A 129,122-nucleotide genomic window follows, 5' to 3' on the forward strand; every position below is an offset into this window, starting at 1 on the left:
GTGTTGGTTGAATCCATTTTAAATTCTTCCATGAGTTTTCAGCTACCAAGAATAACAAGGAAAAGGTTAAAACAACAACAATAATTAACAATAACTACATTATTAAAAAAGAAGCCAATTAAACTGATATGTGTCTATGTCTACTTTGTCACACAACTATTGTTTACAATATTCTTGGCATCTATTTTACATTCTTCACCTGAATGTCCTAAATATGTAGGCCTACTGTTTGGGGTTGAATAATAAATGATAATAATAAAAATTCTAAACCATAAAAAGTGCAGTGTAGTAACTCACATAAAGAAATTTCAAGTCTTGCTTTTTGTAACATTGTCTGATACTCAATGTGCATGGGTAGGTCTAGGACGCAACAAGAATTCCCTTTAATATTAGCAACTTCTGAATAGTGCATTTCTGCTGCATTTAGGGCTTCTGCTTGCGAAAAGTTGTGTTGAAGATGTTTAAATGAGTTTATTGTCATATGCACAATAAGAGAAAACAGTAGTTGCCATTGAAATGTTTAATTCTCAGACTCCCTCCAACAATGCTCAAACAATGTGTAAAAGAAAATCACATAAAAATAAAAAATCGAAGATGATATGAAACATAATATAGTGTACCAATTACCAATTACATTATCAGAATCAGAATCAGAATTCCTTTATTTGTCCCGCAAATGGGGAAATCTCTTCGTCACTGCAGCCAAAGGACAGCAATTACAATAAACAATAATAAAAAGTAAAAAACAAATAAAATAAACAATATAATAAGAAGATAAGAAATAGATAAGAAATAGAATTAAAATTTGTGGAGATTAAGTTTCAACTATGACATGGTGAAAACACAAGCGTCTTCTTCAGGGTGTACCTAACTTCAGGTATTTGCTGTCCTAAACTGTATCGCCTGGGCAACTTTTCCGCGCTTACTTCATTGATCACGTGATGGAAGACGGTGGTGATGTCTTCACCCCTAAAACAACACAGCACAGGAACATGTTATGATCCCTACCGGGGGAGAGATTATAATTGAATAAAGACACAGGGTACACTGCATGGTAACATTCATATCATCAGATCTATCTCAGATTTTTGGATATTTGAAACCACACAGTATTTCATTTTACATTTACCTCAGACAGCCCTTCTTTAGCTGTTGACACACAGATTGGATGAAAAGGCTCCCCGTTGTTCTGTGGCTATATGCGTCATGGCCTTCAACAGTTGCAATGGCAACTACAACATCAGCTTCCACATGGTTAGATGATGGATGGACACGATTTTCACAATGACTTCCTCCTTTTTGACTGGCCTGGATCAGGAACACTTTGGGCTTGCCAGTGAGGGCTGATTGGTCAGTCGCCTTGAAGGTTCTAGTTATGTGTTTAATGGAGAGGGGCTTCCCATCAGTCCCCAAGACAACACCGCTCTCTCCATGACTCAAAATAGAACAGATGAAGGCATCGCCATGTTTAGGAGCCTCCTGAAGATCAGTGAATTCACTGCCGGACCACTCCTGAATACTGAACTCCTGCAGCTGAGAGAGGTTGCTGAGGGAAGCTAAGCACTTCAGTGCCCGATCCATCTGGTCCCTGGTTTGGTCTTTACACATCACCACTCTGAAGCCCAGCCAGCTAAACACCTCTGCCAAACTTTCTGCAAGAAATATAATTTTAAAAAAATTTAGTAAGGCTTGAACCACCATCAAATAACCCAACAGTGTAAACCTGTAAATCCGTCTACTTTGTGACATACCAGCATCTTTGTCCGTTCCATGTCGCACCCTACCATCCGCGAAGTTCTCGTTGTTTATGATCACACAGAGGCCGGTGGGCTTGCTGTTCAACTGGTACTGCTTGTCCGAAAAACAACAACAAGCAGTGGATAATGTTTGTCATTTCATTATTTTATGCTGTAGAACTTCTTAACAGGTCACCTTCACTTTTCCTTACAATTACAAATCTAATGTTCTGTATACTAATACAGGCTAATAAGCACGTGTCTGCAGGCTTTTAGGTAAAAATGTGTCTAGTTATTATCTGTGAAGAAAAAGTATTTAACGCCGCTCTTTTGTCTCTGGCTAAAATAAAATAATGTGCTGTTTCAATATTAGGTGAAGACCTCACCTGCTTTTGTTTCCTCCTCTCTTGTGACGGACTATCTGAGGAAATCATAGTGAAATAGAATTACTGCCCTGACATTAAAACTCAACATCATGTGAAACAGAAAATAGCTTAGTATATTAAGTATATGAGACAGAGTCATTTCTATATCAAAATTATATATCTCGATGTACTTTGACAGCTTTCTTGAAGAGGCTTAAGTAAATGGCTGGTGTTGGTCCACTGTATCTTCTTCAGCTCAGGGTAAGTGTCTTTAATTTCCTCATCAGTTTGCAGGAGGTCCAGGAAGGCTTGGCAGGTGTCATCTCCTTTATCCATGATCTTATCCACAAGCTCATTGATTAGCCCCTCGACATCTTCTTTCATCGTTTTAAGGTTGTTGTACTCCCGTCTAGTTATCAGCCTCTTCTCATCAACCTTGTTGAGGATTAGTCTGTGGTCCGCACACAAAATCGTCTGAATGGCTGTTTTATTACGTCTCACTGTGTCTGAGTCTGCCATGCCGAAACTGACACAGAGAAACAGGAAGACCAAAGAAGAGGATTAGGAGAAGATGGACTGGAGAAACATGGAAAGAGTACTGAAAATCAAACCTTTGTGTAAAAGCATAATTACGACGAAAAAGCCACTTTTAAGACTTACCGTACTTTCATTTTCAGGTCAAAATCATTTTCAATTGCGTGCTAGGGGCAACATTACGGTAGCATCAAAATTGCTATTTTTAAAACACTAAGAAGACTCGACACAACGTGAAACTTTGCTCGTAGTATCACCAGGGTCTCTACACATGAACACGGGCATTGAGAACATTGTTTGTGTACACAGAGTTTACTAAAAAGAAGGTTTTTGAACAACTCACGTTAGCAGTAGCTGTCCTGCCAATCGAGAAGAGTCGATCCCCGAGTGCGATGTAACATGGAGGAGAGTAAAGGTGGAAAGCTCCTAAAGCGTCGCACTCGGGGACTTGGGTTCCTTCACAAAAAAAGCCTAGGTTGCATTTTGGCCGGAGTTTCACTTTAAGTACGAGTAAAATTACAGACCCACAGAAATACTCAAAAAAGTACAAGTAGACTACCCTAAAAACTGACTTAAATATAGTTATTTAAGTAGCTGTACTTACTTTCTTCCACCCTACCTGTCAGCACTGGGTTTTTAGTTTACAGAGTCAAACTGTAAAAGCTTACTGTAACATACTGTAGTATTGCTTTGACACTCAACAGTGTGTCCAACATCAGTGAGCATGTTTTTATAAAATAGTTAACTAACTAGCTGGTTGGAATTCAAGCTAACTTCATACTTTTACTTCCGGTCCGACAGACTTAGTCAGTTGAACCGTTTCTACGATAATGTGAAGTACCGTAACTTCACTACTGTACTTAAAAACTCTCTACATAAATACAGTGGTGATAACATAATGCTTTGGTACTGTTAGGACGGACTGCACCTCAGCACTCCTGGAGGAAAGCTATTTCCCACCAATAAAGGTACACACACAAATAAACCCCTTTTCACTGATCGAGTGTGTTGTATGTGGTACGGGTCCCAGGGATGGGAGACCACGGCAACTAATATGTAACCTGTATATAGCAGGTAAAGCAGAGGAATGAGGACACAGTTCGTCTCTTTTCCTTTCCAGATTGCCTATCTGTATGATTTATTTAACATCATGTATCATAACAGTCACACAACAACACAATGCATATCTTTTTACCTCATCTCAGTTTTACGTAGTTCAATTTCACATTTTCCCAATTCAGCCTTTATCTCACTTAAATCAGTACTTCAGTCTCACTAACTAACTCTTTTCTAATCAACACATATTTAAATGGATATCAATAAACGGTTTCTGTAAATACATTACATTTTCTTGGTTCATTTCACAGTATAAACTGGTTCAAAACACCATTTTCATGTAGTGTAGTTTTGCAGTGTATCAAACACCTTTAAATACAATAGACTACATACCTTGCTTCTGTAAAAGAGCACTGAAATGTGTATCCAAACAAAGTGCTTGTGTTACATTTTTAAACTTACATTTACCCGGAAACAGGCTTATACACAAAGATAAATTAAATTTGTAACTTTAAACATTTCAATTTTAACAAATGTACTTATTTATGGCTGGAAATGCATCATGTACAGGAGTTTTAATGTCAATTATTCACACAAAATGGCTTCCGCGCGGAAAAACTTTTAAACTTAAATAAGTTATTTAAAAAAAAAAATTCACACAAACACTCACGCTAATAATATCTGTCAATATAACGTAACACTTCATGGTGCATTAACCGTTTACTGACCTGTATAAAGCAGGTAAAGCAGAGGAACGAGGACACCGATCGTCTTGTTTCCTTTCCAGATGGCCTTTGAGAAAACAGACAGTCTAGCTGCAGACCTCCAGTGTGGGGGTCGCTTCCGGTGCAGCCTCCAGTTGCTCGCTAACCACTCGCTGGACCGTACGGCGACGTCGCCGCCATATTGGATGTGGCAGGTCTGCCCTGTAAACAAATACAAGCAGATGTGAAAACTGTGGGTTTTCTGTATAACATAACTTGACATTTAACTAATTTTGATGAATTGTTTTTATATTCAGTGATTTATATTGATTTAAGTACTAATAATGACAATCATTGAGATAACAAAATCTGCAAATCAAAATAAGACACTGCAACTGTCAGTGAGTCTACTTTCTTTTCTTTTAGCATGAAGTGATATACTCCATGACAGAAAAATATACTTATTTTATCGTATACAATAACATTATAAGGCAAAAAAAAAAGTAAATTAGTATTCTACTATTATAAATATGCACAATATATTATGAGTCAGCTGTCTACATTTTTTTAAATCAATATTATATGAGGACTAAGTGCTAAAATTTAAGTTTACTTACTTATTTGTCCCTAGGGAAATATAGTGAACATAAAGGCTGCCACATAAAAAATACATACACTTGGTGCAGTAACAGACATACCTGTCAGAATGTTTAAAGGACCATACCAGCGTTTCTACATGTCACTGTCTACTGTCAGCTTGTTTAATTTAATTTAACTTTAAATATGGACAACTGATTTGCATAAAATATGGTGCTTATTTATTTATTTTTTTAACCATAAAATGTTATTGTATACAATATATTAAGTGTATAATTTTCTGTCATGGAGTATATCACTTCACTGCATTATTAGTAGTTAAAATCACTGGATATTAAATCGATTCATCAAAATCAGTTAAATGTAAATGTCAGTGCTTTTTATTCCCACAGATGTCACATTTACATGTCAGGATCTGGTTATTATAGACACAGATTCAATATTTAACTGTCATTTATCATCATTGGTAGCTGTATGTAAATACCGGTGTGTATCTATCACGAGTCTCATTGATCTTGTCTGGCGCGGCTTCCGTAGTGCAAACGCTGTGAGGGAGACTCGCGTGCACGCAGGAGCGTGCCTCCAGGCAAATATAGCATAGTGACTGTTTAGGCTAGAAAAATGTACTAAATGATGTCGTTTCGAGTAAACTCTGGATGTCGCCACTTCAGGACACTTGGATTGCAGCGGACGAGCAGTATGGAGGAATATTACAAAGTTTTTGTGTAGTTTTATGGACCTTTTCCTCTCGGGCACAATTGACGCTCGTTATATGGATTATTGTCGCAGGAGGGTACCCCCGCGGGTCTCCAGCTGCACTTTGAGGAATAAGAAACTACACCGGACTTCTCATCAGCATGAGGGTGAGTCGATAATGACTGAATTTCATTCTAGAGTGAACTATTTCTTTAAGGAGGTTCGCCCTCAAACAGATATCTTCACTGTAGCTGCTGAGCTGAAAGTGTTAGCGTGCACCCCATCGAAAGTGGTTGCACGCGCTCTTGCTGCACGTTGATGGTGAAAATAACATCTTTTCAAATTGATTCCAGATCTCTGATTGGATTACGCTGGGCGAGCTGTATGGATCCACTTAATGTCTGGGTTTTTTTGTACATTTAAAACAAGTCCCCATCTACATCAGTTGTTCAGGAGAATGCTGCAAAGCTGTTTTGTAGTAAAGCTCCCGAAATGTTTTGTGGACTATGAAACTTCAACCAACTTTCCATTGGCATGGGGGTGAGTATATAATGATTGAATTTTCATTTTTGGGTGAACTTATCCTTTACAAATATTGTTTTACGAACATCTTCAGATACTAAATATGTATAGATAAGTTAAGGGGACAATGAAATGCCTCCCCATGAAATATGAAACACAGACACAAAAAATCAAAACACAATCAAAATCAAAACAGATTTATTCTGAGACACACATTTGTGACAATATAAAAGACAGTGGTTCAATGCGATGATTTAGAAAAATAAAAGATTTAAAATTATAAAAAAGATAGAGTACATGTTTAAGAAATCCCTCCCCCTGAGATAATTATAGATCCTCTATTAAGACCTTAAGTATACTATGTTTACATGATCTGTGGTGAGCTTCAATAACGATGTGGTGTCAACACAAGGCTCTTCCTCAGGGTGTATCTAACTTCAGACATTTGCTTCACTTTTCCAGGTTGCTGCTTTACTGCTTCTTTCTGGCTCACCTCATTGTTCACGCGGTTGAGGATGGTCGTCATGTCGTCACCGCTAAAACCACAAACAGTGTTGAAAAACACATTACTATCGCTTTTCAGTGAAGTTGACAGTATTCACTGCATGGTAAGGTTAATATAATCAGATCTACAATATACATCATATTGTGGACATTACTGCATTTTGGATATTTCAAGCCACACTGTTTATTTTTGAGTTACATATTTACCTCGAGCAGCCCTCCTTTAGCTGCTGACACACAGATTGGATGAACCAGCTCCCATCTTTTATGTGTCTGAACGATTTGTAGTCTTCAACAGTTGAAATGGCCACCAGAATATCGGCTTCCTCAGGAATGTATTGTGATTGAGAATCATCAGCCTGCAGATCTTCTGACAACACTCCCTTGTGTTCCTGGTTTCCCTGGCAGGCCTGGATCAGGAACACTTTGGGCTTGCCAGTGAGGGCTGACTGGTTGGTCGCCTTGAAGGTTCTAGTTATTTGTTTGATGGAGAGGGACTTCCCATCAGTCCCCTTGACCACACCACTCTCTCCGTGACTCAAAATACAGCAAATGAAGGCATCGCCATGTTTAGGTGATGGAGGAGCCTCCTGAAGATCAGTGAATCCGTTGCCGGACCACTCCTGAATACTGAACTCCTGCAGCTGAGAGAGGTCGCTGAGGGAAGCGAAGCACTTCAGTGTCTGATCCATCTGGTCCATGGTTTGGTCTTTACACATCAGCACTCTGAAGTCCAGCCAGCTGAACACCTTTGCCAGACTTTCTGCAATAAAATTAATTTAAAAAAAAAGTTAAGCTACAATCACCAACAGACAGGACAATAGTGTAAACCTGTGAATATATTTACTCTGACATACGAGCATCTTTGTTGGTTCCATGTCTTTTATCCATATACGTGAAGTTTTCGTTGTTTATGATCACACAGAGGCCGGTGGGCTGGCTGTTCAGCTGGTACTGATCATCCTAAAAACAGCGGAAACAGTTGGACACAAACACATAATGAACAACTGGAGTTGCATTTCATGACTTTTCTTTCCTAGTTTAAATGTTATTTAATATTACAAATCTAATATTTTATATGTAAATACATATGGAGGACCATGAGTGTCACAGAAATAGTGATGTCATGAAGCATCATTCAGTAATTCATTCAGGCATTCATTTCTTTTTTTTAAACAGATGTTTAAATTCCATTATTAGTTATAAATTCACTCATGTCTATTTAAAAGGATGAACTTAGTGACTGTCTTATGTTGGTTCTGTAAATCCTTTTTTCATGTGAACTATTTATTGATGGACTAATATTTCAGTTTTCAATTATTTTCAGAATGCCGTTTGATTGATCAAAATATCAAATAAATTACTTTGTAAATTGTTCATGGATTATTATATTATTATTATTATTATTTTTTTTTTTTTTACTGTTTAATGAAATTTCTTTTTATTTGACAATTAGTTATTGATATATGGTGTGCTTTATTTTTATTTCCATGACACTTGTGTTCCTCCATAAACACAAGCCAACCAGCATGTGTCTGCAGGCTTTAAGGTGAACACTTGTCTTGTAATTATCTGTGACGATAATTCTTGTGTCTCTCTAACAAAGCAAAACTAAAATAATGTAATGATTTGTTTGAATATTGATTAAAGGCCTCACCTCCTCACGTCTCCTCTTTTGTGATGGACCATCTGAGGAAATCAGAGTGAAACAGCATGACACCTCCAAACATGAAACTCAACATCGTGTGAAGCAGACAGAAGGCTGGTAGATGACTTATACTAGACACAGTCATCTCTATACCAACATGATGTATGTAAACATACCACTGTGTTCAGCTGAAGAGGCTTGGACTGGTTTAGGTAAAAGGCTGGTGTTGGTCCACTGTATCTCCTTCAGCTCAGGGTAAGTGCCTTTAATTTCCTCATCAGTTTGCAGGAGGTCCAGGAACTTTTGGCAGGTGTCATCTCCTTTATCCATGATCTTATCCACAAGCCTCACGACGTGCCCCTCTACATCTTCTCTGTTGATGCTTCTGAGGTTGTTGTACTCTCGTCTGGTTATCAGCTTCTTCTCATCCACCTTGTTGAGGATTAGAATGTAGTCTGCACACAAAGTCGCCTGAATGGCTGTTTTATTCCTTCTCATTGTGTCTTTGGCCGCCATGCTGAATCTGACACAGAAGAAGACAAGAGGAGAAGGTTTTGGGTAAAAGAGTCAAACTGTAAAAAGCTTTTTGTTACATACTGTTGCTTATTTGTATATCCGGTCCTACAGACTGACGTCACAGTCGGGCCTTTACGTGGATTATTTAAAGCTCTTCTACTATAGAAACTACAGTTAGCATTACGACACAAACTCAGTGGTAATTAAGTAAAGCTTTGGTAACATACCGTCAGTAAAAGCTTACTGTAACATACTGTAGTATTGCTTTGACACTCAACAGTGTGTCCAACATCAGTGAGCATGTTTTTATAAAATAGAAACTAACTAGCTGGTTGGAATTCAAGCTAACTTCATACTTTCACTTCCGGTCCGACAGACTTACAGTCAGTTGAACCTTTTCTACCATAATGTGAAGCACCGTAACTTCACTACTGTACTTAAAAACTCTCTACAGAAATACAGTGGTGATAACATAATATGTTGGTACTGTTCGGACGGACTGTACCTCAGTGCTCCTCGTCCTTGTTCCCGCCGCTGCTTTCGTTTTCACACGGAGAAGTGAGTCAGTCAGAGTGTCTGTGCCGCCGCTGCTTCACAGCGGAGACACGCTGGTGTCCACACAAAGTTTGCATTAAGTATAAACCATTCAGTTCTTCTCTCATGTGCTCCGGTTATATTATCCCATGTGTGGATTTCATCAGCTCGTGTGAAAGCAGTTCACTGACTAGATAATAGTACAGCGAGAGACGATGGATGAATGTAATGCGTGGCTGCCACCTAGTGGAGAAATCTTCACCAAGTTATAGTCAAAGACCTGTAATATATGGAAAACCATCTTAGTCTAGAAACACACAAATACATGGAGGAATGAATCAATAAGCGAGCAAGTACATGACATGAATGATTGTACCGATGAAATAAATAAATGAGGAAATAAATAGGCCTAGATAAATGAAAACAAGTATGTAAAAGTTCATAAGAAGCATCTAAAATAACAAACTACATGATAAATGTCTTTTCTCTTTATCACATAATAACTGGTTACTATCTTTTGACATCTATTTTATAAATGTAGCACAGCTGTAGCCGACTGGCTGTGTTCCAACACTTTTTCCTTTGCTATTAAAAGGAAATGTTAAGGATAAGTTGAAACTTCAACCAACTTTCCATTGGCATGGGGGTGAATATATAATGATTGAATTTTCATTTTTGGGTGAACTTATCCTTTACAAATATTGTTTTACGAACATCAGATACTAAATATGTATAGATAAGTTAAGGGGACAATGAAATGCCTCCCCATGAAATATGAAACACAGACACAAAAAATCAAAACACAATCAAAATCAAAACAGATTTATTCTGAGACACACATTTGTGACAATATAAAAGACAGTGGTTCAATGTGATGATTTAGAAAAATAAAAGATTTAAAATGATAAAAAAGATAGAGTACATGTTTAAGAAATCCCTCCCCCTGAGATAATTATAGATCCTCTATTAAGACCTTAAGTATACTATGTTTACATGATCTGTGGTGAGCTTTAGTAATGATGTGGTGTCAACACAAGGCTCTTCCTCAGGGTGTACCTAACTTCAGACATCTGCTTCACTTTTCCAGGTTGGTTTGCTGCTTCTTTCTGGCTCACCTCATTGTTCACACGGTTGAGGATGGTCGTCATGTCGTCACCGCTAAAACCACAAACAGTGTTGGAAAACACATTACTATCGCTTTTCAGTGAAGTTGACAGTATTCACTGCATGGTAAGGTTAATATAATCAGATCTACAATATACATCATATTGTGGACATTACTGCATTTTGGATATTTCAAGCCACACTGTTTATTTTTGAGTTACATATTTACCTCGAGCAGCCCTCCTTTAGCTGCTGACACACAGATTGGATGAACCAGCTCCCATCTTTTATGTGTCTGAACGATTTGTAGTCTTCAACAGTTGAAATGGCCATCAGAATATCGGCTTCCTCAGGAATGTATTGTGATTGAGAATCGTCAGCCTGCAGATCTTCTGACAACACTCCCCGGTGTTCCTGCTTTCCCTGGCAGGCCTGGATCAGGAACACTTTGGGCTTGCCAGTGAGGGCTGATTGGTCAGTCGCCTTGAAGGTTCTAGTTATGTGTTTGATGGGGAGGGACTTCCCATCAGTCCCCTTGACCGAACCGCTCTCTCCGTGACTCAAAATACAGCAAATGAAGGCATCGCCATGTTTAGGTGATGGAGGAGCCTCCTTAAGATGAGTGAATCTGTTGTTGGACCACTCCTGAATACTGAACTCCTGCAGCTGAGAGAGGTCGCTGAGGGAAGCGAAGCACTTCAGTGCCCGATCCATCTGGTCCCTGGTTTGGTCTTTACACATCAGCACTCTGAAGCCCAGCCAGCTGAACACCTCTGCCAGACTTTCTGCAATAAAATTAATTTTAAAAAAAAGTTAAGCTACAATCACCAACAGACAGGACAATAGTGTAAACCTGTGAATCTGTCTACTCTGACATACGAGCATCTTTGTCGGTTCCATGTCTTTTATCCATACACGTGAAGTTCTCATTGTTCATGATCACACAGAGGCCGGTGGGCTGGCTGTTCAGCTGGTACTGATCATCCTAAAAACAGCGGAAACAGTTGGACACAAACACATAATGAACAACTGGAGTTGCATTTCAAGACTTTTCTTTCCTAGTTTAAATGTTATTAAATATTACAAATCTAATATTTTATATGTAAATACATATGGAGGACCATGAGTGTCACAGAAATAGTAATGTCATGTAGCATCATTCAGTAATTCATTCAGGCATTCATTTCTTTTTTTTAAACAGATGTTTAAATTCCATTATTAGTTATACATTTATTCATGTCTATTTAAAAGGATGAACTTAGTGACTGTCTTATGTTGGTTCTGTAAATCCTTTTTTCATGTGAACTATTTATTGATGGACTAATATTTCAATTTTCAATTATTTTCAGAATGCCTTTTGATTTATCAAAATATCAAAAATTACTTTGTAAATTGTTCATGGATTATTATATATATATATTTTTTGCTGTTTTATTAAATTTCTTTTTATTTGACAATTAGTTATTGATATATGGCGTGCTTTATTTTTATTTCCATGACACTTGTGTTCCTCCATAAACACAAGCTAACCAGCATGTGTCTGCAGGCTTTGAGGTGAACACTTGTCTTGTAATTATCTGTGACGATAATTCTTGTGTCTCTCTAACAAAGCAAAACTAAAATAATGTAATGATTTGTTTGAATATTGATTAAAGGCCTCACCTCCTCACGTCTCCTCTTTTGTGACGGACCATCTGAGGAAATCAGAGTGAAACAGCATGACACCTCCAAACATGAAACTCAACATCATGTGAAGCAGACAGAAGGCTGGTAGATGACTTATACTAGACACAGTCATCTCTATACCAACATGATGTATGTAAACATACCACTATGTTCAGCTGAAGAGGCTTGGACTGGTTTAGGTAAAAGGCTGGTGTTGGTCCACTGTATCTCCTTCAGCTTAGGGTAAGTGCCATTAATTTCCTCATCAGTTTGCAGGAGGTCCAGGAACTTTTGGCAGGTGTCATCTCCTTTATCCATGATCTTATCCACAAGCCTCACGACGTGCCCCTCTACATCTTCTCTGTTGATGCTTCTGAGGTTGTTGTACTCTCGTCTGGTTATCAGCTTCTTCTCATCCACCTTGTTGAGGATTAGACTGTAGTCTGCACACAAAGTCGCCTGAATGGCTGTTTTATTCCTTCTCATTGTGTCTTTGGCCGCCATGCTGAATCTGACACAGAAGAAGACAAGAGGAGAGGGTTTTGGGTAAAAGAGTCAAACTGTAAAAAGCTTTTTCTTACATACTGTTGCTTATTTGTATATCCGGTCCTACAGACTGACGTCACAGTCGGACCTTTACGTGGATTATTTAAAGCTCTTCTAACTACTACAGTTAGCATTACGACACAAACTCAGTGGTAATTAAATAAAGCTTTGGTAACATACCGTCAGTAAAAGCTTACTGTAACATACTGTAGTATTGCTTTGACACTCAACAGTGTGTCCAACATCAGTGAGCATGTTTTCATAAAATAGAAACTAACTAGCTGGTTGGAATTCAAGCTAACTTCATACTTTTACTTCCGGTCCGACAGACTTAGTCAGTTGAACCTTTTCTACCATAATGTGAAGTACCGTAACTTCACTACTGTACTTAAAAACTCTCTACAGAAATACAGTGGTGATAACATAATATGTTGGTACTGTTCGGACGGACTGTACCTCAGTGCTCCTCGTCCTTGTTCCCGCCGCTGCTTTCGTTTTCACACGGAGAAGTGAGTCAGTCAGAGTGTCTGTGCCGCCGCTGCTTCACAGCTGAGACACGCTGGTGTCCGCACAAAGTTTGCATTAAGTATAAACCATTCAGTTCTTCTCTCATGTGCTCCGGTTATATTATCCCATGTGTGGATTTCATCAGCTCGTGTGAAAGCAGTTCACTGACTAGATAATAGTACAGCGAGAGACGATGGATGAATGTAATGCGTGGCTGCCACCTAGTGGAGAAATCTTCACCAAGTTATAGTCAAAGACCTGTAATATATGGAAAACCATCTTAGTCTAGAAACACACAAATACATGGAGGAATGAATCAATAAGCGAGCAAGTACATGACATGAATGATTGTACCGATGAAATAAATAAATGAGGAAATCTATAGGCCTAGATAAATGAACACAAGTATGTAAAAGTTCATAAGAAGCATCTAAAATAACAAACTACATGATAAATGTCTTTTCTCTTTATCACATAATAACTGGTTACTATCTTTTGACATCTATTTTATAAATGTAGCACAGCTGTAGCCGACTGGCTGTGTTCCAACACTTTTTCCTTTGCTATTAAAAGGAAATGTTAAGGATAAGTTGAAACTTCAACCAACTTTCCATTGGCATGTGGGTGAATATATAATGATTGAATTTTCATTTTTGCGTGAACTTATCCTTTACAAATATTGTTTTACGAACATCAGATACTAAATATGTATAGATAAGTTAAGGGAACAATGAAATGCCTCCCCATGAAATATGAAACACAGACACAAAAAATCAAAACACAATCAAAATCAAAACAGATTTATTCTGAGACACACATTTGTGACAATATAAAAGACAGTGGTTCAATGTGATGATTTAGAAAAATAAAATATTTAAAATGATAAAAAAGAGTACATGTTTAAGAAATCCCTCCCTCTGAGATAATTATAGATCCTTTATTAAGACATTAAGCATACTATGTTTACATGATCTGTAAGAACAAGATAATGGGGTGGACAGGATTTATTATTAGAATTTGGAATTGATTGAATAGCCTAAAGGCCACTGTTATGGAGGCGGTACAGCAGTCTTTGTTAACCATGAAGCATCTTCACGATCTAAATACACACAATTTATATCCTATTACGCTTTGTGAACAGGCAAATAGGCTACTGCCTCAGCTGAAGTGCACAGTCATACATGTACTATACTATACATGCAAACCATTTCAAGAAGGTACAGCAAGGTACAATCAACAAACAAACAAGCTAACAAACAAACATGTACAAAGTTTTGCCAACTCACCAATAAATGGTCTGGATGTTTCAGCAGTGCATCAAACTCCAACAAAACCTTCATCTCCTGTCCCCAAATGTCCAGCTGATCCATTTCAGTAACATATTTTGTCCAAAACACAGTATTCCATGATTAAATGGTGACAAAATAGCAAAAAAACTGCGACCGCAGATGCTTTTATCAGTCAAAAAACACTTATATCACAACAGAGGCCAGTATCCCTCTGCACCGGAGATCATTTGCGCAGATATGAGTGTCTATGCTCGCCCTAGAGCCTAAAACAGCCACATGCTGATGATTCCACATGCCATTGTTAACCACAGAGCATCTTTAGGGTTTACAGTAAAAATAAATAAGATTTAATTTTCATGTTCTCTGTTACTGAACCAAACTGAAAGCTACAGAGAAACAAAATGTCCTTCCATGTGCTGTCAGTGAAGCCCTTATGAAAACTGTTTGTAGAAAGAAATGTTGCTGTTTTACTCAAGTTCCAGGTCTCTGCAAGTTGATCTTTCAAGCCGTCCTCAATGGAAAGCAAAGCCTGCAGAAGGTAGGAAATCAATCTAAAACTGATATGCTTCTAAAGGTATTCAGCCGTATATGAAATGGTTACACAATCCATAGTTAAAGGGCTAAAACATACAGTTACCTGGTTCTTCAGTGTGAATGAGTCAAATTGTTGTAAAAAATCTCTCTGTGTTACTTCTGATGAATTGAGTCGCTCTCTCCCATGCCGCGGTCCATGTTTAATCAATGTTATACTGATTTTTTTTCTTAGTTTCTCCACATGACCCGTGATGCACTGCCCTTTAAAACCATCCGGGGCAGATCGAGTCGACATTCAGAAGACGACCACGCACTTGACCACATCTTGGACAAAGGCCTGATCCACGTCAGTATGGACATGAGATTCCTGTTTATAGCTTCAGCTCTCCTGCTGGGGGCCACGCTCACCATCTCACTGGAAGACCGCACCTCACAGTGCAAAGTCAAATGGTAATGTAGAATTTTATTTTATTTATTTATTTATTTTTTGGAGTATTTGTGCAAAGTCAGCACCAATTAAGAGAGGACAAGGAGATTTAACAAACTTGTGTTGAGTCAAACCATATATGAGTGTGCTGTAAATACTTTGAGGGAATGTTTGAGTGAATTCTCTGTAAATGTCTGTGTAAAATGACTTCATCTGGTTATTAATCTCCATACTGCTGCTGTTAATGTTCACTGAGCAGACGCTGCATCATGTGACCAGTGAGACATATATAATGCTGGCGTGTGGGATGCATGAAATCCAGTTTAAAGGGGTCAAAAGCCTGTTAGACAGGTTACTTCAAAGTTGTGTGCAGGCTGATTTCTCACGCATGTTATCTTGGATATGGCTCAGGACTCACAAGACTTACATTGGTCATACCTCCGCAGAGAAGCAGAAAGCTATGATAATTCACAAAATCTAGAGTCTGTTTTTGAATCTCTTTTTAGTGTAATATGACAGTGACAATTCGATAAATTCGCTGCTCTCTCTGCAGGTTGTTTAACATCTCGTGCGACAGCGTCTTTGGAAGGGTGGTGAGCCAGATCAAGGCCTGGCAGATCAGGCAGAGCTGTTTATACGCAGGAGAGAGGTGCTCGTACGAGGTCAGAAACATCTCAACCACATAACATGCTGTTGAATCATAATTTATCATGAATAAGGAGTCAAGCGAAAGTTTTTTGTGAGACGAATCCTCATTTTCAGCATAATTTAAAGCAACATTATGTAACTTTTTACCTTAAAACAACACCTTCAAGATCATTTTGATGGTACAGTATAACAGGGTGAATGGTGTCTCTGTCTCAGCCACTCCGCCTCATCACTTGTTTCTGCACTATGTAACTTCAGTGAGAGGGTAGGTGATGAGTTTTGTTTGTAGTTAGCACCTACATTACATCTGACATATTGTTGCAAACCTGGTATTTGTCTTCACAACAGTGGTGTTGCACTCAGAAAACTGTAGGGGGCGCCAAATTGCATAAAATGCCAATTTCTACATAATGTTGCTTTAAATGAGAATAAGATTCCAGGATGTTAGAGATGGATGTTAACATGTTAGCTCAGAGAGATAATGCCCATCTCAAATAATATGGGTACATAGTCCTTGATTTAAAGGTGCACTATGTAGTTTTGGGGAAGAAATTTTAATCAGAAGAGAAAAATCTTCATTGACTGAATTTGAATGCCACACAAATTTCATACTGTTTTACTTTGTTTATATGTGATGGACCCTGCCACCTTTTCTAGCTTCAAACAGTGTTCTGGGACCTTATTGTCCTCTGAGAACAGCTTGTTCATTCAGTTATGGAAAAAATAAATAATTAATTTGTATTATTACCTCATTAATATCGTAAATATCAAAATTCTGAGTTTAAATGTTTTCTCCAAAACTACATTGTGCCTCTTTAAATGTTTTAGATAGACCATAATGCCTTTTGGCCACCTGCGCACAAGAAGTTAACAGGATCTATTCTGGGCCAAGAACCGAAATCCATTAAGTAGTTTTTGTGTAATCCTGCCCACAGCACAACCATCCAAGAAACGGACACAGGTGAAAACACAACCTCCTTGGCAGAGCCAGTGAACACTTACAGCAGCATTCACCTTTGTACATCTACACTACGGTCTCCTATACACCATTTATTAGATGTTTGTGTAGTGGTTATAAAAGCTAAATAAGAGCTGCCCAAGTTAAGTTAGACCATTTTCAGTGTGGTACACCCCTAAAGATCCTTCAAATAGTCTTCAAAAAATGATATCTGCATACGAGACATTGTCCTCAACATATCAAACAATAAGATGTAAATGCAAGTTGACTGGTTCATCAGTCGTACTTGATGCACAGAGTTGAAAATATCCTCCTTTCTTCACAACCTGAGCTTGAAATATGCAGCATGCAATGTTTCCTGTCAGACCTGACTGACTTTGAGATGTGCTGCAGCTCGTGTCAACGGCTCCTTACGTGATCACCGCCACACACACGTCTCCAACCACCAGAAAAGTGAGCGACCTCCAGTTTCTTCTCGAGCAGTCCACCGTCTGCAAAATGACTGTAAGTGTGTGTTTTTTTCTGAATGAGTATCCGGATCCGTATCCAGATGGAAAATGTGTGTGAAGAGAAATGTTATTTTTCTGTTGGGAGGGATAATCAGCTTTAGTCACCGACATTCCTCCTGATGTGTGTGCTGTGCAGGGAGAGGCCGTATCTGAGTTCTCCAAAGATCCAGCTGATAACAGCACAAACTACTGCAGCCTCCAGAATCTGATGGAAGGTAAATGTTTGATCTAATCACAGAAGAACAACCATGAAAGTGGATTTACTTGTGTTGCTTCCTAGTCATTAATCAACCTACATCAGTGTTTTAATCCATAAGAAGCCATGATAATGTGTGCTCTTCTCCGTTCAGGAAGTGACCTGATCAATGCTGAGGGATACAAACAGTTCAGCAACAAGTGGATCTGTTCTGGGTTTGATACCGCCAACTGCACCTTATAGGTGGAGAAAACTGGTTCTTAACAGTGTGTTTTCTTCTTGTTTTATTCCTATGTGCATCATTTGTATCGTTATATAGTTGAAAAGTTGAAAAAAAAATGCTTGTAATTGCAGTTTTAAATGATTAAGTCAACTTTTTTGTCTTTGCTGGTTTTAAAGGAGACATATTATGCTCATTTTCAGGTTCATAATTTCATTTTAGGCTACTACTAGAATAGGTTTGCATGCTTCAATGCACAAAAAACATCAGTTTTCTCATACTGTCCAGTGCTGCGGCTCTGTATTTCCCCTCTGTCTGAAACACTCTGTTTTAGCTCCTGTCTCTTTAAGGCCCCTCCTCCTGTACACTAAGTCTCCTTTGATTGGTCAGATCAAACACGCCTGACCCAGCATCGCTAAAAACACCAGAGCAGCAGTGCTGAATCAACTCTTATGTGCCAAATTAGCATACATTACGCAAATGTGTGACACAGTGAAGTAGCGTGATGTAACAAAGTCAGGGAATTAAAGGCGGACTACTTATGAGGCATTTCAGGAGCAGTGTTTTCTGTGGGAGAGAGCAGCTTCTGTTGGTGCGGACTTTGACCCCTTTAACTTTTTAAAGAGCTTTTACATGCACAAGAAAATATAAAACACTCAAGGAAAGTTAAAAAAAGAAAAAGCATAATAGGTCTCTTTTAAATAAATGCACTGATATGAGACTGAGGATGTTTTAACAGCAGATGCACATCGACTCCCCCTGAACACCATGTAAAAAAAATTGCGATCGTGAGCAGTGACTTGTATAAAAGTGTACCTCGAGAATAAATAGCAGGATGCATCAAAATTCATGCAGTTTAACTAACTCTGTGTGGATATAACTAACAGAGGAGAGGAGCACTGATGCCTTCAAAAAGCAGCAGCGCTGACACCACACTGAAGATGATTGTTCTCACACTGACTATAATCAGTTTATGTTGTTGTTTTTACACCATGACCGTGATTCTGCTTCACTCAAACAGCATATCTGTCATCGACCGTGACTCACTCACCACGACTGTGAAAGGATTGTATTGTATCGCATAAAATGAACAGATGCTTCTGAGAGATGTAACGTTAAAACAAATAAAATTAAAAAATTAAGCAGACAACATATGTTGTTTTAAGTACTGGGTGGTTTGAAAGGTATCATGTGAGCAGGCGGAGTAGTAACGTCTTAGAGCCTTCATCTTCAGGCTGTGTTCACCCTCTACTGGCTGGAAGTGAAACTGCAGTAATAACATTCATATCAGTATGAAGTTAAACATTCCTTTGTAATTCCCTGTCCCTTTACATTAACTTATTATTTACTCATTAACTAATTTTACACATGCAATCATGTTTTCTGTCTTTCTCACACAGATCTGCTGATGTTTCACTGCAACTAACTGAGGATTTGACTGTTTTAACTTTCCTCCTCACTGTCCAACTTGTAATCCGCAACATTAACTTCCTTTAAAATCCTTAAACAGTGTCTTTTGTCAGCAGACTGCGAAGGTATCTCAGGTTCTGCTGTAGACTGCAGTCCTGCCTGCTAAACAACTGTGTTGACACAGTTCTCACTGCTCGATGTATTGTCAGAATAATGAACAAAGCGGAAAAATGTGACCTTCATTCTTCTGCTTTGTTCAGATGTACTGGGCTGCTCAAACTCACTGCCAATCCTGCCATTGAAACAGGTTGTAGTCACTTCTCATATAACCTTTGTTTGTCAGTCACTGCGAGCGTGTTAACTGGAATACAGTTTGGAGTCTGTCCCCTATAAGTGAAACACACCAGTTCATCCTTTAGAGAACATCGTTGTAGTGTTGTTGTTTTCTTCCTGTCATGACTTTATCAAGACTGAACATGAGCAGAATTTGATCCAGAGTTACTAGATACAAAAAACACCTCAGAATCTCTGACCACATCTCCAACTTGTTCAGGGATTCAAACAGTAGAACTGGGAGTGGAACAAAATGACCAGTCAATATGATAATCAGGCCTCTGGTTTATTTCTTCTTGCACCTTTACTGACTTTTACATCGACTCAGTAATCATGTGTCTAAATACGTTTAAAAAAAGAATTTCCAGAAATACAGTGTTTCTATCCTTGTATTTCCTTATGTATTTCTGATCACCTGCAAATTATCAGGTGTATATTATGCAATAAGGTAGACACAAATGGGTTAAAGAAACAGTTAACCAAAAAAAAGAAAAAGAAAATCAAATTTAGTCATTATCTACTCACTCACATGCTGGTGGAAAGTCAGGCGAAGTCTCTTAGTCCACAAAACGTTTCTGGAGCATTACTGAAAAACTGTATCCTAATCAACTGAAAAACTGAGAAACTTAAAAAAAAAAAAACACAACTGTATAAAAACATAAAATGGCTCCATACAGCTGAAACAGCATAACCAAGTCTCCAGAAGCATTGCGATATCAAATTGATTTGAAAAAACATTATTTACAGCCTCAACGCACGGTCAAGCTTGTACACCCACTTCAGACGGGGTGTGAACATATTGCTTTTAGCTCAGGAGCTACAATGATGATTTCAGCTTTGAGAAGGGTGTAAATAATGTCTTTTCAAATTGATTTGGGATCTCCAGGCTTTTGGAGCCTCATGAGCTGCTCGGAGCCATCTTATGTTTCATTTTTAAGCTGTTAATTTACCTTTTAAAACAAGTCCCCAGCTACTTCAGTTGTTTAGGAGAATGCTGCAACGCTGTTTTGCTGATAAGCTCCAGAAATGTTTTGTGGGCTACCAAACTTCACCTGACTTTCCATCGGCTTGGGGGTGGGTAGGAAAATGGGGATTTTCCTTTATCAGTGAACTTATCCTTTAATTCTGTGAAATTTAAGAGGGAACATATCTCTTCATTTATACATTTTTGCTTGCATTTTGGTTCATATTGCCACATTACTGATTTCACAGTTCCTACCTCGTTGCTGCTCAGTTTTCATGTTTAAGTCGTTGACATATTTTTCAGCTGAAGCCTGAAAATCTAGTAGTCATCTTACAACGGCTCCCTGGAGGACATTGCAGTGCAGTTTAGTGTTAATTTCAATGATGATTATTCAGAATGGTGTGAGTATTGTTTCAAACTTCTATAATTCAAATAACGATAAAACGGACACCACGCTGCATTATTCATTTTTACTAATCTCTCTTTGGTGAATCAAAGCAAATGCAGTTACTTCACCTGTATGAGTTTAGACCTGATCAAGCCTTGCTCAGTTTAATTTCATCAATTAAAATTAACCACTTAAAACTCATATTTGGTCCTCAGTGGTGGTGCGATACTTCCATTCAGTTCTGCAGGTTTCAAAGAGAATAATCTTTGACAAATCTAAAAATACTTGTTGCAAGTAAAGTTAGAAACATACATTAAAAGCTTCTTATTCACATATTTCTGTAGAGAATCATTTTCAAAAGTCCAAATCTTTCAAGTCTAGCTCCTGTACAGCAAGTGACCAAACACACAGAAACTAGTTTAGTTTAGGTTTAAACTCTGGTGATGTTCTTTACTGTCAGACTGAAGTTCACATCAGGTAGGAGCTGCTGGATTATGCTGTAGAGCTGAAAGACACAAATAATTTAAATGTAATCATATTCAGGTCAGTGTCCGCTAATTATCCCTTTGTGTGCTGCGCACATCATATCAGAGAGCACAATTTGGGAAGAAGGTGAACACGGCTAGGAATTAGTTTATTACCTGATTCGTGACTGGAGCGATTGTTGTTTCATTTAGCTCCCGAGAGGACTGGACAGCTGCCTGAAGGATTACTATAACTGTGGAAAAGAAATTCAAGATCATTTAAGCCGTGCTAGACTTCAATATGAATTATATTCTGCACAATTTAAATGCACTTACCATTGTCTGTTGGATCAGATGTTGGTAGGACTGATGTAGCCTTGATTGGAGGTGGAGAGGGAAGAGGTAACACGCCTGTGATTTCAGAGGAGGGAAAGGAAGCTAGGGAAATATTGGATGAAATTACACATCTACAAAATCTCATTTAACCTTGCAATGCTTTTTGCCTGTACTCACTTGTCTGTGCAGCACACGAGACCAAACATCCAGCAAGCAGGATCAGCAACAGCATGTCTTAGAGTTTAAAAAAAGAGTAAAATCTGCGCTGAGAAAGTGTTCCCTCTGTTCCCACAGAGCCTCTGGCTACTTTTGTTCTGTACCAGGAAACAACACCAATATTCAGAGGGTGTGGAAAAAACCAGTAATACAGCCTTTTCACAAAGAAGTGCCTGAGTCACTCTGGCAGGTAAAAAATAATTATCCAGCCTGTTAAGGTGTAAATAAACTGTGGCAGCAAATTCTGATGTGTGCAAACACCAACTCTGAGATTTGTTTTATTGAGATTTCTTGGAGTCTGTTACAGTTTAAAAACACACAGTAAAAACAAGACAGCAAGGATCATGATTCTTTATGTTTTAAATAAAAGAAACATTGACATTATGATGTCTATGTATGGTGTTGCAGAGATATCTACTGAAGTTAGCACGCTAACCAGGTAGCTTTGACACATTTCAATCCAAAGCTCCTGTGATAGCGGCGTAAACACAGACACTCCCCTGGTCCACAAGCTCCCAATCCAAACCATTAGCTGCACAGCTAACTGAGCTAACTAGCTAAGGGCAGCCACAGTTAGCAGCAGTAAGCAGTTACTTTGGTGATATGCAGCCCCCTTTTAGTTTCGAGTATGAATTTGACAGGTGGCCAATTCTTACATATAGCACCTTTAAGTCTGTCAATCACATCCAGTGTTTCTGGTGATCGTCAAGTCTTTCTTTTGGCCACATTTGATTTACATGAATAAATATAATAACTACAAAGACATAAAGACTACAAAAAACAAGTTTAAGAATAATACTTGCAATAATTTACTTTTTTAAGCGTCAAAATATGGAATGACAACACACACCAACAACTAAGTATTGTTGGTAATGACACAGTTAATCTGTGGAGCTATAACTAACTAGAAGTAACTCTCTTTCTCTTGTTGGCTGAGGCGTTAAATTGTTCTTTATCCACATCAGTAAATAACGAACAATCAGCCATCAGACAGAGGAGCAGCACACTACGGGTTCTTTGACTTCTTCCTGCTGCTGCTGCTGCTGCTGCTGCTCGCACAGCTGGAGCGACTGGAGGTGGTGCGAGGAGGCGAGGTCACCGACAGGTCCAAGCCCAGTTCCACACTCTTCAGTATGGGGGAGTGAAGTGCAGAGACCCTTGGGCTGCTGCCGGCTGAGGACGCAGGGGAACTTCAAGACAGAGACAGAACAACACCATGAAGACACAGAGGAAGAGCAGCATACCAAATCCTCCTGTCAGGGTACACAGGAGCTTGAATGGAACTGAACTAGAATATGTTTTCACATTTTATTCATACAGGTAAAGACAAGTGAACATCTGATGAAAGAGCAGTATCACTTTCATCACGCGCAGTATTATGCTCAGAAGTTCATCTGACGACAAGCCCTCATCATTTCTCCAACCTTGACTACTGACCTCATAGGGGCGGATCTGCGGGTTGAGTTTATCTTGGAGCTTCGATTGCTGGTGGGAGTGGAAGACGGAGACGGAAGAGACAGATTGGCCTGAGACAAACAACAGAAAAAACACGGAGGTTCATATTTTCACTTAAATTCCCTAAATGACTCCAAAAATCACGGCCTGTCACGACGTCACTCTTTATTAAATTGCAGTGTTTCTTGTTTCATACCTGCAGGAAGTACTTTTCCAGCGCTGGTCTGAGGTCAGGGTTGTCCTCCATGGCCTCGTTCAGCATCTTGTCGATACCCTTGTTGAATTCTTTCAGCTCCCTAAGCTTTATGTCCTTCTCCTCAAAAGTCTCAGTCTCTGTGTTTTTTGCTACATGGATCTCTTCGGTCAGCTTGGAGCACTAACAGGCAGCAGGACAATACAGCATTTACTGTACAATTATGGTAACTGCTAATTATTGTTTGTATTTTAGGGTGTTTGCATTCTTTTATTTATTATTCATTCCCAGTGCATATTGTACACAGTGCACACAGTACGCTGTAGTAATGATGACAGATGTCAAATGTGTTTAGGAATAGAGGTACATGCAGACATCAAACCTGCTTTGTGGTTCTGTCAACCTTCTCCTGATGGGAAGCGATTTCTTTGCTCAGTTCACTGACGAATGACTGTCTGTGCTCTATCTTCTCTTTCTCCACCTGCTCCTCTTGCAGCAGACTCTCCCAGGTATTGCTCATGTCCTGGAAATGGAGAGCGCCACACAAGCATAGAGGTGTGCACGTACATTCACACAAGGTCAATTTCACCAGATGACTCAGATAGATAGAGTTGTTGAGTGAGTTTATAAACAATCTAATACTCTCTCAGGGACACAACTAAATAATACAACGAGGCTGTGTGATACCGATGAGATGAGACAGGAAATGAGGATGGAGGACAAGTGAACCCGAGGAATGAAGAGAGAGTGCTTCAGCAAGGAAGATAGTGAAAATGGTGAATAAAAATTAAATGAGGAGTAAACATTGATATGTGGTGCAGTATTAAAGGGTAACTCCCCCTGAGTGACATCAATGGAGGTTATCAATCAGATTACATGATGCTTCCTCTGGAGCCACAAAAAACTTTGTACTACTTTTTTATCACTTAAAGATAGCCCTTAAAAACAAAAGAACACCTGATGTATTGCTAACTATTTCCAACCAGTAACTACAGTGTAATTGTTACGTCACTAACTCAACCAACTGACAAAGCTAATGTTTGTATGCTAGCATAGCCCATTCAGATACTTGATTACACTGCTGTTAAATAATGATAAATAATGTGAACTGTGATGTTTTTAAAAGACATTTCCCAAAAATGACACAATATACCTAAAAATACAAAAACATTATGCTAACAATGTTAAGACTGAATAATAGAAATACATCAGCTAATGTAGGAAGGTTAGCATAATCTGATTTTCTCACTCAATCTAAACTGCATGAATAGTATTAACTCTGAAACACACATACATTTCTTCACCTACACAAATATAAATTAAAAAAAGGCATTATCTGTTAGCATTAACTTTGATATACTATGAATTTGATCTGATTAAACTGAACTATGGAAGCTACTTGAGATGCTGCATTGACTTCCTGTTTACATAGTTGATTGCTTTTGATTGGACAGTGCTACAGACATTTCCTATCAATCAGTTTACAAGTCTTTACGAGCTGAGATGTTTTGTTTTTGTTGATTTTTTGTAAATCACTATGTTGAAACTAGTGATTTCATTTTCAAAAAGTAGTAGTTAGGACTTGGGAACTGGTTTATACACAAGCTTAGTTGGGATATTAAAAAAGCTGGTGCAACCACATTCAGAATAACGAGAGATGTGTCACACATTTATAGTGGTGAGTCTGTAGGTTTGATTTCTTGGTCATGGACATAAACAGGACAGTTATGACATATTTACTTTATACTATCAACTATATCATCATTAGAAGGTTCACACTAGTAATAAATGAGGGATAAAGATAAAAACTGTTTGACCATAGAGTTGACTAGATGTGACATAAATAAGTTACTTCTGTGAGTATTGTAATGTGACACAGTGAGTCACTGATTTAAGATGAGATGTTTAATATTCAAGAGTTAATTGCTCCACACAGGTTTTAAATGGGACTAACCTGTAAGTCCTGTTGGTGCTCTTGGACCTGTCTTTTCTTATATCTCAGCATCTCTTCAGTCGCCCTCAGCTGCTCTTCTAGCTTCAGATTTTCCTGGTACTCTAGACCTAAAACAGAGAATAGTAAAATTGACTTTGTGATCAATGAAATCTACTCTGATGAGAAAAAACGTAAGTAAATCACAGAACTTCCTGCTGAGCTGCTGGTTTAGGTTCATTCAGTCCACCTGCTCATACGTACTGGATTCTTTTGCAACGCCGAGGGATGAGCGAAATGATGAGTTACAATTGTCGAACAGCTGGATGGTGTTCTCCAGAGCTCTATGTTCTAGCTCCATCTTACGGATTTTAGCATCCAGAGCGTCTCCCTGCCTCTTGAGCTCCTCTCTCTCTTGTGCATTCTGATGAAAAACACACAGCAGTGATTCAAAGTGCTGCTGTGCACTGCAGGAACAAATCTGACCTCGTTCAGCTTCTACAGACTCTGCATGGAACATGATGGTGCGTTCAAAGACCTCTTACCTTTGTGATGTAGTAAGCCTGGGACTTCTCCTCTTCTCCCTCAGGAGCTGCTATCGAAAGCATCACGATCTCAAAGCGTTTCTTCATCATGTCGATCTTGGACAGTTTCTCATTCAGTTCAGCACTGAGACAGAATCAATCTCTGAGATTAATGGATCTATTTTTGTAAAATGTCAAAAAGTTTAATCTGTTTGACCTTACAGAACAGTGAGATGAGGGCTTGTACCTGAGTCCCTGTCTCTCCTGCTCACTAATCTTCAGCTGTTGGTTCAGCATTTCTCCATACACCTTGATCTCATCCTCCCGCTCCTTTATGGCTTTCTGCAGCTCCAGCTTCCTCTTCTCAAACGACAGCACGCTGCCCGCCTGGCTGTACAGCAGGTCCCTCATACGCTTCACCTCCATCTTCATGATGTTGTGCTCCACGATGTTGTCCTGATGGGAGGTCAACAACACAGTGCAGTTTTTCCAAACTTTTTTCTCAGTGGTATCAGAAACTGATCTTTTAACTTTGTGTGTAAGTCCATGTGGCTGTTATGTGGGTGTTTAGACTGGTGATTTCATGATACCTGCTGTGACATCATGTAGTTACCTGTTTCCTGAGCCTGACTCTCTTCAGCTCCTCGTCACTGGTGTTACAGAGCAGCAAGAGCTCCTCTACCTTGTCAGTCAGATATCTCTTCTGAGCGTCTGACTTCTCCTTCTCTTTCCTAAGATACCGTGTATCGTCCTGTCAAGACAAAGACTGGATTTATTTCACTTGTTTGGTTTGTGGAAAAAGCAGAACAGTCTGGTGACGAACAGTCAGACTGACCTCAGAGTCTTTGAGTGCGTTGGTGATCATGTTGGCTGTCTTCTTCCTCTCCTCTAGAGCTTCGGTCAGCTCAGCGATCTTCTGATCGAGCATTTGCTTTTCCTCGGAGTGAATGTCACCCTGCAGCTGTGCCAGTTTTTTATCCAGGCATAAGATCTGGGTGTCCTACATGAGACAGGAAAGTGAAAGGAAATGTTTTGGTGTTTACAGACGGGTGATAATGTGACTGTAGGTCACATTTGTGTGTGTTTTCTGGTTAGCATGCCTGTCCATTGATGGTGCTCTGCTGTCTTATTAATTCCTTCTCCAGTTTTCTGAGCTGGCTGTCCAGGTTGGTGATGATGGATTTACTCCTGGAAATCTCGGCGACAGAATCCTTCTCCTTCGTCTTCAGGGCCTTGAACTGTTCTTTATGACGGCAAAGCTCCTCCCTGCAGTCACGCAGCTGGACATCCAACTCCTACAGCAAAGCACAGGCCAGACAGGGACACACAGTAGTTTTATAGCAAGAGCTATATCAATTTGTCACATGTAACAATAATTCTTAAAAGACAAGATTTTTATTAATTTATTGTGAGAGGGACATAACGAGGTTAAGAGCTAATTCCTGCATTTATATTGATTTATATCAGCCAGGCAGGATGACATGATCTACAATGATTAAATTAGCTTCCTATTATATACTGGTAGCCCAACAAAAAATAATTAAATTCTATCAAATTTGCTGTATAATTATTGAAATATAACTAGTTAAATTCACAATTAGTTTCAGTCTGTTTAGTGAGTAGATAATGTTGCTGCGCACTGTCCTTTACTGTCTCATCTTTTATTGATGTTCAATTCTGTTTTTTATGAGAATACATGAGAATAATATGAGAATATTATATAAATTGTTTTTGTTTGTTTATTTAGTGTTTGTGTAGGACCTGTGGTTCTTCACGGACAGGGTGTGAAGCCCTGTAGCCTGAGAGGTGAAACCCAGGGCACGAAGACTTCACAAAGAACACACTTTAAGCTTACTCGTGTGAGCAGAGGGGAGTAAATGAGGGCAACCTAGATTCATGTATTAACATTGTTAACAAATCAGAGCTTCTCTAAACTTGACAGTCAGTGGAAAACGTTGAGGGAATTTTACCAAAGTAAATCAAACTGAGGGAGAGTAAAGGAGGATGGAGCGGGGCAAAAATATGATTTCGAAAAGTGATGTGGACATGCAGCCTTCATCAGTTCCCTGTGGATATTATGTTGTCCATACCTACAACAAGCAGTGCTGCCTTTAGGCTAAAAAGCTGGTCGTTTTGAGTCCATTTCATGTGGTCAATTTCTGAATCTGAAGCTGATTCTGAGCATCCCACCCCAACAAGCGTGACACCGCAGAAAGAAAATTTGTACTTAAATGTGTTTTCATAGGTTCACTGATATGAAGATTATTATCTTTTATGTTTTTATGTTTGTAATTGTTTGAAGCCTTTAACACGCTCTGTTCCACAGTGCAGCTTTAAATTCATGGCAACACGACACACAGCTGTTTTGATTGAGTCCAAAGCTTTCAGCAAAACCAATCAAAGAGTGTTCTGAGACGTAAAAAGGACTTGAGATGAAAAATGTATAACTTGTTCAACAACAGTTCTCTTCCAGCTGCCTCCATAACAAACCAACAGTTTATGGTTGCGGACTGTCGGGCTGCTGACCTTGATTTCCAGCTCCTCGTCCTTGAGGAACTGGTCCATCTGTGCAGCTCTCTCCTCCTCACTGAGGGCCGACTGAGTCACAACTTCCAACTTCTCCTCCAGAGCAACGTTATAGGCCCTGGCCTCCTTTAGTCTACAACACACACATATACACACAGAGCTTGTCAATGAAAGCTAAAGTGATAGCTTAGCAACAGACGCATGTTCTAGGATCTCACTGACTTCTTGTTGTTGTTGTCCTCGATGTCTTTCTTCATTCTGGATATGTGTGATGTCACAGACTTCACATCAGAGATTGCTCTGTCCCGTGTACTTTTGCAAGTGTTGAGCTGTAGGACACATGACAATTAGTCTCTCTTACAATATGAAGTGAAATGACAGATGAAGATTTCATGTTGAATAGACCTCATCCTGCAGCCTCCTGTGGTTATTTTCCTGCTCCTTCAGATCCTGCCGCAGCTTCACAGCCTGTCGCTTGGCAATGCTGATCTTCCTCTCAGTTTCCTCGTTGTTGTTCCTCTGAGTATCCAGCAGGTGTTTCTTCTCTGTGATGGCGGCGTTCCTTTCCCTGATGTTCTGTTTGGCTTGGGCGAGTTGCTGGTTGGATAAAAGTACAAGAACACAAATATTCTGTTCACATTCTGTTGGAGTTTAGTTTAGCTGTAGTATGAGTCAGCAGGAGCGAGGGGTCAGAGACTTTACCAGCGCACACTGCTGCATCTCAGCATCCCGCTGCTGCATCTGCTTCATGGTGTTTTCCCATTGGTGGATGAGCTGCTGTGTCTCCATGTGGGCCTGCTGCAGATTTTCTGTAGTTTTATCCAAAGCAATCTGTTGGGAAAGCAGAAGAAGAAAGTATTCTTGAGTTTGTCACATGGTACTTTTTCAGCTTCTTCATTCATATAAACAGCAAGAATGTAGTGAAACAGTATTTTCTTACTTGTGTAGATAAAGTCTCAGTCAGTTCTTTGTCAAGTGCTTTGCGCTTTTCATTGGCCTCCAGAGTCTTCTTCTCTATAGCCAGAGTGAGTGACTGTGTCAGAAGAGATTATATAGCTGTTAGCTCAGGATGACTTGAGTTTAAGAACAGAACAGCCTGTTGATCCTTATATCATACAGCTCTTTTCTCTTCACCTTGATCCTCTGCTCGTCTTGCTGGGCATACTTGATGATGGCCATCATGTCCTCATCTTTGCGTGCTGACTCCTCTAAAAATGCGTCCATGGTCTGCTGGTCCCAGTTCGTCTGGTTTCTAAACTCCTCCAGCTTCTGTTTGGCCTTGAAGATGTGGTTCTGAGGATATGGAAAAATGTTAGGTGGCACTTTTTAGCTCCAACAGCTGTAGTTGATTCTATGTTTGAGGTGTGCATGTTGTGGATGGTATTGACCTTTAGCATATTCTTCTTCTCCCCTAAAGATTGTTGGTCCTTCTCCGTCTTAACCATCTCCTGCGCCAGGCGACCTGTCTCCCTTTTTGCAAGGGCTGTGAGGTGTTTCTCCAACTCTTCCTCTCTTTCCTTTGCCCTGTACAGAGCCTAAGAACAGAGAAATCCAAATGAGAAATTAACAACACATTCCTCTCTGACACAGAATAAATTAACAGTTCGTTCTCATTCACTTACCTCAGTGTTTTTCAGCTCCTGTTCAACATTTTTGAGGAATTCAGTAATGAACTGCTCATCATCCTTGTTTCTCTCAAGTTTGTTTTCCAGTTGTGTGAACTCCTTCTCTTTTTTACGAATCTGTTGTTGATCAGGTTAAAAGCACAGCATAAGACATAATGTACAACATGCAGCATGTTTGTCCTTGTGGATGTCTCACATAGTGTGCCTGTCACTACATGCAGAACATTTGTCTTATGATACATGGACAGAGTTACTATTGACTTGAAACACTTTGTGTGTTGAAGGAAAACTTTTAAAACTTGTTCCATGTGGTCTAGATGCTTACAGTGTAGGCTAATTATCACAATGTGAGTAATGAGCTGCGACAACTTTATACAAAGGTTCATCATTGGCCATGCTGTTAGTTAAGTGCAAAACAACTAGCAAACATGACTGCAAAATATAGAGAAATTCAACTAATAATAATTATTATGATGTAATTTGTAACAGGAATCACAGATCAAAATTCCACACATGTAAAAAGCTTTCAAAACTATATCCATATTACATGATGTAATAGTAAAACATGCTACGTTCTGAACAATGGTGCAATGTATTCAATTTATTTACAAATAAATGAATAAATGTAACTCATATATAGCCATAACTTAGTACCATTAATTATGAGTGCTTGGACGATGTCTTTTTCTTTACACTTATTTAGATTATTGCTTGTATAAATTAAAATGTTCTTATAAGTGAAATTATAAAATATAAATGATGAATGTAAGATATAAATCTGATTTATATTCTGTTTGATTTTGTAATAAATTCATTTTTGAGCAGTCGTGTGACATTAAATGGTTTAAAGGGGGATATGGAGGATCAATGCCTCACAGTATAAAATAGCCCTACACAAAACTTTAACTTCATGATTGCCAGTGTGTCTCAATTGTATGCGCTCATGTGTGAAAGACAAATACCCTCAGTGGTCAGAAACAAGTGTTATGCTCTCTTATTAGGATGTATGGCAAACCTAGTACTGTTGTCTCCTGTTACTGTGTAGTAAACATATGCAGTATGCTACTCACGCAGGTTAAAAAACTCTGTCTATGTACCAAAATAAGCATTGTTATCGGCGGTGGTGTGAATAAACAGAGCTAACGCTAGCTGACTGTCCCACACTCACCTCCTCTGTCAAAGCCATGTTTTCAGCGGTGGCTTCGGGGATAGCAAAGCGCTGGTCCCAGTCCACCTCAGTGTCAGCAACACTCGACATTTTCCAGCGGGGCTTCACAGACTCTCTACAAAGTGACGAAGGATGATTCAGACTGGTCAGTGTTTCAGCTCCTCGATGAAAATCTGCCTCTTTCTCCTGTTTCTCTCCAGCTCGATCAAACCGTTGTAACCGCCGCCTGTTGACAGTCGCCCTTAGCAACCGCACGTGCCTTTAAATGTTGTCGCCACAGGGGGCAGCGCGAGGCCGGAAGGATGCTGCAGAGCGCCTCACTTTGAATCTGTCCAACGTGGGAACAAGTGAGGGCCTTGGAGTTATGAACAAACCTTTTTTTTCTTCGTAGATACTTTCTTTTGCAGGATTTTAGGAGCCTGAGGGGAAGTAATTCAGTTTAGAACAGAACAAAAAGACAAACTTAAGATAAAAATGATGCAACGAACACATACCTTTTCTGTCTTATTGCTTTAATCCTTTTTGACTGTTCTTTTTTTTTTTTTTAAACAATTATCTTCTTGGCATGTTTAGTTGATTTTATCATTTCAATTTAAATTAAAATTGCGACATATTTGTTATCTGCTTTATGTTGTTAGTCTGTAAATGATTGCTGCTGCCTATTTTGGCCAGATTCTTTACTTACTAAAAGTAGCAATACCTCAGTGTAGAAATACTCTGTTACAAGAAAAAGCAATGCAATCAAAATTATTAACATAGAAGCATCAAAATATACCTAAAGTTCCCAATGTAAAGGTTATCATGCAGAATGACCCATTTCAGAATAACCATCTTCCACCAACTGTATAGGCTGTATATGTTGGTTATATGCCTGTTGGCCAGCTTCAACGTGTGGCTGCTGTTCTCTTTACTTGATACTGTTTTTATTTGTGTGTTAAAACACAAGAAAACAGAACATTTCCACTATAAACTTTTTAGATAGCCTCCACACTTTTCTATTTGTATGCTATGTTCTATCTTTCTATTTATTAAGCCATGTGCAACACGATCCTATATTAAAGGAACAGTACACCCAAAAATGACAATTTACTCATTATTCTATTGACCCACATGCTGATGGAAAGTCCAGTGAAATAGACCACAAAACATTTCTGGAGCTTCACAGCAAAGCAGTGTTGCAGCATTCTGCTAAGCAACTGAAGCAGATGGGAACATTCTTCAGATTAATTAAAGAACTGATGCAGGTCCAAAATCATAACCAGAGGTACCTGAGAATTATTATTAGCATTTGTTTTGTTTTTTTGTGCAGAAACACACAGAGGCCAGGCAGCTTTAAAGATACCAAACTGAAACATTTATTTTATCTTTATACATTTGTGTTTAAACAAACAGCATTATGCTTAAAAAATTACAATCAAAGTTTTATACTGACTTGTCGCACAAATGTATCATAAAACAAAAACAAAATCAGGAATGCACACAAGAGTATTAAAATTCAATATTTAAAGAACAACGTCCCCTCGCGAACCCTCGTGTTTAGATTACAATTCAAAAAGTGTGTCTATCTACCTGCTTTTGAGTGGAGCCCAAAACACATCAATGAACCATGTGGGCCAAGATGGTGACTCCTCTCTAATTGGCTTGAGCGCACACAAAAAGCCCAATACTTTAGATAAAAGTTCCAAACCACCACAAGTTGACCAACAAAGAGATATGCCTTTTTTTATATATATGTAAATACACACACACATATATAAAGTCTCTGTTGTGTAAAATATTTCAGTCCTGAGGGTTGAAAAGGCAACATAGTTCTCAGCTCAGTGCGGTCCCCTTGTCCTCCGTCCTCTGCGCTATCCGGTCTGTAGAAACCTCACATGGATGTTCCTGCTGTGAGAGCGGCCCTTAAACTGCCGTGCTTTTGGTCCCGATGTGCGGCCGTGCAAACTCCACAAAGTCATCAATAAGGACAGGCCATGCTCCTATTGAACAAACAAACAAACAAACAAAACTACTTAAAGGTGCGCTGTGTAGTTCTGGGGAAGGAACCTTAATGTGAAGAGAAAGATCTTCATTGACTCAATTTTTATGCCGAAACAAACTAAATAAACAAACTCTTTTCATTTGTATGACTGAATTAACAAACTGACCCTGAAGGACAACACAATTTGTTTGTCTACTTTGTTTATATTTGGTGGACCCTGCAACCTTTCTAGCTTCAGTGTTCAGGGGACCTTATTTTCCTCTCATAACAGCTTGTTGATTCAGTTAGGGGAAAATAAAAACTTGAGTTTGTATTATTGCCTCATTAATATTGTAAATATCAAAATTCTGAGTTTTAATTTCTTTTCCGAAACTACAAAGTGCCCTTTAAATGAACAGACTCCACCATATGTGGAAATATGATTATAGATAACTTAACCATACTGGGTAGAGGCATTCAATCTTATCTAAGAAAGGGTCAGTTACAGGTCATAGATGTTGGGCTGGGCAATATGGCCTTAAACTAATATTACAATATTTAAGGCTATATCACAATAAATGATATATATCTTGATATTTTGAAATCTCTTCAAAGACCATAATTAAAGCTAGGACCAGGCAACAAAATCAAATATCACCATGTTTTGTACCAAATACGTCATTATCAATACTGCAACAATATTGTAGAGATGATTGTTAGCACTTTGACAACATTTTTACAAAATGAAAGTTCTGATAATCAAGTAGAACAGCCTTGTAAGTCCAGAAAAAAAAATCACTTTACTGTGATGCAGCCTTTAAAACCAGGAAGATATCTAATCTGACATCATGTTAACAATATAATATCAATATAAGGCCCAGCCCAAATAGATGCTTCCATGCACACAGTGAAAAACTGGTCCCCTTTAGCTGAGTGTCAACACCGTACAAACCTTCCTCATCATAATTCGACATGTCATCTGTGATCATTGTGCTGAAGTCTAGTAAGAGGTTCCAAGTGTCCTTAGGAATTGATCTTTTGTGGTGCTCCTGCAAAAGATGTAGAGCAGAGTTAAGGTAACCCAATGAGGACAAATAGTAATTACATTTTTAGTGTAACGTGACAGTGATTATCAAACTTACAACTAAAAATTTGTTCCACAGGTCCAGGAACTTGAATCTTCCAGCCAGTACTAAATTCCAATATGCAATTGCCATATCTAAATCTGTAAGAAAAACAGACACATTCAACAAACAAATAAACAAACAAACAAACTCTTTGTAGGTGAGCATTAAAAGATTCTTACCCAAACCTTTCTGGCCAGGATTCTTTGCAAAATTAAATGTAAACTGGTAAAAGTCCTTAAATTTCCCGTGGTCCTTTAACTCTTGTTCCATCTTTGGCAGCTGAGCTTTTAGCTTGTCTATGCTGTCACACCTGGGAAAACATAACGCAGACAAGAAGAAATGTTTGTTTTATTCTTTCAGTAAAGTAAACACCTGTGTTTGTTGTAAAAGTAAGCAATTAATTAATAGGTGCATGTGTATTGAGCTGTATGAGGGTAACTTTGTCAAACAAAAAATTAACTACTACTACTACTACTACTACTACTACTACTACTACTAATAATAATAATAAACTAGCACGACTAATGAAATTGTTTGGTCACACTTGACATGTGGAACCAAAACAGTTGCACTCTGGATCCCAGTAAACTAATTCTATTGGACATCATCCAAATAAAGCCTGGAACCTCTACACAGACAACTGAATGTGTACATATAATATTTCAGCATTGACATCAGCCATCTGGGCTGCAATCTTAAAATACACATGTGATGGGTATACAATTTCTAACCATTACGCCTTTTCCACAGGTCAAAAATCCCACTTAAACCCGCTAAGATTGGGCTTTTGTGTGCAATGGGAATGTGTAAACTCTGCATTTATACCCGGGTCAATTGACTCTGCAGTAGTCACAGGTTTTTATCACCTCGGCTCAGCTCTGATGACGGAAGGAATATGGGATGCGGTCTATTAAGGACGTGTTATTACTGGACACTGTGTTGGAAGTGGAGCCCTGTTCATTCCTATGAAAGCTGCTCAGCTTGACTTCCCAGCTGTGAAAATACCTGGATCACCGACCGAGCCGGATAACTTGAAGGAGGATAAAATAATTTAATTGTGCAGCTCTTTTAGATTTTCCAAATGTTGCTGCTGTTGACAATGAAACGACTCATTCTGCAGGGGTTGTGACACTCAAATCAATTTATCCACTGTTTTGCAGATGCTTCTTTCACAATGAGTGTACTGTTGTTTTCTCTTCTGTTACAACTGTTTCCTGCGCATTTGTGACATGAAACGTGACGTCAGTGACGTACAACGTAACACTTAAGATCAAAAGCATAGACGGACTGCCTTGCCTGTGGGAAGTGGGAATCGGGTCAATAGGCACTTTTTAGTGGGTTGACCCGCATTTAAAATAACCTGTGTAGACCCGCTAATTTTGGTGGAAAAATGGTATAAGTTTACTAAGGCTGCACTGATGCCATATTAACACGATTGGGCCAATACTCAAGAAAACAACCCAAATAAGATCATAGTGTAAGGATTGTAACATTTCTACATACATTGTGAGGTTTGCGATGTATATACGACAATCCTTTGCTTGCGTTCAGTCAGACTTCTTTCAGAAATCCTACTTATAACTAAGTCAACATTTGAATCATGGTGGCCTATATAGTACTAGCTCTGTATTCCTTTAACTTCCAGTTCACACAGAAGAGAGGAGGAGCTTCAAGATTGTACCATCTGAAAATACATCCTCACCCCTGTTCTGCCATGCCATCCATGAACTCCTGCTTCGAGAACTCGCACTGTGTTGCTGCCCTGAACTTCCAGGCTATGAGGAGGACACTTATGCTGGCTGGGTCCAGAGTCAGGTCGTCACAGAATTGTTGGATCCCATCGATGCCGATCTTGTTGTCATCATGAGGATCTTAAAGATAAGAGTGTGAAGAGGGACTTGATAAAGAAATGACAGCCAAATAGAGAAGCGTTTTCAATAAAAAACAATTAATATTTTAATTGATTTATGCTTCTAATGTATAAAAAAAACTGTAACATGCTGAAAACTTCATAGAAAATTATAGTGTTGCTTTTTTATTATGCATTCAAAAGGCTTTCCATACCTCTGTATCTGTTGTACAGCTGCTCGAGCTTCTTCTTGTCTAAGGCCCCCTTTAGATTTGGAACATAGAGCTCTGGATTTTGGAAAAACTTGTCAGTGGCAACATCTAGTTTCCAGTCATTCTGTGACAGACAGGTCAGTGCGGTCTTCTCATTGGACTGTGTGAAAATCATGAACTGACGAACTTTATCCTTCTGTGAGGACTTCAGCTTGTTCTGCACAAAGACAAACAAAACACACAGCCATTGTAGCAACAAAACACAAGGACACTAATGTAAAGAACAGTAATAGCCTAATCTTACACAATATTTCTGTAACGTTAATGTAATAAGTTTATTCATCAGCTGTCAACAATACTCTGTATATCACTGCAGGACTCTAACTATACAAAAATTCACATAGTAACCACGACTGGTTGGCTAGGAGTCAGCTACATTAACACCAAACCATAGTTACAAACCTCTTAATAACAGCAGTAGAAGAACTAGCAGTAACATGCTATCCTGACAGCAGGGACCGACTTGCAATGAGTTGACTGTCAGCTAGCTACTGATATTAGTATCTTTAAATGTATGCTAGCATTGAACAAGCAATGTAGTCATTAAATCCTGTCGGCAACAATGAATAGCTTGCACTGTTGTGTGTGCAGCTAATTTTGTTTGTCAGTTGGCTTAAAGGCTAACAAGTTTAGCTAGCTAACTAGGCGAGCTGGCTAGTCTTGCCGTGAGCTAACGTTAGTTAGCTAGCTAATGCTAACGTCGAGAGCTACGTTTGTTTTCATAATATGAAAGAAATATAAGATGATTAGCGTAGCTTCTTGGCTATATTAATTACCCCACAGTAATAGTTTGCGTGTGCAACCACTGTTTACGTTTGCATCACGACACCAGGACAGAAAGAGTCATTTCTTACCATGTTTGTCTTTGCCCGACTACCTTTCCTCCCATCCAGCTGGCTAATGCGTGTAAAGTTTTTACAAGCCACGTAAAAACTTCTTCCGGTCAAAGCATCGCTATTAAAAATAAAAGTTCAAAATTAGTCACTCCTCGATCGTGCCATATCAATTGTGTTAAATAATCCAGTCTAATATTCAGTGTCCAACGCATTACACACATTTATCTTAAAATGACAAACACTTCATCTGAGTTCTGATGTGAATCTGGAAATATTAACACGTGTCGTATTTTATTTTGAAACATCTTGTCGGAAGAGACTAGTGAATTCATGAAAATAAGCCATTTTCTTCATGTCCGCTCTGCCAGACGTCGCTCTGGATGTTTAGAGCCGCTCTGAAAAGCTTTCAGAACAAATGGAAGTCGTACAGACACAGGTTTGTGCCTTGGGTTGTCCTGAACCTGTCTAAAAATGAGAAGACTCTGCGGCAGGTGACGGGGCGCTCCAAAGACAAACTGGTCCCGGATGAGGACGTTTCACTGAGCCTGCTGAGGCTCTTCAGAGTCCTGCTCAGGAGTCATTGGGCTAATCATGGAGAGCTCCGAGCAGCTCAAGCTCCATTTCTCAGACAGGTAACGAGTGAAGAAGACCAGCTTTGTGGAGGAAACCTAGTGTGTGGAGATGATGCCATGTTACAGTCTCTGGGATTCTGCATCGACCGGAAGCCGAGCACTTTGCCCTTTGCAGGAACTGGAGTGTTTGTCACCAAAGGATTTGTGCCCAAAGGAGCAACAGTTGCCATGTACCCTGGCACCATCTATCAAGCCAATGAGCCAATTCTCCTCCAGTCCATCAGAAACCCCTTTGTATTCAGGTGTATTGATGGTGTCTTGGTTGATGGAAATGACAAAAGCATCTCCAGAATGGTGTTCAGGTCATGCAGTGGCAGGGACAGACTGGGGCCTTTCATGATGAGTGACACCAGCTGGCTGACAGATAGTCCACAAAACCCACTTGCTGTTGGTCAGTATGTGAACAACTGCTCCAATGAGAGGCCTGCTAACGTGTGCTACCAGGAGTATGACGTGCTGGACACGTTTCCCATCGAGCTCCGCCAGTATCTGCCGAATGTCAACTACAGCCTGGACACACAAAGGCCTCTACGCTGTGTGGTCCTTGTGTCACTCAGAGACATTACAGCAGGGGAGGAGCTCTTCTCCAACTACTACACCATTGTGCATTAGAGTCAAAGTACACTCACCTGATCTGCTTTGGAGAAAAACACAATAATTAAAGGAGCTATTTGTAAGAATTTCAGTTTTAAGACATTAATTAACATTATAAACAGAATGTGAAGAAACGGCAGTGTTCACGTTATTTCAAAGACGTCTATGTCTTGTGTTGCAGAGATGTCTACTGAAGCTCACATGCTAACCAGCTAGCCTCTGCCTGTCCTCTTTTGTAATCATGTTGTGCCTCAGCAGGTGACAGTGAGGCCCTGTAGTGTCCAGTCTTCCCTCTGTCATCTTCAGAGGATGAAGAAGTCGTGCCCTGATGGCAAGAAACAGTGTTCTGCAGCAAGGAAATAGAAGCCAAACAAAATTGAGCCCTGGCATTGATCTTCACCTCTGGAGACAGTTTTTGGTGAATAAACGTACAGAAAGCCCCTTTAAAGATGCAATATGTAAAGATTGACCACCTGTTGAACTCATACTCCAAACAAATAGGGGCAGCACATCACCAGAGAAGCTAACAGCTGCTAACTGTATTCAGTTTATGACTGTGGCTACTGTTAGCTCGGTCAGCTGTGCAGCTAGCCAGAGATGGTATTTACACCTTTTGACTGCTGGGAGAAAAAGGTTTTCAGGCCCAGGGCTATCTACTTAGCATGCTAACTTCAGTAGATAGCTCTACAACACAATACCTAGACGTCTTTGACATAATGTCAAAACTGTTATTTCGTTAATTTCAGAATGTTTTAAACTAAAATTTGTCACCTTCAAGTATTTTTGATTTTTTTCACAAATTCATACAATATTAGCATTTTCTGCCTTCTTAAGGAAAAGAGATGCTCATTTTTAAAAAACTTCTCTCTTTGTACTCTCAGCATTGCACTGGAATAAAGGCGAAAAATGTCTTTGATGGGTTTTTTGTACAATTTCAGAAACCAAACAGCTCTTGTTTGCTGGTGTTGAAGAGGACTGTAAGAATATAGGAAAGGATCTAAGATCTGAATCTTCCAGACCAGAAGGAGCTATTTAGTTTGATTAGCAATTCTGGAGTTTAAAATTACTGCAACAATAGAAAAGGTTACACATTCAAGATGTTACATAACTTGCAGCCTATAGATAAAAATGCAACAGTATCATCAGCTAAATATACTTGAGTACTGTTTTTACTGTTGTATTAATGTGTTAGGACATCCTGTGACAGAGAAAGAGCTAATACTGCTGGCCTGGGTATAATCTACATGGTGCTTCTATGTTTCTAGGAGCATAAAATGGAAAATAAGTACAATTCCTTTAAACTTGCAAGAATACAGATCAAAACTAGTCATTTAAATGTGACTCTTCCAATTTTACACAGTGTGTTTGATCTTCGGGGGTACTTGTCCATGTGTGAAATTGTAAAAAGCCTTTTGTGGCTCCAGAGGAAGCTGCATGTAATCTGATAAATTGCCTCCTGTGATGTCACTCACTGGCACAGTTGCATTGTGGGTAATATAGGCGCCAGGTTTGAAAAGGAACAAGAATGCATGGCATTAAAAAGACGATATCTCTGGTTGTACTGTATCGATTTTAATAGTTTGTTCTTGAACTGTCCATCATGAGTCCAATAGTGTTATAGGAGTGCGATACCAGACGTGTGGACTGCTTTTCAATGTGCCCAGAGCACCACTGAGTGAGTCTGTCTGTAGGTCCTGTGAGGGTAAATGCAAAGAAATTAACTAGAGGATGGAGCTTGAACTTTCGCAAGAGGATTAATAAAGTTATTTTTCTTCTTCCACATCTAGGGACATAAACAAGAGGCAGTGACAAACTTCATACAACCCAGTTAAATGGGTTCAAACCAGAAGCTGCAGGTTCTCCAAGTATCTTGAGTAATTCACAATCCAGCTCTTTCATATAAAATTTACCAAAAACATTAGCAAACATTGCGACAGAGAGAGTCACCACGGACACAGACAGTACGTGGAGAGCACAGGGCAATACAGAGACAGACTGCTCATGTTAATTGGTCACTGGGTTAAATTCAACATTTCGCATCATGGGGAAACACAAGAACAGTATAATAGTTTTAAGATAAAAGGCTAAAAAAACTGGTGCGAAGAAGCTACTACTAGCTGCACATCCCCACCTTCCATCTGTCTTTTTTCATCTTACTGTATTACATTAGTTGTATTTCAACAACCTCACACGGAAAGTCTCCATAAAAATGTTGCGCAACCTTAACAAGCGAATTTTGACCTATCAGGGACACTGTAGCAGCCCAAGCACAACTTATTACTGCAATATCCTTCCGCTGATAAATATAGTCTGGCTTAATTTCACATTTTTTTCGGTTATTACAAGGCACATTTGTATGAAAAAGATAGTGAATAAAATGTAGCGTGATCCAAACATTAAGTCAGTCAGCTGAGTCTGTATTGTCAACCAAACTGAGCATTAAGTTCGTCAGTGAAATTAGTCCGGCTGCATAAAGGCAGTTGGCGTCGCCATCTGCGATCTTTCCAGTCGCATGCTGAAGTTGGGAACGGATCATGTCTAGCGATTCTGCTGATTACAACAGGTACAATGTGCATTTTGTGACATTTTCGTGAAACAACAGTCTGTGTCTATTTATATTTAAGCATGTCACGCTGGTGTACACTCTGTGACGCCGAATTTGTAATTATTTAGCTGGCTAGGCTCTAACCGCTGTAAGGGCGATGTGGTGGCTAACAGTTAGCTTTGTAACACCGCAGTTTTAAATGACCGTTACAAACCTTTGTAGACTACATGTGCTTTGTTTCTCTGACGAATACCTAACTTATCAAGACTACGTTTTATTATCTAAAGACGTTTGGCTGTCGTGGCCAGTGGTATGCTAATTCAGAGAACCGTCGGGCCCGGCTACAGCTCGGCCGAGCTCTCAGGCAGCGCCATAGGTAGCACAGGCCCAACTGTCGGACATGTTGGCTAACTGAGTGAGGCAGATCTCCATGTTGAGATATGCTGAACGTGTTAAAATCCGACATAAACGCTTTTGACTCGGGAGATAAAATGTGCCTTAGTGGGCGTGTGAGCCGGCCGGTAACCAATCGAGGTTACATAATCATGAATTTTTGGCCCGGCAGGTAGTTGATCCCTGCTCGTGGAATTCGACACGTGCGCCCAGCCTGGGACTGTGTAATGAGAGACTCTGGGCGTAACCCTGACCAGCACACATCTGACGGAGCTTTTACGTCTTAATCATTAGCCTGCGTGTAGATGAGTTTTTTAACATTTTTTTTTGTTATTTTTTTTTCTTTTTTTACGAGGGGCTAAATGACACGTGGTAGGAATGATCGCGACATGTAGTTGCCCGTTTTCTTAATTTTTTTTTTGTCTATTCTCAATATCGCTTCAATTTCTTCATGTACTGGTGAGAAAATGTCAAAGTTGACTCTGTGGAACTTGACCTGTATCCCTTCTCTTAAACAGCTCAAAAGATAGAGACCATGTGGGGCCAGATTCAATGGAGCCTGATGGTGTCATCGAGGTATGTTCAGGAGTCACAGTTGAAAACAGCCTATCATGTCATTTGTGTATTTTTCACTCACAAGCCTCTGTTCATCTAAAATTTAGAGCAACTGGAGCGAGATTACGGACAACTTCGATGATATGAACCTGAAGGAGACCCTTCTCAGGGGAATATACGCATATGGTTTTGAAAAGCCATCTGCCATTCAACAGAGGGCAATCATTCCTTGCATCAAAGGTACAGAATTCACACTTGTTATTCATAAGTTAATTTGATTTTTATGTGTTGAGTGAAATGATGCTTTACCATCTTTCGGGACTTACCCATTAATGGGGATAACTTTGTTTTTACTGATCACTCTATACAGTTGTATGTGTGTATATAGCCTAAGTGTTGTTAACTGCTGTGAGGCAGTCTAACCTGACACATTTTCTTTTCAATGATTTGAGGTGGAAGAAATCTCTTCTCATTAATAATTTAGTTTTGTCCCCTTACCATTAGGTTACGATGTCATTGCCCAGGCCCAGTCAGGCACTGGCAAGACGGCCACATTTGCCATCTCTATCTTGCAGCAGCTGGACGTTGAGCAGAAGGAGACTCAGGCTCTGGTGCTTGCTCCCACCAGAGAGCTGGCTCAGCAGGTATGCTGTTTCTGATGTCACGATAACTTCAGTGTCTCAGACCTAAACAGCACAATGAGGACACTGATTCAAGTCCTAAGGTACCATTTTTACAAATCCTGTCAAAATTCTGAAATTGTAAAACACAAATTATTCTCTTTGGATTGGTGCAGTCTCTGTCCATGGCTGCATTGGTCTAAAGGTGATCTGGCTTCACTGGATTGGTTGTGATTCGAGTATTCATATTTTGCGGTGGAAAACTGAGTGAAATGATGGCATACCATCTTTCGGGACTGACTCTTGAAATGGAGATTTCTTTTTTATTTTACTGATCACTCAGGACACTTCAACAGTGTAAAGCTGATCAGTCATGCCTTCTGACACATAATCCTGAACTGCTGTTTTTTTTTTTGTTGTTTTTTTTGCTCCTCTCTCCCCTCATTAGATCCAGAAGGTCATTCTGGCCCTGGGTGACTACATGGGGGCAGGCTGCCATGCCTGCATTGGTGGAACTAGTCTCCGTACTGAAATACAGAAGTTCCAGGCTGAGGCCCCTCACATAGTGGTGGGCACACCAGGACGTGTGTTTGACATGCTTAGCAGGACATATCTGTGTAAGTATCACACTTCTGCTCAGCAGAAAAGCATTCTCAAATCATACTGATTCATTTCACAAAAAACTTGACTTGTAACATCAAATTTCTGCGCAGCTGCAAAATGCATCAAGATGTTTGTTCTGGACGAAGCCGATGAGATGTTGAGCCGAGGGTTCAAAGATCAGATCTATGAGATCTTCCAGAAACTGAGCACAAACATCCAAGTGAGTGTTTCTTTGACTACAGGCTCAGCACTGACAGTTGGGGGTTAATTATGCCGCCCTTCTGCATTAACAGAAGTCTGCTATAATTGTGTGATCCAGATTTTATCGGTTTCATGCAATAATGCTAGCAGAGTAATGCGTGGAAGGAGATTATTGCACACTGTACTGAAACTGAGATGTTGTTGAACCTCTTTCTCAATGTTCATTAGCCTCTGTCTCAAGGTGCAGTGTCACATCAGGTCTGCGTTTCAAACACTGCACCAAATTTAGACTTAATGGTTTGGTCTCTTGGTAACATGTTTTGCTTCTTCTCCAGGTGGTCCTGCTCTCTGCCACCATGCCTGCAGAGGTCTTGGAGGTGACCAAGAAGTTCATGAGAGACCCCATTCGCATCTTGGTGAAGAAAGAAGAGCTTACCCTTGAGGGTATCAAGCAATTCTACATAAATGTAGAGAGAGAGGTGGGTTTACTGTCTTAGTCTGAATGCTATACAACATTTCAGCTAGCTGATTCTCATGGTTGTGCATGTAAATGCCCCTTCTCTTTAAAGCACCCTGCTAAAACTGCAGGAGCCAAGCCTCACAGGTTTAGCTCACGTGGCTGTGTAAGCATGGGTACACCAGGGAAGGAGATTAAAGGCACAGTATCGGAAATGAGGCTTGGACGGACCTCTTTCTTAATGTCCATTGTCCTTCGTCTCAAGATGCTGTGTTACACATTACTTGCTTTTTAAAAAAAAAAATTTAAATGGAGTTTTATAGATCCTTGATAAGTGGTCTTGTAGTAGTTGCAATATGACTTGAGTTAACTTTGTATTGCACTACTTGGCCAAACTTTTTTGTTTTTTCATGGATGTCTCCAGGAGTGGAAGCTGGACACCCTGTGTGATCTGTATGAAACACTGACAATCACCCAGGCTGTCATCTTCCTCAACACTAGAAGAAAAGTCGACTGGTTGACTGAGAAGATGCATGCTAGAGACTTCACAGTCTCTGCTCTGGTAAGATCTGTTGCCTGCCTGCTTGGCTCTACAATCTTTGAATCAATACAGTTTTCTGCTTGTCATGGCTCATCTGCACATTGTCTAACTAAAATGATTCTACATTCACAGCATGGTGACATGGACCAGAAGGAGCGTGATGTGATTATGAGGGAGTTTAGGTCTGGCTCAAGCAGAGTGTTGATCACTACTGATCTTCTGGTTAGTATGAGTTGTTGAGTTGATGCATAATGTAGTAGTAATAAGCTGTGTGGTTGAAACCCAAAATGTTTTTATTCCTGCAACAGTCCTTAAATGACCAAGCAGTTCAAACTTTTGGGAGAGTAGGGCTCGTACTCCACAATGGTTTCCTCAACTGTAGGAATCTGTTACTTATTTATGGGCAACATTAACACCTATACATTGTAAGCCATCTGTCTTTTAGACTTAAATCTAAACTTTTATTTTTTTTTTTTTCTCAGGCTCGTGGGATTGATGTCCAGCAGGTCTCCCTGGTCATAAACTATGACCTTCCTACAAACCGAGAGAACTACATTCATAGGTGAGTTTCATCTCATACTGCACCAGTATGTGCACCTCTGTGTACTGTGAGTCTGACGTAGCTCATCTTTACTCTGCAGAATCGGTCGCGGTGGCCGTTTTGGCAGAAAAGGAGTTGCTATCAACTTCGTCACTGAGGAGGACAAGAGGATTCTTCGGGACATTGAGACGTTTTACAATACAACCGTGGAGGAGATGCCTATGAATGTGGCTGACCTGATTTGAGGCCTGAGATTTCATTTTTTTTAAAAACGCAGTGATAGCGATCGTCCACTTGCATTGTGCTTATATTATTCGAGGGGGAAAAAAAACTTCTCAATGCTAAACCTTGATCAGAATTTTGGTATGTGTTAAAAGCGAGGTGTCTTCTATGGTGGTCCCTTTCGGACAGTTGTAGATTCTAACCTCGACAGTTGGCTGGTTGGAGCTACAAAGCCATGGGGTCTGTAAACATAAAGGTCCTTATCAGGTATTTCTTTCCATGTTCAATTAAGATGTGTGTGTTCGATGTTCTCCACCATTTAGTAACTTACCTGTGGACTAAAAGGTATAAGTGCTGTATAAAGTCTGCAAATTATGTTATGCTAACATATGTACGATGTATCGTGGGCCTGCTTAATAGAGGCACTTGTCATGTTATACTGTAGTTCACTTGCTTTTTGTTATATTTTGTGACTGTTTTAATTTAAATGTACTATATATTTTTTTTTTTATCCCTCTTGCTCTATCAGATTTCCTCACTGGTTGGCCATATTTTGCTGACATGTGGTTTTACCCTCACCAGAGTATATTGCTATTTACCCCCCCTTGACTAATTTTCAGATTTCCTCCCCAGAATTGTATGAATGTCTTAATAAACTGAAAATTGCTGTAAGTAGACCCCCTTGTCTGTTTTGAAGTACTGAGTTCACTCAATATGGAGTCAAGGGCTGTTTACTTGTGCCAACAATGTTTTAATGTAATGAGCATGGCATTCCACCTACACTGTGAAAGGGGTTAGGTTTAACACTGTTGAAGGGAGACTCAGTGGGCACACACGAGGAAGATTTGTGACATGGCACCACCTACTGGTGAACTAGCAGACTTAAACTATGGGGAAAGGGAACAGGTTGGCTTTTATTTGATGCTGCACAAGGCTTCAACACTGACAATGAAGTGTGAAACATTCATGCTGGTAATGACCAATTTTAGATTCATATTTAAATATTTATAACATTGTATACCAACAGCCCTAATGATTGCAGTAGTATGAGACAAAAAGACTAGAAAACAGTTGCACTCCAAAGGGTACACCGTGGCAAGGGGACATTTGAGTGGCACTAGGGCGACATGATGGCTAGAAAAACAACTTTATTCACTCTGCAAAACAATAGATAAAACGGTAAACCACAAAGAATATATCTACAATCTTTCAACATCCTGCTGTGGCTGGCCTTTCATGGTAGCAGCTGTAGGAGGAAGTGTGCAGTAAGTAGGCAAGTAATGTAGTCTTATACTATGGTTACTATAGGGATGATAATACTTAAAGGATAAGTTCACCCAAAAATCAGAATTAAATCATTACTCAATGTGAAGTTTGTCCACAAAACATTTCTGGAGCTTCTCAGCAAAACAGCTTTGCATCATTCTCCTAAACGAGGGAAGTAGATGGGAACTTGTTTTAAAACGTAAAAAACAACCATACAGGCTCTGAGATCCCAAAATCAATATTTAAAAGTTGTCCTATACACCCTTTTTAAATTGGAAATCTTCACTGTAGCTGCTAAGCTAAAAGTGTTGGTGTGCACCCTGTCTGAAGTGGGTGCATGCGCCTGCCTTGCATCTTTTCAAACCAGTTTTGGATCTCAAGGCTTCCTGAGACTTGGATGATGCTGGACAAGCTGTATGGAGCTATATTATGTTTTCGTTTTTCAGTTCTTACATTTTAAAACAAGTCCCCATCTGTTTCAGTCGTTGAGGAGAATGCTGCAACACTGTTTTTGCTGTGAAGCTCCAGAAATGTTTTGTCGACTACAAAACTTCAACCAACTTTCCTTCAGCATGAGGATGAGTTGATCATTTTTGGGTGAACTTATCCATTAAATCCTCAACATGGAATCTGATAGCATCACTTTTCTGATATTAATAGTATTGTAAGACTACTAGTAATACTACTAATATTATATAAATATTAGTATTTTTAATATTAGTATTAGTAGTATTACTGAACTGACTCACAACATGAGCGATTAAAACATTGCGCATATATTACCCACAATGCAACTGCAGCGCCGACTGTTCAAAAAGATGTGTTATGCTAGTAGTGGCTAATGTAGCCATGATCCTTTCATCACTGACTCAAGTGACATCACATGAGGTAATTCATAGATTCCCCACAGTTCCCTTTGGAGCAGCGAAAGGATTTTTCTACTTTTGTCATATATGCAATGTTCTTCCCCAAGACCTGTAAACACACTTAACTGTATCAAACTGGTGGAGTTCTCCTTTAATTAACCTGAAAAGATGAAACCAAGAGTCCTTTTTTATTAATTTTAATGTTATTGTCTTTAAAGGTGTAAATCTAGTTTTGGGGAAGAAACGTTAATCAGAAAACAAAGATCTTCATTGACTGATTGTTTTATGCTTATACAAACTAAATAAACAAACTCTCTTTGTTTTCATGACTGAATAAACAAACTGACATTAAAGGACAACACAATTTCATGCTGTTTAACTTTGTTTATATGTGGCGGACCCTGCCACCTTTCTAGCTTCAAACAGTGTTCTGGGGACCTTATTTTCTTCTGAGAACAGCTTGTTTATTTAGTAATGGAATCAAACAGTTTGTATCATTACCTCATTGATATTGTAAATATTAGAATTCTACACTACACAGTGCCCCTTTAAACATAAAATAAGCCCAGCTCTGTGTACCTAAAAGAGTTTATACAGTGTGTTCAGGAAAACATGGCATTCACTGTGTTTCCGCTGTTGATTGGAAGTGATAATGTCAACTCAGCTCTCTCTACTCCACCCTGCCGCTTTTAGCACCATCCAGAGTTATCATCAGCCTTAGTAAAACATACTCTGTCAGACTTCATCTGTGGTCAGCTTTCATGAGGTACTCTTACTCTCTGGCACAGAAAAATAATTAAGTTAACTGAATCTGACTCGTATCCTGTTTTTATGGTTGTTCCAGTTGCACATTTGTCGAGCTCCTGAGGAAGTCGTTTGCTCACTTATCTATAGTTTCATCAGTGCATGCAATTGTCTGCGCAAGAGATTAAATGGTGTTAAATAGTGAGTCAACCAAAGTGGAATTGATGAGAACAACATATCCCTCATAGCTCGTTGTGGTGTGACATTTAGAACACACACAGGAATCAAAGTTAGATGCCTTTGTCCAAGGTAAGAGTCTTGACTAATGTCTCAAAGAACCAAAATTAAGACACCTGCAAATTGTACAAGCAGTAAGTGTCTGTTAAGGATGAACACATACAGTACAAGCAAGATAACGGTCATCCTGGTCTTGCTTCAAGAGCAGGCTGCGTTGTTCTCATGCAATCACATTTCATAATGATGACCGTTAGATTTTAGTTCCCTAGGAAGTCACAGTGTAGTGAAACGGTAGGTTTTTACACACATGATTAACTATATCTCATGAATAAATGTGTTAAAGGCTGTACTATATATGTAAGAAATTCCTAAATTCTGAGATGATTACTGCTTAAAACATTTCCTTATCTAACCATAAGTAATACTTCTGTGTTATTTGGTTTGAAAAGGTGCTATGTTTTTTTCTCATAAAGGAGTTACCCACTAAATAATGAGTAAGCGGGTTTGCTGATCTGTGGTTGACATGTATGTGCATCACAAAACTGTCGTTTTCCTCTGCACAGTGTCTCCTGGTGTGTGCTTGCATATCATACTTAAAATAGTTCGTTTCTCCGTGCCTTCTTTTTTGATCTTGTATTACCAGTTAAAATAAATCTTATACATAAAAAGAGGACCCCATTTTCCCAAAGCAAAATTCAGGATACAGCTCTGTGTCCACCTTAGCTTAAAGATCCAAATGTTTTTAGGACCTTTAATCCATCCATCTAATTTTTTTAATTGAGAAAGTTGATTTATGAGTCGTCAAATGCTGATGCTTCGGGATGGAGACCACCCCGGCCTACAAATCCCAAGTGTCAGTATTTGACGTTAGTTAAATTCTTACAAATGGGGCCTTTAAGGGGTGATAACGCCAAATCAAGGTAACTACTTCCTCCGTCGTTTCTCCCAAAATGTTTATATTCTTTGTGCAAAGTTACCAATTTCTTATATTAATACATCAAGGAGTGTCTATGCCTTCTCAATAACAGTAGTTATATACTGTGTAATGCTGCCTGGCATGAAAAAGTCATTTTGTTGTAAAGAATATCTGTTCTTTAAGCCCTTAAAAGACTACATTGTTCCTCATTCAGAGTTTAGCAATCTGGTTCACACCCTTTACGACATACCGCCATTCCGACATTAGGCCCTAATTGTCGGAATGGCAACACTTAACCCTTTAATTAAACGTCCCATCATTCCGACATTTTTTGCCTCCTAAGGTCGGAATGGTGGTATTTATTTCTTTTTTAAACGTGTTGCCATTCCGACAAATCTTTTAAAAGGGTTACGGGTTACGGGTTAGGCTTAGCCTTGTCGGAATGCCGGGACGAAACTTTGTCGGAATGGTGGGACGTTCGCATGTCGGAATAGTGGTATGTCGGAATGGTGACATGTCTGAATAGTACAATGACGGAATGGCGGTATGTCGTAATGGCGGTCTGTTGGAATGGCAGCATGTAACCAGCTTGCACACCAGTAGTCGCGTTAACCTGTTCCTCTTCTTTGATCTCAGTGAACTTAAGAGGTCAGAGAGTTACTTCTCCAAAAAGGAATATTGTGACATTTACAAGATGTAAAGTAGTGAGCTCAAATGGTGCTGGTAGGCAGACAGAGCCAGACTAGCTGTTTCCCCCCTCTTTCTAGTTTTTATGCTATAGCTAAGATAGCTTCATGTTGTATCTGTCCATGTGGGAGTCAGGCATGAACAGCAAGATCTTAGTTTAGTTTATAACAAACCTAAATCTTGTTTCCAGTGAAAATGAATGAAACAGGAAGACAGTCATAGGCTGTTGGTAAACGTCTTCCTTCAATGAACAGTGTGACGTTATTGAGAAATATGCTTATTTGCTTTCTTTGCTTAAAGTTAGATAAGAGGGCCGGTACCACACTCATATCTACATGAGCGGATAAAGAAACTGCCTACTAGTTTGACACTTATACACATCTGTGAAGGGTGTAACATCAGTATGATCATCCTAGCTGAGCTTACCTCACCACTAAACAGACAGGTTTTTCTTGTATTGATACATTTCCTTGAAAGCTTTGGCCTTAACTTGTGTTTTGCCTGTTTCCAAAGAGCCTGAGTCAGTAAATAGGTATGTTTTAATAAGCTATAGTAATAGCTTGGCCATGGGGCTCGGCTGGTGCTTAGACCAGCACAGTCTGCAACTATATTTAGTCAACTTTGTCAACACAATTATTTTGCAAAGCCACCTTTTGGGAAATGACTAAAGATGAACGTGGTTGTTCTGATGACTGTCAGCAGCTGACTCATCGTGAGCTGATTCTCAGTAATCACTTTGTTAAATCTAAAAAAAACAAAACAGTTTCCAGCTCCAAGGGGAATTTGACTAAACAGCTCACATATTGTAGATGACACGATCAGATTTTGTCATTTAAATGAGCATAATTGCATATTTACCATCTTTGAAGGAGCACTATGTAGTTTTGAGGAAGACATTTCAGTTGCAATAGGAAGATCTTCATCGACAGCTTTCATTCCTGAACAAACTAAATGAACAAACTTTTTATTTTCATGACTGAATAAACAAACTGACTTTAAAGGACAACACAGTTTCATACTGTTGTACTTTGTTTATATGTGGCCGACCCTGCCACCTTTCTAGCTTCAAACAGTGTTCTGGGACCTTATTTTCCTCCGAGAACAGCTTGTTTATTCAGTTATGGAAAAAAAAATCTGAGTTTGTATTATTATCTCATTAATATTGTAAATAATCTGAGGTCAAATTTCTTCTCCAAAACTGCATAGTGCCCCTTTAAGTTGACATCAACCCAAAGGCAATTTAAAAAACAGTCCGTTAAAGCAGTTTAGTGGACAGACTCAGGCAGCTGGTTGTGTTATTAGGCCCGTCTGAATCCTTTGTCTGAATTATTCTTCTTTATACGTTGCCTTGGTAACAGAGCAGCTGTTTGGAGAACAGCTAATCCAGGCAACATCGCGCTTCGAGATGAGGTGCCATAAATAAACATATATGCGATTCACAGTGAGGCGAGGTGAAGTGAGGAGAGGGCGACATTTCCATGACCTTAAAGTGGCAGATACAAGATGTTTACTTAGTGATATTAAAAAACAATTTGATATTCACTGAGATGAGATTTGTGGAAAATTCAATACTATCAGAGAGGAAACGTGACTGTTGCTGCAGCAGAAATAAGGATATGCAATACTGCAGGGAATAAACAGTGGAGACAAATAAAGAAGCACTGAGAATAATACAGTAGATAAATCATGATGCACCTTCAGTGATGTGTGAGTGTGAAAATCTTAATACTGTCTTGGCTTATTTGACACTCTGAAAAATGAGCACCAGATTTGTTTGTCTGTGAAGGCTTATGACATTTATCTTGTGCCCGTCGAGCACTGACAGAGGACCAGCCTCAGTTATTACTGTGAGCAGTGTGCCAGAAGCCTCCGTGGATCAGACACTCCGAACGCTGATGACTTTCCAGCCAATGCCGGGGGTATTTTTGGCTCGGCGTATCACATGTCAGACGCCTCAATCAGAATCACAGTGAGCAGTATTCCACTACACGCTCTCCCTCGCTTCACTTCTAAGGATGTGTTTAGGCAGTAAATTGTCGAGCACGTTCATGCAAATGTTTGCACTTCTGCTCTAATGAGGCCCGTGTTGCACCTTCACCTGCTCTGCTGCTCTGCAAACTTGTTGCATGGTGTGAGAAGGGCAAACGCATGCAGGGGTTGTCTGAGGATCAGTGTGGCATTTGGTGTTAAATGCAAATGGTTTCAGTGCCTCGCTTGGTATGCATGCACCAGATCTGGAGCATCGCTGTGGTTTAATGCTCTCACTGAAACTGAATGTGGCCAAAATAATGGTAAGTGCGAAAGTCCGAATACTAGTCTAGTTAACTATTGTTAGCCACTGTTAGCAACACCAGTTAATAAAAATGCATTACATGGTATTCTGCACATGAAAACACAAAACAGTACAAAATGTGCTAATTAACTGTACCCTATCTTCTATAGCTTTGACAGCTGCTGATAAGTGGAACAGCCATTTAGACTTTTGAGGTCAGGGTTGGTGAGATGCTTATCCGCTTTCCCTAACGTACCATATTTCGTGGCCAGGTGTAGCCCCTTTCTAACCAGAGAGGAGTAACTTCAGGAAGTGACTTTTTTTTTTTTAATCTAAGTGATGAAACCGTTGTTCTGAAATGTATCGGGGCCCTTATTTTTAAGAGTTGTGCAGTCAAACCAGTGAAATTTCAACTGTTTCCTGACAGACATTTCCTGACCAACACACTGGCATTAATGAGCACTCCTAACAATAATAATAAAACACTTTGACTTTTATTTAATTAAAAAACATCTTTATGTCACAAATGTCACAAATTTGATTACAAAAAAGGATCTTACACCAACAAAATTGTCAAGTTCGAACACTTTGTTGCTCATCATTACTTCATCATTGTCTCAGCACGGGAGCTGTTTGTAATTCTACTTCACTGTGAGGAATTTTGCACTTCATGACGTGGAGACATTTTTAGAGCTGGTACATAACTGACCTACAGGATATTGTTCTTACTCTGACTCACACATCACTATCTATCACATCACATCTAAATGTTACCTCTGCTCCGCATCGTCATATCAGACACACAAGACCTCCAACACTGTAGGTCCCCAGTCGTTTTTAAAAAGCTTTGAAAGTGTAGAGGTGATGTTGAAAATGCTTCATCATAGCCAAGACAGTCTTTATCAAGTGGCTGAAATGTAAAATACATGAGATAATTTATTAAAATCTGAGCTCAGTTTGAGTTGGGACAACAGCTTTGTTTCTTCTTCTTCTTCTTATTTTTTTAGCACATTCTGCTGTCTATGCAAAGCCAGCGCTATCTCATAATGAAACCAACGAGACTTGAGGTCATTGACGTGTTGACGATCTCTAACAGTGACAAACATGAACCGCCTGGTCTCTTAGCCTCTGGAAACACAGAACACTCGCTCCAGTGTTATGACATTGGTGTCCGACTGAAAGGACTGAGGTAATATTCACAGCAATGATCCTCCTTTCATTACTACCTGTGACCCACTCCCTCACACACTGACACACACACAAACCTGAAGTGATACTACAAAAAGGCAGCTTTGCAAGGGTAAGTGTTAAAATAGTAAGGTTTACAAAGGAGAGACATTTTCACGGCCGTGCAGTACAGCCTCCCTAAGAGTCCGGAGGTCCTCTGTTTCACCTGCGGGTGGGTCGCTGCCTTCCACAGGTCGTAGATATCCTCCACGTGGCCATGTGAGGTCATCATCTGGTCATAGATACACAGGTGGTACGGCGCCTTGCCCTCACCTGAGAAATAGACGTGCTCCTGCGGTGACACACCAATGGCGTTGGCGCAGATGCCCATGAACACATCGTCTATATAAATAGAGGCGTTCAGGGTCAGCGTGGCTTGGTAGATTTTGTCTGCTACGTCCCCGGAGACGACATACCCAGCCCCGGCTGTGTAGTCAGGGTAGGACAACCACTGGTACATCTCAAAGGGCACGTAGTACTTGCTGTCTTTGCTGCGGATTGGTGGCGCCCCTCTGTGCACACGACCAATCCAAAAGTCTGAGACGCCTTTGCTGCTCATGTCCTGCAGGTAGCTCACCAGGTTGGGCATGTGAACGAAGATGTCGTCGTCAGCAGTCATAAGGAAGCGGGCATGTGCGCAACGGCTGTGCATCCAGCGGAACTGCAGGATCAGCTTTAGCGTCAGGTTGTGGAAGGAGTCCAAAAAGTCTTGTTGGATCAAATCGCCGTGGAGACGGTCCTCGTAGACAAGCTGCTCCTGGAAGCCAACCCCGCTCCTCTTGCTCCACGAGGGCTCATCCTTCTTGGTCTGAGGTGCTCCCAAGGCAAACACCACCTTGACTGTCACTCCCAGGTCGTTTTGGATGTAGGTCTCATTACCCCAGGTGGATCTGATAGCGTTTCGCCTCTCAATGTTCTCTGGGGACGTTTTGACAAAGAGGAGGAGGAGGACGTCCTTGTTGACGCACTTATCTGGGTGGTCCAGCAGGTAGCGGAAGTTGCTGAAGCCTCTGGCCTGCTCTCGTGGGATGGTGAGGCTCTTGTTGATGTAGGTGAAGCGGTTGACCAGGTAGCGATAGGAGTAGGACTTGACGTGGTTTACGACACTGTTGTCCAGCTGCTCCCAGCAAACCATCACCACTGACAGCACCAAGCAGGTGGTCATCAGCTGCACACACTGGCATTTTCGTATCCGGCGGAAATTCACAAACATCCTGGAATCTTGTCAGCCGGTGGCGGTGGTCCCTGTCTGGTTGGTGATGGTGGTGAAGCAGCTAGTGTGTGCAAAGGAGGATGCGAGATGATCGAGGTTGTGGAGGTTGAAGGTGTAGTTCCAGTGCCTCAGAGCAGCACTTGGTGGGTCTTCCATCCTAGGCTTTCCACATTCAGCAGGAGGCATATGTGAGTGTCACTGGGTCTGCTGGGAAACATCCGCCATCGCAGCAGAATCACTGACTTGCTTATAATCGCCAAGCAACGGGAGACTCATCTTTCACCCATGAAGCTGTTGTCCTAAAGCAGAGAGAAGAGAGAGAGTTGATGCTTTATGAAACTTACGTGCAACAAAGGAGGAAGTGGAAATGAAAGAATACAACTTTTCTCAATGTCTGTTGGCTAATATCTTCCCTATTTGGAGGCAAAGCATGACATATACCATCTGACTGTTTCTGTTCTAGCAAGGTTGTATTGCCTCATATGCAGCTTTTTTTTTTTTCACTCAACTTTATCTACACTGATCCCCCACAACATTAAAACCACTTACAGAGGAAGTGAGTCACATCTGTCATCCAGTATAATGCAATGTTCTGCTGGGAAACCTTAGGTCCAGGAATTCATGGGATGCCACTTGACACACACCACCCACCCAAACACTGTTGTAGACCAAGTACACCCCCTCACAGCAACTACACTCAACAGCAGAAAAAAACTGCTCAGTAAGAGCCCAAGGCGTTGATCGGATCCCCGAATTCACTATTAGCCAATCTGTTCCAGTATCTGTGGGACGAGTCTGTCTAAGGAGGCCCCACCCAGCAACTCACAGGAGACCCCCAGAGGTCTTGTGTCCACACCTTGATGGATCTGCAGGAGGAACTTAATATTGTGGTAATCTGTGTATATAGCACCTTTCATACAAGTGCCACACATAGCAAAATTAAAACAACACAGACTAAAAGAAACCGTAGATAAAACTATACAGGACTAAAAATTAGACTAATAACAAAATATAATGTTAAATTTCAGTTAGCACCAGATATAAACCATAATGATTCAAATCATCTGAAGTTACTACTCTCTTCAGGTTTTGAAAGGTCTCTTAAGGCGAGAGTCAGAGGACGTTGAGATCAGTTCACATTCAGCCACACGTGCTTAGACTCAGAGTGAACAGAGTACACACCTAAATCTACATTGTGACAAAGTGATCTTACTTGGTGGACTATTTTAAAACGCACCAACAGCGAGAGTGAGTGTGAATATGTTTATGTATTTATACACATCGTATGTATGTCTGTTGTTCTGTGAGAGTTGAGACACGACTGTGCTGTAAAGTGGTGCAACAACACAAAGAAACCCACAACTGATTACGACCAGATGTGAAGGTGCTGACTCCCAACGAGCCGCTGAATCTCGACCCAGTAGCTCATCCCATGGAGTCAGCCTCGAGTAGTTGAGAGTGAAAACGTATAAAAGTATCATGAAAAGTGGATAAAAGTGGATATGGAATGATTATTTTTTGGCGGGCAGAGTGACTTGCACAGGAAGTCAGTCAAGTAAGAGAACTTCCGATCATTGTACCATTTTTGAATCATCACAATACAAAAATTTTGCTCTTGTAACACTTTCAGACAGTAATGTTCGCTAGGTAGTGGTTGAATGCTAACGTTAGCTGTTGTTTCACCTTTTAAAAAATAGCCCAGTGCCCCTTCGCATTTTCACAATCCATTATCTTTTCAGTTGCTGATCAATCTGGAAGCAGTGATATGATAATGATTCTCAGATTCCCTGTTTATACGGCTTAAAATCTGGAACATAGCAGTACAACAGTTGAGCTTCTCACCCTGAGTGTGATGTGTGGCCGCTGTGTGAATGTTGTCAATTGTCGCTATTTTTTCTAACTTCCCATCCGTTTTGCAGTTAGCGATCACCTCCTTCCTCTCGATGTCACCGCATGAATGCAGAGCAGCAGTTGCCGAACATAGCACAAAACAGTAGGATCTTCCTCTTTACGGGATTCTCTGTCCTGATTGGCTGAAGTGGGCAGGTATACCAGAACATATCTTTTCTTTACTGACATGGGTTTCTGACCACACACTCCATAACAGTGATTACTGTTGGAATATAGAGCTATTTAACACTTATTTTAATAAAAATATATCAGTTAGAGGAGCTTTAAGATTCATTTTTGGCTGTCAAAGAGGAAATATTTGGCCACCGCTGCTATAAACATTATGATTTATGAATTAAACACCTTTATAAAGGTTATAAAAAAAGATTCAGAAAGAGATAAGCACATGCTCAGATCATGTGCCCACACAGCAGCACAACTGAAGCTACTCTAAACTAGGGAGCTTTTTGTGGTTAGATCTGAACTTGGCATTTGACTGCTCCCACTTGTATTCAGTGTTTCTGTGCATGAGTAGTAACGTTAGCTGAAAAGTCAAAAGTTAGTGGGTGGGGTAAAAGGGGAGGGGCGGAGCGGGGGGTGCGACTGAATGCAAAAGCCAACACAGCAAATGTGGCAATTCAAGCCAGTCCATAATGGAGGGGTTTAGGGTGCAGACGCACTGAAATCGCTGAGAGTCATGGAAAGCGCTCGGACACAATGGACAGGCTCGGCGGCAACAAAGCGGGACGAGAATAGCCTGCTTCCGGCCGGGCCTGGGCTGAAACCAAGGGGGGATCATGATGGGCACGGGGCCTGGGACTCCCACCGCACCCCGAGAGCTTTTTAAACATCATTGGATGGCCTGTGCCTAATGGGGTCATTGGCTCAGAATGGCTCCCTTTTCTCTCTGGCTGATAATGAGAAACTCTGCCTCACCTCACCTCTGGTTCACATCGGCCTCCTGTTTTTACACACACTCAATTTGTGGTAGTTCTTTGTTTTATAGTTCTTTTCCCAGCATATACCTCACTTTACAGCCTACCTGTCATATGCCAGTTATGTACTCTTCCTCTTGTCAATGATTTTACAGAGGGTAATAGATGTTTACTGGAGATAAGCGCAGACGTCTGCTGGACTGTGACCTGCAACATGTGACATATTAATATGGGAGTAAAGGAGAGCTAATAAGCATATGATTGGGCAAGACGACCGATCACACCATCAAAAATACATGCTGGATACACATGGAGCTGGTACCAAACAGTCTCTACATGACCAACATATAAACACAAGACCATCAGGGAGAAGAGTGGATATTCCTATGTTGTTATTATAGTGTTTTTCAATGCTGGTCACCGAGTCAGATTGTGACTTTTTCAGGTTGGAGGATTCATAAAACATATTTTTCATGGCAGATTGCTGAGGATGAATTGAGGGGTCTCACAGCCCAAGGAAAGAAGCTGCTTTGTAGTCTGGTAGTACGGCACTAACAAAAAGTTTACGAAGGTTGCTTGTAGTAGCTTTAAAGGTGCACTATGTAGTTTTGTCGAAGAGGAAGATCTTCATTAACTGATTTTTTTTTATGCCTAAACAAACAAAATAAGCAAACTAGTCTTTGTTTTCATGACTGAATAAACAAACTGACCTTAAAGGACAACACAGTTTCATAATTTGAGTGAACTGGCCCTTTAAGGACAATGCATGTCCAGGCCCATAACATGTCTTTTATTCCTGCTCTGTTTATTATCTAATATACATATTTACACACTAGATTAGAGTACAGTTGAAAAATCAATTATTTTTCACCAATTTTCTCAATGTCGTGACACGCAGTGATTTGCATGAAGACTGTGGTCTTTTGGGGAAGAAATGCTAACTTCCTTAAAAAAACCTCAAAAATACATGTGACACCTGACTATCTCATTTGTTAAAGAAAAATCTAAAGCAAACACAATCAACAGCAAACACCAGCAGGCAAAGAGAGCTCATATGACAGGTGCACAGCCAACAATGTGACAGCGCCTGATGAGTATGGACTTTATCCTGCTGCTCTACTACTTTGAAATGTTCCCTATTTTCAATATTTCTTTACACTTTTCCTCAGGTGATCCTGATGTTTTGTGTGTCTGTGATCTACTATCTTCTTCATATTATTGACTGAGGGTGTTGCCTCTATCTTGACCTCTAAACAGGTTGTTCTGCTGTCACTCTCTATCTGAGTGCCATACTATATTACACCAACACTGAGAGCATTTACAAATACAAGTCCTCACTCCTCAGCTGCATCTAAAACAAGCGCTGAGAAAGTGAACCCCCCCACTAGCATATTTCCAAAGTCACTATTTGTATAAATAGATTTGCAACAGACAGAGAGGGGGAGCACACCATCACTGGAGTGATCACTTCAACACTTACCGGCAAAAGAAAATATCTGAATCCGTGTCAGAGGTGGCAACAGTCTCCTCTCCACGGTGAGTCTTCTTCTCTGCCTGAAGTTTACTTTTCTCTCACATGACAGGAGGTCGAACACTCGTCAGAAGCAGGCATCAATCCCTCGCTGAACACTCAAACCCTCTGTGAGAATATCTGTGAGTGATTTTGTTTTCTGTGATCCTTCCTCTGCCCTCTGAGTGTGTGTGACTGTAATGTTGCTTGTTAATGTGTCCGTTGCCTTGGTTCTTCCCCCCTCCCTTCCTCTTTTAGTGTGGGGGTGGCTTGGCAGGCTGTGTAGGTGTTAGGACAGAGAGAGAGAGAGAGAGAGAGAGAGAGAGAGAGAGAGAGAGAGAGAGGGAGAGAGAGAGGGGGGAGTAAATGATGAGAGGAAGGCGTGCCCTCTGGGCCTCATCTATGTGCTCTGAGTGACATGCAAAAGATGTAATAACAGAACAATATCAGAATCAATCTCAGATGAGAGTTATCATTAATAAAACACATCTGATTTCTTCCATTGTTGCATATTTGTCACAAGTAACTGTTTCAGATCTTCAAACAAAATTGAATAAAACGGATGTTGTGAAAGTGCCCTCTCGGATGCCCCTACGCGGCGGCCATTTTCTCCGACGGGAAACTTGAATGCTAGAATAATGTAATGCTGCTGTGATCCAGGCTGCAGTTCATACAAAGGTAGCTAATTTGACAAGTTCTTAATTTTACAGCTTCCCGAGCGATCAGCAACTGAAAAGACAATGAATAGCAAATCTTGGAGGCACATTCGGCCGTGTTTCAAGGTAAAACAACATATTTGATAACTTGTTAGCTAATGTTAGCATAAAAGAACTTCCAAGCTAACGTTACTGTTCCTATTTCTGAATTAATTTACGCCGTTCCTAATCATATCGTATCAAACAGTAACGTTAGCTAGAAGGTGGTTGAATGCTAACGTTAGCTGTTGTCTAATGGAAGCTAATCGGTCATCAAACCTGTTGTTTTACCTTGAAATATGGTCCGATGACCGTCCAGATTAAACTATTCGTTGCCTTCACAGTTGCTGATCATTCAGGAAACAGCTCAAGCGTGATGTCAGAGGAAAATGGCCCCCATGTGAATATAAGTTACCCTTCCACTGGACAAAACATGGTGGAGTGTCCTCTCTTCAAGATAAATATATCATGACTTTCTGTGCGCTGGTGCCCCATGGCAAACAGCTGGTGCATCCTTTTTATTTTTTTTTGCGCCTGCCCCTCAAACATGCTGAGTCGTGCCACTTTCAGTTAGACTTCTGATTGCACAGTGTAATGAATGGAAAAATGACACCATCCATGTATTGATTGGTTCCCTATAAGCCTTGCTTTCATTATACTATTCAGTTTACCACCAAGCTCAATTTTCAAAGAGGCATCGTTTTCCCCGGTCACTATCCCCAGGTCACGGTGGAACAACTGTAATAACTGTGGAAACTCAGGTGTTTTACTTTGCCTGTTCTATGGTGAATCCTCCCAGGGGTGGCCTTCCTACCAAAACTCCTCAGAGAGTGCATCGACGACTCATCAAACAAAAATCTAAGGAACCGCACTGAGATAAAGATATAATGGAACATTTCTGAAGTCGACAAATGTGAGTAAACGCAACGTGAACAAAACTTTATATCACCTTGTCCATGAACATTTCTGCCAATGAAGACAACAACTCCCATGATCCCACGTTACTTAGGTTTTTAGGTTTGATTGAGAGACCTCCAGAGGCAGAAATGACATACTATGCCTTTAATTAATGAAGAGTTGGGGCAAAAATGTTACCCATGGGAGAGTTGATGGGTGAAAACCAAAGCTAATCTAGAGCAACACAAAGGTTTGTCTCACATTTGCCAAAAAAAACAAATTGATGACCCCCACACCAGGACCTGGTGATTTCTTTAATTGACAGAATCATGAATTCTGTTCTCTACAAGAAAAAAACAAACAAGGTCCGCTCACTAGTCCGTGATCTGAAGCTTGAGCGCAGTGTGGACCAAAATGTCTGTTTGTCTGTCATGTCTGTTTGAAGATCCTATATAGTTACAGTAAATGTGACAAATATGCAAAAGTGGAAGAAAAAAAAGGAAGAGGGAAAATAGTTTGTCAAAGCAGTCGTTCTCACACTGGTGGTATCTTTTCCTGTTGAAGTGAAAGCCTCTTTGTGCAGTATTTTTGGTTTTGAATATCTGTGCTACTGACCAGGAAGCAAGTGTATTTAATGCAACCCCCAACCACACACACACACACACACACACACTTTTTCATACTGATATCATGTATCAGTTATATAGCCTATTAACTGAGTAGCTCAACAAACACAGCTGACATGTTTCGTTTGATAATGAAGTAAATGTGTAGAACGACAAACACAGGGCAGGAAGTACTTGTCCTGAAAAAAATAAGGGAGGAAAACGGAGGTACGTGGCCTAAGACATTACTTATCACCCACCTACAATGCTGCACTGAGTTCTCTCCCCACACAGCTTAACAACCATTCACACCTGGGCTCACCTAGCCTTAGAAACCCACATGAAGGCCTGTTTGACCAACGCAAGTGGCCCTAACGACTCTGAAACTCAGAGCTCACACGTGACCTTCACGACTCTGTAAGGACACTCCCATACAGAGTTTAACAGCCTGCAGCTTCCCTCCAGTTAGTTAGAACTGAAGCCTCTTGGATGAGAAGTGAAATGTCTTCTAGAAACTGAAACACGTCCAGTTGCCTACGATACAGCACCTAGAATTACCATGACCTGGATGACTGAGAACCTTCATCAGCATGTCCTTTATCTATGTTTCATTGTGTGGCACTAATGTGGGTGGTTTGTATGTTAAGAAACTGACATAGCTCAGTGTGTGTTGATGCACAAAGAAAGAAACAATAATTGCATTCAGAATTCATGTGTTTAAAACATTTTTTTTTAAAGTCATCAGGAAAGCAACATTATGTAGAAATCGGCATTTTGTGTGATCCGTCGCCCCCCACAGTTACTGTCGGAAATACAAATCCCAGCTCTGTAACAATTTGTCAGACGTAATGTAGGTGTGTAATGCTGTGATCCGACGCTCTCACTGGGGACACAGACACCATTCACCCTGTTACAAGACGCTGTGCCATCAAAATGATCGCAAAGCTGTTCTTTTAAGGTAAAAAAAAATGTACATAATGTTGCTTTATGCATGACTTTATTTCAGTCTTTATCAATCTTTATTTGTATGGCGCCAATTCACAACAGAAGTCATCTCATGACACTTTTGTAATTGAGCAGGTCTAAACCAGACTCCTCGATTAATCTATTTACAGAGACCCAACATTTCCCCCGTGAGCAAGCACTCGGTGACAGCGGCATGAAAAAACTGGATTTTAACAGGCAGAAACCTGGAGCAGAACCGGACTCAACCGTGGGCGGTCATCTGCCTCGCTCGGGTGGGATTGTGTTTTTGCAGAAACCTGAGGACACAAAGCACTCAGAACTATAGACATACCAAAATAAACACTGCAAATGGAACTACATGAGTATATTTTGCATTTTGCCTTTTTCACTAAAGCAGTGGGTTACAATGTTCCCCCCACAAATCGACTGTGGTATCAACTTTGCATCAGAAATGGTATGTGGGGTTCATCTCCATTTATTTTCCGTTCTGTGCAGACTGAGACAAACAAGCAGCCCACAAACAGTCAAACCTCGCTCAATACAGCTGCTCCCAATTTCACCTGAGAGTCTGGCAACCGACTGCTCCAGTAGATGAATTTCTAAAAATATACCGAATGACCTGATTAGAAGAAATGCTTGTCAGGAGGTCACGGATGTGGGAGACTACAGTACAAGACAGTCAGGTCCTGCTGAGCACATGACTAATGCATCATGGGATTTTTCAAGCAGAGTGTGAAATAATAGGTATGTGACGCTCGTGTGCACACTTGTTTGCATGTATACAAAAATACACACTCAAAGACAGAGCCTGCTTTCATTTTCACTATTTCAGATTCTCGCATGTCTTTTTTCTAGTTCCCCAACGCGAACAAGAATTCTTTGTTCAGTTAGGACATCTGCTTTGAATTGAACACTGTATGAGAGACTAACCTGTCAACACCCTACTACCAGAAAACTAAACATATGGTTTGAGCATTGTCATTTTCTTGTAACAACATAACCCTTTATCATGAGAAATCTGTGAATTCACTTGAATTCTCGAGATTCAAACACCAACTGCACGGCTGTTCATGGCTTCTGTATTTGAGTTACCTCGGGCTGATTGATTGATGCAGCAGAAATTGTGCAAACTCAGCTGATTACTGTGTTTTTTTTCTCCGTCGCATTTGCCTCAATAGATAACGCAAACCATGGTACCAGCATGCTTTGTGATAAAGGAAATTGTCTGGGGGCTGAATACTGTAATCTGTAGATAAGAACATCAGCAGCAGTTATAATGACAAAGGTCAAGTGAGAAACTTGTGGAAAACATGAGGGAAAGAGAAGAAGGTGGAACACCGACTCCTGTCTGAGTGCTTAATAATCTAAATGACATTCAAAAAGGCTGCTAAAAGCACATTTAGCCTATTGAACTTTTTCAGCAGCTCATACTGTAAATCAGCAGGAGGGAGTTGTTTCCATTTGAATAAGTACAGCGAACGCCTCAGTGAGGCTGCGTTCAGGCACAGTGGTGCTTTGAGCTAAATGCTAATATGCTAAGGTTGTTATAGTTATCTAGAACTAAGCTTTAAACTAAAACTAGGAGTGAAAAAAACAACATTTTAGGGAACTGAAATAAAAACTAGACTAAATGAAACTGTATGAAGTGACTTCACTTACAAAACTAAGAAAAATACAATCAAAACAGCAGAAGATTTCACATTTTTGTTTCCTAAAAAGAAATTCCTATAGTTTAAGCACACCTGAGGATGAGAAAGACTGAAATGTAGTGATTCAATATCCGACAGCTCTATTAAGATTTTGTAAAACGTGTGACTTTCTGTGTTGATTGGCGCAGTGCAAACCAACTGTAAAGGTGCAAACCACCACCTACTGCATCAGTGTCTAGATGCCGCGCCTGTTCAGTCCGTGAAAGTAAATAAGCTTTGTGCTGCGTTGATATTTATGAGCTTCGATTTTCCGTTGTTTCGCTCAATGACAATAAAGACTTGAATGTAATTTAAAAAAAATAAAAATTGGTCAACACAACAAGCACAAGGAGGCATTGGTGCATGTTTATTGAGAATGGGACATGACTGTGAGGCAATTGCATTCACAAAGTGTTGTGTTTGTGTTGTTATACCTTTTCTGAAGTTTTTAGATCTTGCCCCTGACTAATACCCCCAATACAACAGTTAAAGAAAATCTAAAACTAATACTTTCTGAGTGCAACACCACTGTCATAAATACAAATACCAGGTGTGTAACAATCTGTCAGATGTAATGTGCTAACTACAAACAAATCTCATTACATCATAACAAATGTTATGTGTTGAAAACTTGTTTGTTGAAGTAAACATGTATGTAACGCTGCAAGTATTTGGTCATAAATCAAAGCAAATTAAATATTTGACCAGATGATGGCACTACATGAAATATTAAGCTGTATTTCCTTAATTTCAGTATTACATTTCATGGTACGCTGTCCAATATTTCTCAAAACATTTAACCCAAAACCAAATGTAACACTCATGGTGGCGCTAGAGTCAAGTGATCACCAGAGTGGGCAGGCTCCATCCTCTGGGGAACAGAAATAACTGTACAGAATTTCCAGTTGCTGAGATATTTATCTGGACCAAAGCGATGGAGGCACTGATCGACAATGCAACCCTTAGAGCCATGTGGCTAAAAACTGAAAATTGTAAAGTGTATTTTGGTTTGTCGTTCTGTGTATGCATGACATACCACACACAGCTAATATTAGTGTGTACTTCCTGCGCATAAAGACTAGGGGTGGACCGATTAACAGGTCGATGTGCAGCATTTTTCAGATTTTAGGTGAATTTTCTGCTGATAAAATAAACTGATTTGAAAATGTACAGCTTTGACTCTGATGCAGCATCCTCTCACACAAGGTCCCACCCACAGCAATCTCCCGTGGGTAACATGTCATAATTAGTAGCCTGTAAACACTAAAAAATCAGAATCTGCAAAGTAACTGTATGTATCAAATTAATGTATTCAAGAGAGGTATAAGGTAGCAGAAAATCTAAGTACTCAAGTGAAGTACCTCAAAATTGTACTTATTAAAAGTACTTGATTGAATTTTCCTGTTTATTTCATCACGGGTTATTCTGAATTTTGACACAAAGCATTTCATTTTTACTGCAAGTGAATATCGGTCTTCAGTCTCCATGATTTCCAATAATCTGTCGACCCCTAGTGAAGACATTTGTTCAAGAACTCCTTCAATAAAGGAATAGTGTTATGAGGGGTGTCACACTTCTACAAGTCCTCCATTTGATTTGTCTGTTTTTCACCATCGAGTCTGGATTTGTGCAGATCAACAGATTCATGGGTTTCACGTGCTGAAAACTCTCACATTGTCAGATTCTTCTGGCTACATGGTGACCATCTCAGATCCTGCTTTCGATTTCAATGACCAAAACTGAAAGCTCATTTCAGTCAACGTTTGATCCAGAAATTAAACCCAGCGCAGCTGTGTGAAAATGAAAAGCAAGCACGCAAACACGATGATATTATCAAAATAGATTTTATTCTAGACCTTGAAATCTGAGTGATATTACAACAGTCAGATCAGGAGGCTGCGGACTGCAACCATGTGAGTGAGAGAGAAAGAGAGTACAACGTAGGTGAGGGCAAAGACAACACAACAAAAAAAAAAAAAAATCTGCAAATCGGTATTTACATGTTCTGTGTTATCATACATCAACAATTAAATCCAGATCTTATGTTTTTTTTTTGTTCATTTCGTGTACATAACTACAAATAAATCAGGATTACAAAAGTTTTGAGAAGTACAAAACCTTCAAGGGCTCTCCGACATAGCAAAGATAGAATTGACATTAGTACTTTCGGTAGGAACAAAAAATAGCAAACACACTTGAATGCAGTGTAAAAAGCTTATCGTCTAAAAACAAAACATTATAAAATACCATTCCACTGTCATAGACATCTTTTGAAATAGTGTCTTTGTGGTACAGCCCGATCACTGCTGACTGTATTAAAGCAAACTTCAAAATAGTCTTTAGCTTCAGTACAAAATTGTTTTTAAAATAAGGAACATTCGGATTGAAACCTCTGAAATGTCCGACGACGTGTGTGTGTGTTTGTGTGTGTGTGTGTGTATGTGTCAAGCCGTTAGCGAGATGAGACCTGGAATGCCATGAAGTTGGCTTGGTTCGACATTTGACGTGTCCCGACGGGGACACTGTTCACCCTTATTAACCTGCTGAACACTGCACAATTTCTGCATCAATTCTGATTCATCTTTAAGAGCATTTTTGACATTAGATGTGTCCATGATGGCTTGAATCAACACACCTCCCTGTTTTCTCCATTTTTAGTCTAAAGTGCGGGAAAAAACACCCTTCGAAGGGCTGCTCTTATTCTTTTTTTTAGAATTTTTTATTTCGCTATGACTGTTTAATGGTATTTTATAAAAAAAAAAAAACATTTCTCATGGTCACGACCGCTGGTGACGCACAAGAACATCACATACTGGATTTCAAGCGTCTTCAAAAAGTACTGTGTAGTTTTGGGGAAGACATTTCAAAAGAGAAAAATCTTCAATGATTGATTTTTTTAAAATGCCTAAACAAACTAAATTTACAAACTCTGTTTTCATGATTGAATAAACTGCATAAACAAACTGACCTTAAAGGACAACACAGTTTCATACTGTTTTACTTTGTTTATATGTGGCGGACCCTGCCACCTTTATAGCTTCAATCAGTGTTCTGGGACCTTATTGTCCTCTGAGAACAGCTTGTTTATTCGGCTATGGGAAAAATAAATAGTTTGTATTATGACCTCATTAATATTGTAAATATAAAAATGCTGAGTCTGAATTTCTTCTCCAAAACTACACAGAGCCCTTTTAAAATCCACCCTTAGTGTAGGAGTGGCATACAAAAGAATCCCCTGTGATAGCACAGATATATATTTTTAATATATATGTATATATATATATATTATATGCAGATACCATGTTACATCAAGTCTGCTTTTAAACAACAAGCACAGACCTGCCTCAAAACGCCAACTCTGAACACTACAAACAAAAGCGCCGTCTATCGGTGCATAGGCCTGAAAGAAGCCCGTCTCCAGAGAGTGTGTGTGTGTGTGTGTGTGTGTTAATGCTGGACTGCCTGACAACAGCAAACCAAAGCAGGGACTGTAGTGTGTACTTTGGTTAGCGCCGGAGATGACAGCTGCATGTGTAACAGACTGAATGTTGAGCCGAAACTGTGATATGACCTCCAGCATCGTTAATTAGCCGCGAGCGAATGTTGAGCCATGTTTCAATAGGTGCGATCAAAGAGCCCATGCCTGCAGAGGAAGCGATACTCCAGACGATGTCCTGATGTTTAATGACCAAGCAGGGGAAACAGGACACAATTAGAACGGCTTAGTCTGATTATCATTCAGCATTTGTTAGCAACAAGCCATTAATTGAGGAAACATACACAATTATGCTTGTTAAAAAAACGTCAGATGGATGCGAGCGGTTATAGGCCTGTTTTCCCGTATCTCTCTCTCTCTCTCTCTCTCTCCCCACCGATCCCAGGAGCTGCTCCGACGCCAGAAAGCCATGTTACTTCACTACTGACGCCTCAGCACAGCCGTCCATACGTGAGCTCGAGACACAGGTCCAGGATGAGCTCGGTGACGGAAACCTGAAGCTGACCGCACATCAGCGTTGATGCCCGGTTAGAACATGAGATCGACACGGCGCTTTAACAGCTACGAAGATTATCTTTCAGCCTAGAGGTTTGAAATTCTTTAGAGCTCTGTATTAACCTGATGAATTGTGAACACCTGAAAACCATTTCTGAGGATAAAAGTTGCAAAAGCAAAGGAGAGTTCACCCTTTGATTAACTGCTTTATACTTTCGTTTAAAAAATGGCAAAAATGGAACAAACCTATTGGATAAAAATAGAGTTGACAAAACCACTTCATCTTACCATTTTTAAACTTAATGAGTGCCAAGAAGTGGGTGAATGGATCTCCCAATGAACAGCTTTGACCCCACCCACCCCACATGTTAATATAAAACCCACAGAGATCAGTAAAATCCAAATTCAAAAAACAACAATGTCCACAGGACACCAGATGCTGACATATGCAATATGCACACACCAACAGAAAACAAGAATCTGTAGAATTCTGGTACAAAGGATAAAAACAGGAAAGCGAGATAAATCCTGGTGTTTTGGTTTGGATGTGACCGTTCCGACATTGTTTGTACTGTGTGATGACAGAAATGTTTCTTCCTGCAGGTCTGTCTGACGCCTGTGCATAACAGCTGTATGTGGCAATGGTGTGGTCCTCGTGTGTACATATGGAGGGGAGGGGGGAGGGGGAGCGCTCCATCTGGCTGTAATGGCGGGCCATGGCATCTGATGGGACTACAGCAGTGTGGTGGACAGGCAGGGACAGACAGTCATTTTGGCTATGTACACATTCGTAGTCGGTCCATGGCTCCCCCAGACGGGTGTCATTTCCTCAGGTCTAATACACAAACCTGGAGAAACAGGAAGGAGAAGACAGTGAGACATAATGAGACTATCTCCCTCTGCCACCTCTTACAGGAAACAAACAAACAATCACTTTCATGTTGGTCATGGCACAGTATAAAAATCTCATGTCATGATTATCCTGTCCAACATGATTGTGATTCATGATGTTATCCAGATAATCGTCAAAATATTCGTAAAACTTTAAAATAAAAACTAAAATTGCTGGAATTACTTAAACCTTTCATTTTGTTATGAAAAAATATTTTTATGGCATCACAGATAGAAAACACATTGTTATTGTTGAAAAACATGATATAATAAGTAAATAATTCAGTAAGTTAAATCAGTAATCATAAATCATAAGGTCGTCCTGCACAAATGAAAAATAAATACATAGTGTTAACCTCATCTCGTTCTTTAGTATGGAATCTGTAGTATTCACACATTCAATTTAACTTGTTTTGTGGTGGACACAATGTGCAAGCCATGCCTTCTGCAGCCACAGTGACAGACTGAGGCAATTCAAAATAAATCAGGAAACCGAGATAGGACTGTACGTCAACATGGGGATTTTCACGATTATCTCCATAATGAAATCGCCCTATCCCTACTTCAGATTTTAGTGCCTTTCATACAAATGTCTTTAGGGGATACTGAGTCACATGAGAAGTCAAACTAAAATTCAATCATGAGATCTATCATGTGGCTTCCCTCCCTCTGATTGTTAAGCACAGTTCTGTTAAATAACAGTGTGAACAAAGGCCAGGAGATTGCTGGGGATCATAAATGACATTTATGATAAACCAACCATAAAAGACTGTAGAGGGTCAAATTCTATTCTGTGAATTGTTCAGGCCAAGCTACTTAACGAGAGTCTAACATCCAAACACCTGTTTTGTTTTGTTTGTGAGTGGAAAGGAGACAGAACCCTCTGTGTGGGGAAGATTAGTGGGCATAGTAGAATTCAGAAACTTGGCCTTAGCCTCATCTCCTGTTGAGGTCTTTAAAGGGGCACTTTTTAGTTTTGGAGAATAATTTTCCCCCCGCCGTTTCATGTATTCTTTCTGATCTACACAGCCCATAGGAGCAGTATGTCCTGTGATGGTCAGTAGACAGGAGGGGCAGAGCGAGGGGGGACTGTTTAGTGGGTAATCGTTCAGGGATGGCATTGTTCTTTTGGATGGTAAAAGAAATATAAGCAAATAGTCCCGTTAGTTCACTTGTCCACAAAAATCCATCAGCTTATGGGTCCACAAAGCTTCCTATGAAGCTGAAATCTGTCATGGAGGTTCAGTGTTTGTTATGTTGTGTGCATGTGAACGCATGTATGCGTGGATGACTGCACGTCCTGGTCACAGCTACTGCAAATTCATGCTTGTTCATATAAAGTCCTCTCAGGCTCTGAACAGATTTTCAGCGGGGTTCGACAGGCAACTTAATGACATTCAGATTCTTGTCCCCAAACCACCTCAGTGTGTCTTGGCTGTCTGCTGCTGTGCTGAAATGTGCTCACTTTTGCAGGTTTTGTTGAAGGCTCTCTGTATATCATTCTGTCATCCTGGCCCACCTCCCAGTCCCTGATGCCGAGAGGCACACTAACAGCAGAAAGTATTCTTGAAGGGATCTGATTTACCCCAGCTAGAGCTCAGCATTTTTCTCTCATATTCTAAAATGATATCCTTCAGTTTCTTTTTCAGTGTTACCCGGCACACACAGGTGGCTGCAACATCCCTTTAACTCTGCACAAGCTTCTGTCTCGCTACTCGACCATAAACACCCGACTGATGGGAGTGTGGCTGTAACCTCTCTGCTCTCGGTTCCTCTTGCCTGGATGGACAGTCAAACCATCCTCTGGTTAAAGCTTCAGACCTGTCCCATCTGAAAGGTTTTATAGAGTGTTCTTGGGAATTTGCCTTGCACCAGCTTGGAAACTGTTCTGTTATGTGTTTAGTAATTATGGAGTATTAATATGTAGAAAAAAAGGCCCAACTATAAATGAGTACACTTGATTATTAGCATTAATATTAATTACAAAAAATGGAAGGATCTGAATACTTTCTGAAGCAACTGTTAAAGGTGTTTATCACAAACGACATATAGATGGTTCAGCGTGTGAGCGGTGACACTGACGGCTCCATGTAGTGTTAGCTAACGGCACTGCAACATGCAGAACCGTGTTTGACCTCAGTCTTGTCCCTGATTCGGAGGTGTTTTATGGTGTCAGCTGACCTCGGTCAAAGCTTTATCACACATGGCTGACCAACAAACTTCCTGGGTCAGCAGTCTGGGCTGGAAGTAGTACATAGGAGCCAAAGAGAGCGCGAGTGGCTGCTGCTTTCAGTGTACGATGTGTGCGACGGAGCGCTCAGGCAGCACAACTCACCGATCCATCTGACGCGCTGGCTCCTACTTTGTCTCCTGTGGCGTTCCAGCACACCTCGAAGATTCCTCCTGTCCCCCGGTAGCTGTGGACTAAAGCCCCCGTCTGAGGAAACACAAGTTAGGAAACATCTTTATCCTTTGTACTTAATCCATAATCTATAATCCCTAATATAATGGCTAATGTTGTTCTATTAATTCAAAGTATTATCCCAGACCTGAGTGTTCCAGATGTGGACACACTTGTCGAAGGAGCCGCTGGCGAGGTGCCTGCCGTCAGGGCTGAAGGCCACACTGTAGACGGGCTCCTGGTGGCGTGTGAGGGTGTGGATACACACCCCGCGTTCCACGTCCCACAGACGCACTGTGGAGTCGAATGATGCGCTGAATAAAGGAGAGAGAGGAAGAGTGAGAGTCGTGTAGCAATTAAATTAACTGACATGTACCACAGCAGTGAGATACAGTGTGTCAACTGGACATGACAGCTCTCATTAAAGGACACAACCGAATTTATCACTTTTCTATGCACGAACACCGTGTTCATATTGTTGAAAGGGAGATTTTCATGTCGTCTGTGATTATAAAGCATGTCCAGGTTTTATATAAATACTGTGAAAGTATCAAAATGCTCAATCCACAGAGAAAAAGACACAGCCCATATTCAGAAACTGTGCCTTTAATAAAGTCATCAGGACTTTTGTATGGTTGTTGATGCAGAAACATGGTGGGCGGTGCCTTCTCAGGCCTCTGAGAGCTGACCAATCAAAGCAGACCGGCTTTACAAGAGGAGGGCCTTAAAGAGACAAGCTCTATAACGGGGCGGTCAGACAGGGGTGAATAGAGGTGCTGCAACAACAGACGGTGTGGGAAAAATTTGAACATTTTCTAGTAGAAAAGTATGAACCTGAAAATGAGCATAATATGGGACCTTTAAACAAACAAATGTCTTTTTTTATTTTTAAACTTTATGACTCAATTGTCTCCCAGTCTGAGACGGTATCCTGGAAGACCAACATGACACAGCAGCATCTTTCAGTGTTATTTTTATATTCTACTGAGATACTGACAGACACTGGATTTCAGTAATATATAGTGGATGGCAGTGTCTATCTGATTGTTCAGTTGGAAAGGCCACTCTGATCTGTTTGACCCTGTGTCATCTCCTCAGAGTCAGTTAAGCCACTGCGGCATCCTTCACTTACGTGCATCTGAAAAGTGTTCGAGTTGGCTGTGTAGTGACTCACAGGCTATGTTAGCCAATAGCTAAAGACGTAGTGAGTGATATAAACATCTGCAATCCAAGTCAAACTTATTACAGCAAGTCGAGCCAGAATATTATATGAGCAGCAGCCCCGAGGTCACTGTCATATATTTTATTGATGAAGTTCTATCAAGGAACGGGAACGCTACCAAGAGCAGCTGACAGAGAACTTGTACAAGTTATTAAAAATTCAGCAAAAAAGATTCACTGATATTATCTTGGTATTCTGATATCACATCATAATTATGTGAAAAGTATATAATTCATTAGAAAGACACTGCAGGTTTCTTTCTTCCTTTTTCCAATATAAGAACTTAAGACTCCATTCACAGTATTTGTGTCATCTCACCTCAACACAAAACTAGCCTGTAGTATGTATATGAGGTCAAAACCACACAATGAGAGTGAGGGTGGTGTTCAGGTGCCGCTTTGTGGTCTCACCTGGCTAACATGAGGTTGGCGCTAGGGTTGTTGGTCCCGGGGCCTGTGGGGCTCCACTTGATGGTGTAGATTTCTTTACTGTGGGCCTGGAGGTCATGGACACAGGAGTCCTGCTTCATACTCCAGATCTATGGCAGAAAGGGAGATGCCAGCTGTTGGTATGGCTTTTATCACAAATTACATCAGCACATTCATTTAGGAATTTGTCTGATTCAGGGTTTTTTTTTTTGTATGCAGCGTTACTTCACCTTTTTTAAGACCAAAATTCAATATGTATTTAATATACTTTTTAAGCACTTTCAAGTAACATAAACCGATCATTTCCAGACTCTCGAAACCTTTATCATCACATCTGCATTTTTTTCAATGTGTACCGCCCCTTGTTTAACCAGCTGCTCATGAACTTTGATGGTTATATTTTATTAAACCAGCTCACTTTTCTGTGGGCCAGTGTGTGTTTCTCTTAGCCATGCTGTTTTTACTCGCCTTTAGCTTTCCATCTTAACTTGCTTTATATTGCTGGCTGGCTAACTTTGTTTCAAGCTTCTGAGGCTAAACACAGCTACTGTAGGCACATGTGGTGATGAGATGAAACCCCCTTTAAAACCCGGCACAGGGATAAGGCCTTCTGCAGTGGTCTGTGTTCCAGGTTTTACACAGTGTTTGGGCATTCAACGATTACATTACTTGCCCGCCGCCATTTGCTTTTTAAAAAAAACAATGCTTCAACGCTACAAATCGATCTACACCTCAGTCGCCCAACTGTATTTTAATCATGATTACACCTGAGACAAACAAAAATGACAAAGGGATTGTTTCATTTCAAATATTATAAATACTTCTGGATACGTGAATCATTGTGTAAATGAAACACAAGATTATGACAAAAATCCAGCCTTTTTTAAGGATTATTTTCAAATAGCATATTCCTTGATAACGATTAAAATTAAGCAATTTTAGCCACTAAGTGACGTGTTACATGGACTGACCTTGAGTGTCATGTCGTCTGAGCAGGAGGCCAGCAAGCTGCCAGTGGGATCCCATTTGATGGCGTTCACCTCATTCTAAAGTGAGAAAGAGTGTTGGTAAACAAAATGACGACACAGTGTATTTGACTGATGGATGTGGGCAACAACAGACATAACAAAAATAGGGTGGATGTAGTATTTTTATACTTCACACAATGAAGTGATGTCATAGTTAGTTAGTCACAGCTGTGAGGAGGTTTCTCCACCACCAGTCATAGGTTATTAGAGTTGTAAATAAATGCATTTTAAGAGTAGTAACTTTGATTAGAAGCTACGGTGAGTCAGAGCCAGAATTCATCTTATCTAATCTACAACGCTTTCAGAACAGGGGTGTGTTCTGAGGGTTCCTATTGCCCTCCCTGTCAGAGAGCTTATACACAGGAGTCCTGTCTTACCGTGTGTCCCTGGAAGGTCTTGACAGGTCTGTCCTGACCCAGCTTACACACATGGATGCACATGTCTGTGCTGCAGGAGGCGAACGTGTTGTTGCTCTGCCAGTCTACATCCAGAGCAGGTGCTGTTGGGAGGCAGAGACAGAGCTTAGGGCTGCTGCAGCAGTGAGGCATGCACACTCAACACAAGTGCAGATAGTAGTAAAGTTGGGTTGAATATGAAAGTCGTAGATATCAGTCACAGACTTGATGACAGGTGACAGTCTGAATTTATCATCACTATCGTTTCGCTACAGTTCAGCAAAAGGTAACATCTGTCTAAAAGAGAGACTATTATATTAAGGGTCACGTGGGACGAGTCAGCTGACTCCAGTCACTCACCTGAGTGGAAAGGAAATTGCTGCTTCGCCTCTCCTGTGTGGGCGTCCCAAATAATTGTGGTCTGTGGGAGGAGGATATTTTTAATGTTAGTGCTAACTAGTGTCGTTCCTGGAGGGACATTTCTAAAAAAACCCATTACATAATAATACAAAAATGGCGTCCTTATGTAAACAAAAAAAGCTGTTTACACTCATTTCACTGAACAAACTGCACCAGTAGAGGTGGAGGGATGTTATTACATCACACATACTCGAGGCCTTTTTCTACCTGCAAGACATCAGCAGTTGGGCATTAATATGTATGCCAAAGGTGACACTGTATCTGTCATTATACTTCACGTCACTAGATGGCACTCTTCAACAGTTTCCATAAATTGTTGTCATTGTGTGACAGGAGGAGAGCATATCTATCTCCCAGCTGTCAGTCCTTAACATTTAGTGTTGGTGTAAGCAGACCCTGACATGCAGGCGGAGACGGAGGACAGAACACAATATCTGCACAGACCTGTCTGTGGTCTCACTGCATGCCATCCCTATTCTGTGCCTTTCCCCTATCATAGCTGGTAACAGATAGATTCATTTAATCTTTTATTTATGTAGCATAAAGAAAGCAAAACTATCCTTAAGTATTTCAAACTATAGTGGTTCCAGGAGTGAATTTCCCATTCATTCACTCCATCGACATTTAAAAAAAATCCTAACATTAATAGTTTTAAGACCATAGCACATTTGGAAAATGGAAATAAGTTAAAAGTAGACTGTGTACGTAAATACTTCAAGAGTGACCATTGCCAATGATTCCGTTCCAATGACTTCTAACTCACTTGCAGTTATTTGGACACTGTTCCTCATCTCTAAGAAAAGCAGCACGTCAGAAGAGAGATCATGGTCACTCAGGGGTAAACCTAACATAAACAACAACAACAACAACAATCCAATCCTGGTAGCAGTAATTCACTAGCTAACACGACTGTTGAGAGTGCGGTAAAAATTTCTATGGCAACAGCCAACTCCACAGATCAGAGACGTTGCTGTGTTTAGTGTCATTCTCCATGAATTTCCAAACTACAATAACACTCAGTAGAGTGCATACCTCCATCAAGGCCCCTTAAATCCAATCAAGCCTGATCCAATGTCAAATAAAACATATTTAAATCCGCTAGATCTGGATTTTATTTGGATCCGTTTCAAATTTAATTCATTAATAGATACTGACTAATTTTGCCTTATTATTCCCACCAAGGTCCATGTATGATTCCCTCAGAAATTAACAAGATGGAAAATAAATATATAAATATATAAATAAATGAAAACACTCCCTATATGTTGCATTGTTAATGAAAGTGAGAACAAAAATCCAGAATCCGTCCCTTTATCCAGATCAGCACCAAAAATAAATGGGGTCTATTCTGGGATTCTGGGCCGCGACCCATCCTCCATGCAAGTTTCAAGGGAATCCATTCAGTAGTTTTTGTGCAACACTGCTGACAAACCAACCAACCAAGAGACAAACGCACACGGGCAAAAACATAACCTCCTTGGTGGAGGTAATTAACATGTCTTTCGTAAAACCAGGCTGATAACATACAGACTTGTGGCTTCTACAGCAGCATATATCATTTCAGTCTCCTAGCTGGTAAATATATCTTGGACAGCTATGACATTGTGTTTAATAATCCACATCCTTGATTCAGAATATGAAGCTCACGGTTTAGCTCTACTGTAGCAGTTTGACCAACCAAAAATAAAAGTTGAATCTCAAGCATTGATGACACATTTCTTGTCCACTTTAAAGGCTAGAATCTATAAAACCAAAGCAATTAGCTGAAAGATGCTGCAATCCACAGAGCTGAACTGATCTGCAGAGTTGGGTGATAATGCTCTCCATTCTCTATCATTTTCTGTGGGTGTATCACTACGAGCGACACATTTCATCCATTATTAAGATTAAAATGTTAATTACTGCAGATTTAACATCCTAGAAAACTGGGAAACAGTTCTATCCTTTCCAGTACAGTTGCAAAGTGTCAAATATTTTCACAGTGGCAACTGATATCACATTAGAGATCATCCCTGACTGAGTTACATCCCAACTCAACATCCTGGCTCCATGGGAAATGTTACATTTCAGTATGGGTAGCTTGAAAGTGATAACTGTCAACACAGAATACACTGCAAAGCTCACAAGGTCACCCTTGTCTCAAACATCATCATGTCTCAAACTTATTTAACTCTAAAATCAGTGTGCCTTACCTTGTCTACACCAGCACTGAGGATGAAGTTGCCTTTCTTATTCCACTTGAGTGCAAATATAGGACCTTTATGCTGACCCAAAGTACTAGCCAGGTTACCTGAAAATGTAAAAAAACAAAAAAAAAACCTTCACCATCCGAACACTCCTGCAGAGGTACATGTATGATGTGGTGATGTGGTAGAAGGTAAGAATCCTACCGTCTTTGGTCCATATTCTGGCAAAGCCATCATATGAGCCTGTTGCTAGCAGTGTTCCCTCACTCTGAAACAGAAGAGAGAGATGATCCTTATTAGTTTTGAGTTAGTTATAGTCAATCTATCTCAGTTTTATTTGCGTATTCTCATCAGGTACAACCTCATCTCATACCCCTTTTCTACTGGACAAAAATCCCACTTAAACCCGCTAAGATCAGGGGTCAATGGACTCTGCAGTAGACGGTTTTTATCAGCTCAGCTCGGCTCTGATCTGAGCGCAAGACCCTGGTGAACATGCTAAATTCCGCCGCACAAAGTGATGACGTGTTATCAACATCTGGTGGTGGCGCGTAAATAAGGAAAGAATTTTGGATGCATCTATCCAAGGAAATTTTATTACTGGACACAGTGTTGGAGGCGGACCCCCGTTCATTTCAATGAAAACTGCTAAGTGGTGTTTAGAAGCCAAAAAAGCTTGACTTCCCAGCTGTGAAAATACCTGGATCGCTGAGCGCCCGGCTCCTCCAGACTTTTGAAATGTTGTTGGACCAAATGGCTCAAATTCTGACAGTGACCCCACTGGGTTGTAGGGGTTGTGATGCTCAAAAGAATGCTCTCACCGTTTTACAGACACTTCTTTCACACTGGGTCTATTGTTGTTTTCTCTTCAGTAAAAACTATTTCTGGCGCATTCGTACAACATAACATTTCAGATAAAAATCACAGACGGTCTGCCTTGCCTGCGGGAAGTGGGAATGGGGTCAATAGACGATTTTAGGCAGGCTGACCTGCGTTTAAAAAAACCCTTGTAGACCCGCTAATTTTGGTTGAAAAGCAGCATTACAGGCATGTTCTGCTTTGTTTATTAACCAGGCTTGCTTTTAAGGTGCAATATGTAAGGATTTTTGTTGAAAACATACAAAAAACAAACTAAAATTTGCAAGACAATGTGAAGAAATAACAGTTTTTACATTATGATGTCTTTGTAGGCTATTGTGTTGCAGAGATCTTTTGTTGCTCCGAGCTCACAGCCAAGAGTCACTAGATACATGGCTAACCAACCTAACTAGCTAACAGCAGCTACAGTTAGCAGCAGTTAGCTGTTACTCTGGTGATATGCTTACCCTATTTGTTTAGAGTATGACTTCCAACAGCTGGCCAATTCTTACATGCTGCACATTTAAAGTAGTAGTAAATAGTTACTAACAGATTAAATATTAGTCTTGAATCAGCCTTGTGCACTGACTTTTATTACTCAGGGAAAAAATAGTCTGCAGCTGAGCATCATAACGGCATATACTCCTCCTATGGGAGTGACTCGCCCCCATGTATCTGGTTGGAAGGAATGCCTTTAGCAGAAGTAGCGGTCACAGGCACACACACACACACACACACACACACACACACACACACACACACACACGCTGACACACACATCGCTAGATTAGATTACTAAAAACTGCACTCTGCTGAACAGACACATAATCATACTGTGCAACAACACACACACACACAGACTCACATTCCAGTCTAGTGAGGTGACGTCTTTGTTGCTGGGTACGTCCTGGCCCCCTTCCCGTATGCAGTGCCTCAGAACCAGCTGGGTGGATCCGCCTGTGCTGTTCTCACTCAGGTTCCAGATCCGCGCTGTTGAGTCCCCGGACCTGCCCGAGCCAACACACACACACACACACACACACACACACACACACACACACACACAATACACATAGACAATCTAACGTTAGGCACGTAACACAGCTCTGGTTCTTCAAATCACACCTGAGAACGGTTTAAAACCGACCCTCGGTGCTCTTGACTAGGGTTGTTTTTTTAAATCGAATCTGAACCCAGAATCAAATCCAAAATCTCTATCAATCCCTAGCAAACTTTTTCACATTATCTGTTGAGGAAAACAGAGAAATAAATTTCAGAGGCACAAAACTACTTTATATTTATATATTTTTTATATTTGCCCCCAATGCAGACCTTCATAAATTATAAGACTGTGCCACAGGTAAGTGCTTTTTTCTCTGTCATTTTATTTTGAGGTGCAGGACTGCTGGAGATGTAGTAAATGCACCCAGCTGAATTCTCACCAATGATGGGTTTATAAATAAGCACTACATGGTTGATTTAGGCAGGAAAAGATTTAATGACATTTGAGAAAGATGATGAGTCATTCTACTCCTTCATCTTGTTTTGTTTGGCAGAGTTAAATCACGTCTTTGTAATGACAAAGAACTTTGATCCATGTGCTGTGAAGGCAGGTGATGTCATGGACTAACACTAAAGGCAATACGTGAAAAATGTAAAACACAATTGTGAATTGTAAAACTTGTGCATTGTGTTTACATTCTAAACTCTGGATATTAAAATGATAATCAAAGTAAGTCTTAATTTCATTCATTCATTTCATTACAAATGTGCTGTTTTAAAAGTATCAAATTGTTATACAGTCAAAAAAATAAATCTTCTAGAGAAAATCTTTATACATCGAAAATTATTTCATAATCTCATGGCAGCCCTCTGATTCTGATCCAAATTGAATCATGAGGTTTCTACAGATTCCCGCCTCTAGAGCCTATCCTGGGATGGGTGTTAAAGAGAGAATCAACTCTTCACACGAACATACACTAATCTCAAAATAATTTTATCATATTGAGTCCAAAACATCTACTGCTGCTTGATCTGATGGAAAGAGAAAGCTCCAAAGGGCAGACCAGCTGGTGCCTCCTGTCCAATCACTCATGCTTCTTTTCCATTTGTCTGACTGCTCAGAAATTTAGGAATCTCCTGTGTTGATATAAATACTGGAAAGTACGGGTGGAGAACGTCTCCATGTCGGACATCCTGGGAGGAGAGGGTTGTTTCAGTGAGAGGATTTGTTTGAACCTGGGACTAACAAAGCTGTGCATTTTGCTTAATTTGACCCTAAAAAGTTAATGAGAATAGAGTGAAGGGCGATATTTGTTGTTTGGCCAATTCAGCTAAGAGGTGCATAGTGTTAACTAGAGCTACAATGATAAATCAATAAGTTGTCAACTATTAAATCGATCGCCAACTATTTTGATAATCAATGAATGGGTTTGAGAAATTTGGGATGACTCTATGACAGTGAACTTGAGTTGTGGACAAAACAAGACATTTGAGAACGTCATCCTGGGCGTCGTTGGCGGAACACTTGTTGACATTTTTCATCATTTTCTGACATTTTATAGACCAAACAACTAAAAACGTAAGTGAAAATAATCCTTAGTTGCAGCCCTAGTGTTAACAGAATCCAGCCCTACTCCGGAGGCTATCTGTCTGGTTTTGCTAAAGCCAAAAAACAAGTTCTAGAGACGGCTACAGATGGTGAAACTGCAACTAACTTCTTGACATACAGCGCTTGGTGTCCACCATTAACCCAACAAAGTGTTGGACAAGCGACATAACTTAAAAGTCCCCATGAAAATAGAATGCCGACTGCTTGGGCATCGTTACGTGTTTCCTGTAAAAACAGGCGGCAGCCAATAGATTGGAATGTACGTCATGCCCCGCCACACCCCCTAACCGCCAAGTTGCAGACTTGACTCTCCTTGGACTGGCAGCTCCCAGTGAACACGGTCGGAAAAACGCCGCCTTCGAGAAGACTGAGGTTTGTTTGACAAAGCGAATACAGTACCGAGGTGGTTTCCATGCCAGGTTTGGGACCTGGCAACAAGGGGCTAAGTCAGCATGGACGTCCTACTGAGCTAACGGTAGCAAACAACATTTAGTAGCAGTAGAGCACTTACTTTAGCAACAAAGCTACTGTTATCTGTCTACCAGGAGACTCCAAAAAACCCATGGTACTCTAACTGCTCTCCATAGTGGGAATTAGAGGCTGCATACAGCTCCAGTCCAGAGGTGTTCATTGAGAAGCTGCTGGTGTGTACGTTTGTTCACAGTTCATTTAGCAACAAGTAAAGCTATCTGCCCAGAGTTTGTCAAGGCAGAGCAGCCCGAGGGCAGCAGAGAGCAAACCAGAAAATATTAATATCCATAAAACATGACCCAGTTTCACCCAAATCACTGAATAAAGTTGTGTTTTTGTGCAGTTATCGGTGCAGCCCGGTCCATAGCAACACGCTCCTCTGGTGACTTTCTTCTTTTTATACATCCATAGCAGCATCATAAAATAAAAAAAGCGTTTACTGGACGAAAAATTAACATAGGCCTCCGAGTGCAGGATGAGTCATCAGCATTTTAATGATTTTCCAGGAAGTTACAAACTCTAAAATACCATTAAAAATACATTCAAAACGTCTTTTAGCCATTGTTGGGCCTAATACTGACATACAGGTGAGATGTGGAGCATGACGTATGTGAAAAAAACACTTAAACTGCCTCCTCTTAGTCCAGTCTTGGTTAGCTAACAGCTGTTAGTCGACATCTTGCACAATAAGCCTTTAGTCATTAGTTGTTACAGGAAAATCCCTCATATTGCGAGCATCACAGTTACAATGTGAACGATGCCATCTTCTGTAAAAACACTACATTGTAAGAGATTCTTTTGCATGACCACATTCATCTGGGGAGAGATAATGACACTGAAAAAACAATGACTTAAGCCAACAAAGATTTGTTTTATGGTGATTGATGAGGAAGCACCTATGGTTACCCTCCTCGTTCTTCCATGTTTGCCCGGAACAAGAGAAATTTATTGTGTTAAAACTCCATTTGTTGTTTGATTGTTTTGAAAATTAGCTTACTGACCAATAAGAGATGGAGGCTTGGCTTTAAATTAACTCTTAATCTAATACTTTAGGTTAATCATGTAAACAATATCTTGGCCTCAAACAGGACCAGAGGGACTAACATGATCATTTGCTGATGTGCATTTTCACTTCATTATGGTTGAAGGCGGTCATTAAAAAGCATTTGTATTACATGTGAAATTTTGCTTGTATTAAATTTACTAATGCATTGACTGACTGTCCTAGTAAGAATGACACTTTTCCATGCTGTTGTTGACACTGTTTGACCAGTGAAAACCTCTGGGAGGAGAGGGATGATGGAGACATACTGACCCGGAGGCGAGGAGATCGTTCACAGGGTTCCAGGCACAGATAAAAACTTCTGATTCGTGGCCCCTCAGGACCATGGCTTTACTCTGGGGGATCTCCACGTCCCTGTCCACCTCCATCATCTCTGAGTGGTGATCTACAGGGAGGAGGGAGAAGCAGTAATGTTTTCATTAAGTACTGTCCTAATGTTCTGGAGATGAGGGGGATGAAACTGCAACTGTGATTGTCAAAGGTAAAGGAATACACACAAGATGAAAAACAGCTTACTTATGAATGAATTACCAATGTTTGCTCACACAGCAAAGAATATTAACACCCAGGCAGTTAAACTGCATCCATCTAAGCAATAACAGATGTCTGACATCATCTAATTTCCTACGAACCAGACTGGTCCCAAAGCGCTGCACACGTACGTCATCGTCTGATCTTCAAGGAGAATGGCGACGCCACTATTTCTCGACAAGACGCAAGTAAACTGTGTTGTGCTGAGTGAACACCAGCCTGAACAGCTGCGCAATTAAAGAGCAGGCTGTGCTCTCGTTGAATGACAAAGAGTGTTTTTTACCAAAACACAGCTTGTCCAAAAGTAAGCTCTGTGCAAAAGACAAGTTATCACACCCATGCAAGTGAGTAGGCTCCGGCTGGACTAATCTTTAGCCAGTGAGAACCTGAATCTACCCGTCAGTAGCACTCTATAATTGGATTCTGACGCCTGTGAACCCAGACCACATTCTTCCTTTTTACACTAAAACAAACAAACAATTACACGCTAGGAAAAAGTGAGTAAAGACACAGAGACGATGCTACACATGTGGGAAACACTTGTGCAGATGAGAGAGAAACACCAAAGTAGCTTTATGTAATGCCAAGTAAGCCACAGACATTTACAAAACAAAATCATGTACTGCAGCTGTCATGAGAAAGACAAGCAACACTCTCTCTCTCTCTCTCACACACACACACACACACACACACACACACACACACACACACACACACACACACACACACACACACACACACACACACACACACACACTCAGTTAGACGGGGTGGTAAGCTTTAACTCCATGCAAAGAGATGTTCCTTACAGTCCAGCACTACAACCAAATCATTTCTCTGGCAATTATGAAGGGAGAAAGGATTTAACGAGATATATTTAGAATGTACTTTGATGCATTTTTAGGTCAGACCGCCCAGCACGAGTTTGTATAATTTGAAGTTTTCTGTCCTTTCTGCTTTTGGATTTGCAGAAAGGTTCTTCACACTTTTGCTTAAGAGTCTGCAGGATTAAATACAACTCACACACATTCCAGTGAAAGAGGACACAAATACACAGTGGGTGAATCCCAAACAGCTGTGTAAGCATCTTATGCGCATGAATCTGATTATGTCAAGGCATATAACTCACGAATAACATCTTGCATAAGAGCATAAAAACAAAAATCCAGAATTTGGCAAACCATTTTTTAACCCAAGCACAGAAAAACACGTGATGTTAAGGAGCTGATTCAAAGATTGTTTACAACAATGAGCAAGCTTACTGGCTAAGGCGTGGGATCCATTTTCCTCCCCGTTGGCGGCACCCTCTCCGTTCTTGGTGCCTCCCTGGGGCCCAGTGCTGCTGCAACTGCCTGCCGCCTGCTGCTGCTGCTGGGCCAGCTTGTCCCTGTAGGCCTGCTGCCTGGTCTGGACTACATCTGGCATTACAGCATCGATCAGAGACAGCGACTCGATGGGCCGCCCGTCAAATAAGGTCCCGTCCTACACAGACAAAATACAAATGTATATATTCACATTACCCATCTAATTCACAACAATGTATAGCCGAACAGACAAACATGAGTCAAAACATAAAGTCGACAGTTGATCTCTTTATGAAAGTGTTCAGATCAAATCACCGTGTTGATGTACTAACAATTCAGTCATTTCCGGGTACACAGGGGGTTGATTTGCATTGCAGAGACGTGTGAAATTAGCATGTTTGTTAATTTGTTAATTCTTAATTCTTTTGTCATTTTCAGCTGCAACTGTATCGTTTTAAGATATATAGTTAAAGACAGTGGTCCAGCCTATCTGACATTTCTGCTGTGCTCGTTTTAAGTGCTGTGTTGCTTTGGTAGCATCTTTGATATCCACCCAACAGCGAAATCTTGGACTACCTGCTAGTTTTGGGTAAACTCAAGCTGTTATTTTCTTCAGTCTGTGGGCCAACAGGAAACTTTTTTTTTTTACTCTTTTCAGTGGTGATCCAGAATGAAAATTTGTGGAATTCAGTGCAATGTTTGATTACTTGTAAAGTGATCGAAAAAAAACAACTATTTAAGACAACAAAGATTGTTTTTGAGCCGAAATGAGCAAACATAATACATTAGAGATTGAGAGAAATAGTAGTTTTGATGACAGTGTAATTTGTAGTTTTTATGGTGGGTATTTTGTAGTTGTGAGCATATCGAGGATTTGAAGATACTCAAAAAATAAATCGATATTATCGATTAATTCGAGTTTGTGGTTTAGGAAGATTTTTAAAAATGAAAATTGGTTCTCTCTTTAACTTCCTCCGCCGCTCCCCATGGGCTCCCGTAATTCATAGTGGGCTCCGCCGTCCCCCCCGCATTTACTTTCCACAGAGAGACAAACACAACAACATGGCAGCAAGCAAAGACTTTGTTCTCTAAAGGCAGCGGCACGACCCATTTATTTCAGCATCTCAAACAGAATCATGCAGCAGGTCTGGACAAATGTTGTTCACTACGAGATGCACAAGACCACGGCAGCCCACAAACTCCTGCTAAAAAGCAGCCAACATTAGCAGAATCATTTAATCATTGTATCCCGTATGACAAGAAAGGGGCCCAGTGGACAGCTATTATGGACGAAGTCATGTTGCATATCGCCAAAGATATGGTGCCCATATATACAGTGGAAAAGCCGGGGTTCATCCACATGCTGAAAACTTTGGACCCCAGGTATGTGTTAAGAAGCCGCAACAGGGCATGCCAGAGGTAGTAGACAGGCTTGTCTTCCTGTAATCGTATATCTTAGGTTGTACAAGTTTCAGGGATATGAAGCATTTCAGCAACAGGTAATAATACCAATGTAAGAAACTGGCGGACCATTCTATTGCAGAGTTCAATTAATAAGATATGAAAGCATCTAACATGAATTGTAGATGAATGAGATTTATACACTTTGATGTACAGACAAGTAAATTGTGTGTAAGCTAGCGCACAATGCAGGGATTTTATATCTAGAAGTTATTGTAACTTGATTCAACTGTTAAGTTACACTTATTAGTACATGACAGTATAAAGGATGAGTTTGACCTCATTGATGCTGACTTCGGCCTCCACATACTGCAGGCCCTTCTGGATGATGGAGATGAGGGCAGCAGGGGGCACCAGGGCTCCATTGATGTTGGACTGGCTGATGTGGCTCTCTATGCCAAAGGTGAATGCTGAGTGGGAGAAGCCTGAAGGAAGCATGGATCATTTGGAGAATTCAATAGAGCAGCAGTTTGCAATATTACATTTTAACTATTTTAAGCAGAAAAATGAATGCATTTCATGGATGTATTTAACAAAAATCTCCAAAACACTTACCTGACTCTTGCAGGTATCTGTAAACCAGAAAATTGACCTCATCACTGCTAATGCTCATTTTTAGTCCTGGTGATTAAACCATTGGGTCAGCACAGGATAGGAGCCTGTAAAAGCAAACCACAGAGCAGGGTGTCTTGCTTTACTAAGAGTAAATGGTATTACACAGCATGACAGTGAGCTGAAAGGAGGTTTTAGTAGTATCTTCATCACTAGAGTGCATTAACAACCCACAGAAGCATAAATGGACAGTAAAAAATAAGATGACATGCAGGGGCACCAAGCTAGGTGTGAAAGAAAGCCGTCACTCACACACACACACACACACACACACACACACACACACACACACACACACACACACACACACACACACACACACACACACCGAGGTGTGGTGTTACACTACAAGCTAACTACGTAACTCACTACCAAACTGGCACGCCCGCTGAAAACTGAGAAGAGGAAGAGCATGAGGTTTAAAAAAAAAAAGTCACCTAGCTCGGCCTAGATCTCGCAAGTTCAAAACAGAAAAGTAGGAAACTGCACGCTGTGATCTGCCATTTCATAAATTATGATGTTTCGTTCCTCTCTACGTTTGTAAGCTGCAGAAGCTTCCTGGCTCTAGGCAGGGCACATGTTTCCATTCATTAACCTACAACTGGAAATAATTACCAGCAGTCTTCATGAGGCAGGCTGGGTATTTTAGCCCAAACCGTCTGGAATAGATGGGCTTTAAACCTCAGTAATAACAGAACCTACAGTGCTTGCGTCCGGACTCCATATTTATTCATGCAGAACCCGCTCTGTTTAAAATGGGACTGTGGAAATAAACAAGGGGTCTGGACGGGGGACAGAACATCTACTGTTTCCATCATGCCAGCCCGCTGAAAAAGTCAACATGTCTCCTGCCGCATCCCAGAGGCTCAAATCCAAGACCAACTGAACCAAGAGGCCTGGAATCTAGTAGAAGCCCTTCAGCTATCCCTGACAAGGTGGTCAGAAAGTCCTGACTGCTAGTGTTTCTCACACTGAAGCTACAGAACTCAGCAAACAGCTTGATCACATCTGAATATCTAACAGAAGACTTGCAGACAATATATGAACATTTTTTGACAGAAACCACAGCATGATTCAAACAAAATGTGTTTTTCACTGCACTGTGCTCTTACAGTGTGTTGTGTTTTTCTCACACATTGTGGTTAAGGTGCAGTGTGGTTACGGTGCACTCTTGCATATCTGACACCAGCCTGTTTTGAAAGGGTGCCTGCAAACGTCATCACCATGTAAGTGACGCCAGAGCGGTGAACGGGGTCAGAGTACACTTACAAGAATAGGTCGACCAATTCATCTAGCTGACACCACGTCCAACGTAACATATCACTATGCCACCCATCTTATTTCACTTTTCAAAGAGACAAACAGCTGATAACTAGACACATGGAGTGACACATGCAAATGACGTATCCTCACCTGATTGACTCATGTTACAGCAGCCTAACCAGTAGCTAGCAAAGTACAAGTAAGGCCTAAACAACAAGCAAGTCAGAATTGTCAGGTTAACTTAATTGTCACTGCGGTCTAACATTTTAAGCTTATCAGCATCATAGTTCAGAATCATTACCCCCAGGCCTATGAAGCAGCTGACTGTCCAACTCAGAGTGGCTCAAGCAGCTCGAATGGAGAGCTCTGACGACATTAAATCATTGACATTAGTCTCACATTTCTAGAAAACTACAATTGTGTGCCCAAGTAGGTCTCCCACTGTATTTGTTGTACAGATAACTGACTGAGACAATGACTGTTGCAATTAGATCAGCAAAAAAAAATAATAATGCCACTCTATTGGAATTCAACAATACAATAAATAACAAAATATAGAAATTCAGTTTCTTGATCCTCTTTCGCAAGTAAACTCTCTTCCCAAACAAATCAATAAGGGAGTTTTAAAACAGAAAATAAACTCAGCGTCTCTGATGCTGTCAGAGGTGCCTCAAATTCTTTTGGATGTGCGCAAGTATGGGAGTACAATTCTGCTTTTGTTTTGATCGAATGATCGAAAATGTAAGATCATTTAGACCGATTTTCAGCATACAATAGAAATTCTGCCACCTGTAATGACCATGTTTTTGTTGTTTAGTTTTGTTGTGATGGTATGTGTTTTCCTACATGTGAATGAGATGTGGTGTAGTTGGAATCAGGTAGCAATGACAACGGTGCCCTAAGCTCAAAGCACACAGCCCCTGAGCCAAAGAGCATGCTTCTGCAGCAGCAGACTGTCGATCAGCGGCTAACCCAGTGATGATAGCACACACAGACTGCATTGAACAGTGACTGCCGGACCAGGTAGCCTTTTTCACTGAGGTACATTCATGATGGCTATTTTGCTTATTTTTATATGTAGTGAACTATCTGCTAACACATTTCCCAGCTGGCCAACAGCAAGAGGTAAGGGGACAGTCAGTGTAGTTCAGCGAGGTGCGTTTCTGCGTTTTGGAGGGCAGCCTGATGTGGGGGGGGGGGGGGTTTGTTTACAGACACACAGTCAGATACTTTCAAAAGGTTGCTCTTACTGGTTTCTCTTATCTTACCAACCCCCAGATAATTCATGTATAGGTTCTAATAAAAACATTAAGGCATACTCCTAACTGATGTATATTTGGTTCAAAGCCATTCTTTCCATAGTTGCACACCCATGTACTAAACCATGTCTGATGTGAAACACATTTCCACATCATGTAATCAAAATAACTGAGACCAACCACATGATCTCAAAACAACAATTAAATACCATCAAAGTGTGATCTTCATAAATAGGCGTTGGTCCGTCTTAACTCCTGTCCTAGCAGGATACATTTTCGCCAAGAACTCACTCTCTCCTAACTGAAGCCACAACCTTTACTTCTCCTACACGTAACCTCTGCTTATTGTTGAAACAACAATGCATGCAGGATATTCTCTACATTTACAAGCCAGCAAACAGTTCTAATGGTAACCTATTCAATATCTTGAATACATAAACAAGTGTGTTAATTTTGTTTTTTTCATTCATGTTTCTGCTCTTTTTTAAAAAAAAATTTATTGGTCTTGACTGAGTCATTCCTGTAAACCATTCTCCCACAGATTGAATACAAAGCTAAATTTAAGTCATCCTTTCCTCTATGTGACTCCTGACACTTTGCCTTTGCAATGTGATCTTCCAGACAACAGTTGAACATGCAGCCAGAGAAAGAGGTCAGACAAAATCTATACACAGGTGGGAAAAAACAAACATCCAAAGTGTGACATTAAAGTGAGATACACTACCCATGAGATCAAGATGTCTTCAGATGCACATCATAGCTGCGTTGTCTTCCGCAAGAACTCTCAGTCCCTGAAGGGAAAAGAAAGAAGATGAATGCACCTCTTCCAGCTTCTGAAATATTCTTAAGTAACATTAAGATTGGACATCACATCTAGATCATATTAAGGATAATGATAGCACTGTTTCTCCGGTGCTTAGAAATGTTCAATATTGTGTAAAACTACATGCTTAACTGCAGTATAACTATCATTATTTCAGCAGCCAATATGTATCAAAAGTATTCCATTCAAAAGTCTCCTTGTTAACACTTCAGACCACTTCCCATCATGCACTGCAGTTTAGCCATCTGCCCTACCTTTCCACCTAATGCTGTGTTCAGTTTGGTCTGAACGCGGCACAAGTGATGCCCAAGTAACACTTTTTTGTCATTAGTAAGTGTTTTAAATCTTGGTGAAGCAGCACAAGAAGCCATTTAGAAGGCCCTGGTAAATATTCACAGAAGATAGTGACTCTCTATCAGGCAGTGACAAATTACCTTAATGAGAATGGACAGTTTATTAGCAGCGTGTCAGTGAAGGGGCCGTCAGAGGAAAGTGTTATGAACGAAAGGGGTGTGTCACCAAACAATGAGAGAAACTGGGTCAAAACAACCTGTGGATACTTGAGCTATGCATAGTGTAAATACCACAAGGGAGGTACTCATGTGTATCAAGGAAATGAAATGTCATTGTTATTTTAACTTATTAAAGGTGCACTATGTAGTTTTGGGGAGGAAATTCTAATCAAAAGAGGCAATTATTTTTTTAAAGGCCTAACTAAATAAACAAACTCATGACTGAATACACAAACTGATCTTAAAGGACAACACGATTTCATACTTTTTTACTTTGTTCACATTTGGCGGACCCTGCCACCTTTTTAGCTCCAAACGGTGTTCTGTGATCCTATATCCTCTGAGGACAACTTCTTTATTCACTTACGGAAAGAATACATATTTCTAAGTTTGTATTACTACCTGATGAATATTGTAAATACTATAACTTTGAATTTGAATTTCTTCTCTCTCTTCAAAGATACATTTGAGATGCTTGCTGCCTACAACCTACATCTCACTTCTGAAAACTGGGGCCAAAAGCTGTGGCGTTTCAGTCCGTTTTGTATGAAGTTACATTCAAATTCAAAACACAAGTCAGATGTTGTTTTGTCGCCATTTAAAAAAAAAAAAAAAGAAAAGTCGTTTGTGTGACTGCTGAGCTGCCCTTCCTCTGGTCACACTGCTTCCGTGCAACTTAAATACATGCAAGTTATGTCACCATGCTAATCTGCCGGTAGCTAAATTAGCAAGATAGCACGGCAAGCTACTTGAGGAAATACAATGCCCATCCCCCACACACTGTGGCGACTGAATGGGCTGAACAAACTACAGTGTGTACGTTAACCAGCGCACTGTATGAGGCGGATAGTCAGCTAATGCCGATGAATGGCTCAAAATTCACTTCTTGTTTCAAAGCGAGCCAAAAACAAATTCCCCCTTTTTTTCTGTCAATGAGAGTGAAGCGCCGTATCCATGAAGTGCAACAATCATTTAACTCATTACTGGTGTAATTAATGTAGCGGCAGGCTGACAATTGCCCACATGTCATGGGTCACTAAGTGGATGTACCAGGGAGAATAGGGATAGGATTTATCGGCTCTAGCTTTCTAGGTAATTATCAAGCAAACACCCACTACTTGATTCGTCTTCTAATTTACCTCATTAACTTGTGTAATGGTCGGTTTCTCATTTGCAGCGCTCGATATGCACTGCCATGAGCTTGATAACGTTAGCTCTCTGGCTAACATGCGAGTTCACATTAGTTTTGCCTTGGCGGCGGCCGTACCCATCACCACACATGCCAGTGAGGCAAGGCGGTCTAAGATTTCGTTCATTTTAATGCGGCTCACCAACAGCTAACTCCCAAACTACTGCCGCTAACACCACATGGGAGCGCGTTGCCTGTAATTATTTAATACAGCTACTACAGTAACGTCACGTTAGCTTCTTTTTAAATAGCATTTCTCACGAGAACCGTGAGATCGTCCGCTTCGCTAACAAGCTATTGAGGTGGCTAACGGTAGCGTGCTATGCTAATGGCAGTGTTGCTATAATCTCGTACCTACTTGGATTAAACCTTGCAAGTGACGATATCTTCCACGGGTCTCGTGCTCGAGTCAGACCATGTTATCTGTTTAATCGATTGCAAGAAGGATCGTTTTCGGACATACATTAACTATTATTAGGTTATAATATTTAAACTAAAGCCAGGCGCTAAGAAGCCAGCAACGGCTTCAGACATCCGACACAGTGGAGTGACCCGACATGCACAAATGGGCTGCCTGTAACTACTGTTGTTTCTAACCGCCACTGTGTAGAGCTCGATTTAACGATTAACTCGTGACGGCGGCCGTGTCCCGCGTGTCCTCGGTCGGACACGATGAAGTGGGGTGGGAAACTTCTGCAACAATACTCGCCAACAGGGCTAAATTCAAGCGAGAGCGTTATGTCACATTTCTACCGTGCGGAACAAGAATATAACGCTACACCGGGTGACTAACCTATTCTCCAAAAGCAGCACCGACAACACGCCGTGGCTCGCTAACGCTGAAAGCCGTCCTCAAGCGCTGATTAATTGTTAGCTCCCGGTCCGTCTGACAGGTTCACGGCAAAATGGAGCCACATTTCCTCGTTGAAAGCGACCAATGAGATGGAGTTGGGGGGAAAAAATGCCGAGGCCTCTGGAAGTTTGTCCCGCAGCCAAGCACCAGTCATAACAACAGTGTCCTCGCCCATCCCCCACTACACCTCATTTTCGCTTGTCGGGTCACCACTAGCCATGGATTAATGACACCCCACCCCCTCTGCTCTGCTCAGTCATTCAGACTGGGAAAGTCAACAACAAGCTTACATCATCATTGCAATCTGTGTTTTACACAGATTTTTTTTTTTTTTTTTCTTCCAGCCGTGTACATAATAAATAATCATATTAATTTCCTCAGTGTTCCCAACGGAGATGATAGCTTGGAAGTAGTCATACTGCACCCTGATGATTTAAGATTTATGAAATATCAAGTGAAGACTGGGTGCTGACCTTCAAAATTCACTGTAATGTGTCATGTATAACAAAGTACCTTGTTTGTCACTAGTGGCTGCCCCAGTTTAAGTGGCTGCGCTGCCTCAGCTTTTTCCGATGCGAGATGATGACATATCATGAAATCCTGAACTGGGGAACCATTAAAACAGCAAGTGTGCAGCATGTTCAGGACATCCTTTGTTGCAGTGTTTTTGTCTTGTTACCACAAATGTAACCATTCTGCCAGGACTGGAGCCTTCTGTATTTCTCACGCTCTGCGTATGCTCGCAAACAGAAGAAAAACCAGGGAATAACCACAACTTCCAATGTATATTAACGTGGCTGAGCATATCGTCTTCAGCTGTGTTAATATGTGCAGAGGTACAACATTTGCATTACATCAAGATAGTAAAAGTCTAAAAGGCATTTATTTGTTAAGCCTGATCTGATTAACTGTGTAGTTGAGTGATGGATATGGCTGTAGCAGTCCACTGATTTTCTGTCTTTTTCTACCTCCCAACCTTTGAGCTGTTTGATCCTCCCACTCAATTATCTTTAGTGCTCATCTGGCCCTTTGTCAACATCCTTGCAACTCGTCCACCAGAGACTTCTGTCTGATATGTTGTGCCACACATTCGCTAATAGGGAAAGGTGATACGATGTTGTAATGTATTGTAATTTCTTCCTCTAGGATGCAAGAGGTGGTCTGAATGTCAGAAACCCAGTCGTAGGAGATGGATTTTATTACAACACAAACCTGTGCGTGAAATTATGCAAAGCAGGTTTCAGTTTCAGTGCTGTTTGTCTCTATTAGTTCACGCACAGGTGATTTCCCTCATTCTGCCTCTTGCTTGTATCTCCTCGAGCCAGGAGAAACAAAAATATGTGCTCCATCACTCCCACTGAGTGAGGGTGTTTTGGCTGCCAGTGAAGAAATGTGAAGCAAATTCCTCCTCTTCAATGCCAGGCTTTACGCAATATATGATTCACTCTACAGGCAAATATTGTGAATTGGCTCTCCTCTTCTCTGTGACTGTAAATCCTTCCAATAGTTTTTTTTTTTTTACACACAGTACATGCACATACTGTATGTAACATATAAAAAGAAGATATACATGCAACAAACATTTGTGAAAATGTCTGAATTGTAAGTTATGTTGGTGTTGGCACAGAACAGTAGTTGTCCTATAAACTGAGAGTCCATAAATGTGAGGCTGGAGGGAGTACAGCAGTACAGTATCTGTGTGGGGGCTGCAGGACAATAACACGAGGTTGCTAGGGATGTGAGCACAGCGGCAACACTGATAAATATGTGCCGGACCTGTTGGCATTGTGTAATTGCCTGGATACTGCCACACAAGTGGTAGCAAGCTTTAACTACTGCCTTAGCAACAGCAGCACTGCCTTATTCATTTTATGTGTGTTTGTAAAGAGGAACGATGGACAGGAGATTAGTGGACACATCTAAGATAAGGACATGTAGTCTCAGATTACCATCTTTAAAAGAAAATAGAAAACATGTATAATAAGTGATGAATAATAACTGGATAGCAGCAGTTTCTTGTTTTTGACTTGCAAACCCTCAAAATAAGAAATACCTGCGTGTGATCCGCTGTCGCAAGTGTAACCGCTGTTGCTAATGGCAGTTACGGTTAGCAGCAGTTAGCGGTTACTCGATTTGCCGCCCCTTATTTGTTTGACATACGAATTCAACAGTTCTTACATATTACACCTTTAATTAGACTTGAGTTTAATTAGAGGTTATTTCACTGTTAAATACTGAAATGCTTTATATACAGTTTATTAGGCTATTGTTTTTGCAACTGATCTTTATAATACTTTATAAATGGTTGATAAATACTTTGTAGTTCATCTATTAATATTATTCAGATGACCATTTTAAAGTGACTGGTCAGGACTGGGAACTATTCTGCAAGAGAACGCGTCAGGGCTAGCTGGTTAGCATGCTAACTAAGGTAGATATCTCAACAACACAGTACATAGATGTCAAAACCTCTTCATTTCTTCACATTCTGTCGGTGATGTTGGTTCATATTTGAAAGTTGTAAGCTAAAATTCTTACATATTGCACCTGTAACTGGAAATGTACCATTCATTAATGATGGTTATTATAAAGTGTTACCATTGTTTGTAATTTCTTGAGATTCAGCTATTTTGGTCACGCATAAGCCCAAAAATCTGTCAAGGGCAACTAAACATTTTCATTGGTTGCACCGGTGCACTTGAAATTTAGAGGTTTCATTTTCAAACAATTGAAATTATCATAAGCTCTTGTTACATGCAATTTTCGGTGAAGAAAACGTGCATTTGCAACCATATTTCCTGCCAGAAATTAAATTCAAATATATCATTGGGGGCACCTATACCATGTTCCAAATTAGGCGTACCAGTGCAACCAGTGATGAAAACAGGTGCATTACTGAGTCCCAACCTTCAGACTGTGGTCCACTATGTTATTTCTTTCAGCAGATGATTGCATAACAGCACAGGTGACACTCAATCACATTATGAATATTAATAAGACTCTTTATGCTGTATGATAAATAGCAGCAATTAAAAGATAGGACCAGACCAACATGACCTAATATGTGTTACACATCTGAGCTACAACTTACCTCACATCCATCATTAACACAACGTGTTATATCTGCCACAGAGAGAGAGAGAGCGACTGAAAATAGAGAAAAAGGGAGCAGGAGAAGGGGCTGCAGCTCGGCTTCACTGCCTGCTCAGCAAGAGCTATTTTTAGATCCCGAGAAACAAAGAAGCAGAATCGCCTTTCATCCCCCCTGTAACTATGTTGTTTCACCTCCAAATGTGGCACTTGAAGACAGCGTGCACTTCTCTGTAGCTATGTTTAGACCTAACCTCGAATAAATGTGAATGCCTCTCCAGCTGCCCTTGAGTCTTTTTTTTCCTCATCCCACATATTTGCACACATTTCCATGCTGCCTTACTGTATGCAAAAGAGGCTGTTATTTTTTCAAGGCTAAATATAAGGTCAGGTTATAATTAAAGGGAGAAGCATCTGAGCCATAAGGCAAGACGGAGCTCTCTTCGGGGAGATTGTCTTGTATTATACTGTACGCTCCGGCCATCACTGGATTAGGCTTGGAGGAGGCAGTGAATGTAAAGTGGTGAGCAGTTCACACTTCTAGCACAATCTGATCTGATGCTGCTGGTATAAGGGACAGACTTTGAAGATCACACACAGCAAGGGGGATGAGTAAAGACTGCAGCCAAGATGGCTCATTAACTGTGGTCTGCAAGGGAAAATCCCCCAGCTGTCAGACCAGCGCTGTTGTGGAAAACACTGCCTGCAGAGACATCATAGCATTAGAAAAGAACTCAGTAGCCTCAGTAGAGATTCAATTTGCTGCACAAATATGCAATGCCACATGTTAGATTCAGCAATGTTGTCAAAAATAACACATTTCACTGGGGTCTAGCATGCAAAGCAGAGTCTTTTGTGTACAACAACCTAAAAAGACATACATATATATGAAAATAACAGTGTGAAGATATCATATGCAATGCTAGCATCAGATTTTTGATCATTTTTAACATTTCAAGAACAAAGTTTTTCATTTTCTCTCAAGTCCTCGTATGAAAATGGCTTTGATGGATATATCTGCAAATCTAAAAGACAATGATGCTGGTGTGACTATGTAAGGAAATAATGACGAAATCTTAAATATGCAAAATAAGCTTATCTCCACAAGGATTGTGTCTTTAATTGGCATCTTAAATAAATAAAAATGAATGGGAAATAGTTGTTTGGATAAAAAAAAAAGAAACGTAAAGACATAACTTTAAAAACTGTATACATTTATCACCAACACACTTGCCCTCAGCACAGTATTTGTCCACACCTACTGTTGTGGTCACTTTACGTCTCTTTGTAGCTGTTTTGTGTCATTTTGTAGTCATTTTGTATCTCTTTGTTGTCATTCTGTGCTTCATTTTATATCTTTGTAGTTGTAAAATATTTTGTCTACACTTGTCATTCCAAAATAAAAGCCTCTCCAAAAAAAAAAAAGAAAATCACTGGTAGTCCATGTGATCTCCCCACGGTCATCAGTCAAAGAGGAAACCCCCGAGCAACTTATGTCTCTCCAGTTTCTGAGGTTGCAGAGACACCTTGTGGCAAGACGCGGGAAACCTTTCCAATCACAGTGAAGAGGTGGCCTTCAAGTTGCTTAAACATACTGTACATTTTTGACATGGGAAGGCAGAGATGTTTGAAATAACTGCTCCTGAATGCCTCTGTGGATGCGCAGCAGTGCCTGCAACATACATAGCCACAGGTCAGGCCAGTTGGAGCTACTTATTTGGAGGTACAGTGAAGATACATTGTGCTGTACCATGACGGCATTGTACAGGGAACTCATATTACTAACTCAGGTATGGCAGGCATTCTGTTTGAGTTTAAATAAGAGGTAGCCAGCTGCCGTCCCGGGGAGTCCAGACCATGTTGGAGAGAGCCACTGCTGACAGTTGTAGCCAAAAGTCTGGATTATCATAACTACACATCGACAAAAGGTAGGACTTCACAGATTAAATGCATTACCACTGCTATTTCCACCCAGCGCACCCTAGTCACACACAAAAGGTGGGTCTTATTGTAATTTGTATGTGTAAAGACAAGAGATTATTCCAGGCACCACAGAGAAACAGAGAGGCTGTGAACACAGAGCAAAGACCATGTCCTCAGAAAGGATCCAATAGAAGGTCAACACACAGCACATGGCTGCGAATACAAAAGAGTTTTAATCTCATACATGTGAAATGGATTCATGAGGGATCAGAAGTGAACTTCAATGTGGTTGTTTTAGATTGATCTGCAGAGTAAGAGCTTTGGACAGAGCTCCTCGACCAATCCTAACTGGATAGTAAAGACAGGAATATATCTGGTTTTTCATGTCTGTGTTTGAGGAACAAGACAGCGAGCAACTGCAAATACACATAATTAAATTCTGAATGGATGACTGTTGTTTTTACACTGTGCGCAATATCATGAAGTGCAGGTAGAATATGCTTGAGGCATGCAGTTCATAATGATTTCCATTGTCCACAGTGTCCAGTTGCCAGTGTGTGCATCTCAGGTAAGTGTTTACTGCTCTGTTGTTCCTCTGTGGTGTGCTGTGCAGTGGAGCATGAGACTTTAAAGGCATCCACAACACTACAGGACACATGACGGGGAAGTAATAATCACTGGAAGGACAAGGCAGGAAATAAATCCTGAGACATTCTTCATCAAAGAGCGTGTTGATAGCAGGCCAAGCTTTGAATTTCGCACAGTGCTGTGCTGCACACAAGGTGAGTAAACACCTACGGAAGCAGAACTTGCAGCATCAAAGCTGAAGCCTCAGAGCTCGTCTCTATAAGGTACACACGACTTTATTCCAGTTCTATGATGAATAAGCACCAGTTAATAAAATCCAAAGGAAGTTACAAATATTCACAAGATCATAGATGGATTATGTGACAATGGGCCCCTGGGCACAGACATGTAAGAGGCCCCCACCCTTCCTACACAGGAGCACAGCACCCAGACTGAAAGAGACACAAAATGACAGAAACTACATGGTTATTTTTGTGTATTTTTGTACTGTCTCATGTCTTTCTGATCCTCCTGACTCTCCTTTTTGTCTTGCTGCATCTCTGTGTGGTTGTTTTGTGTCTGTTAATAGTAATTTTGTTTCTCTTTTTGTCTTTTGTTTCTCTTCCTGGTCATTTAGCCTCTCGTTGTTATGTCACTTTGTGGCTATGTTGCATCTTCTTGTGGTTGAATTGTGTCATTTTGTATCTCTTTCTGGTCACTCTCTTTGTAGTTTTGCATAATTTTGTGTGTCTTTGTAGTCATTTTGTGGTTGTTTTGCAGCTCTTTGTGGTTGTGTTGTGTCATTTTGTGTCTTTGTAGTTATTCTGTGTCTCTCTGTAGTCATTTTGTGTCTCATTCTGGGCATTTTGCCTCTCTTTGTCATTGTTTACATCATTTTGTGTGTCTTTGTTGTCATTCTGTATCACTCTGCAGTGGTTTTGTGTCATTTTGTGTTTCTTTCTGGTCATTTTGCCTCTCTCTGTAGTCGTCTTACATCTCTTTCAGTGACAGTACACAGGTGATGTCTCAGGTGCTGCAGTCGGTCAAAGAAACTGCGGCTGAACTTCAATAATTTGTTCACACTGAAGATGAAGAGGCGCTGGCTGCCCTCTGACCCCTTGGGCCTCAGGGCCGGTGCCCGGCAGGCCCATCATCTACAACACCTGCTCTATAGTTATGTGCTCGACCACATGCCATTTTGTTTTATCATTCAGTCACGTTTTGAGACAAACAAGATGGGAGAGAGGCAGCTGGAAGAAATATGAACCAAGGACACACCCATAAAGAATACAGCAAGGCTGACTGGTCCTGTCCGCCTCTGGCTCAGGATATGTAGCTCATTAAACTGATAATAGGAGAATCTGAATAATACATTCCTGCCTGGGTAAGCAGTTTCACACTCGTGCCGGGCGTATATGAGCACCTCCTCAGACACACAAAGACTGTCTCCCTCCAGTGCTGCATGTGGTGACACTGCAGACTCAGTAGCTCTCTTAATAAGCATGGATATGAAGAAGGACACAAATCCAAAATCAATTTTTCAAGTTAGTGACTTTCATTCAGAAGCACTTCTCACCCTATGACTATGACATTATTTCTGATTCAGTTAAAGGTCATGGGATTAAGGGGCAGAAATGGAATACAAAGAAATTGAATATTCATAACCATGTCTTCATTAATGTAAAATCACCTGAACGTAAGAATCACTGTGCTTTTAGTTACCTTTGAATGAGCCTCTTATATCTCCACCATGTTGCACCAAACAATCTGCAACCCCACTGCTGGACGCCACTGAATCCCACACACTGGACTTTTAGGTGTCAGTGTAAGTTCAGTTCAGTTCAGTGAATTAAGATTTTCAGGATTCTCATAAAATTCACTCCAATGGATATTTTATTGCCTCAAATTAATAAAATTGCCACCAATATCAATTTGGATAATGGACAAAAATACCTTGCTGAAGCCAATCTGCAAAGTCAATTTTTTTTTTACCATTTTGAACATTTTTATTTAAATGTTTTCAATTTGTTTCCTTCATTTGAAGCTAACTCAGAAGGTCCTGCCTTTCTCTCTCTCTCTCTCTCTCTCTCTCTCTCTGTGTGTGTGTGTGTGTGTGTCCATGTTTAGCTGAAATCAATACAGTTATGTGTGGAACTTGAGACTCTCGAGAGGCAATGGTCAGCGTGCTTCTGCAGAGGAGAAAAGTTGTGAGACAGAGCATAAAATTCATGTAAGTGCGGCTCTTTGTTGCGGGTGTGCGTGCAAAACCTCGCGGAATGTTTCGAAGAAAGCGTGAACCTAGATAACACTTTTAGCTTCCTTCAGATTTCTTCACTGGGGTTGTCTCACAGCAACATTTCCCCTCAGCAGCTGGGAATGTAATACAATAAGGAAATTACTCATCTGAGAGGAACTTGTTGGCCGCTTTTCTAACTATTCAGCTCCGAGCACTCTGGCAAGGTTGTGTCCCCCACAAAATGAAAACAGCCTGCTCATTGTGCTTACATGTAAGACGACTTAACAATAGCTACAGAACATCCATCAATAAAATCTGATCCGTTGTGTTTTGATTCTTCTGCTTCTGAAGTGGAGCATATCAACCATATGATGTGATTATTGATTCACACTTGATTGATCAGTTTGACTTATTCAGTTTTGACTCATGATGGAGCAGCTTTGAGCTCGACAAGGCAGTGACATCACCGCCTTGTGTGAGCAAATGCCCACACATAACTAATAAAGTGGCCACGTCAATACATTTGTTCTTAAAGGTGCAATATGTATATTCAAAACATTCAAAAGTGAACTAAAATGATCAACAGAATGTGATCATCAAGACATCTATGTATTGTTTTGCAGAGATCTGTTGAAGTTAGCATGCTAACTAGCTAGCCCCTATTCACTTCTTATCTCAGGAGCTCCCAATCCGGGCAGAGTCAGTTGTACGATCGCTAACTGTATGCTCAACTGAGCTTACTAGCTAATGGTAGCTTTAGCGAGCAGCAGTTAGCAGTTACTCTGGTGATATACTGCCCCCTATTTGTTTGGAGTATAAATTCAACAGGTGGCCACTTCTTACATATTGCACCTTTAATTATGTTTTTGAGTTAACGCCTTGATATCTCACGAGTGGGTTTGCGTCACCTTGACGCTGACCCTCGGGTGACCCAGAACAAATAACTCATCACGTCTCACTTTGCATTTGAATCAACTCTTATGTTATTTGTGGGACCAAAGCTGCATGTGCACCATCATTTTCTGTGTTTTAGGACTGGCAGAGAGCGAGAGGAGGCTCATGCAAGGTGTTGTTGTTGTGCCAATGAGGAGCCAATGACTTCGTGTTGACAGCAGAAGTGTTCAGGATAAAGCAGGTAGGGTTTTTTAGGGCCTCATCAGCATTAACACCTTTCATCCGTGGCTATCTGTCATCTTTGTTTACACGCTGAAGTGTTTCTTTGTGTTAAAAATGAGATGTTTACCTGGTGGAGTCCACTATATGAATGGTGCTTCCTGTCGGCACCGTATAATAGTCACTGCCGTCTGCAGGCTTATTGGGAGAGACATATACTCGATATTTCTTTTGGTACAAATGCAGTGAGTTTGAAGGCAAATATGCACCAAAGGTACAGTATGATTTGTGTTCTTACAAATTTGCTTTGTAACCGGTGACTTGGGATTTCTGTTCCATTCATGATCCAAGTGGTGAAAGTGTATTTGGGTGTAACAAGAAAATGGACTTGTATGCTTCAGGGCAGCTAAACATAAAAGTGGCTGTAATTCACAGGTCTTTTCAGCAATCTCGCCGTTCAGCCTCAGCAAGCAAAGGAGGCGGATCATCGAGGAAGATGTTCTTTGTGGCAGGGGCCAAGAATAGAGGAGGCTCGGGAGGAGGGAATGAAAGGAGGTAACAGCTTCACACCAGTTGGGCCTTATACACTGACTTAAAGGGTAATGCCACCAAGTTTACGCATTAAAGTGTCTACAGATCTTCAGGAGGGCGACTGCATAAGTGAAAAAAGTAGTATAAAGCCTTTTGTGGCTTCAGAGGAAGCTGCGTGTAATCTGATAAATTGCCTTTAGTTATGTTACTCGGTGGCTAAGTTGCATTGTGGGTAATAACAGATTTTGAACTACAAAAACAGCTGATGCTGGCGAAACACAGGCACCATTGATTCCAACGCTGTTATACTATTGGCTGACAATCCTTGTCAGAAGCTTTTACAGGTTAACAAAACAATCATTTTGAATCTGACAAACATTGTGAAAATTATTAATTAACAATCATAATAATGTTTTTAAGGAAACCAGATACTTTTATTCTGCACCTTTCTACAAGCTCTGTAGATGTGTTATGTTTAAAAATGATTTGTCAGCATAAAACTGTTATCAACATGACCTTTAATGTGTAAAATTGGTGGAGTTATCCTTTAAGGGGCATGCAAGGCTCTCACTTGTCATGCATTTTGATTTTCATGTCATAATATTCGCACTGTAGCTTTAAAAATATATATAATAACGACGCCTCCTCATTTCCCATCATCGAGGTCAATCTACCAGAAATTCCGTGAGGTAGATTTATTGGACAAGAAGAAGACGGTGACGGCTCTGAAGCCCGGTGAAGACCGAGCCATCCTCCTGGGGCTCGGGATGATCCTCTCTTCAGTCATGATGTACTTTGTCCTGGGCATCACTATCTTACGCTCCTATGCAGACAGGTACCAGCCTGATGTTAGAATTGCATTTTTATTTTTTCTTACCTCCTTTAAAGGACTGAACTGATATTTCTGTCAGAATCATGTTTTATTCATCAGATGAGCTTGTTGAGAAACTGCTTCAGTGCCCTCTCAACCTGAAAATTGCACAAATGAATACTTTATGAAATTATACCCAAGGCCGATTTTGATTTCATACCATGAGATTCTTTTTTGCATTAAATTGGCTCTTCATTTAAATGTCAACACAGTGTGTGGACAGAGGAGGGTGTGTGTGTTGTACTCAACTCGACGGTCACAGCAGACATGAACTGTTCCTACAACTGTGGGTCAGACTGCTGGAGAGTCTCCAAATACCCCTGTCTGCAGGTCTACGTGAGCGTCAATAACACGGGCCGCGTCAGCCGTTTATCTCACAATGAAGAGACCCAGGACACCAGCTCTGAAGTGAGTACAGTGCCAGAGGGAAAATACTGAGAATTACTGAACCGTTTCAAATGTTGACAACGGCTGTCAGATGTTTGCCTGATTATAGACTCGCTCTGCTCTCGATTCAGAAAATGTTAGTCGATAGGATTTGGAATTTTTCCTGGTCAAGCAGAAAGATGATACATGAAGGGTGATGTATTCAAACGGGGCCCCCACCCCATCACCAGAACAAAAAGTCCGACCACCTGATCGCCCTCTAGATAACCTCGTTTTCCTTTCATCCTGTCCCTTGCAGTGTGTCTATGTGCCCCGGTGCCAGAAGGACAGCGTTGCCATGCATGTCATGATCATGAACATCTCCGAGCATCTGAAGGTGAACCAGCAGGTCCCTTGTTACTACGACCCCAGCGAGCAGCAGGAGACGGTGCTGCTGACCCGCCTGTACGACCACAGCATCGTCTTCCACTCGCTGCTGTGGCCCTCCTGCATGCTCATAGGGGGGGCCCTCATCATCGTCATGGTGAAGCTCACGCAGTACCTCTCCCGGCTGTGTGAGGAGATAGGGAAGATCAAGAGGTGAAATACGTGGAGCAGCTGTGAGAGCCGAGCAGCACATGGGGGCTTGTAATGGACATATGACATGAAAGGGATTGTTTGAGTCAAAAGCGACCTTGCAGTGACCTCTTGCAAACTTTCCTCTTCCGCTGAGACACGCGGAACAACTGACTATCACTCTGGATCGAGGATGTGACTGGCGGAAACTATCGGACATGTAGCCGGCTGTAAATACAGGGAAAAACTATGCCTGGATTTTGCATGGTGTTGAAGCATTGTAAAATGTTTTATGGGTACCTGTTTACAAGAGTTTGTGACACTTGTATACTTAAATATGGTATATTATGAGCATGTGTTTGCTCTGTCACCTACACATGTTAAGACCAACCTATATTTAAATCGACAATGCTGTCCGTCCAGAAATATCGTCTGTGTTGTGCAGGAGTGCTACAACTTTCCCTTTATTTTGAGAGTCACATTTTCCGAAGCTACATGTTCTTATTTGATATCCACAATCTCAGCGACCAAATAATATGTGCAGGTCTCTCATGATGTCTTGCACAACCTGACATGATTCTTTGTATGTCAAGATGATGATAAATTTAGCTCACCAAACCACAATGAACATACAGAGGCCTGGTGATTAAAGGCGCAATATGTAAGAATTAGCCGACTCCTGAATACCTGTTACAAACAAACAGGGGGCAGCATATCACCCGAGTAACAGCTAACTGCAGCTGACGTAAACTCGGTTAGCTGTGCAGCTAGTGGTCCGGGCTAGGAGCTCGGAGTGGTATTATAAGAAAGGACGGGCTGGGGCTAGCAAGTTAGCATGCTAACTTCAGTAGATATCTCTTCAACACAATACATAGATGTCTTCAAACTGAAATCCTTACATATTGCACTTTAAAGTACTTTGCACACTCTTCGAAAAATCTAATTTATTGAGATGTTATAACAGAATGTATAGATACAGATCTACAGGAAACACTATGTGTCTAGGGTCACCAAGAAAAGCTTAAAGGTGCCATATGTATTTAAACTCCAAACAAATAGGGGGCAGCATATCACCAGAGTAACCACTAACTGCCTAACTAACTAACTAACTGTAGTTGCTGTTAGCTAGTTAGCTGAGTTAACCGTGCAGCTAGCGGTCGCATTAGCTGACTCTGCCCGGACTGGGAGCTCGGAGCACCGGGGGAGTGTTGGTGTTGTTTACTATCTGACCATCACCTCTTGAGGTACGAACTGGCTAGGGGCTAGCCGGTTAGCATGCTAACTTCAGTAGGAATCTCTGCAACACAACACAAACGTCGACATCGAAACTGTTACTTCGAATGTTTTATGAATCCTGAAGCCCCAAAGTGTTCCTAAAAAGTTACATAGCGCAGGTACATATAGAAAGCACACACAGAGCTCATATCTGTCGAGGCTGCACAATCTTCTGAAATTAGTTCGCTCATTTTGAAGATAGAAAAGGGTTTAAAAACAGTGATCCTCATACTTTTTCATGTGAAGGACCCCAAACATGACTACAGTGCGGAGCCCCTTTTGTTTGGGGCACCCTGGAACCCCCTCAAGGGCCCTGGGGTGTCCCGGGACGCCACAAAGTTTTCTTCTATGCTGCTTTAAAATCTTTGGATAATATCCCTGTCTTAGAATATTGTTTGTACAACGATTGATGTGCACAATTTCAAGTTCACGCCATAGGGTGGGCATTAAAATGTATTATACTGCTGATGATTTCTTCCTCTGCCCGTGGCCTATAACTTCCCGCTGAGTTCAACTGAGATGTTATGTAGTTTTGAAGATATTCAGTAAGAAGCAGGGGAAACATCATGTCCCAGGTGGAAGCAATGAACCACTGTAATGGAATTAATGAATCATACATCTGTCAGTAACACTTATTATTCTGGGGGCTCCATCCACACATGCTGAGAAAAGTATTTGCTTTGGGCTCTGTGTGTGACTCTCTGTAGCAACAAAACAACAACTTCGGCACCGGGCTGCTCATGTGAACGGGTAGTTTCCTCTGAATTCCCCAGTCTCATCCCATGACAAACTGCTTTTTCTCCACCATCTAACTCCCTGTGTGTGGGAGGGCGGTCCATGATGATGAGCCTGCTAGCAGCCCTCGAGCAGGCTAGCTGTGCGGAGCTAGCGTGCTACCAAACTGTGCAGTTTATTTTCGGGACAGCACGATGAAGAACATCATGAAGTATGATAGACTTATTCCACTATAGCATATTGACAACATCACCGGGAGCCAGAGGCGTCTTTTCTTCACAATAGCGGGTCGGTCCGACCCTCCAGTATCATTGTTTGGATGGACTAACGAAAGCGCTAGCACCGCTGCCTGAGACTTCCCGAGCGGGCACGAATGGGATTTACTCAGCTAGCCGCTGCTAATGATTGTGCTGGCTGACTAGCTTCGCGGCTAACCGCTAATCTGACACAGGTAGCTTTATATTTGTTTTTTTTCGTGTTTTGTTGCGTGTTAGCTTTTACTCTTAATCAAAACAGCTACCCGTGTACTCACACGAAACACTGGCGGGTCGTATCTGTTTAATGTAGTAACGCCAGACTAACATTAGCTTCTGTATCAGGCGAGGTTTTCATATTATAAATGACATTGATCTGCTTAGTGAACTTGGCTAGCATGGTTAGCTAGCTAGCCAAGAAACAACACCTAACCCAACAAGCTGCACAAAACAAACTAGTCGAGGTGACTGTCAAGAACAGACTAGAACCTAAACCTTAGCAGTGTTAGCCACTCTTAACTCAAGTGTAGGAAGTGCTTGTTAGCTAACTTTGTTTACATGATTGTTGAAGTCCTTTCAACCGACATCACTGGACATTTATCATTTCACTTTGAGCTAGCATGACTTATTTTAACTCCAGCTTAACAGAGCGAACGTTTTTGTCACAGAGCTTTCTGTCTCTGGTGTGATGGCAAGTTGTGTTTTTGTTAGTTAAGCTGCTGAAGTTATTATAATAATAAAAAAAGACAAGTTACATAGTTAAGGTTAACCTGCTAAGCTGCTATGAATGTGTTGCTACAACTCCTCTGTCAAACTGAAGGAAAGTGACATTACATGTCTGTGCTAACACATGGTGAACATATACACACTAAAACAGTATACAGTGGTGCTGCAGGCATTTCCCTCATATGTAATTACTCATGTTTTTGACATTTTTTGGCAACTCTTGTTAAATTGGCATTCAGGAATGTGTTGTTAGCATTTTTATCTGCTGTCACTATGCAACTCCATCATCACTTGAGGCAAATATTTTCCACAAGCGTTCTGCATTATTGTGCACAGGTCAGTGGATCTTATATAATCTCGATTCCTTCTTTCTCACAGTTGGTTGACATCGCTCATCTGATAATTACCAGGCTGTGAAAAGAGCGAATTTGCTGGCACGACCATGCCTCCCAGGCCCTCCTCAGGAGAACTATGGGGGATGCACTTGATGCCCCCCAGCATCCTAGTGGACTGCCTTCTGCCAAATGGCATGATTCTCACGTTGGAGTGCCTCCGGGAGGCCACGTTGATCACAGTCAAGCATGAGCTTTTCAAAGAGGCCAGGAAGTACCCTCTTTACCATCTGCTGCAGGAGGAGAGCTCCTACATCTTTGTCAGTGTCACCCAGGAGGCAGAGCGGGAGGAGTTTTACGATGAGACGAGGAGGCTGTGCGATCTCAGACTCTTCCAGGCCTTCCTCAAAGTCATCGAGCCCGTAGGCAACAGAGAAGAGAAAATTCTCAACAGAGAGATAGGTATGCTCATTGAATTATTATGCAGCAGCAAAACAACCTGCTGTACAGTAATAACCACAAGCCTCGGCAATGTCATTACCCACAATGAGGAGGATTAACATAATGCCCTTGGCCTGAACTCGTCACATATATTCTGTTACACGTTGCACTGTATAATTCAAAAGCTCACGTTTCACATGCCGTGAAAGATGCAGAAAAGTCCAAATAAAACTTTGTGAGTTTAAAGTACACGCAGCATATTTTAATATGCACTTGTTTCTCCTTTCAGGTTTTGCGATTGGGATGCCTATATGTGAGTTTGATTTGGTGAAAGACTCAGAAGTGCAGGACTTCAGAAGGAACATTTTAAATGTTTGCAAAGAGGCTGTGGACCTCAGAGACAGTAACGGGCCCCACAGTAGAGCTTTGTACGTATATCCTCCTAATGTAGAATCCTCGGTAGAACTTCCCAGGCACATCTATAACAAGCTAGATAAAGGTAAGACGCCACGCAGCAATATGCATCAATAATGTATTAGGCAAACAGTCACATTTTTGCTGTTTACACATAATGTGAGCACATTTCTTCAGTTTGATCCTTTATTCTCTCTCCCTCAGGTCAAATCATTGTGGTCATATGGGTTATTGTGTCACCCAGCAATGACAAGCAGAAGTACACCCTGAAGATCAACCACGACTATGTGCCGGAGCAGGTGATCGCCGAAGCCATCCGCAAGAAGACGCGCAGCATGCTGCTGTCCCAGGAGCAGTTAAAGATGTGTGTGCAGGAGTATCAGGGAAAGTACATCCTCAAAGTCTGCGGTTGTGACGAGTACTTACTGGAGAAATACCCTCTGAGTCAGTACAAGGTAATCTAATTAAATCTTGGCCTAACTGCATCTGATGTTATTGTGCTCAGAGGGGAAGAGATCCACTTCACATCACATTATCATCCAACACAAATGTGCTTGGCATTCCTGACATTAAATGATATTTATGAGAATATGTGCTGATCAAGAAGAGACCGTATACATCCCGGTATGTTAGTACAAAGTAGTCGGCTTGTATTTGTGAAATCCAACAATTTCCTTGTTGATAAACTTGGAAATTGTATAAATGGCTCCAAAATGTCAAATGGCAGGAATAGCTTCAAAATGTCACAATCACTGCCACTGCGAAATGTCACATTGTCTGTCCTCAACAGTACGTGCGCAGCTGTATCATGCTGGGACGGATGCCCAACCTGATGCTAATGGCAAAAGACAGCCTGTATTCCCAGCTGCCCATGGACAACTTCACCATGCCGTCTTATGCAAGGCGAATATCCACAGCGACGCCCTACATGAATGGGGAAACAGCCACCAAGTCTCTATGGACTATCAATGGAACACTGAGGATCAGGATACTGTGCGCCACTTATGTCAATGTCAACATCAGAGACATTGACAAGGTACACATGCAGTACATCACTTCATCTTGTTTTATTTAAAGAGGAGACTCTTTGTGTGTCTGTAGTCTCACATCTCCAGAATCTTGGAGGTTATTAGAAGTTGTTGCACAGTGTCCTTCACTTCATGAAGTCATAAATGTAGTGAAATATATCTTCATCACTCGGTTGACGAGTATATAATTCTGTTTTTCTTGTGGCTGCTCTAGATCTACGTCAGGACTGGGATATACCACGGTGGAGAGCAGTTGTGTGACAATGTCAACACCCAGCGTGTTCCCTGCTCGAACCCCAGGTACTGCACGATGAAGAATAGCGTTCCGTACGCTGGGATTTCAATCAGCTTCGCTACAGTACCGTGATTGATTATGTTAATGGCTCTTTCCCTGTTTATTCCAGGTGGAACGAGTGGCTCAACTACGACATGTACATTCCAGACATCCCCCGCGCCGCCCGACTCTGCCTCTCCATCTGCTCTGTGAAAGGAAGGAAGGGAGCTAAGGAGGTTAGCATTGAAATGCTACATTCATGTTAGAATTGTCATATAATAATATAATAATAATATGAAGGTTTTTGTGTTTTGTTCTTTGGGAGTCATCCATGGTTACTTGACAAGTGAGTTTTAATACTGCAGCAGAGTCTTTGAGCCGTTTGTACGAAATCTATTGAAAGAGCAACTGTTTGTATCTGCCAAACAAACGAGCATTGTTTTAGCGAAGAAGTCTATCAGTGATTGGCCTTTTTCCATCATTCCATGAACAACTAGAGGTGGTTGCTTAGCTGAAGAGTTGGAGGTTTGCAGCTTTTCATCTAACAGCTCATTGGCTGCTCCCTTTTACCAGGCTCTCCTTCACAATAAAAGCCACGCAAAGTTTTACCAGTCGATTTATATAAAAAAAAAAAAAAAAGTTTTAAGTTGAAGTGGCAGCGGTACAAAATGTTGCGTCTGCATCAGCAGTAACATGAAACAGCTCTGGCCTGGCTGTGGGAGAGTCAACATTAACAGTGAGGCTTATAATCAATTTAATAAAACCGTAACACTGGATTACATACATGCATAAAATCCCTGTGAATTCTTTGTGCATAAGTAGGCCATTTAAATCCAGCACTAGAATGGCGGACTCCACCACTTATAACAAAAATGACTGTATAGAGAGGTTGTTACAGCAGGCCTCAGAATAACGGAAACCGTCCCAGAACCAATAATCATCGATAGTAGTTGGTTAAAAGTGTTCAAAGTACTTTTACCTCCAAACTGTACACAGCTGAAGTACTTGATCACATGTATTTACTGTAGACTTGTTGTTTTGTCACATTAAACTGCAACGCTTCATGTACCTCTCAACAGAAAGTCTCAGGTACTGCTTTGTGTTTAGTGTTAGCACCATTAGCTTGTTGCTCCGTTAGCCAAACACACGGCTGGACTCTGCTTACAGTTGACTAGCTCTCCTGCCCATTTCAACATGGATTCATTGTTCACAATGTAGCATTATCAGACAGCAATGCGTCGCGTCCCCAAGCAATATTGAGTTTACTACATCCTTTCTGGCTTTAAGGCAGCATATTTTTTTCTAAGTCTTGGCTGAGTAGCCAGCCAGTGATAATAACTGTAGTCACAGCACGAGAAGAAGCACTCCATTGTTGTCAGCGCTCAGGCCAGTTTGTCATTTGCGTAGTGGTAGTTATACATACATACGCACATAGAAAATCCCATTCAACCCGGGGAAGATCTCTGGTTCTCCCCAAGCACATTTTCTATTAAATGTTAGTCTCAAGCAAATATTAAGGATTATAATTTTAATACTATATTCATCTTTTTCATGTTTGTTCTTGTTTGATTTTCATTTGAATCTAAGCAGTTATCTAAGTCACTTTATGTTCTGCGTGGGAAATAAACAAAGCTCTCTGTGTTCTTCACTGCACCTGTCTGTTTCATAGCCCCGAGCGGTTGCTTGCTAATCATTTTTCTGATGCATCATCTTCCTGGTATTTTTGCTGTAGGAGCACTGTCCCCTCGCCTGGGGCAACATCAACCTGTTTGACTACACCCACACACTGGTAGCAGGGAAGATGGCTCTCAACCTATGGCCTGTCCCACATGGCTTGGAAGACCTGCTCAACCCTATCGGCGTCACAGGCTCTAACCCCAACAAGGTGAACAGCAGATGTCAGCATTATGGACGTAATGTTTGCTCCCTGTTTGTGCTTCCAGTGGCGTCTCTTGTATTTTACAGAGCAAATAGTGGTTTGATGGAGAGATTTCAAATGTAAACAGACTTTGCTCTTTGTTTTATCATTTTGCAGGCAAAGTATAAAACTGGAAATGCCAAAAAAAATTAGATCAGAATTTAAAATATTAAAGGTTGTCAAAGCAGATTTCTTTGAGTTACGTGGACCATCTTGAAGCACTAAGAAGATAAAATATCAAAGAAAACATAATCTTTTTTTCCCCAGCATTTTAAGCTTTTCAAATATGTATTACACTTGTGTCTGCGACCGACCTCTAAGCCTCATGACGCAGTTTTAATCGAGCTGGTGACAACCCGTAGCATTTCAGAGCCGGGTTTAAGCCGCCTCAATTTAATCAACCAAGCCTCTTATCCCACTTAAATAATTACTCATTGACACAGGCACCTTTCTTTGATTACAGTAATCACCTTGAATGACCTTTCCTCTCCCATCCGCTTTGTAACCGTGCAGGAAACCCCATGTCTGGAGCTGGAGTTCGACCATTTCAGTTGCCCTGTCAAGTACCCTGATATGACCATCATTGAAGACCATGCAAACTGGAATATATCCAGAGAGCTTGGCTTTAATTACTGCCACACTGGTTTGGTAAGATCACAAGCTTTTTTTTTTTGGTGTTTTGTTTCACTGATCAGATTCATCCCGTGATCTGCGTTTCATTCTGAGCAGCTGACGCTTTGTAGTTTGCTCACACTACAGACAATGAATGAATGTCACCTTTTCATTTACATATGGAGTCCCTGTAGACCCCACGTGGTGCTTTAAAATCTGTGTAAGGTTGTCACAATACCAGAATTAAAAAATTTAACGCAATACTAATACAAAAAAACATGCTTGAAACCTCTTTCTCTAACACTGCAAAGAGAAATAAAGGCACACAAAATAATGTTTTTTTTATTAAAGCTGCTGTAAGTGATATATTTTTATTTTAAATTAGTGTTAAATAGCTCCGTATTCCATCAGTAATCACTGAGTGTTTGGTCTATAACACGTTTCCTCCCCCTTTTTTTGCTGTAAAAAAGAAAAGATATTTTCGAGTATCCCTGCCCACTTTATCCAATCAAGACAGAGAACTCCATAAAGAGGCGGTCCTGTCTGCTTGTGAACTTACAGAGCAGGATCCTCCCGTTTGCTGCTGTATCTGGCGATTACCGCTCTTTTGTTCATGTGGTGATGTAGAGAGGAGGGGATTGCTAACTGCTAAATGGACCAGAAGTTAGCTGAAACGACAGCAACGCTTACAGCAGCTTTAAACACAATACTAATATTAAAAAAACATACCTGAAATCTCTGTCTATTTTTCTTTCTTTCTTTTTAAATTATTTTTTAATATTGTTTTTTTTTTGTAACCTGGACACCGTGCCGGAACAGAAACGCACAACATTCAAATTCGTAACATTCATAACAATGTTATATGTTAAAAACTTGTATGTTGAAGTAAACATGTATGTAACTGATCCTACCCTCTCACAGTGCAGAAACAAAGGATAGGGGAGCAGAGTGGCTGAGACAGAGACACTATCACCATATTACAAGACACTGTAGCATCAACATGATCTTGAAGCTGTTATTTTAAGGTTAAAACGTTACATAATGTTGCTTTAAACTATGTGTTCCATGTGTTATATGGTATCATAGAGTAACAGACTGGCGCGTGACAACCCCCTGACTGACAGCGACAATGAGCAGCTACGCCAGGTGTGCAACAGAGACCCGCTGTCTGAAATCACTGAGCAGGAGAAAGACTTTCTATGGAGGCACAGGTAATGTTTGTGGGCTGGTATAACATTATATGGGTATTTTGAGGGCTACCTCACATTTTACACAAAGGTCATTGCACTGTCACATGGAGCTGATGTAGATATTCCCCTGTCAAACTATTTTAGACAAGACTGCCTCAATATGCCAGAGATCCTTCCCAAGATCCTCCTGGCTGTGAAATGGAACTCCAGAGATGAGATTGCACAGGTGAGCTCATGTTTCTACTGCTGACATGCCTTTATTTTGAAGGACATCACGTGAGGACATAGATATGTGCCTGACCTAAGGTGCTATACTGTTGGAACAGCTCAGCTGATATTGACACAGTTAGTGTGCATTAACATGCTGGCTCATGTAGTGTGTGGTTGTTTAAAAGCAAGAAAAAAAACAATATATACAGTGTCTGTAGTCAGCGTGTGTTTCTTTTTTCATTTCAGATGTATTGCCTTCTGAAGGACTGGCCTGCTATCAAGCCAGAACAAGCCATGGAGTTGCTGGACTGTAACTTCCCCGATCCAATGATCAGAGAGTTTGCCGTGAAGTGCCTTGAGAAATATCTAACAGATGACAAACTCTCACAGTACCTCATTCAACTGGTTCAGGTGCGCCGTGTCCTCATCTGGCTTTAGAAACAACTTAATTGAACAGTGTTATTCTGATAAGAGGGTCTTATCAGCTCGATATACTTTAGTGGTGTTTTCTTAAGGCAAAAAATATTTTTTAATGGTATTTTCTTCTGTTTTCTGTGCTTGTGCCCAGGTTCTAAAGTATGAGCAGTACCTTGATAACCCACTTGCACGCTTCCTGCTGAAAAAGGCATTAACCAATCAGAGGATAGGACATTTCTTCTTCTGGCATTTAAAGTGAGTTGATTTAGAAAGGTCTTCTTTCAGGAATGTGGAGCTGTTTATATGTGAAATGAAAGGTTAAACTGTTGTTTGAATGTCACTCAACTGTCTGGTCCCAAATCGTCTTGAATTCAAGAAACTTCTGTGAATACAGCTGATGTCAATCAATGTTTTGGGAAACTGTGTGTGTGTGTGTGTGTACATATGCGTATGTGTGTATTTACGAGGAGGACTGACACATTTTCCACTAGGACACAAACAATCTCTGACTGTTTTCTTTTTCTTGCCTACACGTGTGCAGGTCAGAGATGCACAACAAGACGGTGAGCCAGCGGTTCGGGCTGCTGCTAGAGTCATACTGCCGGGCCTGTGGCATGTATCTGAAGCACCTGAGCAGACAGGTGGAGGCCATGGAGAAACTCATCAATCTCACCGACCTCCTCAAACAGGAGAAAAAAGATGAGGCACAGAAGGTAATGTGACAGCCGACAGCTGTTAATTGTGATCCACTGAAACGTTGAGTTTAATCTTGAGGACATCTGGACCAATCTGGCCACAGAGATGCCGCAATATGTTAGAGTGAGAGAGTCTGGACAGTTGCTTTTTCAGTTTGCATTGCAGCTGAGCATATTTCAACCAGACTACAACTAGTAACTAAAGTTGTCAAATAAATGCAGTGGAGTAAAATGTTGATATTTTCCTCCAAATATAGTAGTGGAAGTATAGCTACCTCAAAGTTGTACTTAAGTACAGTTACTAGTACAGTAAATATACTTTATTACATTCCACCACTATCAATGAATTCAAAATAAATGTTTTGTCTGCCAGTAAGTCTAAGTTTGTTATACAAATAGTGGCTACAAGGTCATAGCCACAAGCTAATGTGTCAGCCATACTGCTGATGGTGTCTAAGTAAGTAGAGTAAGTAAAGGCATTGGTTAAGCTCTGGTCACACTGCAGGATTTCAGCCCTGATCTTTAACTCCCCGCCGTTTTTTGGAGATTACCAACACAGAGATCACAGGCTGATCGGCACGCAGTCCTGTCAGTGACGATCGCCACATGTAAACCGACGCCTGCTAGACATCTAGCAGGCTAAGTATCTGATGGGTCATGGAGCCAGGAACGAACTACAGCCAATGAGAGCAGACACTCCTCTCCTCTCTGCCTCTCTCCCACTCTTACATCTGCAGCAGCTCTCTGAAGCCAGTCTTATCATGCATCTATTTGTATGGAGCTGCACAGTAATAATACAAAAATAGCATCAGGATACTTACACACAAGCTGTTCAGTAGGTGTAACCATGTTGTCCTTCTTGAGCCACAATACAAGCAGGCAGTTTCACGTTTTCATTGCAAAAATCACCCGTGCTGCCTGCGCATCCTAAATCATCCTCTCGCTCATATTCCCTTCTTTTTCTTCCTCGTTCTTTTTGCTGCAGTGTTTGACCCCCTGTCGCCAATCAGTCATGTAGTGTGCGATCCTCAATCACTCCAAGACTCCAGATTACAGAAAGACAGAAAGTTGTGTAGTGTGAAAATGACGGCAATGTGACAACTTCAAAAGTCGTGTAGTGTGACCAAGACATTAGCAAGCTAACTAGCAAATTAACTTGAAGATGGGGTGAGTGATTCTGGAGGAAGATAGATGACTTTGGAGAATTGATATCTAAATACACCATTATTCATTCAACAATTGCCATTATCCATTAAGAAATAACCAGTGTCCAGCCACACAGCACAGAAATGGTGCTCTGTGACGCATCATTAACTCATTGGGGAAAAATAAATCATTGTGTTTAGGTAAAGCAGCAGTGAGCAGACTATACTTACTGTACATTTACAGACCTAAATGCTTCTTAAACTAGTGTTTTATTAACTGGTTCATTTTTTTTCCTCTCTTTTAAGGTTCAAATGAAGTTTCTGGTGGAGCAGATGAGAAGGCCAGATTACATGGATGCCCTGCAGAGCTTCACCTCCCCACTGAATCCAGCTCATCAGCTGGGAAACCTCCGGTACATCAGCACTGCCTTATCTAACTCTCTCCTCTGAAGCCATTTCACAATTCTTATTTCCTCTGCAGGTGTTGCTTGCGCCTTTTTCCTCTGCCTGGCTTTAAATATAATTACAAGTAATGAAACGTGTGTGTACAATACATCCCTGCAGTGTATTAGGAAGATAATGTACTCACTGCTCTTAGAGTACAGCCTCATTTTGCAGTAAATATATGGTACATGACTCAGTTGAAGAGAAATACAGGAACATTTCCTGAGAACTTTCTGTCTTTCTCCAATTTGTTTTTCCTCTTTAAACACATCACTGTTTCTGTTTCAGTCTGGAGGAATGCAGGATGATGTCATCAGCCAAGCGACCTCTATGGCTTAACTGGGAAAATCCAGATATGATGTCAGAGCTGCTTTTTCAGAACAACGAAATCATCTTCAAAAATGGAGATGGTGAGTTTTGTCTCTGTGTTTTTCCCCTTGTATCGCTCTCGCCGCCTCTATCTGTTTGTCCATTCTTGCCTCTGTGCACCACTACACACACAAACACACACACACACACACACACAGCTGAAAATGCTCTTGCTGAGCATGCAGCATATTTCACTCTCAGCCTGTAGGGCGTATCATGGCACACAAACACATCCTCATCGATGCACTTTACAAGGATTTTAGCAAGTACAAGTCACGTTATTTGAATCACACTTTACCGCAGCTGCTCGTGCAACATTTTGCTGCAACATCTGTGGCCAAACCGACTCTGACAGCTCTGCTCCATAATGCATCATGGAAGCTGATCAAAGAGCAGCTAAGCAGCTAATAATCACCTCACTGTCATTCACCTTCTTGTCTCTGTGTGCCTCTGCAGATCTGAGGCAGGACATGCTGACGCTGCAGATCATTAGGATAATGGAGAACATCTGGCAGAACCAAGGCCTTGATCTCAGGTAGGCTCCTCACTTCACCATGACAGCGAGGATGCAGGTGCACATTACTGGGCGCCGGATGCTTTCATGTTCTGCACTCATACCTGAATGCAGATTAGCGGCTAACCCCTTCCAGCCACCTCGAGTCATTTAATAAGTCTGTCACTGCCGGCCTAATTATTTCTGCCTCCCTTTATGTTTCTTGTCCTTCCTCTCCCAGGATGCTGCCGTATGGCTGCCTGTCCATCGGTGACTGCGTGGGTTTGATCGAGGTGGTGAGGAACTCTCACACCATCATGCAGATCCAGTGTAAAGGAGGCCTAAAGGGGGCACTGCAGTTCAACAGCCACACACTGCATCAGTGGCTCAAGGATAAGAACAAGGGAGAGATGTGAGTGGCAGTGATGTGTACAGCTTCTCTGGTCTTCTGTAGGGTGTAGAGGTGGTGTGAGTGCTAATGTGAAGATTTAAAGTGTGAAGAGTAAAGTTCTGATAGAAAGTTTTTTTTTTCTATCTGTTTGATTTCTTAGGTATGACCAGGCCATAGATCTGTTCACGCGGTCATGTGCAGGCTACTGTGTAGCCACATTTATTCTGGGCATAGGGGACAGACACAACAGCAACATTATGGTCAAAGATGATGGACAGGTAAAGATTTAACATCCTTTCTACATCACATATACGCATAATTTCTGTTTCTTTCTTAAATGTGCACCATGTAGTTTTGGAGAAGAAATTCAAACTCAGAATTTTTGTATTTACAACGTTAATGAGGTAATAATGCAAACTCAGAAATATTTATGTTTTCCATAAGTGAATAAACCAGCTGTTCTCAGAGGAAAATAAGATCCCCAGAACACTGTTTGAAGCTAGAAAGGTGGCAGGGTCCGCCAAATCTAAAAAAAGTAAAACGGTATGAAACTGTGTCGTCCTTTAACGTCAGTTTGTTTATTCAGTTTATTCAGTCATGAAAACAAAGAGATTTTGTTTATTTAGTTTGTTTAGACATAAAACAAAAAAATCAGATCTTTCTCTTCTGATTTTAATTTCTTACTTTGTTAATGTTTTTTTGCAGCTGTTCCACATAGACTTTGGCCATTTCCTTGACCACAAAAAGAAGAAGTTTGGGTACAAGAGAGAACGTGTGCCCTTTGTGCTCACACAGGATTTCCTGATCGTTATAAGCAAAGGAACTCAAGAGTGCACCAAAACAAGGGAGTTTGAAAGGTAAACCAGCAATAGACAACCAGCAGTCACTTATAAAACATACCGAAGCCAAGTCAAAAGACAGCAAACTATTTCTCTGGTTTTATTAGAGCTGCAGTGATTAGTTGATCAATAGATGATGAACTGTTTAGAAAATTAATTACCCATTTTAGTGTTTTTTCAAGCAAATATGTCAAACATTTGCTGGTTTCGTCTTCTGAAATGTGAGGATTTTGCTGCTTTTTGTCATTTATGATAATAAATGTAGAGTTGGGCGCCCTGGGGCCTCAGCTGGTCGTGCATGTGACCCATGTGCAGAGGCTGTGTACTCGCCACAGCCGCCCAGGGTTCAAATCGGACCTGTGGGCCTTTGCTGCATGGCATCCCCGCTCTCTCACCCTGTTTCCTGTCATCTCTCTTCGCTGTCCAGTCCAATAAAGCCATGAAAATGCCCAATAAATAATTAAAAACATAAAAATAAATGAAGAGTCTTTGGGTTTTGGACTGTGCGTTGGACAAAAGAAGCAATTTGAAGACGCCACTGTGGGTTCTGAAATTGTGATAAGCATTTAAACATTTTTTCTTGACATTTTCGTTACATTCTGCTCACATATGGCCAATAAAACAGTGATTAATTAATTTAAATTGGTACAAAATGTTTCATAGAGCTGGTTTAACCCCTCTCTGTAATTTTGTTTCCTTCTCCTCTTTCAGGTTCCAGGAGATGTGTTACAAGGCGTATCTGGCGATCCGGCAGCACGCCAACCTCTTCATCAACCTCTTCTCCATGATGCTGGGCTCGGGGATGCCCGAACTGCAGTCATTCGACGACATCGCTTACATCAGGAAGACCCTGGCCTTGGACAAGACAGAGCAGGAGGCCCTGGACTACTTCATGAAGCAGATGAACGACGCTCACCATGGCGGCTGGACCACAAAGATGGACTGGATCTTCCACACAATCCGCCAGCACGCCATGAACTGAGATGACAGCTGAAAGCAGAGAGGAAGGACTGTGGCAGCAACCGCACACTAAGAACCAAAAGAGTAGCAAGAAGCGAGCAAGGTATTTTCCCAAACACACTAAGGCCTGGTTGATATGTCTGCCAGCGCGTGACTCTGAAACATCACCTGCCAGCGCACCACTCAGTAAGGGTGCTCAGAAGGGTCAGTTTCAGGGACATAAAGCCTAAATTCTCCTGTTTCTGCAGGTCTCTGAATTTCTTCTCCCTGCATTATGAGTTTAAGAAGGCAGGGTGGATTTCTATTTCATCAGTCTTCTTCATAGGAACGAAAAGTGTAACGGACCTCGACTGCGTTCTTCATGTGAACAAACTATGGACAAATCTTTATTTTCTTCTTATTTTTTTTTTTTTATTCCTTTCAGTACATCTACAACCATCAGCATTAAGAAAGGAACATCACCATGAGCACAGCTGGCTTTTTCTAACGATGAACTGACAGAGCGTTACCGCGTTATTTCCACTACCTATTTTGAACTGATGAAGACAAGGGGGAGATGTCGGCGCACGGAAATGAAAGGGACGATGGGTGCGCACATAATCACGATGACCCCTCACAGTCATGAAAAACAATCACCAACACTTTTAGTAAAGGACTGGGAGAGGACGTGTTGTTAAACACTTAGCTAGCATTTAACTGAAATACTTCTTTGTAGCCTACAGATGACAGAACTCATGCCAGATAACTGACTTTTGTACAGCAGTATATCCATAGACTTGTATGCATTCGGTGCACATATTCCTTTTTGAGTCTATTTTCTACTGAGCCAAAGTACTAGATGTGTAACCCCACTACTCAGCAGTCTTATTTGTTAAAAAAAAAACAGTCACTACAATTCCAAGCCTCTTGTGTACTCATAGCACTGATCTCTGCAGTATTTGTTTTTGTTTTGTTTCGTCTATCAGTATTATTCTGAGGCACAAATGTCCGTCGTCCACCTCGCGCAGCTGACAGGAGAAACACCTCTCTGACGGTCGGCTGGATGCGACGCCAGCAATTGGTCTTTAGATGGAGGCAAAGGGGAAGAGGATGTGCAGTGTTCCTTTTTGTGTGCTGTGCTGTTACTCTATGCAAGTTGTGACCCTAATATGTACTGTATATTGCAAAAAAAAAAAAAAAAAAAAGATGTCAGAGTAAGGCAGAGAGAGAAATGCATCTCCCCCGACGTGCTCACACTGAGCAGTGTTTCGGTGGACTTTGTTCAGACAGTACATGGAAGAAAAAAAAACAAACTGCTGCACTGTCACAGAGTCGTCTCCTTCTTCCCGACAAAAACAACTGTGAGAAACGCCTTTGGACCCTGCCTTTTGCTTCTCCAGGTTTAAATTTGGAGCTTCAATCTAAGCCATCTGTAAAATGTCTCCTTGTTCTCGATCACTGATCATTTAAAGGGGCATTATGTAGTTTTGGAGAAGAAATACAAACGCAGAATTTTTAATATTTACAATATTAATGAGGTAATAATACAAACTCAGAAATATTTATTCTTTCCATAACTGAATAAACAAGCTGTTCTCAGTGCAAAATAAGGTCCCCAGAGTTTGTTATTCAGTTTGTTTAGGCATAAAAAATCAATCAGTGAAGATCTTTCTATTCTGATTAAAATGTCTTCCCCAAAACTACACAGTGCACCTTTAAGGCACCCTCTCTCCTCACGTTTGCCATATAGCCCAAGATCCAGGTAAAGAAAAAGCAACCGAAGTGATTTTTTAATTTTTTTTTTTTAATTTAAACTTCAAAGTGTCTTCTTCCCTCCTCTTTCCTATGATTGTCACGCTTATGTGTGGAAGAATAGTCTCGGCAGGTTTGCTCGCTGCGCAGACACATACGTAAGAGGTCAGTAAATGTTCTAGCTTTACCAAATGATACACATCGGAGTGGTTTCCTGGACACTCGAGTCCGTCCCCGAAGCCAGATTTTCTGTGCACGGACGAGGACTTAGAAATGCTCAGGAAACCGATCCCACTGAGATGCATGTGCTACTGTACGGGCTACAGAGCGGTGGGCTGGACCCAATCTGAGAAAAACTAGACCCCATACACTTTATTGAAGAACTGTCTCAATGATGCTATTTCCCTTTGTACTTGTTCTGGTTGTTTTCTGTTTCTCACACTGCATTATGCATGAGGTCCTCGAATATCTACTTTTTTTGTTTTGTTTGTTTGACCTGATGTTGTTTACTTGAATTTCATGTATAGAAAATGACCTTGTTACTTGTGTGAGGTACAACAAAGTCACAATGAAGGTAACAGATACTGATAACTGCTACTACATGTGCAAATGCTTTCCTTGAATAACTACAGAGGTAATATATTTTTGTATTTTTAAATTTAAGCAAACTCATATATGTATCTGCTAACCAAAAAAAAATGAAATAAAAAATAAAGGAGGAATCATGCATAGCGTGCACCATCCTCATACAAAACTCCAGTAGACAGCTTCTAGTTGTTGAAACGATATGAATGACAAAGCAGAGGAGAATTGTTGAATGAAGGACAAGGACTTGATGCTGTTGTCAGAGTTCGAGCTTCACCTTGAGTGGAGATCTCTTGCCCTAAGTGGAAGTCTGTAAGCACAATGAGGAGGAAGAAGCTACCCTGCATGTTTTAAAAAGAACCAGACTCATATGTTAGTTATGTATTCATCTGTATATATATCATAAAACCTCTTCAAATACTTGTTTTAGTCATCCTCATATGACCATGTCTGATAAAAAACTGTATGCATTCATTTATTGTACTGTTGAATAAAAACATTTCTCCCTATTTGAGTCGATTTTTGGCTCTTTTATTACATCATTTGCTTTACACTTGACCAAAATTACTATAATTTACAAGGCACTTTTATACTGTTTGCTTAATGATGAAGACGGACTTTACTGTGGGACAAGAAATCATCTCAATCATTCCATAGAAAACTACACACAAGACGCTTTGACTGGTATGAATTACCTTTAAAGAGTGGACTTATGAGTCAAGAAATGGTTTGTAAAAAAAACGTAATGAAGTCTCAAGTCAAGGGTGTCGCTTTGGCGGTGGACATAAGGGTTCAGATGAAAAGAATATATATATATATTAAAACAACATTATGTAGAAATCAGCTTTTTGTGTGATTTTGCACCCCCTACAGTGTTCTGAGTGAAACACCACTGTTGTGAATACAAATCCCAGCTCTGTAATAATTTGTCAGATGTAATGTAACTGCAAACAAAACTCATTACGTCATAACAATGTTATGTGTTGAAAACTTGTATGTTGAAGTAAACATGTATGTAACGCTGTGATCCTACCCTCTCACTGAAGTTACATAGTGCAGGAACAAAGGATTGACACCATTCACCCTATTACAAGACACTGAACCATCAACATGATCTTGAAGCTGTATTTTTAAGGGAAAAAAAAAAGTTACATAATGCTGCTTTAAGTGGTCTCCAACATATGTGATTTTAGGCAATGCTATGCCAAAGATGAAAACGGGAGGAGACATTAGAAACTACTGAAGCAAGCCACACTGTAACCTACCGTGAAGGCCACAGTTTATCTTATTATGTACCGTAAAATCCAGCAAATTCGATGCAGTCATCCCAACAGGTCTGCAAACCTCAGGCTATTCCAGCTAACTAACTAGCTAATCAGTCCATCCAATGTATTACATTGTGCTTTCACAGTACATATTGATCACCCCTATTATCTTATGAACAAAAACAGTTTTCCTGCACATGTTGTAGTAATTTTATTGGATTGTATTGTACTTCTGTCAGAACAATCCAGTATGTATGAATTTTTTTTTATATATTGTTACATTTAAGTTTTGTACGGTTTCCTGTTTACACTGACTTTAACGTATGATCCGTTTCCTGTTTACACTGACTTTAACGTATGATCCGTTTCCTGTTTACACCGACTCTTAACGTATGATCCGTTTCCTGTTTACACTGGCTTTTTAGAAACAAACCAAGAGGATTAAACATGAAGTTAAACAGACTGACATGTAACTCGCTGACTGGACAGTTTTGGCGATGATGCATCATCAGAACCTGCGTGGGGGAAATCAAACGCTGGTGACTAACAAAAGGTTAGAAGCACTTTCATGCTTCTAATGTGTGTATTTTTACTTTTTGGTGTCAACAAGTAACTGTTTATAAGCATTTTTAGTATTATTAGACTGCAAATGGACCAAATGTTATAAGTGATGACTAACAGGTAGAGACATAAAGGAGGTGTCTTGCACTTATATGATTCTGGGTTTATTAGCCTACTGAGGGATCATTGCTGTCACACACTTTTTTAATAAGTACTTGGAGTAGGATACAAGCACAGCAGTTTTAACAGCTACTGACCTAGTCATCAGGGAAAATAATGCACCAGTGTGCCTAGCTGGTATGAACCGTACGAAAACTCATAAGTGATGTAAAGTAAGGACTACAATCATGTCAGCCCGAAGTACTAGTGTTATGTTGTCTTTAAAGAAGTCAGAAAAGTCTATAATAACCATTCAAACAGGATTTTCTGAAACAGAGAACATACAGGTTGAAATAAAATATTACACTACAAAGTTTACCTCAAAGTTATTTGGAATGGGTGTTATTCTGCATTTCTATGGTTACTGCATGAGGAGGGCTCAGATTCTTACTTCTTCATGTTTGGATTGGCCTTATATCTTTGTCACACACATTCAGATGACTTTTTTGTTGTTTAGAGGCTTCAATAGGAGCCGAGACCAAGGTTACTACTGAGTGGCACTGATGATAAGATACAAATTAAGACCAACATTTTTTACTCTGAGTGGCTTCATACATACCAGCCCTGGTTCACATTATGCATACTTTACATCACTGGTGGACTAAGGCGGGGTGAAAGTTGGGCGATCATCTCTGGCGTCCCATGTTTGAAAAAACGCTGCCTATGGTAGAGAAAACATGCTAACGTGCCCTTCTAGTGGACACAATGCTGTGAAGTGACCTCTTTTCACTGGTGCCCTTTTTATTTTCTGCCCCTGCCCCTTAAACATCCTGAGTACGCCACTGCTTTACATGCTTAACGTTGGTATTTTTGGCATGTTGCAGCACAACCACTGCATACGTCACGAGGGAGACTGCATGCTGGACCTCCGGAGGAGTCCGTACAGTTTGCCCCGAGTGTGTCTCGATGTCACTCTGCCGCCTCCGGCCTCGCTGCATATCTCAGACGCCATGTGGGCCAAGTACTGCGTCAGCTTCACCAGGCCCACCAACAGAGCTCCCCCACCCAGCATCAGACAGGGCCACAGCAGCGCAAACAAGGCGTCCTTATGGGTGTGCTTCCTTTTCAAGATGGCATCCCCCGGGTGCCTGGTGCGGTCAGCGAAGCACAATGAGGTGCTCTCCAGCTTAGTGTCCAAGCTGTTTTTCACTTCCTCAACTTCCCTCTGAAGTTCTGCTCTGGCCATTCGACATTTTGGTATGTAGAAACACTGGGAGAGAAAAAGATATGATTCAAGTGTAATTTTTATCAAGTGACCTGCTTGTTACAGTCGGCAGGGCTGATTGCAATCAGTGAGACGAGCTGCAATGTTCTTTTACGATTCAGTTTTTTGTCTGTTTAAAAAAAAGAAGAAAAAAGAAAACCTTTTCCAGCCTCAATGTTCTGCACTGGTACTTGAAAAAATGTTTTGTACAATTGCTCTGAATGGAGCAGAAGTGCAGCATGAGAGCATCCCTTAATAATGTCTGCTGGCTTATTCACAAGGATACAGTAATCAGAGTACTGCCAGTTTTCCATCCTGTCAGCTTGTTCAGTACAGGTTTTTCTCCACTTTCCCAGGTGCTTCCTCAAGTCCCTGTTAAGACAGTTAATATAACACTAGGATTACTCTGAGTCCTCAGAAGCAAAACTAAGAACCGACTGTCCCTTCATCAGTTCGTCAGTTGCAGTACATAAACATAAAGCTTTAAGTCCACTTCTCCAGGGCCAGTACGCTGCAGGTGTTCCTCCCTTACAGTCCACAAGCCCCACCAGGTGTGAAGCACATCTGAACCTCATAAAGCTTTAAGGTAAGACCCAAAAACCTGCAATTTACTGCCTTAAATCCCTACCTCAAGACCGAGGAGGACCAATTCCTCGTCAAAGTGGAGGAGAGCCGTCTGATTGGAGGCTGTGAGATTAACCTTTACCCTGAGGCAAGGCACAGTGCTCACACCTCTGCAGTCCACCCACTCCTCCAGGATTTCAGTCCACAGGAGAACACAGCTGGCCTCCTCCCACTTACTGGAAAACAAGAGGGAAAGTCTAATTTAACCGACTCTTGCATGTCTTACACACTTACACACCCTCACAGCAAAAAGACGGCAATTGTTTCTTGTTAGATCTCAGATGCAAGGTTTTTTTTTCATGGCACATTTTACAGAAGCTCACGTAGAACTACTTCTGTCGTAGAAAAAAACGTGTAAATATCTTTAGCCTGTGGGAACCACAGACCTTATTTCAGGCATTCAACTGAGAACCCTTAAAAAAAACTCATTGTCTTTGAGACGAGGGAGCTGAAGAGCAAAAATGCTAACTGATTTCTGGGTTTTAGGACTCATTATTACAGCATTCTGTTACAAAACAATAGCATGCTAACACACTAAGTCAAGATGGGAAAGGTGGTGAACATTATACAGGCTAAACATCATGTTTTTTGAGCATGTTAGCATGCTATTGTTAGCATTTAGCACCCCTCTGCCTGCTGGTAGCATGGCCGTCAAGTGTTTTTCTTGTCTCGGTAGCAATGGGCTTCTGTAACACCTAGTTTGCATTGAGCTCTCAGTTATTCCATCTCTTACTCACTACTTAATCTCCTGTAGTCTAAATTGTACATCATACATTGACTTTGTCCTGAAGGGATTATTGGATTAGTCAGAAAAAGTTTAATCAAAAAGGCCAGATATTTGCAAGTTCCAGTCTGACAAATGTGCTGATTTGGTAATTTGAATATCTTTGGTCCGTTGCTTGAAAACTCTTAACTAAGCAATTTATCATTTAATCAAAAATCTAATCACCAGTTAATAAATTAATAATAAAACTATTTGTCAGCTGCAGCCTTGAAATGTGCTGTGTAAGCTCTGTGAACTTTGAATCATGGAAGTCATTTGCACGAGTAAACAAATGTAAGCTAAGCTAAAGTCCTGTCTATCACTTGTAGTATTAACGGACAAGCTACAGTGTACCTGTCACCATATGGTTTGATCACAGTGATGCCGACCACAAAGAACATGAGCACAGAGAAGGCCATCATGGCGAAGCCCAGCAGGATGGCCCTGTCCTCCCCCACACTCGACACTGGCATCTGGGTCCGAGCTCGCAGCCCTCCACGCCCATCCACCCCTCTGCTCCACTCCTGCTCCTGACCTGTGTGGAACAACTCTCTGTGTCTCTCACACACATGCACGCACACACACACACACACACACACACACACACACACACACACACACACACAGACGCAGGCACATAAAGGCAGACACGGACACCAGGGATTTAGTGATTTAATCCAACAGTGATACAAATTACATTTTTGATGTGATGCATCGACAAATTTCATATTCGCCTCATGAAACGATTTAGTTCATCTGATTAATTTTATGTTCTTTCAAACTAACTGATCTTCAGAGATAAAATACAAAATGCATCTGAACAAATTCAATAGATGGCCTCAAGTGGAAGCAGCTCATGTGTCTAATAAATTTAATGTCTGTCTCCCAGAATTATTTTGCTATTATTTATTAAACAGACATCAGTCTGTTATGTGATGACAAGGTACACTTTAAAGGGGCACATTTGAGATTTATTTCCACGCGACTCGTGTGAGACAAATTAAATGCTAGCAGGACTGTGAGGCTGTTTGAAGGCACGGCTAATATCAGCATGCTAACGTGCGTACAATGACACTTGGCCCGTTCGAGATGAACTGTGCCGAGCCTGGAGAGCAGACAAGAGCAGGTGGCAGCAGCAGGGGGGCGAGACGTGAAGCTGCGGTCAAGTCGAACAGGAAGTCACATAAACACTCACTTCCTGTTTATTAAAATGTTATCAGCCTTCCAAACTCCACCACCTCAGTTCATAACACAACCTTTCTGGTGAATATTTCAGGTTTCAATACGAGTACCCTGATGACCTCATCAGATGTTGTTTTGTCAGATAGCTCCTCCAGAGCCACGGAAGACATTATGCAACTGTTTTCAAAGGCTGAGTAGAGCTCCTCGCGACAAGTAAACTGAACTCGATATGCAAAATCGGTGGACTGCGCCTTTAATGCAATATCAATTGATTACAGTCCATTCAAACCTGTCAGATTTATGCATCCATCTGTTTAAGACACGTGCGGTATGTATAACCATGCTCACATATACCCAAGAGTTGGAAATCTGAATGTGAAGTTTGTTAAACTCCACCTGTGTTTTTCCTTCATAATGACCTCCCAACAGTGTTTTCGAAGCCTCGCTGCTTGGCCCAGTCGATCGTCCTCCTTACCGTGTCTGCCGCCTGCGAGCACCCTGCAGGTTGATGTTAATGGGGATGCTGAACGACCTCCGGGGAGAAGCTGCGTTCAAGAACATTGCCCACTCCTATCTCAACCGCCTCCCAGCCCCAAGTATGTATATCCACCTAACAAGCTCCTCTTTATCTGAAAGTCAAATGTCCTCCTGCCAACAGCTGATCATCTCGCATCTCCAGCAGGCTCCAATGCAGCGCTGTGACTGACTGAGTGCTGTTTACTCACCGGGGAACTCCCTGTTGTTTACCAAGGCTCAAAGGTGAGTGCAACAGCACCTTCCACCCTTGTGTGCGTTTCTATAGAAACCACCACAGGTAAGGCAGGTAGGATGCTAATGGCCTCTCAGTGGGCCCGTGAGGCTGAGCTTCATGCAGCAATTTGTCACTGGAGAAGCTGGATCAACCTCCTCTTGATTATTCACTCTTTACACAGAATGAAAAAGCAGGATAACCCTGCACAGGTGACTTCATGTTCTCCATTAAGTAAGTGTGAAAAAAGAAGCTGATGTATAGGGGGGCAATCGCAATTGGATGCCCCCATGGTAGTCTGCCCGTCCAGTGGAGAAAACATGATAAAGTGCCCTCAAGGGTGCCCGTCCAGTGGAAGCACCCTCTCATCACAATAAATATACCACCACTTTCTGTGTGCTGATGCCCGGCCACATGCTCCTGGTGCCTTTTATATTTTTTCCGCCCCTGCCCCTCAAACATCCTGAGTCTGCCACTGACACGTACACACACAAACAGAGGAGATACTGACCCAAACACATGTGTCCTGCGACATTTCATTATCCCGTAAGCCCGTCGAGCTCCGAACCTCTCAGAGCGCCCCGACACTGTGTGATGTGAGTGCGAGACGCCGAGCGGGCTTATATGTGTTATTCAAACAATCGAAAGTCTTTGTATTATTCATGCGTTGCTGCAAAAACATATGGCGGTATTAACTCGGTGACAGTTCTGTTTAATATAACAAGCCCGAGGCCAGGAACACCAGAGCAGCTTGAAAATGGAGCCAACCATTCAATAAAACAGACAGAAGTGTCAGACCTGATGTATTCAGTATTGAATACAATAGTGTTACCTTTTGGATTTTCCTCCACCTTTTATCACCCGTTCTGGTGGAAGGCCTCATGTTCAGGGAAATGTAATCCTGGTTTATCTGATATACCTTATTACCTGTTTGTTTTTATTGCCATGTGTGATGTTGTGTATCTGTAAACTCTGTAAAAAGTTAGCCATTTCTATAACCTACACGGAGGCCGATGGGCCTTGGCGCATTTCTTTCCGTGGGTTGTGGGAGAATCAAGTGCTTTTGATGAAAGTGAAGAAAACAAGATTAAAAATGTATAAAGCGCAGTGTACTTTACCTCACCTGGTAACCTGAAACATTGCCTGGACCGTGAAGCTCACAGCGGGGCGCTGCACTGCAGACGCGACTCAAACAGAATTTCATCTCTGACACAGAGAATGGCTGATGGAGGCGGGCTGCTGAAATCATCTCAAACTGGACTGTATTGTTTTTATTGTTGATTTCATGTATTTCAGGCCTCACCCCTGCTGGGCCTCTTCTGTAGGGGGAACCTCGTATGATCTCTGCTTTTCTGTCTCTATGAAGTTCTGACCTTGTACAGTGTTGAGACAAATTCCTCTAACTACGCAGGCCGGCGGTTGTAATTGGACTCACAGTGTCTCCTGTTATCTGATTATGCTGCTGAACAACATTTCCGAACAACACATGCAGACAGAGGTCGGTGTATAAAAGGCAGCGAGTCACTGAGCACAATGGATAATCACCAAAAGAGGAATTTAACTTTTCTTACCATTGGACTGATATTTATGCTGAGCGGCATTGAGTACGGTAAGTACATAATGACAGCTTTATGGACTTGAAGACATGAGATAATGGTCTCATTAGAGCAGAATCCGTTTGGCATTTTGGTTGTGAGCACCAACCACAGAGGATATGGCATCTGATTTAAGTCAAATATATTCTGCTTACGGTAAACAAGGCTTGTCATTTACACATCTCCCTCCTTTTCTCCCACTCTCATCCCCCATCGTCGCTCTCTGGTGGTCTCAGCCGTCATCCTGCCCACAATATGGAGGTATCTCCAGATTTTGGAGGCCCCTCCGTACTTCCTGGGTCTGGGACTGTCTGCCTTCAGTCTGAGCGCGCTCTTTACAGGCCCGCTTTTTGGGTTCTGGTCAGACCGGAGCAAAACTACAAAGTCCA

The 129,122-nt window shown here is 40.9% G+C and overlaps 13 protein-coding genes and 4 non-coding genes across 22 annotated transcripts in view; 9 read left to right on the plus strand and 8 right to left on the minus strand.

The window, feature by feature from the left end:
• Positions 1 to 505: 505 nt before the first annotated feature.
• LOC141016601 (caspase-8-like) lies at positions 506 to 4,462 on the minus strand. 3 transcript variants are annotated; one of them, XM_073491067.1, is made up of 6 exons: positions 4,420 to 4,462; positions 2,293 to 2,627; positions 2,123 to 2,157; positions 1,752 to 1,851; positions 1,130 to 1,652; positions 506 to 969 (listed from the first exon to the last, which is right to left on the minus strand). In XM_073491067.1, exons 2-6 carry the CDS (start codon positions 2,618 to 2,620, stop codon positions 822 to 824), a joined length of 1,134 nt encoding a protein of 377 aa, XP_073347168.1. In that variant the 5' UTR covers positions 2,621 to 2,627; positions 4,420 to 4,462; the 3' UTR covers positions 506 to 821. The 3 variants fall into 3 exon arrangements, with proteins under 3 accessions (XP_073347168.1, XP_073347169.1, XP_073347170.1); XM_073491068.1 differs by lacking the exon at positions 4,420 to 4,462 and adding an exon at positions 2,979 to 4,409; XM_073491069.1 differs by lacking the exon at positions 4,420 to 4,462 and having other exon boundaries at positions 1,752 to 1,848; positions 2,293 to 4,409.
• A 1,929-nt stretch (positions 4,463 to 6,391) lies between these two features.
• On the minus strand, positions 6,392 to 9,626 carry LOC141016839 (caspase-3-like). Its single transcript, XM_073491399.1, has 6 exons — positions 9,384 to 9,626; positions 8,539 to 8,885; positions 8,372 to 8,403; positions 7,572 to 7,677; positions 6,922 to 7,477; positions 6,392 to 6,746 (listed from the first exon to the last, which is right to left on the minus strand). Exons 2-6 carry the CDS (start codon positions 8,876 to 8,878, stop codon positions 6,596 to 6,598), a joined length of 1,185 nt encoding a protein of 394 aa, XP_073347500.1. The 5' UTR covers positions 8,879 to 8,885; positions 9,384 to 9,626; the 3' UTR covers positions 6,392 to 6,595.
• A 592-nt stretch (positions 9,627 to 10,218) lies between these two features.
• LOC141016889 (caspase-3-like) lies at positions 10,219 to 13,371 on the minus strand. Its single transcript, XM_073491467.1, has 6 exons — positions 13,184 to 13,371; positions 12,346 to 12,692; positions 12,179 to 12,210; positions 11,396 to 11,501; positions 10,746 to 11,301; positions 10,219 to 10,570 (listed from the first exon to the last, which is right to left on the minus strand). The coding sequence occupies exons 2-6, from the start codon at positions 12,683 to 12,685 to the stop codon at positions 10,423 to 10,425; spliced, it is 1,182 nt and encodes a 393-aa protein (XP_073347568.1). The 5' UTR covers positions 12,686 to 12,692; positions 13,184 to 13,371; the 3' UTR covers positions 10,219 to 10,422.
• A 9,761-nt stretch (positions 13,372 to 23,132) lies between these two features.
• Positions 23,133 to 31,637, minus strand: ccdc39 (coiled-coil domain 39 molecular ruler complex subunit). Its single transcript, XM_073492185.1, has 20 exons — positions 31,548 to 31,637; positions 30,377 to 30,496; positions 30,143 to 30,289; positions 29,889 to 30,047; positions 29,695 to 29,787; positions 29,457 to 29,585; positions 29,160 to 29,351; positions 28,973 to 29,083; positions 28,755 to 28,880; positions 27,329 to 27,523; positions 27,064 to 27,228; positions 26,842 to 26,979; positions 26,476 to 26,684; positions 26,250 to 26,373; positions 25,969 to 26,128; positions 25,729 to 25,835; positions 24,157 to 24,297; positions 23,778 to 23,957; positions 23,564 to 23,652; positions 23,133 to 23,316 (listed from the first exon to the last, which is right to left on the minus strand). Exons 1-20 carry the CDS (start codon positions 31,635 to 31,637, stop codon positions 23,133 to 23,135), a joined length of 2,859 nt encoding a protein of 952 aa, XP_073348286.1.
• Positions 31,638 to 32,878: 1,241 nt separating this feature from the next.
• On the minus strand, positions 32,879 to 37,683 carry dcun1d1 (DCN1, defective in cullin neddylation 1, domain containing 1 (S. cerevisiae)). The gene is made up of 7 exons (XM_073491021.1): positions 37,610 to 37,683; positions 36,699 to 36,912; positions 36,337 to 36,505; positions 34,814 to 34,944; positions 34,650 to 34,732; positions 34,460 to 34,556; positions 32,879 to 33,526 (listed from the first exon to the last, which is right to left on the minus strand). Exons 1-7 carry the CDS (start codon positions 37,610 to 37,612, stop codon positions 33,450 to 33,452), a joined length of 774 nt encoding a protein of 257 aa, XP_073347122.1. The 5' UTR covers positions 37,613 to 37,683; the 3' UTR covers positions 32,879 to 33,449.
• A 257-nt stretch (positions 37,684 to 37,940) lies between these two features.
• Positions 37,941 to 39,728, plus strand: setd9 (SET domain containing 9). Its single transcript, XM_073491197.1, has one exon. It carries the CDS (start codon positions 37,972 to 37,974, stop codon positions 38,833 to 38,835), a length of 864 nt encoding a protein of 287 aa, XP_073347298.1. The 5' UTR covers positions 37,941 to 37,971; the 3' UTR covers positions 38,836 to 39,728.
• Positions 39,729 to 41,314: 1,586 nt separating this feature from the next.
• eif4a2 (eukaryotic translation initiation factor 4A2) lies at positions 41,315 to 46,167 on the plus strand. Its single transcript, XM_073491145.1, has 11 exons — positions 41,315 to 41,380; positions 42,274 to 42,331; positions 42,418 to 42,550; positions 42,815 to 42,954; positions 43,379 to 43,547; positions 43,644 to 43,753; positions 44,070 to 44,213; positions 44,616 to 44,753; positions 44,865 to 44,954; positions 45,215 to 45,294; positions 45,374 to 46,167. Exons 1-11 carry the CDS (start codon positions 41,352 to 41,354, stop codon positions 45,516 to 45,518), a joined length of 1,236 nt encoding a protein of 411 aa, XP_073347246.1. The 5' UTR covers positions 41,315 to 41,351; the 3' UTR covers positions 45,519 to 46,167.
• On the plus strand, positions 42,601 to 42,673 carry LOC141017481 (small nucleolar RNA SNORD2). Its single transcript, XR_012180652.1, has one exon. It is a non-coding gene; the product is annotated as a small nucleolar RNA SNORD2 (small nucleolar RNA).
• Positions 43,196 to 43,271, plus strand: LOC141017480 (small nucleolar RNA SNORD2). Its single transcript, XR_012180651.1, has one exon. It is a non-coding gene; the product is annotated as a small nucleolar RNA SNORD2 (small nucleolar RNA).
• On the plus strand, positions 43,810 to 43,991 carry LOC141017479 (small nucleolar RNA SNORA81). Its single transcript, XR_012180650.1, has one exon. It is a non-coding gene; the product is annotated as a small nucleolar RNA SNORA81 (small nucleolar RNA).
• Positions 44,289 to 44,472, plus strand: LOC141017478 (small nucleolar RNA SNORA81). Its single transcript, XR_012180649.1, has one exon. It is a non-coding gene; the product is annotated as a small nucleolar RNA SNORA81 (small nucleolar RNA).
• Positions 46,168 to 52,957: 6,790 nt separating the features above from the next.
• On the minus strand, positions 52,958 to 59,460 carry b3gnt5b (UDP-GlcNAc:betaGal beta-1,3-N-acetylglucosaminyltransferase 5b). Of its 2 annotated transcripts, none has more exons than XM_073491521.1 (2): positions 56,766 to 56,884; positions 52,958 to 55,222 (listed from the first exon to the last, which is right to left on the minus strand). In XM_073491521.1, the coding sequence occupies exon 2, from the start codon at positions 54,921 to 54,923 to the stop codon at positions 53,760 to 53,762; it is 1,164 nt and encodes a 387-aa protein (XP_073347622.1). In that variant the 5' UTR covers positions 54,924 to 55,222; positions 56,766 to 56,884; the 3' UTR covers positions 52,958 to 53,759. The 2 variants fall into 2 exon arrangements, with proteins under 2 accessions (XP_073347622.1, XP_073347621.1); XM_073491520.1 differs by lacking the exon at positions 56,766 to 56,884 and adding an exon at positions 59,229 to 59,460 and having other exon boundaries at positions 52,961 to 55,222.
• Positions 59,461 to 68,293: 8,833 nt separating this feature from the next.
• tbl1xr1b (TBL1X/Y related 1b) lies at positions 68,294 to 91,905 on the minus strand. Of its 3 annotated transcripts, none has more exons than XM_073491027.1 (16): positions 91,383 to 91,567; positions 89,229 to 89,295; positions 85,926 to 86,029; positions 85,650 to 85,795; positions 83,868 to 84,087; positions 82,327 to 82,459; positions 78,795 to 78,936; positions 77,276 to 77,339; positions 77,078 to 77,175; positions 74,826 to 74,886; positions 74,448 to 74,569; positions 74,014 to 74,088; positions 73,025 to 73,152; positions 71,541 to 71,706; positions 71,327 to 71,428; positions 68,294 to 68,948 (listed from the first exon to the last, which is right to left on the minus strand). In XM_073491027.1, exons 3-16 carry the CDS (start codon positions 85,981 to 85,983, stop codon positions 68,922 to 68,924), a joined length of 1,542 nt encoding a protein of 513 aa, XP_073347128.1. In that variant the 5' UTR covers positions 85,984 to 86,029; positions 89,229 to 89,295; positions 91,383 to 91,567; the 3' UTR covers positions 68,294 to 68,921. The 3 variants fall into 3 exon arrangements, with proteins under 3 accessions (XP_073347128.1, XP_073347125.1, XP_073347127.1); XM_073491024.1 differs by lacking the exon at positions 91,383 to 91,567 and adding an exon at positions 91,822 to 91,905 and having other exon boundaries at positions 68,842 to 68,948; XM_073491026.1 differs by having other exon boundaries at positions 68,842 to 68,948; positions 91,387 to 91,464.
• A 9,287-nt stretch (positions 91,906 to 101,192) lies between these two features.
• kcnmb2a (potassium large conductance calcium-activated channel, subfamily M, beta member 2a) lies at positions 101,193 to 103,182 on the plus strand. The gene is made up of 4 exons (XM_073491621.1): positions 101,193 to 101,365; positions 102,006 to 102,176; positions 102,425 to 102,620; positions 102,898 to 103,182. Exons 1-4 carry the CDS (start codon positions 101,193 to 101,195, stop codon positions 103,180 to 103,182), a joined length of 825 nt encoding a protein of 274 aa, XP_073347722.1.
• A 2,357-nt stretch (positions 103,183 to 105,539) lies between these two features.
• LOC141016722 (phosphatidylinositol 4,5-bisphosphate 3-kinase catalytic subunit alpha isoform) lies at positions 105,540 to 119,478 on the plus strand. The gene is made up of 21 exons (XM_073491248.1): positions 105,540 to 105,615; positions 106,523 to 106,938; positions 107,207 to 107,416; positions 107,536 to 107,786; positions 108,122 to 108,367; positions 108,574 to 108,659; positions 108,764 to 108,869; positions 110,366 to 110,518; positions 111,065 to 111,199; positions 112,250 to 112,374; positions 112,498 to 112,579; positions 112,810 to 112,974; positions 113,132 to 113,235; positions 113,522 to 113,693; positions 115,127 to 115,233; positions 115,553 to 115,674; positions 116,090 to 116,168; positions 116,368 to 116,538; positions 116,678 to 116,795; positions 117,223 to 117,374; positions 118,068 to 119,478. The coding sequence occupies exons 2-21, from the start codon at positions 106,587 to 106,589 to the stop codon at positions 118,336 to 118,338; spliced, it is 3,207 nt and encodes a 1,068-aa protein (XP_073347349.1). The 5' UTR covers positions 105,540 to 105,615; positions 106,523 to 106,586; the 3' UTR covers positions 118,339 to 119,478.
• Positions 119,479 to 123,458: 3,980 nt separating this feature from the next.
• kcnmb3 (potassium calcium-activated channel subfamily M regulatory beta subunit 3) lies at positions 123,459 to 126,951 on the minus strand. The gene is made up of 4 exons (XM_073490460.1): positions 126,866 to 126,951; positions 125,563 to 125,760; positions 124,450 to 124,621; positions 123,459 to 123,827 (listed from the first exon to the last, which is right to left on the minus strand). The coding sequence occupies exons 1-4, from the start codon at positions 126,949 to 126,951 to the stop codon at positions 123,459 to 123,461; spliced, it is 825 nt and encodes a 274-aa protein (XP_073346561.1).
• Positions 126,952 to 128,671: 1,720 nt separating this feature from the next.
• The window catches only part of mfsd8l2 (major facilitator superfamily domain containing 8-like 2), a 9,078-nt gene continuing 8,627 nt past the window's right edge, over positions 128,672 to 129,122 (plus strand). The window contains exons 1-2 of the mRNA XM_073492201.1: positions 128,672 to 128,747; positions 128,970 to 129,122. The exon at positions 128,970 to 129,122 is cut by the window's right edge and continues 33 nt beyond it. Of these exons, the coding sequence (XP_073348302.1) occupies positions 128,672 to 128,747; positions 128,970 to 129,122 (229 nt within the window). The remainder of the gene's footprint in view (positions 128,748 to 128,969) is intronic.

Source organism: Pagrus major, chromosome 21 (assembly GCF_040436345.1).
Source record: "Pagrus major chromosome 21, Pma_NU_1.0".
Lineage (NCBI taxonomy): Eukaryota > Metazoa > Chordata > Actinopteri > Spariformes > Sparidae > Pagrus > Pagrus major.

What these genes read in the sequence shown, in the direction of transcription:
- LOC141016601 (XM_073491067.1), bottom strand. Translation starts at nt 2,620, where the DNA reads ATGGCAGACTCAGACACAGTGAGACGTAATAAAACAGCCATTCAGACG. An exon ending in TCTTCAAGAAAGCTGTCAAA is followed by an intron (nt 2,158 to 2,292) that starts GTACATCGAGAT and finishes TGATTTCCTCAG; the next exon opens with ATAGTCCGTCACAAGAGAGG. An exon ending in TGGAACGGACAAAGATGCTG is followed by an intron (nt 1,653 to 1,751) that starts GTATGTCACAAA and finishes TATTTCTTGCAG; the next exon opens with AAAGTTTGGCAGAGGTGTTT.
- LOC141016839 (XM_073491399.1), bottom strand. Translation starts at nt 8,878, where the DNA reads ATGGCGGCCAAAGACACAATGAGAAGGAATAAAACAGCCATTCAGGCG. An exon ending in CTCTTCAGCTGAACACAGTG is followed by an intron (nt 8,404 to 8,538) that starts GTATGTTTACAT and finishes TGATTTCCTCAG; the next exon opens with ATGGTCCATCACAAAAGAGG. An exon ending in CTAAAGGAGGGCTGCTCGAG is followed by an intron (nt 6,747 to 6,921) that starts GTAAATATGTAA and finishes TTGTGGTTTTAG; the next exon opens with CGGTGACGACATGACGACCA.
- LOC141016889 (XM_073491467.1), bottom strand. Translation starts at nt 12,685, where the DNA reads ATGGCGGCCAAAGACACAATGAGAAGGAATAAAACAGCCATTCAGGCG. An exon ending in CTCTTCAGCTGAACATAGTG is followed by an intron (nt 12,211 to 12,345) that starts GTATGTTTACAT and finishes TGATTTCCTCAG; the next exon opens with ATGGTCCGTCACAAAAGAGG. An exon ending in TGGAACCGACAAAGATGCTC is followed by an intron (nt 11,302 to 11,395) that starts GTATGTCAGAGT and finishes ATTTTATTGCAG; the next exon opens with AAAGTCTGGCAGAGGTGTTC.
- ccdc39 (XM_073492185.1), bottom strand. Translation starts at nt 31,637, where the DNA reads ATGTCGAGTGTTGCTGACACTGAGGTGGACTGGGACCAGCGCTTTGCT. An exon ending in AGATGCAGCAGTGTGCGCTG is followed by an intron (nt 29,352 to 29,456) that starts GTAAAGTCTCTG and finishes TTATCCAACCAG; the next exon opens with CAACTCGCCCAAGCCAAACA. An exon ending in ACAGGAGGCTGCAGGATGAG is followed by an intron (nt 29,084 to 29,159) that starts GTCTATTCAACA and finishes TGTGTCCTACAG; the next exon opens with CTCAACACTTGCAAAAGTAC.
- dcun1d1 (XM_073491021.1), bottom strand. An exon ending in GATGGCATGGCAGAACAGGG is followed by an intron (nt 34,945 to 36,336) that starts GTGAGGATGTAT and finishes ATGTTTTCCCAG; the next exon opens with GTGTGACAGCATAGACAAGC. An exon ending in GTCGAATTATGATGAGGAAG is followed by an intron (nt 33,527 to 34,459) that starts GTTTGTACGGTG and finishes TTTGTTCAATAG; the next exon opens with GAGCATGGCCTGTCCTTATT.
- setd9 (XM_073491197.1), top strand. Translation starts at nt 37,972, where the DNA reads ATGTTTAGAGCCGCTCTGAAAAGCTTTCAGAACAAATGGAAGTCGTAC.
- eif4a2 (XM_073491145.1), top strand. Translation starts at nt 41,352, where the DNA reads ATGTCTAGCGATTCTGCTGATTACAACAG. An exon ending in AGCCTGATGGTGTCATCGAG is followed by an intron (nt 42,332 to 42,417) that starts GTATGTTCAGGA and finishes TCTAAAATTTAG; the next exon opens with AGCAACTGGAGCGAGATTAC. An exon ending in AATCATTCCTTGCATCAAAG is followed by an intron (nt 42,551 to 42,814) that starts GTACAGAATTCA and finishes CCTTACCATTAG; the next exon opens with GTTACGATGTCATTGCCCAG.
- b3gnt5b (XM_073491521.1), bottom strand. Translation starts at nt 54,923, where the DNA reads ATGTTTGTGAATTTCCGCCGGATACGAAAATGCCAGTGTGTGCAGCTG.
- tbl1xr1b (XM_073491027.1), bottom strand. Translation starts at nt 85,983, where the DNA reads ATGAGCATTAGCAGTGATGAGGTCAATTTTCTGGTTTACAGATACCTG. An exon ending in TCAGTGCTGGTGTAGACAAG is followed by an intron (nt 74,887 to 77,077) that starts GTAAGGCACACT and finishes CTCCTCCCACAG; the next exon opens with ACCACAATTATTTGGGACGC. An exon ending in AGACCTTCCAGGGACACACG is followed by an intron (nt 74,089 to 74,447) that starts GTAAGACAGGAC and finishes TTCTCACTTTAG; the next exon opens with AATGAGGTGAACGCCATCAA.
- kcnmb2a (XM_073491621.1), top strand. Translation starts at nt 101,193, where the DNA reads ATGGACTTGTATGCTTCAGGGCAGCTAAACATAAAAGTGGCTGTAATT. An exon ending in TTACGCTCCTATGCAGACAG is followed by an intron (nt 102,177 to 102,424) that starts GTACCAGCCTGA and finishes ATGTCAACACAG; the next exon opens with TGTGTGGACAGAGGAGGGTG. An exon ending in CCCAGGACACCAGCTCTGAA is followed by an intron (nt 102,621 to 102,897) that starts GTGAGTACAGTG and finishes TGTCCCTTGCAG; the next exon opens with TGTGTCTATGTGCCCCGGTG.
- LOC141016722 (XM_073491248.1), top strand. Translation starts at nt 106,587, where the DNA reads ATGCCTCCCAGGCCCTCCTCAGGAGAACTATGGGGGATGCACTTGATG. An exon ending in CCAGAGATGAGATTGCACAG is followed by an intron (nt 112,580 to 112,809) that starts GTGAGCTCATGT and finishes TTTTCATTTCAG; the next exon opens with ATGTATTGCCTTCTGAAGGA. An exon ending in ACCTCATTCAACTGGTTCAG is followed by an intron (nt 112,975 to 113,131) that starts GTGCGCCGTGTC and finishes GCTTGTGCCCAG; the next exon opens with GTTCTAAAGTATGAGCAGTA.
- kcnmb3 (XM_073490460.1), bottom strand. Translation starts at nt 126,951, where the DNA reads ATGTTCTTGAACGCAGCTTCTCCCCGGAGGTCGTTCAGCATCCCCATT. An exon ending in ATCAAACCATATGGTGACAG is followed by an intron (nt 124,622 to 125,562) that starts GTACACTGTAGC and finishes CTTGTTTTCCAG; the next exon opens with TAAGTGGGAGGAGGCCAGCT. An exon ending in TGGTCCTCCTCGGTCTTGAG is followed by an intron (nt 123,828 to 124,449) that starts GTAGGGATTTAA and finishes TTTCTCTCCCAG; the next exon opens with TGTTTCTACATACCAAAATG.